At 46.9% G+C, this 141,054-nt stretch overlaps 4 protein-coding genes, 2 non-coding genes and 2 pseudogenes across 17 annotated transcripts; 6 read left to right on the top strand and 2 right to left on the bottom strand.

The window, feature by feature from the left end:
- Nucleotides 1-23,132: 23,132 nt before the first annotated feature.
- Nucleotides 23,133-23,204, bottom strand: TRNAE-UUC (transfer RNA glutamic acid (anticodon UUC)). The gene has a single exon. It is a non-coding gene; the product is annotated as a tRNA-Glu (tRNA).
- Nucleotides 23,205-26,753: 3,549 nt separating this feature from the next.
- Nucleotides 26,754-35,527, top strand: SELENBP1 (selenium binding protein 1). Of its 2 annotated transcripts, none has more exons than XM_004002490.5 (12): nt 26,754-26,846; nt 29,575-29,631; nt 29,777-29,889; nt 30,162-30,347; nt 31,022-31,142; nt 32,621-32,803; nt 33,087-33,265; nt 33,987-34,065; nt 34,161-34,282; nt 34,536-34,628; nt 34,793-34,911; nt 35,102-35,527. In XM_004002490.5, exons 1-12 carry the CDS (start codon nt 26,843-26,845, stop codon nt 35,262-35,264), a joined length of 1,419 nt encoding a protein of 472 aa, XP_004002539.2. In that variant the 5' UTR covers nt 26,754-26,842; the 3' UTR covers nt 35,265-35,527. The 2 variants fall into 2 exon arrangements, with proteins under 2 accessions (XP_004002539.2, XP_042110758.1); XM_042254824.1 differs by having other exon boundaries at nt 26,754-27,130.
- A 10,943-nt stretch (nt 35,528-46,470) lies between these two features.
- RFX5 (regulatory factor X5) lies at nt 46,471-56,529 on the top strand. 4 transcript variants are annotated; one of them, XM_012181102.4, is made up of 10 exons: nt 46,471-46,509; nt 47,352-47,480; nt 47,732-47,765; nt 48,185-48,267; nt 48,708-48,827; nt 49,022-49,141; nt 49,283-49,364; nt 49,664-49,865; nt 50,091-50,191; nt 50,345-56,529. In XM_012181102.4, exons 2-10 carry the CDS (start codon nt 47,365-47,367, stop codon nt 51,332-51,334), a joined length of 1,848 nt encoding a protein of 615 aa, XP_012036492.2. In that variant the 5' UTR covers nt 46,471-46,509; nt 47,352-47,364; the 3' UTR covers nt 51,335-56,529. The 4 variants fall into 4 exon arrangements, with proteins under 4 accessions (XP_012036492.2, XP_042110667.1, XP_042110531.1 ...); XM_042254733.1 differs by having other exon boundaries at nt 46,471-46,569; XM_042254597.1 differs by having other exon boundaries at nt 46,471-46,918.
- A 7,416-nt stretch (nt 56,530-63,945) lies between these two features.
- Nucleotides 63,946-90,262, top strand: PI4KB (phosphatidylinositol 4-kinase beta). Of its 4 annotated transcripts, XM_042254466.2 has the most exons (13): nt 63,946-64,938; nt 71,383-72,319; nt 76,924-76,968; nt 79,397-79,624; nt 80,492-80,719; nt 82,267-82,376; nt 82,939-83,043; nt 83,690-83,813; nt 84,513-84,778; nt 87,815-87,947; nt 88,172-88,292; nt 88,942-89,004; nt 89,380-90,262. In XM_042254466.2, the coding sequence occupies exons 1-13, from the start codon at nt 64,934-64,936 to the stop codon at nt 89,559-89,561; spliced, it is 2,547 nt and encodes an 848-aa protein (XP_042110400.2). In that variant the 5' UTR covers nt 63,946-64,933; the 3' UTR covers nt 89,562-90,262. The 4 variants fall into 4 exon arrangements, with proteins under 4 accessions (XP_042110400.2, XP_042110439.2, XP_014947723.3 ...); XM_042254505.2 differs by lacking the exon at nt 76,924-76,968; XM_015092237.4 differs by lacking the exon at nt 88,942-89,004.
- Nucleotides 90,263-90,478: 216 nt separating this feature from the next.
- ZNF687 (zinc finger protein 687) lies at nt 90,479-99,179 on the bottom strand. Of its 5 annotated transcripts, none has more exons than XM_027974772.2 (9): nt 99,031-99,179; nt 93,923-96,045; nt 93,598-93,776; nt 92,995-93,171; nt 92,745-92,907; nt 92,248-92,580; nt 92,018-92,130; nt 91,683-91,824; nt 90,479-91,570 (listed from the first exon to the last, which is right to left on the bottom strand). In XM_027974772.2, exons 2-9 carry the CDS (start codon nt 96,026-96,028, stop codon nt 91,073-91,075), a joined length of 3,711 nt encoding a protein of 1,236 aa, XP_027830573.1. In that variant the 5' UTR covers nt 96,029-96,045; nt 99,031-99,179; the 3' UTR covers nt 90,479-91,072. The 5 variants fall into 5 exon arrangements, with proteins under 5 accessions (XP_027830573.1, XP_027830592.1, XP_027830584.1 ...); XM_027974791.3 differs by lacking the exon at nt 99,031-99,179 and adding an exon at nt 97,538-98,933; XM_027974783.2 differs by lacking the exon at nt 99,031-99,179 and adding an exon at nt 98,841-98,933.
- Nucleotides 99,180-117,657: 18,478 nt separating this feature from the next.
- On the top strand, nt 117,658-117,761 carry LOC114111165 (U6 spliceosomal RNA). Its single transcript, XR_003587263.1, has one exon. It is a non-coding gene; the product is annotated as a U6 spliceosomal RNA (small nuclear RNA).
- A 5,352-nt stretch (nt 117,762-123,113) lies between these two features.
- LOC101114737 (ferritin light chain-like) lies at nt 123,114-123,638 on the top strand (annotated as a pseudogene).
- A 15,178-nt stretch (nt 123,639-138,816) lies between these two features.
- Nucleotides 138,817-140,521, top strand: LOC101114479 (elongation factor 1-alpha 1-like; annotated as a pseudogene).
- The last annotated feature ends 533 nt before the right edge of the window (nt 140,522-141,054 follow it).

Below are 141,054 nucleotides of genomic sequence, written 5' to 3'. Positions count from 1 at the left end.
CCCATCTCTTGAAGAACTTTCCACAGTTCGCTGTAATCCACGCGATCAAAGGCTTTGGCATACTCAATAAAGCAGAAGTAGATGTTTTTCTGGAACTCTCATGCTTTTTCCATGATCCGACAAATGTTGACAATTTGACCTCTGGTTCCTCTGCCTTTACTAAAACCAGCCTGAACATCGGAAAGTTCACAGTTCACATATTGCTGAAGCCTGGCTTGGAGAATTTTGAGCATTACTTTGCTAGCATGTGAGATGAGTGCAATTGTGCAGTAGTCTGAACATTCTTTGGCATTGTCTTTCTTTGGGATTGGAATGAAAACGGACCTTTTCCAGTCCTGTGGCCACTGATGAGTTTTCCAAATTTGCTGGCATATTGAGTGCAGCACTTTCACAGCATCATCTTCCTGGATTTGAAATAGTTCGACTGGAATTTCATCACTAGCTTTGTTCATAGTGATGCTTCTTAAGGTCCACTTGACTTTGCCTTCCAGGATGTCTGGCTCTAGGTGAGTGATCACACCATCATGGTTAACTAGGTCGTGAAGATCTTTTTGTACAGTTCTTCTGTGTATTGTTGCCACTTCTTCTTAATATCTTCTGCTTCTGTTAGGTCCATACTGTCTCTGTCCTTTATTGTTCCCATCTTTGCATGAAATATTCCCTTGGTATCTCTAATTTTCTTGAAGAGATCTCTAGTCTTTCTATTGTTTTCCTCTATTTCTTTGCGCTGATCACTGAGGAAAGCTTTCGTATCTCTCCTTGCTATTCTTTGGAACTCTGCATTCAAATGGGTACATCTTTCCTTTTCTCCTTTGCCTTTCACTTCTTTTCTCAGCTTTTGTAAGGCCGCCTCAGACAGCCATTTTGCCTTTTTGCATGTCTTTTTCTTGGGGATGGTCTTGCTCCCTGCCTCGTGTATAGTGTTACAAACTTCTGTCCATAGTTCTCCAGGCACTCTGTCTATCAGATCTAATCCCTTGAATCTATTTCTCACTTCCACTGTATAATCATAAAGGATTTGATTTAGGTCATACCTGAATGGTCTAGTGGTTTTCCCTACTTTCTTCCATTTAAGTCTGAATTTGGCAATAAGGAGTTCATGATCTGAGCCACAGTCAGCTCCCTGTCTTGTTTTTGCTGACTGTATAGAGCTTCTCCATCTTTGGTTGCAAAGAACATAATCAATCTGATTTCAGTATTGACTATTTGGTGATGTCCATGTGTAGAGTCTTCTCTTGTGTTTTTGGAAGAGGGTGTTTGCTATGACCAGTGCAAAACTCTTGGCAAAACTCTATTACCCTTTGCCCTGCTTCATTTTGTAATCCAAGGGCAAATTTGCCTGTTATTCCAGGTATTTCTTGACTTCCTACTTTTGTATTCCAGTCCCCTATAATGAAAAGGACATCTTTTTTGGGTGTTAGTTCTAGAAGGTCTTGTAGGTCTTCATAGAACCATTCAACTTCAGCTTCTTCAGCATTACTGATTGGGGCATAGACTTGGATTACTGTGATATTGAATGGTTTGCCTTGGAAATGGACAGAGATCATTCTGTCGTTTTGAGATTGCATCCAAGTACTGCATTTTGGACTCTTCTGTTGACAGTGATGGCTACTCCATTTCTTCTAAGGGATTCTTATGCGCAATAGTAGATATAATGGTCATCTGAGTTAAATTCACCCTTTCCGTCCATTTTAGCTTGCTGATTCATAAAATGTCGATGTTCACTCTTGCCATCTCCTGTCTGACCACTTCCAATTTGCCTTGATTCATAGACCTAACATTCCAGGTTCCTATGCAATATTGCTCTTCACAGCATCAGACTTTACTTCCATCACCAGTCACATTTACAACTGTGTGTTGTTTTTGCTTTGGCTCTGTGTTTTTATTCTTTCTGGAGTTATTTCTTCCCTGACCTCCAGTTGCATATATGGCACCTACCAACCTGGGAAGTTCATCTTTCAGTGCCCTGTATTTTTGCCTTTTCATACTGTTCTTGGGGTTCTCAAGGTAAGAATACTGAAGTAGTTTGCCATTCCCTTCTCCAGTGGACCATATTTTATCAGAACTCTCCACCGTGACCCATCTGTCTTGGGTGGCCCTACATGGCATGGCTTATAGTTTCATTGAGTTAGACAAGGCTGTGGTCCATGTGATCAGATTGGTTAGTTTTCTTTGACTGTGGTTTTCAGTCTGTCTGCCCACTGATGGAGAAGGATAAGAGGCTTATGGAAGCTTTCTGATGGGAGAGACTGACTGAGAGTCTTGCTCTGATGGGCAGGGCCATGCTCAGTAAATCTTTAATCCAATTTTTTGTTGAAGGGCGGGCTGTGTTCCCTCCCAGTTATTTGACCTGAGGCCAAACTATGGTAGAAGTAATGAAGATAATGGCCACCTCCTTCAAAAGGTCCGTGCACACCTTAACTCCATGTAATCTCTAATCTGTTCTCCATTTGTATATTGTCATCATCTCAAGATATTGTTATGGAGGTTGAATTATATAGCTTGTAACCTTTTGTGACTGGCTTTTTTAGCATGATTCCCTGGAGATTCAACCAGGTTGTTGCATATAACAATAGTTCATTATTTTAAAACTGAGGTGTAATTGACATACAACATTATATTTGTTTCAGGTATATGATATAATGATTTGATATTTGTATTTATTGTAAATGATCACCATAGTAAGTCTAATTAACATCTATCACTATAGTTACAAAATATTTCTGTCTTGTGATGAGAACTTTTAAGATCTACACTCTTAGTAACTTTTAAATATACAATCAGTACTATTAAGTATAGTCACCATACTATACATTACATCCCCATGACTTATTTATCTTATAACTGGAAATTTGTACCTTTTGATCCCCTTGCCCCCTTCCCCCAGCCTCTCCAGTCCTTGCCTCTGGCATGCTTTCTATATCTATGACTTTGTTTGGTTTGTTTGTTTTTTTTTTTTTTTTGAGGGTTAACCCATTTTTTTTTTTTTTTTTAGTTTTTTTTTTTTTAAATTTTAAAATCTTTAATTCTTACATGCATTCCCAAACATGAACCCCCCTCCCACTTCCCTCCCCATAACATCTTTCTGGGTCATCCCCATGCACCAGCCCCAAGCATGCTGCATCCTGCATCAGACATAGACTGGCGATTCAATTCACATGATAGTATACATGTTAGAATGTCATTCTCCCAAATCATCCCACCCTCTCCCTCTCCCTCTGAGTCCAAAAGTCCGTTATACACATCTGTGTCTCTTTCCCTGTCTTGCATACAGGGTCGTCATTGCCATCTTCCTAAATTCCATATATATGTGTTAGTATACTGTATTGGTGTTTTTCTTTCTGGCTTACTTCACTCTGTATAATCGGCTCCAGTTTCATCCATCTCATCAGAACTGATTCAAATGAATTCTTTTTAACGGCTGAGTAATACTCCATTGTGTATATGTACCACAGCTTTCTTATCCATTCATCTGCTGATGGACATCTAGGTTGTTTCCATGTCCTGGCTATTATAAACAGTGCTGCGATGAACATTGGGGTACATGTGTCTCTTTCAATTCTAGTTTCCTCGGTGTGTATGCCCAGCAGTGGGATTGCTGGGTCATAAGGTAGTTCTATTTGCAATTTTTTAAGGAATCTCCACACTGTTCTCCATAGTGGCTGTACTAGTTTGCATTCCCACCAACAGTGTAGGAGGGTTCCCTTTTCTCCACACCCTCTCCAGCATTTCTTGCTTGCAGATTTTTGGATCGCAGCCATTCTGACTGGTGTGAAGTGGTACCTCATTGTGGTTTTGATTTGCATTTCTCTAATAATGAGTGATGTTGAGCATCTTTTCATGTGTTTGTTAGCCATCCGTATGTCTTCTTTGGAGAAATGTCTATTTAGTTCTTTGGCCCATTTTTTGATTGGGTCGTTTATTTTCTGGAGTTGAGCTGCATAAGTTGCTTGTATATTTTTGAGATTAGTTGTTTGTCAGTTGCTTCATTTGCTATTATTTTCTCCCCATTCAGAAGGCTGTCTTTTCACCTTGCTTATATTTTCCTTTGTTGTGCAGAAGCTTTTAATTTTAATTAGATCCCATTTGTTTATTTTTGCTTTTATTTCCAGCATTCTGGGAGGTGGATCATAGAGGATCCTGCTGTAATTTATGTCTGAGAGTGTTTTGCCTATGTTCTCCTCTAGGAGTTTTATAGTTTCTGATCTTACATTTAGATCTTTAATCCATTTTGAGTTTATTTTTGTGTGCGGTGTTAGAAAGTGATCTAGTTTCATTCTTTTACAAGTGGTTGACCAGTTTTCCCAGCACCACTTGTTAAAGAGATTGTCTTTACTCCATTGTATATTCTTGCCTCCTTTGTCAAAGATAAGGTGTCCATATGTGTGTGGATTTATCTCTGGGCTTTCTATTTTGTTCCATTGATCTATATGTCTGTCTTTGTGCCAGTACCATACTGTCTTGATGACTGTGGCTTTGTAGTAGAGCCTGAAGTCAGGCAAGTTGATTCCTCCAGTTCCATTCTTCTTTCTCAAGATTGCTTTGGCTATTCGAGGTTTTTGTATTTCCATACAAATCTTGAAATTATTTGTTCTAGTTCTGTGAAAAATGTGGCTGGTAGCTTGATAGGGATTGCGTTGAATTTGTAAATTGCTTTGGGTAGTATACTCATTTTCACTATATTGATTCTTCCGATCCATGAACATGGTATATTTCTCCATCTATTAGTGTCCTCTTTGATTTCTTTCATCAGTGTTTTATAGTTTTCTATATATAGGTCTTTAGTTTCTTTAGGTAGATATATTCCTAAGTATTTTATTCTTTTCATTGCAATGGTGAATGGAATTGTTTCCTTAACTTCTTTTTCTACTTTCTCATTATTCGTGTATAGGAATGCAAGGGATTTCTGTGTGTTGATTTTATATCCTGCAACTTTACTATATTCATTGATGAGCTCTAGTAATTTTCTGGTGGAGTCTTTAGGGTTTTCCATGTAGAGGATCATGTCATCTGCAAACAGTGAGAGTTTTACTTCTTCTTTTCCAATTTGGATTCCTTTTATTTCTTTTTCTGCTTTGATTGCTGTGGCCAAAACTTCCAGAACTATGTTGAATAGTAGCGGTGAAAGTGGACACCCTTGTCTTGTTCCTGACTTTAGGGGAAATGCTTTCAATTTTTCACCATTGAGGATAATGTTTGCTGTGGGTTTGTCATAGATAGCTTTTATTATGTTGAGGTATGTTCCTTCTATTCCTGCTTTCTGGAGAGTTTTTATCATAAATGGATGTTGAATTTTGTCAAAGGCCTTCTCTGCATCTATTGAGATAATCATATGGTTTTTATTTTTCAATTTGTTAATGTGGTGAATTACATTGATTGATTTGCGGATATTGAAGAATCCTTGCATCCCTGGGATAAAGCCCACTTGGTCATGGTGTATGATCTTTTGAATGTGTTGTTGGATTCTGATTGCTAGAATTTTGTTGAGGATTTTTGCATCTATGTTCATCAGTGATATTGGCCTGTAGTTTTCTTTTTTTGTGACATCTTTGTCAGGTTTGGGTATTAGGGTGATGGTGGCCTCATAGAATGAGTTTGGAAGTTTACCTTCCTCTGCAATTTTCTGGAAGAGTTTGAGTAGGATAGGTGTTAGCTCTTCTCGAAATTTTTGGTAGAATTCAGCTGTGAAGCCATCTGGACCTGGGCTTTTGTTTGCTGGAAGATTTCTGATTACAGTATCAATTTCCGTGCTTGTGATGGGTCTGTTAAGATTTTCTATTTCTTCCTGGTTCTGTTTGGTTTGTTTTTAAGATTCCACATATAAGTGAGATTATACAATATTAGTCTTTTTCTTTCTGACTTACTTCAGTTAGTGTATTGCCCTCAAACAGTATCAGACTTTATTTTGGGGGGCTCCAAAATCACTGCAGATGGTGATTGCAGCCATGAAATTAAAAGACGCTTACTCCTTGGAAGGAAAGTTATGACCAACCTAGATAGCATATTCAGTATGTGAACCGTGAACTTCCAGATGTTCAAGCTGGTTTTAGAAAAGGCAGAGGAACCAGAGATCAAATTGCCAACATCCACTGGATTATCAAAAAAGCAAGAGAGTGCCAAAAAAACATCTATTTCTGCTTTATTGACTATGCCAAAGCCTTTTACTCTGTTGGTCACAATATACTGTGGAAAATTCTGAAAGAGATAGGAATATCAGACCACCTGATCTGCCTCTTGAGAAATCTGTATGTAGGTCAGGAAGCAACAGTTAGAACTGGACATGGAACAGCAGACTGGTTCTAAATAAGAAAAGGAATCTGTCAAGGCTGTATATTGTCACCCTGCTTATTTAACTTATGTGCAGAGTACATCATGAGAAACGCTGGGCTGGAAGAAGCACAAGCTGGAATCAAGATTTCTGGGAGAAATATCAATAACCTCAGATATGCAGCTGACACCACCCTTATGGCAGAAAGTGAAGAGGAACTCAAAAGCCTCTTGATGAAAGTGAAAGAGGAGAGTGAAAAAGTTGGCTTAAAGCTCAACATTCAGAAAACTAAGATCATGGCATCTGGTCCTATCAACTCATGAGAAATAGATGGGGAAACAGTGGATACAGAGGCAGACTATTTTTTTGGGCTCCCAAATCACTGCAGATGGTGATTGCAGCCATGAAATTAAAAGACACTTACTCCTTGGAAGGAAGGTTGTGACCAACCTAGATAGCATATTCAAAAGCAGAGACATTACTTTGCCAACAAAGGTCTGTCTAGTCAAGGCTATGGTTTTTCCAGTAGTCATGTATGGATATGAGAGTTGGACTGTGAAGAAAGCTGAGCGCTGAAGAATTGATGCTTTTGAACTGTGATGTTGGAGAAGACTCTTGAGAGTCCCTTGGACTGCAAGGAGATCCAACCAGCCCATTCTAAAGGAGATCAGCCCTGGGTGTTCGTTGGAAGGACCGATGCTAAAGTTGAAACTCCAGCACTTTGGCCACTTGATGCGAAGAGTTGACTCATTGGAAAAGACTCTGATGCTGGGAGGGATTGGGGGCAGGAGGAGAAGGGGACGACCCAGGATGAGATGGCTGCATGGCATAGCCAGCTCGATGGACGTGAGTCTGAGTGCACTCCGGGAGTTGGTGATGGACAGGGAGGCCTGGCGTGCTGTGGTTCATGGGATCACAAAGAGTCCAACATGACTGAGCAACTGAACTGAACTGAACTGAACTGAATTGCCCTCAAGGTCCATCCATGAGTTTTCAGATTTGCAAATGGCAAGATTTCCTTCTTTTTATGGCTAAAAAAAAAATCCATGTGTATGTGTGTGTGTGTGTGTGTGTGTGTGTGTGTGTGTGTGTGTAACATTTTCTTTATCCATTCATCCATAGACGGACACTAAGGTTGCTTCTACATCTTGGCTAGTGTGAATAATGCTGCTATGCTACGGGGGTACTCACATTTTTTCATGTTAGTATTTTCACTTTTTTGGCTAGGTACCCAGAATTTAGGAAATGGCAACCCAGTCCAGTATTCTTGCCTGGAGAATCCCATGGACAGAGGAGCCTAGCGGGCTACAGTCCACGGGGTCACAAAGAGTCGGACACGACTAAGGGACTTCACCTCACCGCAGAGCTGTAGTTGCTGCGTTGTGCGGCAGTTCTATTTTTCATTTTTGAGTAACCTCCATATAGGTTGCCATGGTGGCTGCACCAGTTTGTTTATAATTTATTTATTCCTATTAGCAGTGCATCAGGGTTTCCTTTCCTCCACATCCTCACCAACACTCGTTATTTGCTGTTTTTTGACAATAACCATTCTAACAGGTATGGAATGTTATCTCATTGTGATTTCGATCTGCATTTCCCTGGTGAGCAGTGATGCTGAGCACCTTTTCATGCGCCTTTTGCCCATCTGTAGGTCCTCTGTGGGAAAATGTCTATTCAGATTCTTGGCCCATTTATTAATTAGATTGTTCTTTTGCTGTCAAGTTGTGTGGAGCGCTTTATAGATTTTGTATGAGGTCTTTATAAATTTTGGACATTAACCTCTTATCAGACAGATGATTTGCATGTCTTTTCTCCCATTCAGTTGGCTGCCTTTTCATTTTGTTGATGGTTTCTTTCACCGTGCGCCAGCTCGTTCCTTCTGACTGCGGCAGCCTCCCGCGGTGTGGATGGATACCGCAGTCTGTTTTAATCACAGACAGGAGAACATCTGGATTGTTTCTGACTAGTTTTGGCTCTTACAAGTCAAACGGGTATAAACATTCCTGTACAAGTCTTAGTGTATACTGCTCTCATTTTCGCAACTGATCCCGAGGCTGTTGCTAGTATTTATGACTTTCCTCTGTCGCTTTTTATTCCTTTGCCTTAATCATAGCTAACATTTATGGAGTGTTTACTACATGCCCGACCCTGTCCCAAGTGTTTTATGAGTATTACTCAATTCTCAAAATAACCGTTTGATATATGAACCATTATTATCCCCTTTTTACAGATGTGGAAACTAAAGTCGACACAGGTACACAGCTAGCATGTGTTAACACTCAGATTTAAATCCAAGTAGTCTGTGTAGGACATGAAATGTTTGCACCCTGTTTTATGTCCCAGGATACGTTCTAGTGTCTCCTGTTTATAGCATATGGAACTTGAATAGAATTTGTAACCTAATGTTGTATGAAAATTGTATAAATCTTAACTGTGTTGAATTGGTTCACAGTGCTTTTTGGATCTACTACCTCCTTCTACTTCTCTGTATATTCATTCTATAGATTTTTGAGAGCTTGAAATCAAGACTCCAACTAAAAATCTTAATTTATCTACTTAAAAAAAATTGGAATGTATAGTGGAAACTTGTTCTGTATTTTCCAAGTCTCCTGTAAATGTGTTGTCACACTTTGATAATTTAAAAAAATGTTAATTAAAAATAAAAATTTAGAAATCCAGGTAATCTGGCACCAGAGGGCAGTCTCTAAACCACTGTTATATAGTCAGGACTTAAGATGGTTGGGTTCTTTTCTTATGGAGTGACCTAAGCCTTCACTCCTGGAGGATCTTCTTGCTTCTGCTGCTTTAGTCTTCTGTTAACTTTATCTCTGGACATGGTGGTATAATATATCCCTGGGTTGCACATATCTTCCTCTCATCCTGTTGTGTAACAGTAACCTTATTTTCTTTAAATCGTCAGAATCAATCATCCCAGCTAGGATCTTATCCCCCTTTTCTACCTGTTCACTCAGTGGCATAAACACCCTCCAATGGCCAGGTGTCTGCCTCTGATTCCAGTGGAAGGGGAGTGCTGGCGTCTCCTCTTTGTGGGAGCGTATCCCTTTGGGATGTGTGTGTTCTTGCACGTTCAGTTGTTCAGTTGTGCCCAACTCTTTGCGACCGTATGGACGGTAGCCCGCTAGGCTCCTCTGTCCATGGGATTCTCCCATGGAGTGGGTTGCCATGCCCTCCTCCAAGGGATCTTTCCGACCCAGGGATCAAACCTGCGTCTCTTATGTCTCCTGCACTGGCAGATGGTTCTTTATCACTAGTGCCATCTGGGAAGCCCTTCCTTGGAATATCAAACCTCTAAACCAGAAGAGCCCAGAGTCACGGGACTACAAGTAAAACTGTCGTGAATGGGTTATTAGGTGGAGAAGTGAGAGGCCCCACTCCCTGCTCTCTCTCTGTCTTCTTGGGGCCACTATGTTTGTGGCTGAGAGAGAAATGGTGTCATAGAATGGCTGCCAGTTCAGAGCATACACTGTTCTCCCCTTTGTGGTCAGCACTCTGTCCTCAGAAGGTTTTGCCATAACTAAGTCTGTGTAATGCCAACTGCTTCTGAGGGATGGGGTACATCATAAGATCCATGACTCCCGTGGGTCTTCCTGGAATAGGTATGAGTGTGGACTCTGGAACCAAACTGTCTGGATTCAAATATAGGCTCCCCACTTGCTTACCTACTGTGACTTTGAGCCATTTACAAAACTTCTCTGTGGGCCTCCCTGGTGACTCAGGGGTAAAGAGTCCGCCTGTCAGTGCAGGCGACACGGCTTCCATCACTGGTGCAGGAAGATCCCACATAACACAAGCCACTAAGCTACTGACCTATGCTCCCCAGAGCCCGTGCTCCACAGCGAGATAAACCAGCGTAATGAGAAGCCCGCCCACCACAACTATAGACAGCCCCTGCTCCCTGCAGCTAAAGAGAGCCAGCACAGCAGCAGAGACCCAACACAGCCAGATACAATACATAAATAAAGCTCTATTAGAAAACTCTTCTCTGTAACTCAGTTTCCTTATCTGTAAAATTGAAACAATAATAGTATGGAGTTTAATATGGTTGCTGTGAAGATAAGATGAGCTAATGAAACAGAGCAGGACCATATGGTCCTTCCGCACCACATCCTCTGCCTGCATTTGGTCTGTGGAAAAACTTCAGCCAAAGAGTAAGTTTAATCGGAGGAGTGAGAAAAACAAAATCAGAGGAGTGACAGAAACAAAAAAAAGCAGTCAAACAGGACAAAGCAATAATAGTCAGTAAGCAAAGTCAAGAGCCTTTGGACCCTCCTCAAGGGCTACAGCGGAGAAGGCAATGGCAACCCACTCCAGTGTTCTTGCCTGGAGAATCCCAGGGACGGGGGAGCATGGTGGGCTGCTGTCTCTGGGTTCGCACAGAGTCGGACACGACTGAAGCAACTTAGCAGCAGCAGCAGCAAGGGCTACAGATAATGTTCTGAGCCATATCTTGTGAGCTGTCTTATAGATACCGAAGATCCTACCAGGTGGAAGAAGTTAACTTACAAGATGACCAGACTATAGCCATGATGTAAGACATGACCGTTCTGAGAACTGGCCTCAAGGAAATGGGAATAAAAACCAGCCCTGGAACTGAACACTAACTGTACTTGTAACAATCAGGATGATGCTGGTCAGACCACCACATGACCAGTTTCAAGAGGACTACGCTGTTTCTGCATGGAGCCCCCTCCCTCCATCTATAAAAGCTCTTGCCCACTGATTGTCAGTCAAGGGGAGTCAGCCTTTGGCCAGTAGTCTGCTGTTTACCCTCTTCCGCCTGTCCCAGTTGTCAGCATCCAAAATAGAGCAAACTTTCCACCAGCTTCCTTCTTTATTGGCTTCTGAGCAGCTGGACCCCACTTTCGGTTACACTAATACTTGCAGATATCTTCACACGCCAGACACTCTTAGCACTTTTGCTGTACAGTGAGATTCTGGTCAGAAGCCAAGTTTGTGGGGAACCGTATATATGAGGCATCCAGAATGTCCACAAGTGGTGGGGATGGCAGATATAAGGGAGCAGGGAAAAGAAACCCAAGGCTAAAAATATGTTATTGCCTTTTAGGAAAGGGTGGGACAAATTGAGAGAGTAGCAATGAAACATAGACATTATCATGGGTAAAACAGATCACTAATGGGAAGTTGCTGTATAGCCCAGGGAGCTCAGCATGGTGCTCTGTGACAACCTAGAGGGGAAGGATGGGGTAGGGGGTGGGAGGGAGGTTCAAGAGGGAGGGGTCGTATGTATACCTATGGCTGATTCATGTTGACGTCCGGCAGAAACCAACACAACATTGTAAATCAACTATCCTCCAATTAAAAATGAATAAGTTTAAAAAAACAAAATAATCATGAAATCAACAGTGGGGAAAAAAAGATATGTAATTGCCTTCTAGAGAGAACAATTTCTGCCCTTTCCATGGTAGAAGGGAGCTAACATAAACACACTTGATCACGTGGGTGGGCTGGGTTTCTAGCATTTGTGGGCCAAGTGGTATTCCCCACTAGGTCTGACTTGGTAAGGAGTGGTTCATCGTGTGAAGGCCACATTCAGCTGTGTCCTTAGCACCAAGCCACTCTGTTTATGGACTGTCTGGAGGGAAGGGAGGGACAGAATGGCCACCATAAGTCAGGTTCACCTCACCCATCGAATCACAGGAGCAGCCTCTAAGGGGGTCAGCCTTATGATGGGGACTTGGTGTACTGGACACAAATATTCTTGTCTTCTGGGGTCCTCCTGTGAATTCTGTTCACAAGACTTCTTCCTGTACCTCTGATTTTTGTTCCAGCCAAGTTTTTCTACCCAGACAAAGCACTGGCCTTGCACATGACTCACTAGAGATCCCCTGGGGCTTCTTCTCCCAGTGGAGCCAGTGATGCATTCTACTTGAAATTTTACCCACTGCAGGATTTTCTTTCTCCATTAACACTCAGGATCATCTCTTATTCTTTATCAAGAGACAATTATTAGTTATCTATGATTTAAGAAAAGGACCACTGATTCTCTAGAGTTGAAAGTAAATACCTTAATTATAAAATCCCATGTTAAAAACTTCTGTTTTCTAAGTGTTAAAACATTTTTTAATTGTGGAAAAAACCTCTATGATTAAATGTACTGTCTTAATCATTTTTAAATCTACAGTTCAGTAGTGTTAAGTATATTCACATTGTTGTACAACAGAGCTCTAGAACTTTTTCTCAGAAGGGCTTTATTACTGCAATAATAACAGTAATACTTAGGGCATGTAAATTGTATTCAAAGAGCTTTACATGTATTGTTATTTAATTGTCAAAGCAACTTTTGAGGGTAGGTATTTTTATTGTCTCTCTTTTAGAGATGAGGAAACAGAAGTACAGAGGGATTAAGACATTTGCCTAAATTGATATAGCTAGGAACTGGTAGAACCAGAATTCAAATACAGGCAATCTGGTTCTAGAATTCTTGCTACTAATCTTTTTTCTTAAACCATGGGTTTGTTTAAGCATTTTTAAAAATTGGAGTATAGTTAATTTATAATGTTGTATTCATTTCAGATATACAGTAAAGTGATTCAGTTTTATACATATATATACATATATCAGAGAAGGCAATGGCACCCCACTCCAGTACTCTTGCCTGGAAAATCCCATGGATGGAGGAGCCTGGTAGGCTGCAGTCCATGGGGTCACTAAGAGTTGGACATGATTGAACGACTTCACTTTCAATTTCACTTTCCACTTTCATGAATTGGAGAAGAAAATGGCAACCCACTCCTGTGTTCTTGCCTAGAGAATCCCAGGACGGGGAAGCCTGGTGGGCTGCCGTCTCCGGGGTCGCACAGAGTCGGACACAACTGAAGCGACTTAGCAGCAGCAGCATATATATATATATACATACACATATATAACTGATTCTTTTTTTGGATTCTTTTTCCCATTATAGATTATTACAAGGTATTGAATATAGTTCCTTGTGCTATACAGTGGGACCTTGTTTATCTATTTAGAATTCTTGCTGTCAGTCTCTTAATAATAAGCTGGTGATGGTATATGGTGGAGAGCCAGCCAGCTGTAATCCAAGCTGGAATGTTGTTTATTTTTTTCTCCCATTATCTTTCAGGCCTAACTTGTCCTGAAGCCACTGGAGGGAACTGCAGGAAGAGAGGCTATTTGGTGAGACAGGGCAAACTAGAGGACACAACAGGGCATTCTGTAGCTTCTTTCTGCCTTCAGGGTAATTTTAGGCGCCACCCAGCTCTATTTGAGGATGAGGAGCACCGGGGCCCGTGAGACCCTGGGCCAGCTAGATGGATTAGGTAATCCTCAGTTCATGACGGGGCTAAGGTCACAAAACCCCATGCTTGGGTTCTGTTGGGATCCAAAAGCTACTTACCAAGAGAAGTACATTTACTTGCTGAAGTGGGCTGGGCCTCAGCACCCTTGGGGGCCACCCTGGGGACTCTTCCTCTGAGACTGACTTGTCACAGCCTCAGGGATCACTCCCGTTTATCAAGCACCACCAGATCCCCTGAGTCATGAGGCCCCAGTAGCCAGCATGCTTGAACTGCAGCCAGGAGCAGCCACAGAGTCTTTCCTGGCCTGAGACTCCATTCTCCCAGCACTACTTCTGCCTCTCAGATTTCAAGCGCAGCCCCAGCACCATAGTGTTGTGGGACCCTGAGGGCTTCTATCACCTTGCTGTCTGTCCACTCAGAAAAGTTGCCTGGCCCCACAGCCACCAAAGCCTACTCCCTGCTGGAACTATTTATTTGTGTCACAGTCTGGCTGTCCAGGGCCAAGTCACATGCTTGCTCCTGGCTACAAGGGGACTTGAGAGAGTGAGGGCCTGGTCTTTTGGTTCCTGTAGTGGTTGGTGGGTTCTGTCTCCCACCAAAGTTAAAAAAGAGGGGGGACTTCCCTGGCAGTCCAGTGGTTAAGACGCTGTGCTTCCAATGCAGGGGCCTAGGTTAAGTTTAAAAGAGATGTATGTGTTGGCCAGACCCAAACAATAAAATAAAAAAGCAACCTATTCCAAGGAGTTGTTGTGGAGATTATATGATTTACCACATTTTAGTGTAGGGTTTAAAGGCACAGAGTCTAAAGTCAACTCCCTGGGTTCAAATCCTGGCCTCTGCCGCTCCCTACCTATATGACTTTGGCAAGTTATTTCCCTTTTGTGTGTGTAACCCCCGTATTTGTCAAATGGCCACAAGAGCACTCACTTCACAGTGCTCGTGTGAGGATTAAACAGAGGATGTAAAGAATTGAGAGAAGTACCTGGCGCAGGCATGCTTGTGTATGGGGCTTGGGTTCATGCCTCTTTAAGTCCTTAAAACAGCACCAAGGACTTAGTAAGCATTTAATAAGTGATAGCTGTTGTTATTATCATTATTACCTATGTTTTGCCTACTTGTCCAGGTGTGTCTCTGAACCTCATCCTAGAAGTGGAATTCCTATGTAAAATGGTATGCACGGCTTCAATTTTGATAGGTATTGACAGACTGTATTTTGTTAATAAGGCACCAGCTGGTACTCTCACCCGTCCTAAATGAGTGTGCCGTTTTCCTCATGTCTCACCAATACTGGATTTTAACCTTTTAAAATGTTGTTCTTCTAATAGGAAACAGTGTTATTGTAGTCTTTCATTATTTCGATTTTCAAATTGTGCTTTTAGTTGAAGCCTACTGAAAATTTTAAATTTTAAAAACACATAATTGGGGAATTCCCTGGTGGCCCAGCATTTAGGACTCTGAGCTTTCACTGCCAAGGTTGCAGGTTCAGTCCCTGGTTGGGAAACTAAGATCACCACGTGGCCGCAAAAATTTTTTTAATTTAAAAATTAAGATAAAAATACATAATTGATATATAACATAAAAAATTTAAATTGCTCCCTATATTTCAAGTCTTCAGAGAAAACCATTGTTAGTTACATTTGGTATGCCTGATATAATAAAGGAAGATTTATCTCTGCAAAGGGCTTCCCTGATAGCTCAGTTTGTAAAGAGTCCACCTGCAATGAGGAGACCCCAGTTTGTTTTCCTGGGATGGGAAGATCCCCTGGAGAAGGGATGGCTACCCACTCTAGGACTCTGCCCTGGAGAATTCCAGGGTCACAAAGAGTGGGTGCAACTGGGTGACTTTCACTTTATGTCTACAAACCCTTTTGTATGAGCATATAAATATACATAGATATAAGTTAAACATATATAATTTAAACTAATTAGTATAAATTAAGGAGAAGGCAATGTCACCCCACTCTAGTACTCTTGCCTGGGAAATCCTATGGACAGAGGAGCCTGGTAGGCTGCAGTCCAGGGGGTCGCAAAGAGTTGGACACAACTGAGCGACTTCACTTTCACTTTTCACTTTCATGCATTGGAGAAGGAAATGGCAACCCACTCCAGTGTTCTTGCCTGGAGAATCCCAGGGACGGCGGAGCCTGGTGGGCTGCCGTCTGTGGGGTCGCACAGAGTCGGACACGACTGAAGTGACTTAGCAGCAGCAGCAGCAGTATAAATTAATTTAAGCAATTAATTAATTAAAACTACACGGTTTAACAAGCTTCCCAGATGGTGCTAATGGTAAAGAACCCTCCTGCCAAGGCAGGTAGGTGTAAGAGATGTGGGTTCGACCCCTTTGTCGGGAAGATCCCCTGGAACAGGGCATGGCAACCCATTCCAGTATTCTTGCCTGGAGAATCCCATGGACCGAGGATCCTGGAGGGCTACAGTCCATAGGGTTGCAAAGAGTTGGACATGACTGAAGTGACTTGGCGTGCACATGGTTTAATGCATTAATTTTATATGTAGTTTTAATTAAATGGAATCATACTCTTTTTTTTTTTTGCCTTTTACCCCTCAACTCCTTGGATATCCTGCGGTCCATGGGGTCACAAAGAGTTGGACATGACTGAGCGACTGAACAATACAAAACTATATCTTCTGATTACTTGGTGTTCCATATTATTGATGTTACATGATATATTTAACCATTTCCTCTATTGATTGTTCTCAACTTTTTGCTATTACAAACAATGTTGCAATGAACAGCCTATACACATATTAGTGTGCTTGTCTGTATTGTATCCGTGTCTTTCCATAGAGTAGATTTCTGATTAAAATGTTGCTGTGCTGTGCTGTGCTAAGTCATTTTAGTCAGGTCTGACTCTTTGCCAACACTATGGACCATCTGGCCCACCAGACTCCTCTGTCCTTGGGATTCTCCAGGCAAGAATACTGGAGTGGGTTGCCATTCCCTTCTCCAGGAGATCTTCCCAACCCAGGGATTGAACCCGTATCTCTTATGTCTCCTGAATTGGCAGGTGAGTTCTTTACCACTAAAGCCACCTGGGAAGCCCCTTAAAATGTTGCTGCTGCTGCTAAGTCGCTTCAGTCCTGTCCAACTCTGTGCGACCCCATAGGACCCCATAGGAGAACCCCTGGGATTCTCCAGGCAAGAACCCTGGAGTGGGTTGCCATTTCCTCCTCCAATGCAGGAAAGTGAAAAGTGAAAGTGAAGTCACTGAGTCGTGTCCAACTCTCAGTGACCCCATGACCTCCGTTCATGGGAGTTTCCAGGCAAGAGTACTGGAGTGGGGTGCCATTGCCTTCTCCTAAAATGTTGCTAGGTGTTGCTAAATTGCATTCTTAAAATATTCCACTATTTATACTCTTGGAATGTGAAGTCAAGTGGGCCTTAGAAAGCATCACTACGAACAAAGTTACTGGAGGTGATGGAATTCCAGTTGAGCTATTTCAAATTCTGAAAGATAACGCTGTGAAAGTGCTGCACTCAATATGCCAGCACGTTTGGAAAACTCAGCAGTGGCCACAGGACTGGGAAAGGTCAGTTTTCATTCCAATCCCAAAGAATGCTCAAACTACCACACAATTGCACCCATCTCACATGCTAGTAAAGTAATGCTCAAAATTCTCCAAGCCAGGCTTCAGCAATATGTGAACGTGAACTTCCAGATGTTCAGGCTGGTTTTAGAAAAGGCAGAGGAACCAGAGATCAAATTGCCAACATCCGCTGGATCACCAAAAAAGCAAGAGAGTTCCGGAAAAACTCTATTTCTGCTTTATTGACTATGCCAAAGCCTTTGACTGTGTGGATCACAATAAACTGTGGAAAATTCTGAAAGAGATAGGAATATCAGACCACCTGACCTGCCTCTTGAGAAACCTGTATGCAGGTCAGGAAGCAACAGTTAGAACTGGACATGGAACAGCAGACTGGTTCCAAATAAGAAAAGGAATCTGTCAAGGCTGTATATTGTCACCCTGCTTATTTAACTTATATGCAGAGTACATCATGAGAAACGCTGGGCTGGAAGAAGCACAAGCTGGAATCAAGATTTCTGGGAGAAATATCAATAACCTCAGATATGCAGATGACACCACCCTTATGGCAGAAAGTGAAGAGGAACTCAAAAGCCTCTTGATGAAAGTGAGAGAGGAGAGTGAAAAAGTTGGCTTAAAGCTCAACATTCAGAAAACGAAGATCATGGCATCTGGCCCCAACACTTCATGGCAAGTAGATGGGGAAACACTGGAAACAGTGTCAGACTTTATTTTTCGGGGCTCCCAAATCACTGCAGATGGTGATTGCAACTATGAAATGGAAAAGATGCTTACTCCGTGGAAGGAAAGTTATGACCATCCTAGATAGCATATTCAAAAGCAAAGACATTACTTTGCCAACAAAGGTCTGTCTAGTCAAGGCTATGGTTTTTCCTGTGGTCATGTATGGATGTGAGAGTTGGACTGTGAAGACAGCTGAGCGCCAAAGAATTGATGCTTTTGAACTGTGGTGTTGGAGAAGACTCTTGAGAGTCCCTTGGGCTGCAAGGAGATCCTACCAGTCCATCCTAAAGGAGTTCAGTCCTGGGTGTTCTTTGGGAGGATTGATGCTAAAGCTGAAACTCTAATACTTTGGCTACCTCATGTGAAGAGTTGACTCATTGGAAAAAACTCTGATGCTGGGAGGGATTGGGGGCAGGAGGAGAAGGGGATGACAGAGGATGAGATGGCTGGATGGCATCACCGACTCGATGGACATGAGTTTGGGTGAACTCCAGGAGTTGGTGATGGACAGGGAGGCCTGACATGCTGCAATTCATGGGGTCACAAAGAGTTGGACACACCTGAGCGACTGAACTGACCTGAACTGATACTCTTCCCAATAAAATACAAGCATGACCTTTCCCCCATACTCCTTCCAACCCTGAATATTATCAATCATTTTATTTTTGAAAATCATATCATACTGCTATTTTAACAAGCATTTCTATAGTTATTAATGAGATTGAGTACCTCTTCTCTTGTTTATTAGCCATTTATCATTCATTTTCATATTCTCGGCACATTTTTCTGTTGTGCTTTTTCCAATATTAATTTGTTGGAGATTTTTGGATCTGGGAACAGTCACTGTTTTTCAGTTTGAAACTTTTAAACTTTGGTTACTGAGCAGACTTTTGATAAGCTGAGACAGGAAATCTCACAAATATTTATTTACCAAATAGAAACTGTTAATATTCCGGGTCCTGGGGAGATCCTCAAGGAAACAGAAGGTCAGACCAATGTATGGAAGACAGAGGCTCTGCGTGAAGCCTTTTTCCCAGGCCTCCCTCTGACTCCAAGTAGAACTAAGGACAGGTCCCCCCAGACCCAGGGATTCCTGTCTTTCTGGGAGAAGCAGCCCCTGTCTTCTTCCCAGGCAGCATCTTGGTGCTGAGGTGAGAAAGCAGAGGCTCTGGGCTCCCCAGGGAAGGAGATGATTTGTTCCTGCCCATCCCGATTCTTAGTAGAGAAACTGTGACTCAGGAATATGACTCCAGGGACCAAAGGTCTGTCCAGTCTCAAATAGAAGGGTTTTTATTTTCCTTTAGATATTTTATTTACAGTATTGTAACATGTCCAAAATGAAGGCTTGATTAACAGGTTTCATGGCTTAATTTGGGCCATTAACCAAGACTGATGCAATTCTTTCTTCCCAGGCTCTTAACTGAAAGGGTGCAAGCCAAGTGGGCCTCTATAAAGATGGAGATGATGGCATTAAAGTCATTTTATGGCCTTTGTCTCAGCTCTCCTGGAGCCAGTCTTGGCAAGGGAGGAAGGCTTGGTGGGGGCTGATGGTAAACTTTCACTTCTGTCCCTATAACCGATATTATCTTTTCTGGAACACAGAACTGATTTTCAAATCCACTTCACCTTTTCTTCTTGTAGACCAGATGTATAACAAGACCCAACTTTTGTTCTAGTCAGACTCTTTATTTAAACAGAAAATCAAGGACTTCCCAGGTGGCTCAGTGGTAAAGAATCCACCTGCCAATGCAGGAGGCATGGGTTCCATTCCTTGTCCAGGAAGATCCCACATGCCACGGAGCACGAAGCCTGTGCGCCAGAACCATTGAGCCTGTGCTCCAGAGCCTGGGGAATGCAACTACAGAGCCCGCGGGCTGCAGCTACTGAGACCTGGGAGTCCTGGAGCCTGCGCTCAGCAACAAGAGAAGCCACCGCGATGAGAAGCCCGAGCACAGCAACTAGAAGTAGCCCCCATTCATCACGGCCAGAGTGAGCCCGAGGAGCAGCGAGGACTCAGCACAGCCATCTGTTCAGTTCAGTTGCTCAGTTGTGTCCAACTCTTTGTGACCCCATGGACCACAGCACGCCAGGTCTCCCTGTCCATCACCATTTCCCGGGGTTTACCCAAATTCATGTCCATTGAGTCAGTGATGCCATCCAACCATCCCATCCTCTGTCAAACCCTTCTCCTGCCTTCAATCTTTCCCAGCATCAGGGTCTTTTCTAATGAGTCACTTCTTCACATCAGGTGACCAAAGTATTGGAGTTTCAGCTTCAGCATCAGTCTTTCCAATGGACATTCAGGACTGATCTCTTATAGGAGGGACTGGTTGGATCTCCTTGCAGTCCAAGGGACTCTCAAGAGTCTTCTCCAACACCACAGTTCAAAAGCATCAATTCTTCGGCGCTCAGCTTTCTTCACAGTCCAACTCTCACATCCATACATGACCACTGGAAAAACCATAGCCTTGACTAGACAGACCTTTGTCGGCAAAGTAATGTTTCTGCTTTTGAATATGCTGTCTAGGTTGGTCATAACTTTCCTTTCAAGGAGTAAGCGTCTTTTAATTTCATGGCTGCAATCACCATCTGCAGTGATTTTGGAGCCCAGAAAAATAAAGTCTGCCGCTGTTACCACTGTTTTTCCATCTATTTGCCATGATGTGACGGGACCAGATGCCATGATCTTAGTTTTCTGAATGTTGAGCTTTAAGTCAACTTTTTTACTCTCTTCTTTCACTTTCATCAAAAGGCTCTTTAGTTCTTCGCGTTCTGCCATAAGGGAGGAGTCATCTTATGCCTAGAGTTCACTGCCAAAAAAGAAATCCAAGGTAGAGGGAGGCTGGGAGGTATAGTTGAAACAAAATGGGTTATAAGCTGATTTTTACTGAAAGTGGATGATGTGCCTGTGGGTTCATTATACTATTCATTCTATTTTTATATTTATTGACACCTTCTAGAATGAGAGAAAGAGAGAGATCTCCCTATCCTACTTGCTATTCTTTTTTTTTCTCTCAAGAGATAGGAACAGGCACTTTCCTGGAAGTACAGTGGTTAAGACGCCAAGCTTCCCAGCTTCCCCAGTGGCACAGTGGTAAAATATCCGTCTGCCAATGCAGGAGACACAGGTTTGATCCCTGATCCATGAAGACCCCACACGCCATGGAGTAACTAAGCGTGTGTGCCATAACTACTGAGCCCGTGCTCTAGAGTCTGGGAGCCGTAGAGATAGTGCTCCACAACAAGCAAAGCCACCACATCGAGAAGCCAGAGCGCTACAGCGAAGGGTAGGCCCCAACCCCCGCACATAGAGAAAACCTGCACAGAGCAACGAAGACCTGGAACAGCCAAAAATAAACAAACAACAACCACAAAAAGACTCTGCGATTCCAAGGCCGGGGGTGTGGGTTTGATCCCTGGCAGGTGAATTACGGGGCTTTCCAGGGGGTGCAGAGGTAAAGAACCCCCCTGCCAATGCAGAAGACGCAGGTTCGACCCCTGAATCAGGAAGAGTCCGTTGAGTAGGAAATGGCAACCCACTCCAGTATTCTTACCAGGATAATTCCATGGACAGAGGAGCCTGGCAGGCTGTAGTCCAGGGGGTCGCATGGACTACACGACTGTACACAAAAAGGAGGAGGAGGAGGGGAACTAAGATCCCACGCATCACCCGGCATGGCCAGAAAAAATAAATAAATAAGGGAAAAAGAGAAATAGAGACAAAATAATTAAGCGCTTTTAAAGCACTTTCTATCCCCTCTTTAGAGTCTCCCTTGCTCTTGCCATTAGACCAATAGCCACTCCTCAGCACTGCCCACTGGGAGGCATACATCTGACCACACTGCTAAGGTGCTTGTGGCTTACCACCCCAGGGGTAATCCTTGCAGCTCAGGGGTGAGAAGAGGTCACCCCACAAGACAAAGACAGAAACAGTGGGTGGTGAAGTTTCAAGCACCGGCTGCAGGCCAGAGGGAGGATATTTCTGCGTGTATTAGAGGTAGGAAGGAGGCTCTCTCACATTCTGCCCTTTGCAGGAAGCCCTGGCAGAGGGCACTATGGTTTTCTCTTTATTTCTCTTCTCTGAGCTTTGTTGAAAGTCTGGGCAGCAAGCTCTGAATTCAGCATTGTTCAGAGACAGGAGATACTGCGAGATGAGGGTAAGCAGCTGGATAAATTAGTAAGATTCTGTCTCATTAATATGGGATGAGGGAAAAAGGTCCTTGCCTCTCCAAGTTTGCTGTGGGCCTGCTGCTAGCATGCAGCGCCCAGCCTGGCACCAGTCACACCTGGTAACAGGTTCTCAGTAAATTCTCTTCCTCTGAGAGTGCGGAGAAATGAGCAGGGCAGGGCTCAGAAATTCTGAGCTGGTTAAAACCTCAACCTGTCCAGCCAGTTCTGCTCCAGGCTGCCACAGGCTGCTACTTTGTGTGCTACAGACATTTTTGTATACCTTCGTGTGTTCTTGGGCTCTTCGTTTGTTTATGCTGCTCTTTTGCACACAAATCTGTCCCTGTATATACCAGACAGCCCTATCGAATGTTGTTCTATCACCTTAACATTGTCAGACTTCCTTCCTAGCACTTATATGGAAGCATTAGTCAATCATGTCTGACTCTTTGTGACCCCATGGAGTATAGCCCACCAGGCTCTCTGTCCATAGAATTCTCCAGGCAAGAATACTGGAGTGGGTTGCCATGTCCTTCTTCAGGCGACCTTCCTGACCCAGGGATTGAACCCAACTCTCCTGCATTGTGGGCAGATTCTTTACTATCTGAGCCACCAGGGAAGCACCCTAGAACGTATATGAAATGATCCTACTTATTTATATATTTACTTGATTAGTTGTTATCTAAGATATTCGATAATATTCTAAGGCCATCTCCCTTAGAATGTCACCTCTTTGATAGAAATTTTGTCTTGTTGACCACTTTGCCTTCCAAAACAGGGTGTTTGTGGAGATTGAATGCATGAATGACCACACACACGTTTGTCTTCCAAAGGAGAGCATGGACAGGTTAGCGAGACAGCTGCTGTGTGAAGGGTCCAGAGCCAGTCCTTCTCCAAGGCATGGGACCCCACTGTGGCCCTGACTGCAACACACTGACCTTCCACCCTGCTCTCCTTCCTTTCTCTCTCTAATATTAATATATATGTGTGTTTGTTTTGTTGTAATACCTTTACTTGGAGTTTGGTTACAAAAGTAACACATACTTGTTCTCTTTTCTTTTCTTCTTTTTGGCCACAGCTTTGTTTTGGCTGTGTAGCTTGTGGGATTTTAGTTCCCTGACCAGGGCTTGAAACCGGGTCACAGCATTGAAAGTACTGAGTCCTAACCCCTGGACCACCAGGGAATTCCCCTTGTTGGTTATCTTTTAAAATGCACAAGTATATTTTTTAAATAATGGAAAATTATCCCCTTCCTTTCATTGCCTCTTTCCAAAGGTAACCAGGCTGGCATTCAGATGTATATGCTCCCAGTCTTTCCTGGAGCACAGGGGAGTCTTCACCACTCCCCCCACCAAGACTGCACAGTTCCAAGCTGAGGACAGCTGCTTCCTCACTCCTCTCCCCCTTTCAGAGAAAAATTCTCCATGTCCTGAGATTTCTCAGAAACAAAACACTACAGCTTTCCACATTCCTTCTATGCTCCCCACCCTCCTCCTTCAAACAAACAAAGCAAAACAAAACACAGAAATGCCAAGGAATGATTATAAAAACTGTGAGCTCCTGAATCAGACAGATCTGGATGGAAATCCTGCCATACCATCTGTCAGTTGCCTTGACCCTCTCTGAGCCTCAGTTTCTTTGTAAGAGAAAAGATGATGTACTTACAAGATCGGGTTGGGACAAGGGTTAAACTGGGCACTAGACAAGGGCTGGTGCGTGGGAGGAGATTTCATAACTTAATTTTTCTTTCTTCCCAATATCATTCCCAGGCCAATTGCGACTGCTTCCCTGTCACTTTTGTTTTGCTAGAGATGAAGAACACCAAGGTTTCTTTTCTTTTGTAAATACATCATGTTGTTCATCATCTCCTCTTCCTTCCCTTCACTGGGTTTAGTACTTCTTTCCTCAATTCCCTGTTTCCCCATCAATGTTCTCAGGGCCTGTTTACAGGGTCCCAAAGAAATCGGGCTTCAGGTGAAAGAAAAAGGGGGGACCCCACTCCAGTACTCCTGCCTGGAAAATCCCATGGACGGAGGAGCCTGGGAGGCTGCAGTCCAGGGGGTCGCAGAGTCGGACACGACTGAGCCACTTCTCTTTCACTTTTCACTTTCATGCACTGGAGAAGGAAATGGCAACCCACTCCAGTGTTCTTGCCTGGAGAATCCCAGGGATGGGGGAGCCTGGTGGGCTGCCATCTATGGGGTCGCACAGAGGTGGACACAACTGAAGTGACTTAGCAGCAGCAGCAGCAGCAGCAGCAGCAGCGTCCCCCACCCCCGCCCCCTGTGGCTGCGGCTCCAGGGCCCCCAATTCAGCCAGGAACACCCCACTTCCTGTTTGTGGAGGCCACAGCCAAAGCTCAGGCAGTGGTTATACAATCAGTTACACAATCGCCTGGCTGTCTAGCTGTTAACCTGATAACCTATCACCTCTAATACTTACTGTGCTTCTCTGGGGTTTGAAACAACAGAAGGAATACACCCACCCCGCCAGCCTTCCCAAGCACCCTGTTTCGGGCTGGGGGATGCCCAGAGTCAGGGCGTCATGCAGGGCCACCCAGGTGAGTAGACTGAAGTCCAACTCGCCCAGCTCTGGTTGGCCTCTGTTTCAGGAAAGGGATCCCTGAAATTCCTGAGAGGCAGTACTAGGGGCACTCAGGAGACCCGTGCTGATTGGGGTACAGTTCACCCCAAGCCCTGTTCGGACCCAAAGAAGCAACTACACCAAGGGTGCTTCTCCGTTATCATTATCAGTCTGAACCCTGACCCTGGGTTGCCGCTACCTGCAGCCCCGATTAGGACAACTTTCCCCAGAACTTTGCAGGCTCTGGAGTGAGGATTCTGAGAGAAAATCACAGGAAGAGGCTAGAGGTGAGAGTGTGGAGCCGCAGGGCATGAGAGAGCTTGCATTGCGTGACAGACTCTGGGACGAGGTAAATAATAGCTTCTTTGAAGTTAAGAACTTTTGATAAGGCGGGGGCTGAGGGTTCTTTCTCTTTCCGATCTTGACTGTTAGTCTCCCTCAAGCCAAAAAGTAGAAGAGTAAAGAAGAGGTAGGCAATAGAGACCCCAGAATGAGGGTGGCCAGAGGGATGGGGCAGGGTGAGTGGAGGCAGCCTGGAAGCAGGAAGCTGGCAAAGGTGAAGAAGCAGCCCTCAGGGCCCCCCCCCCCCGCGGGACAGCTGCACCCCCTTGTCAGCTGCCTGGGTGACAGTACAATGGCAAGAATGTAGAAGCAGGAAAGAGCCAAGAGGGGCTGAGTGACACTGGGGATGAGGGGATAAGAGGACCCCGGTCATGGGCAGCCACAGAGCATCCTCCCCTGAGTCAAATGATCCCTCATCCATGGGAACCAGGAGGCCAGACACCCAGCACACCACACACCGAAGCCCAGCCTCACTCTCCTGCCTGCCACTCTGGTTTGGAAGCCCTGTGGCTCTTTTCAACTGGCAACCTCAAGCCCAAACGTTGCTTTCACTCTCCAATAAAAACTTCACCGCACAGCTTTCATCCGAGGAGATGAAAGAGGCTTCCAGAGACCAGAGCCAGCAGGTTCCTAGAAGGGGGTGGGGGTTACCCCAGTCACGTAGCCAAGTTTGATGACAGAGGGGGCCCTTGGTTTCGAGATGCAGAGCAATTTGTGGGAGTCCTCTTGTCCAGCTCTCTAAACCCTCGCTCCCCAGATGAGGGCAGCCCCCAGAGAGTTAAGGGATCAGGCTTCAACCATGCCTCAGTTCTTGAGCAAGTAGCTGTCATTTGCCTAGGAGCTGGGACACTCTATTAGCAGGCTCAGCAGTCATGGAATCCTCCAGTTGGAGAACTATATCCTGGATAGATGGAGAGCCTGAGTTTTAGGGCCTGTCACGGTCAGCTAGGGACAATGGCATCACACTGGACTGTCCTCGGGCCCTACTACGCTGCCCTGAGGAGTTGTCAGGGCACCAGGCTGGGAGATGAGGGGGAGCATTCCACTTTCACCTTCTGAGGTTTACGAGGGTAGCAGAGGGTGATAATGAGCACTGCCGAGCTTCCTTCCACTCCAAAGCTTATGAGGAGCGAATGGGTCTGGGGCAGGTGGAACCTGGACACACAACCCCGCCCTGGCTCCTATCAGGGCAGCTGAGGTAGGGGACACAGATGTCTGGAATGAGAAGGAACCTCAAGGGGGAGCTGACCCTGGCTACGGATGGGGGAGCAAATGAGCCCACAGTCCTCAGGGTCTCTGAATGCCAAGAGTCAGGTCCACGTGCAGAGATGAGCGTTGAGAGATCCAGAAACGTGTGAGCATACACACTCATGCAAACACACGTGCCCATGCCCACAAAAGCATAAACATTCTGGCAGGTACACAGATGTGCACAGGCACACACGTACACAGCCACAGATGGTGACACACAAGCGCCCTCACATAGCCACACAGACACAGATATACACTCCCGCAGGCACACGCACACACACGCAGGCAGCGCCCGCCCAGATACACAGAAGCACATGCCCAGGCACCCACCCCGCTAAAGGGAAACGTGCTCAGACACAGCGCACATCTGCACACGCTCAGGTTCCTTCGCGCACACACACTTGCACTCTCACACAAACAGCTGCCCAGGCCGTTTGAAAGTGCCCCAGCTGGCCAGCCGCTATCCGTCATTCCCTCCTAGCGGCGGCCCGGGCCCTCCCCCTGCCCCGCCCACCCCAATTGTTTGTATAAATTCGGTCCCGGTGCCCCTTTCCCGCACAGCCAGCCAGCCTGGACACCTGCACAGCCTTCTCTTTCTGCCCACTCCTGGCAGACCCCTCGGGAGCAAAGCGCACCAGCGAGCGGCATGGGTAAGGAGCGGGGCTTCCGACCACCGTGCGCGGCCCGCCGCTGGCCCGCCCCGCTCCAGGAAGTGACCGAAAACCTGGAGCCGGAGCTGGTTAGCGGCGGGAGCTGCGCGGCTCTGCTCCACCGTCGCCACCCCACCCCTGCATTTCCCAGAGCCAAAGTTCTGGAATCGTCCGTCTGGGAAGGCAGAGGGACTGCTGGGAAGGGTGACCTTGGGCTCCAACCCAGCTCCGCAGCTGCAGCCTGGGACCAGGGCGCCTTGCAGCAGCTGAGAAAATACGTGCGGGTGAGGGCACTTAGGAGCAACTGTGCCGCGACAGTTACCATGGGAGATTGACCACCCTGCTCCAGCCCTAGGCCAGCTTCTCGCTGCAGTCACTAGGGAACCCGGCCGGCCGCGGCCAGGGCGCTCTCCAGCCATCCTGCCCCACCGATCACTCCAGGAGGGAGGTCAGGGAGCCCCCACACTCTCTTAAAACGGGGGGCGGGGAGAAGGGCTGTTTCAGGCTGTCTCAGTGCCTCCACCTGCTCAGTCCTCCAAGTCTCCAAGCTCTCCTGTCCCCCTGTCCGTGGACTTCTTGATGTCAGGCTGAGGAGGAGCCTGGGTCTGCTTGGGAGTATTGAGGTTCTTGTCTCCTGAGACCTGGCTCTTTCCTGTACTGATGGAATGCCCAACAAGCCAGCCTGGCTTTGGAAGAACCCCTGGGCTCATCTCCAACCCAAAGATATTCAGAGAATGTTGCTTGAAATGCTTAAGATAGATGCTCCCCTAGAAAGAGGACTGATGCTCAGTGGAGTTTGAGTGGCTCTCAGGGCCTGACCCTGACTGGGGGAAATGCTGTGGGTGTTGGGGCATGGGGCACTTGGGCTCTGGGATGGGAGGATAGTGCTTGGGGCGATACCTCCTTCACAACACACCTCCTTCATACCTTTACTTCTCTCTCAGTCTCTGGCTTTGCAGTTTTTGTATCTCTGTCTTGATGTCTTGGAGTTTTGGTTTGTTTGTTTGTTTCACATTTTTATTCATTTATTTGGTTGCATGGGGTCCTAGTTGCAGCACCAGGGATCTTTTAATTGCAGCGAGGGTTCTCTAGTTGTGGTGCATGGGTTCCAGAGCTGTGGGCTTAGTAGCCTTACTGCCTGCAGAATCTTAATTCCCCAACTAGGGATCGAACCCACATCCCCTGCACTGCAAGGCAGATTCTTAACCAGTGGACCACCAGGGAAGTCCCTTGATGTCTTGGAGTTTTGAACCTCCTTCCATTCTGTTTCTGGCAACCTCCTTCCCCTCCCCCTCCCCTCCTGTGCCAGACCCTGACGCAGCTTGGTTGTAGAGCTGAACAAGTATTAATTCCTTGGGGCTGGGCCTCACCTGTCCCAGCCCAGCCCAGCCCTCTTTCTGGGCACCAGGCACTACCTTGGATCTCTGGCACAGCCCTACCCATATTTATACATTTCTCACCTGAAAGTACTTCTGAATACTTTGTCTTGTTTGGCCTTCACGGCCACTTAGAGAAGAAGGTGAGGTATTATTAGCCCTTTTAGGCAAAGGGGAGAAAATGGAGAGAGTAGATGTCAAACCTGGACCTTGAAACCACACTCTGGACTCTACAATGCTGTTACTGCCTTTCAGACTCCTAATTCACGTGGCTGCTGCAAGTAGCGGGCCTGGCTCCCTGGCTGAGGGCCTGAGCCCAGGCACCAGACTGGCCATGCTCCCCCAGGGAGGCTGTTTCAAGTCCTGTGAACTCCACTCCAGGGTTTTTTCTGGCCTACAGCTCCCTCTGTTTATTCCTCAGCCCTTCCTCCAGGTTAGGCCCCAAATCCTGATGCTTAATGCCTAGTGGTAGCCATCCTTGTCAGGGACTGACTTTGGTTCCAGACTTTGGTCCCCTAGATCCACGTGGCTTCTCTTGGCAGACATCAGGGGACACAGAGGGCCACTTCCTACAGCTCTGGTGGTTGGGCATCTGAACTTTCCAGGGTTGGTTTGCAGATAAACCAAGTGGATGGGGCCCACACAGGGGTAGAAACCAATTTCTAAGGATCTAAGGATCTTCAGCTGGCATCAGTCCTGCAGCCTTGAACTTTCTCCTAACCCTTCCCAGACTCTTGGTTATATAACCCTAGCGCTGGCTGGCACCCTGAGGTCGGGACCCAGAGGGGAGGGAAGCAGGAAGTATCCCAGCTCCTGGCTTAGATGCCTTTCAAGTGAAATGAGATGAATAGGCGCCACCTGAGGGCTATTCCTCAAGCACAGCCAGGGTTTACTGGCTGCTCCCAGGCAAGTACACAGCCCCACACTTGACTTCAACTCCTGGTTTATTTCTCATACAAGCCCACTGTGGTATTCTTATTACCCTCTTTTTACAGATGATGTGAAAACTGAGGCCAAGGTTAAGTGATGTGTCTAAGTTCCCATGGCCAGTCAGTGACCAGCTGAGATGGGGGCTCAAGTCAATGTCATAACCATTGCACCAGACAGCCTCCCCTGCACTTACCCTTCTCCTGCCTCCCCTGGATCCTGCTTGAGGGTCTGTGCACCTTCAAGTGTATCTCTGCAACTCTTCCCACCACTCCCACACACTCAGGAGGGTCTGGAGGGGACCTGGGATGGTGCCTCTGCCTTGGCCAGTGGCGGGATGGGAGGATTGGGGGCTGCAGCATGTAAGGAAGGAGCCTTGGCCCTCCAGAGCGTGGGCCAGCCAACAAGCGCCATTGTTTCCACAGCGACCAAGTGTGGGAAGTGCGGACCTGGCTACCCTTCCCCTCTGGAGGCCATGAAAGGTAAGTGTGAAAATGTTGAGATCCAGCATCCCCAGGAGTGGGCAAGCCAGTGCCTGTTACTGACCCTGTTGCTGGCACACCCTGCACATAAGTCTGGCCCTCCTCCCCAGCCTGTCACCCCCACTGCCTGCTTTCTACCCTGTAGGACCCAGGGAGGAGCTTGTCTACCTGCCCTGCATTTACCGAAACACGGGCATTGAAGCCCCAGATTACCTGGCCACTGTGGATGTTAACCCCAAGTCTCCCCAGTATTCCCAGGTGAGGTGGTGCTTGGACACCAGTGGGCCCTAAGACCCCCTCCTCTAGACTGCCCTGACAATGCCCTCCCCGCTCCATCCTTCTTCACCCTCCCTGGGTCTGGTTGTTCAGGTTGCTCATTGCACAAGAGCACCCCCACCCATGTGCAAGGTCAGTGCTGGAATCACGGCTGTGCTCTGCTGCCAGTTGCAGTGGGTCGGGAGCCCCTTTTTGAAAAGTGCACAGAGGCATGGTCTGGATAAGCACCGCCCATACCTGCTCTCCTCTGCTAGGTCATCCACCGGCTGCCCATGCCCAACCTGAAGGACGAACTGCATCACTCAGGATGGAACACCTGCAGCAGCTGCTTCGGGGACAGCACCAAGTCACGCACCAAGCTGGTGCTGCCCAGCCTCATCTCCTCCCGAGTCTATGTGGTGGACGTGGCCACCGAGCCCCGTGCTCCAAAGCTGCACAAGGCACGTCCTCTGCCCTAGCCAGCTCTGAGCCCCTAATGTGCTCAGCGCCTGGGGCAGCCTATGGGCAGGAAAGCTGCCCCTACAGCAGCTGCCTCGGGCTCCTGCGCAGAGTCAGGCTTGGCAGCAGGGAGCGGGGCTGGACTTTGGAGGAGAGTTACCATATGTGCTGGGTCATTGTCACCCAGAGGCACCACAAGGGAGGAAGGAGGCTCTTGTTTTTCACTCTGAGCTGAAGGAGCCATTTCTTCCCCAGTGAGTTCGTGAGGCCAGGGTTTCCCTTAGGCGGAGCCTCTGATCCCTCCTTTCAACACTTTGCTGAGTGCCCTCTTTGTGCCAGGCACTCACTGCTGGCCGCTGGTGATACAGAATTGACACTGGCATCCTCCCAGCCTGGGAGGAGCTTATGGTCTCAAAGGGCTGTGAATGCCCTCAAGACTGGGGAGGAACGGGGAGGAGGGAGGAGAGAAATTCCAGCTTTCTGCCAGAGAGTTGTCAGTCTGACGCCACTGCTGCTCTGCAGACTGAACCTTTGCCATATTCCTACAGGGAAAATTGTGTCCCTGTTTGAAAGGAAAAGAGGGTGGGTCAGCAAGTAGGAGTGTGAGAGGGGAGGAGTAAGGAGTGGAGACTCCTGGCCCTGTTAGTTTCTGACATCATTCCTTACCCCTCTCCAGGTCATCGAACCCAAGGAGATCCATGCCAAGTGTGACCTGGGCTACCTCCACACCAGCCACTGTCTGGCCAGTGGGGAGGTGATGATCAGTTCCCTGGGAGACCCCAAGGGCAATGGCAAAGGTATTGTAGGCACACCTGTGAGGGAAGCGGACTCCAAACTATGGGAGGGATGGAATGACCTTCCCGGGAGAATCAGAGGGGGGGTCTCATCCAATATTTAAATAATAATCATGTAACTTTGGTCTTCCCAGCTGGCATTAGTGGTAAAGAACTTAGCTGCCAATGCAGGTTGACGTACGAGATGTGGGTTCAATCCCTGGGCCAGGAAGATCCCCTGGAGGAGGGCAGGGCAACCCACTCCAGTATTCCTGCCTAGAGAACCCCATGGACAGAGAAACCTGGTGGGCTGCAGTCCATAGGGTTGAACACAGTCAGACAAAAGTGAAATGACTTAGCACACATGTGTGTAACTTTAGCTGTTTCAATTATTTTTATGAGAATGAGCCTTGAATGATGAATTCACTTACAAGTTCTGGTCTGCCATGGGGAATGTGAGAGAGTACAGACATGGCCTCAGAAAACAGATACATTTAATATCAGCCTTCCTGAATTCAAGAGCAAATCTTACAATCCTTGGGATCCTTAATTGTCACAGCTACTTGCTCACTTATGGTGTGATCAATAGCTTTTACATGAAATGTCTACTATGTGCCAGACGCAACCTACGAGATAGATGCTACCATGATCCCTGTTTTACATGTTAGGAACCTGGGGCACAGACTGGTTAAGTCAGCAGCTATTAAGTGGCAGAGCTGGAACTCAAACCTGGCACTGTGGCTCCCCAATTTATGTCCTAATCACCGTGCTGTATTACTTCTCTCCCAGCCTCACCTGTTTCACCAGAGCTTTCCACCCAAGGGGCTTGGAGTGAACTATCAGTTAAGGTCATGGGTGGCCTTACTGATTGCTGCATTAGACTGCAGTAAATTACTGCATTAGATTGCATTAGATCAAGGTTACTGCATTAGACTCCATTTAACTGCTTTTTCTAGAAGATGGGTTGCATGACATTCCAAGATTTAAAAACACTTAGGAGTAGACATCTATTTACATTTGCAAAGAAATGGCAAGGCGTCACAACCTACTCAGCTAGGGAAAAACATAGTGGGGACTCGTGTCGAATTACAAATTAATAGCATTTTCTCTGTCTAAAAAAATGTAGTGAGCAGAATGGAGTTTAGACTCTGGCAGGAATCCTACACTGAAAATAGGAGGCTGGGCAAAGGAAGCATAGGGTACAGAGTCCCAAAAGATCCTGGCTCAAGGGAGGAAAAATGGACCCTGTGGTCTGGGAGAGGGAGGAACTGATGAGACGCAGGGACGCCAGAGCAAGTCCCCACCTTTCACCTGGCCTTCTGGGTGGGACCCTTTGGACAGGTGGCCAAATCCACCTCCTGAATCTAAGGACCTGGCAAACCCAGCAAGGAGGAGCACCGGGCAATAGGCTCGGAGCCTCCTGGACAGGCCTGGGGTGAGGGCTGAATGCAGGTGCTGTCTCCACCACCTCTACCTACCGCTTGACTTTCCTCACTGCTCAGGGGGTTTTGTGCTCCTGGATGGAGAGACATTTGAGGTGAAGGGGACGTGGGAGCGGCCTGGAGGTGCTGCGCCTATGGGCTATGACTTCTGGTATCAACCTCGACACAATGTCATGATCAGTACTGAATGGGCAGCTCCCAATGTGTTACAAGATGGCTTCAACCCTACTGATGTGGAGGCAGGTGAGAATCCCCTGTATACCCATGGGCTGGCTGGAGCCTGCTCACATGAACCCCTGCTTTTCTCTTCCAAACCCCCACTCTCCAGCCATCTTACTTCCCTCATGTGGATCTCGGAACCCTGGGGTGATGGTATAGGATGTGCTGAGTGCTCTGACTTGCTCAAGCATCCTTCTGATCCCTCCAACCCATCTTTCATCCTTCTACCCTGGGCTGGGCCCCAGCCTTGGCCCAGGCTCTCCTGCCCTGATCCTGATTCCATCTTTCGGCCACGTCTCCACCCCAGGGCTGTATGGGCAGCGCTTACACGTGTGGGACTGGCAGCGCCGTGAGAGGGTGCAGACCCTAACTATGCAGGACGGTCTCATCCCCCTGGAGATCCGCTTCCTACACAACCCGGCAGCCGACCAGGGCTTCGTGGGCTGTGCCCTTGGCTCCAACATCCAGCGCTTCTACAAGAACCAGGTGATGTGAGCTCTGGCCCTCTCCTCCCAGCAGTCCTGTCCACTGTCTGCCAGCTTCTGTACTGTGTCACTCCCTTCTCCCTCAGGGTGACCCAGGCCTCCTCCTCCTCTGGCTCCACCAACCCAGACTTCCCAGGAATTAAAAATAAGGCACCCGCCCTGCCTCTCTTCTCTGTCCTAGGCTAATTTCTCCCTAAGCCCCAACTGGCCATATTCATTCATTCATTCAAAAAATATTTAGTGAGTCAGGCACTGTGCTAGGGCTTCTGAGGTGGTGCTAGTGGTAAAGAACCCACCTACCAATGCAGGTAGATGTAAAGAGACGTGGGTTTGATCCCTCAGTGGAGAAGAACCCCTGGAGCAGGGCACAGCAATCCACTGCAGTATTCTTGCCAGGAGAACCCCATTCATGGGCAGAGGAACCTGGTGGACTGAGGTCCATAGGGTCGCAAAGAGTCGGACACAGCTTAAGCAACTTAGCGCGCGCACACACACACACACACACACACACACACACACACACACACTGTGCTAAGTGCTGGGAATACAAGGGGAAAACAGACATGATCCCTGCCTTAGGAAGGTCTGCATGGGAGCTAGACCCTAGCGGCAAGACCTATACCTACTCTGTCTCTGCAGACAGTACACTCTAGGGAGACAGACCTGACACCCATCACCCAGCTCTGACAGGCTCCCCTCTCTGCCTCTTAACCCCAATGCAGGGAGGGACTTGGTCAGTGGAGAAGGTGATCCAGGTGCCCTCCAAGAAAGTGAAGGGTTGGATACTGCCTGAAATGCCAAGTGAGTGCTCGGGGGAGCATGGGAATTGGAACGTTGATTTCTGGGCTGGGGAACAAGAGTCCCTAAAGCCTGTGGACCCCACCCCCTACCCCCAGGCCTGATCACTGACATCCTGCTGTCCCTGGACGACCGCTTCCTCTACTTCAGCAACTGGCTGCATGGGGACTTGCGACAGTATGACATCTCTGACCCCAAGAGGCCCCGCCTCGTGGGACAGGTGGGGTCCCAGCAGGATGGAGAGGGAGGGAGGGAGGAAGTAGATGTCTAGACCTGAGGCAAAGGGTACAAAGTACCTGGGGGATGATAAAGAAGGTGCAGGAAAAGCAGAGATGGGGGCTGAGGGATGTTCAGGCCAGCACCACAGGGAATCGTGGTTGCACGTGGGGAATGTGAGGAAGTGAGGTGCTCTTCCTGGAATGTCCTCACCGCCCACCACTGTCCTCCTTTCTGCTCTGTACCTCCCCATCCAGATCTTCCTCGGGGGCAGCATTGTTAAGGGAGGCCCTGTGCAGGTCTTGGAGGACCAGGAGCTGAAGTGCCAGCCAGAGCCCCTGGTGGTCAAGGTGAGGCTGTCTCCCCCACAGATCAAGGGTCCCTCAGATCCCTGCTGGAGAAGTATGGGGGGAGAGGGCTGGGCCGCAGCTGAACATCTCTCAGGGTTTGAGTGGTGCCACTGATTCCCACGACCTGTATGTAACCCTGGGGTCTGACCCCTGGTTTTCCCAAGGGGAAGCAAGTGGCTGGAGGCCCTCAGATGATCCAGCTCAGCTTGGATGGGACCCGTCTCTATGTCACCACATCGCTGTACAGTGCCTGGGACAAGCAGTTTTACCCTGATCTCATCAGGTAAGGAGACAGCCTGGCTCCCCTCCCAGCCCTCCTCTCCCAGAGGGGTTGGGCTTCCTGAAGACTCCTCAGCTCTGCTTGCAGACTCTGCTCCCTCCTCAGGAAGCCCTCTTCCCTCCCCCAACACTTACCTAACTTTGAAGGAGAGGTGGCCCCTGACCTCTTTCTTCTCCTGCCCTGTCTCCGCCAGGGAAGGCTCTGTGATGCTGCAGATTGACGTAGACACAGTAAGGGGAGGGCTGAAGTTGAACCCCAACTTCCTGGTGGATTTTGGGAAGGAGCCCCTTGGCCCAGCCCTGGCCCATGAGCTCCGCTACCCTGGGGGCGACTGCAGCTCTGACATCTGGCTCTGAAGCAGCCTCCCAGCCCCCCACTCCGGCTCCTAGCTGCATTCCACATTTTGAACCCTCCGTTCTGCAGAGACCTGGCTTCACTCTGCTCTCTCAGCCTCTGACCCTTAGCAGCTTCTCCTTTTAAAGCCAAACCCAGGCTGTTGACATGTAGTTAGCCATGTCTCCATCTGCCTGCCACGGCCACAAGCCACTCACTGTGCTGTTTTCACATGAGCTGTTGGAAATGATTTTTCTAAAAAATAAACTGGTGAACCTCTTCCTGAGATCACCTTGTCTCTGGGGGCACTGGGCCTATGACTCCTCCTCTGTTGACCCTTTGTATCTTGCACAGGAAAGTCCTGAAGAGGACCAAGGGGTGGGGTAGTTATGATGACTAGTTCATGCCAGTGATTACAGTACTATGCTAATGGTGCCAAAATCTCACTTTTATGGCCAGACAGAACCTGAAGATTTTTGAAGGTGGTTGTCACAAGAAGAGCTGGCAGAGTGAGACTATCAATCAGTGTTCCTAAACTATTTTTTTTTAATCTTTAAAAAAAAAAACATTTATGTATTTGGCTGTGCAGGCTCTTAATTGTGGCATGTAGGATTTATTTCCCTGACAAGGGATCAGATCTGGGCCCCTGCACTGGGAATGTGGAATCTTACCCACTAGACCACCAGGGAAGTCGCTAATTTGTGCTTTCTTTTAATGAACCAACCATCTCACCCACCACCCCAAGGAGAATGTAACATGCCCTCTCACACACAGGAGATCCCCTAGACCCCTGACATAGATGGTGCTGTCCATTCCCAAGGCTGCTGCCAAGACCGGGAGAACACACCAGTCCGGGAAGGTTAGGTACGTCACCTCCTACCTGGAAGATAGGAACAAGACGGGGCAGGAAGGCTGGGACATCAAGGTAACCAACCCAGCAGACCAGGCCCCAGCACTCTTCCCTCCTTGCCTGGACGGTGTTTTAGAACGTCGCCCAAGTCAGAGATGTCTCCTTTCTCTGCATTAAGTCATTAGTTGTTTGTAAGAGGAATGCAATGGGAGTTTCAGGAATCTATGAGGCAGCAGCCAAGCAGTAATTCCATTGACTCCTTCACAGACAGTACCAACCAACATGCAGGTATTAATCTACCTTATTTTCAGTCTTCCACAAAGATGTCTTTGTTCTAAATACTGGAACAGTCTGAGACCCCCAAGATGGCCAGGCTGCCCTCTTTCCCCCTGAGGTCTCTATGGTTTTGTTTCGTTTTGCCCATGCCATGCAGCATGTGGGATCTTAGTTCCCCAACGATTGGAGGCACTGAGTCTTACCCACTGGACCATCAGGGAAATTCCCTTTCCCTGAGGTCTTTAAACATGCTCCTTGAAACATCCACCTCAACTTGAGTGTTGATTCCCTCTCACTGCCTTACCTGCCACCTGGGCTAGGTTGTCATATCCCTGGGAAAACCTCCTTCCCTAATGGCTCCAGGTCAGTGACATCCTACACTTTACCTCTGGTGGCTCAGTGGGAAAGAATCCATCTGCCAGTGCAGGAGCCACGAGTTCAGTCCTTGGGTCAGGAAGATCCTCTGCGGGAAGAAATGGGAACCCACTCCAGTATCCTTGCCTGGGAAATTCCATGGACTGAGGAGCCTGGCAGGCTACAGTCCATGGTAGTCACAAAAGAGTCAGGCATGACTTAGCGACTAAACAATAACAACAAACACTTCATCTCAGCTCGAATATATGCCACGTTATACTGAGAAGTCCTGCCTACTCTCAGCATCCAGCTTCTGCCTTAATCAACAAGTGACTGTAAAGGATGATCAAGTTTCAGGGAGCCTTGGGATTTACTGGGTCTTAACAGAGTTCAACGAAGAGCCTGCCAGGCTATAGTCCATGAGGCCTCAAAGAGTCAGACAAGCCTGAGCAGCTTAGCAAATAGCATGTACCAGAAGTCTCAGGCTTCCCAGGTGGTGCTGGTGGTTAAGAACCTGCCTGACAGTGTAGGAGACACAAGAGACATTCAACCCCTGGGCTGGGAAGAGATGGGCATGGCACCCCACTCCAGTATTCTTGCCTGGAGAATCCCATGGACAGAGGAGACTGGTGGGCTATAGTTCATGGGGTTGCAAAGAGTCAGTCAGACACGATTGAAGCGACTTAGCACTCAAACCCAGACAACACAAGTCTCTCCTAGGTTTCTACCCAAGGAGAAACTGTCCTTTTCGATAACCAAACTTCTTCGGAAAGAACTTGCCTTGGGGTAAGCAAATAGTTGATGAGGAAAAGTCCCTTACAAAGTCCTTTACAAAATGTCAGCTGGTAGGCAGGATGTGGTCCTGGTGAGTCACCACCTAGCACCCCAAGATGGTCAGGCTCCAGGTGTCCTGACCTGTGGGGAGGGGTAGCCACCAGCTCGCCCAATGCATGACAGCCTTTAGGGGCTGGATTCCATGTCCCATCAGTCCCTGGGACATCAAATGCTGCCCCTAAATTGATGCCTCCAACTCCAAAGCCTCCCAACTCCCAGGCAAAAATAAAATGAAGAAAACAACCAACCAAACAACAGCAACAAAAAATTTTAGCTAGTAAATTCAGAAGGAGTGATAGAATTTGGATAGTACCAATGTGTAACCTCTAATGACAACTGGATCCGGGCAATAATCATCAGTGACTGCTAAAACCATTCAGTGAAAGACCGAAATGGGGTTTCATAATGGCTAGATCAGATGATGAAACCCGAATACACTATTCAATCTTTATATCACAAAAAGAGTGAGCCTTGACATGATGCAGTAGGACGCACACAGCACCATCTATAAAGTATTCTTGCCAAAAAGTCAAAATTAAACTGATCAAGACCGAAGAGACATGGTCAGTTTACAGGAAACAAAAGAGACAGAGGAACAAGTTTTAAAAGTTTAAAAACAGGACCTCCCTGGTGGTCCAGTGGTTAAGAATCCACTTGCCAATGTAGGGGACATGGGTATGATCCCTGGTCTGGGAAGATCCCACATTCTGTCAGGAAGTTAAGCCCATGCACCACAACAACTGAGCCTAAACGCTCTGGAGTTGGTGAGCCCCAACTACTGAGCCTTCTTGCCTACAGCCAGCGCTCTGCCACAAGAGAAGCCCCTGCGATGAGGACTGCCACTGGAGAAAGCTTGCGCAGCAACAAAGACTCAGAGCTGCCAAAAATAAATAAATACATACAAATAAATAAAATTTTAAATAATAAAAGGCTATTATACTATAAAGGTGCAGTTATAAAAGTGGGGAATGTGGGAAATTCTATAGAGCAAATGACCAGTTTCCTCAACAAATAAACTGAGAGAATATAGATTAGAAATATTTAAGAAACATCAACCAAAACCAAATGTAATGCAGTGTGTGGACCTTGCTGTTATTGTTTTGAACATATCACAGAAAAGTACATTTTCTTTCAGAAAATTGGAAAAATTCGGACACCCAGTGGCTATTTGATGATAATAACAGATTATTTTTTAGGTGTGATTATGGCATTAGGACTGTGTTAAAAAGAGTCCTTATTTTTAATCATACTGAAGTATTTACATAAATCCTTAACTATTTGATATATGATATATTATTTGATATATATATATATAACAGCTATAATGATACAATGAATATCTACATTAAATAATCTAGAGTGAGTGAGTTGGAGAGTGGAGGAGGTCTAGATAAAACAAGATTGGCCAAATGTCGATAATTCTTAAAGCAAGATGATGGGTAAGTGTATATGGGGGTTATAGTTTTCCTTCCTTTTTTCTATATTTGAAATGTTTTCATAATAAACATTGTATTTTTTTAAAGAAGTCTCTTCACCTACATCCTAATCCTGGCCTCATCTCACTATTTCTGCCCTTATATCACTGGAACAGACACTCCAAATACAAGAGAGGCCCTCCTGTCACCAGCAATCTATGACCCAGTCTCCCCTAATCCCTGATATATCCACCATGACAAGACCTCTCTCTTCATGAAGATTCCACCCCATGCTCCACCGCTGGGCTACTGAGCAATAGCAAAGCTGAGCTTGCTACATGAAAACTCTGGTCTATCACCCGGCATCTCCTGCCAGCACCACGGTCAGCTCCACAAGTCGGCCTAGGAAACCATCTGGAAGGTTCTGGAGAGTTTGCTAAGCCCAGGGACACCCTTCCACCCTGAGAAAAGCTGTAGCCTCAGTCTACCATGACAAAAGATGTGAGAGTACTGGAAAGTGTTCACCCCACTGCCATTCCATCAAGCATGATCAGCCCTCCCACACACTGTGGTTGGGTCCCAGGCAACTGCACTCATCTCAGGGACTAATGAGGATAATCCTCCTTCTTGCATCTTCCATGTGTTTGATTGCCTGGTTCCATGCTCTAAATATCTGCTCTTGGCCATTCTCCAGCATGCTCTTAGGAGTCCCTTCCCTGCCTTACTGGTTTTGATGCTTAGCAGGCTTTCTGCTCTAAATACTACCTGACAGACGAATATGTACAATATTTTGTAAGGTTAAAAAAAGTAAGTTGCAGGGACTTCCTGGTGGTCCAGTGGCTAAGACTCTGCACTCCCCATGCAGGGGGCCCAGGTTCAATTCTTGGTTGGGGAAATAGATCCCACGTATTGCAATTAAGAGTTCACATGCCGCAGTGAAGATTGAAGATCCCGTGTGCCACAACTGAGATCTGGCTCAGCCAAATAAATAAATAAAAACAAGTATTATTTTTAAAGTTAAGTTGCAGATATATGTGTGCGTGTGTATATACTTTACATATATATAGTAAAATTCCCACTTTTAAGAAGAAATTCAACGAAAACTTCCATTTAGTTAGACTTAAGTTTGTAAGGACAGGGTAATGGGTATAGGATGCTACTGAGCAGAACATGTTACCTCAGAGGAGTGAAGGTTTTATAGCGAAACTTGACAAGATATTTCTAAAACTAATCTAGAAATTTAAATGCACTGTTTCAGTTATCTATTGCTGTGTAACAAATGACCTCCAAAACTTAGCAGATTAATATTTTTACTCACAAACCTGTAATTTAGAAAGGGCTCTATGGGAACAACTTGTTTCTGTTCCACTCTGTGTCAGTGGGAGCAAATTAAAGGCTAGAGGCTAGAGCCGTTTGCTGGCTCACTCACATGTCTGATGAGTGATGTTGGCTGTTACCTGGGACCCCAGCTGGGGCTATGACCTACACAGGGCCTTTCCATCTGGCTGCGTGGCTTCCTCACAACGTGGTGGCTGGTTTCCAAGGGCATGTCCCAGGAGACAGGAAAGAAGAAACGCTATTACCTGTTCTAACCCAGACTTGGACGTCATACAGTGTCACTTCCACCACAGGCATTTATTGAGACACTCACAAAGGCTAAATTAAGGGGACAAGAAACAAATTCGACCTCTTGATGGGAAAGTGGCAAGGTTCTCGAATACCACGTGGAACCAGAACTGTTATTGTGCCCATATTTGAAAAATATAATCTTCCCTATGTAGGAATAATTTTTTTCAAAACTAATTTATTTTAACAAAATTAATAATGGAAAACTTTCAGCATTAGACATCAAAACACACTGTTGCTGTTGTTGTTTAGTCACTAAGTCATTTCTGACTCTTTTTCAACCCCATGGACTCTATAGCCCGCCAGGTTCCTCTGCCCATGGGATTTTTCCAGGCAAGAATACTGAAGTGGGTTGCCATTTCCTTCTCCAGGAGAGAGGGCTTCCCTGGTGGCTCAGACAGTAAAGAATCTGCCTGCAATGCAGGAGAGCCAGGTTAGATCCCTGGGTCAGAAAGATCCCCTGGATGAGAACCCAGGATTCCCTCATTCTTGCATCTCTTCATTCCCACTCCAGCATTCTTGCCTGGAGAATTCCACAGACAGAGGAGACTCGTGGGCTACAGTCAGTGGAGTCACACAAAGAGTCAGACACAACTCAGCAACACTTTCACTTTCTCCAGGGGATCCTCCCAATCCTGGAATGAAACCCAGGGATGAAACCCATTACCTGCATTGGCAGGTGAATTCTTTACCACTGAGTTACCAGGGAGGTCCCCAAACATACTATATAATTACATTAATTAAAATAGAGTGTTATGGATAGACTATTAGACAAATAAAATCAACAGAAGAGAAAAAGGCCCAGAAATAGGCCCAACTATAAAAGGGAACTTAGCATAGGATAAAAGAATAACATTATAAAAGGAAATCACTATAATAAGAAGGAAATGATAAATATTTTGAAATGACTGGCCATCCATTTAGGAAACAAATGAATTAAATTAGGTCCTATGGAAGACAATATTGATTGATTGGCTGCTGAACAATTATTCCCAAACCTTTTTCCCTTGCATACCAGAGGTAACTTATATCCTTAACTTTATGATAATGATATTATTACTTTTCATTTATTTTTTTACCAGATATATAAATCCATAAATAATACATTATTCAATTTTGCCTTCCATTAAATAGCTATTCATTGCATTGTACTGTATATTTTCTTTTGCGTTCTTTCACTGTTTCTAAAATTCATCCATGTGGACATGTGTAGCCATGGCTCATTCATTTATACTGCTCTCTGACATTCCATCATATGAATGTACTACAGTTTATCATTCCATTGCAGGTGGGCATTTGGGTTGTTTCCAGTTTTGCTAATGCAATCAATGGGACTATAAACCTTACTCCTTCTGTCTTTAGGGAATATCTGTAGGGGTAGGATTGCAGAATCATAAGATATTAACACATTCGACATTACCAAGTAATACAAAATAGTTATACAAAAACACATGATTTCTCAAAATAGTTATACCAAGTTATACTTTTCACCAGCAGTAGATGAGAGCTCCTGTTGATCCACAGCCATGTCAAATCTCAGTATTGCTAGACTTTTAAATTTTTGCCAGTTTATTAAATGATATCTTCATGTGGTTTTACTTTATATTTTCTTGATTACTATAGAGAATGAATAACTTTCCATATTTATGAGCCATTTCTGCTTCTTTTATAAAATTCCTGTTCATTTTCTCTGCCCTTTACTCTATTTGGTGGTTCATCTTTTTATTTGTAGGAGGTCTTTATAAATTCCAGATAACAATCCTTTTCAGTTATGTCTTGAAAACATCTTCTCCAAGTTTGTAGCTTGACTTTGCACTCTTTTTATAGTAGTTTTAAAAATAAATTTGTTTTTAATATTAATGTATCTAAATTGATCCGTATTTTCCTTTACGGTTTACATTCTTATGTTTGTTTAAGAAATTCCCTCCTAGGACTTCCCTGGTAACCCAGTGGCTGGGACTCTGAGCTCTCAATGTGGGGGGCCCAGGTTTGATCCCTGGTGGGGGAACTAGAGCCCAGAAGCCACAACTGTTAGGGGAAGCACACTGATTGAAACCGCCCACCCTGGCCAGCACCATAGTAACCATTTGCATGAGCTGTTTTACCACAGGAGGTCCTGGTAAGGAACAGGGAACTAATAAGCCTCCACCAACCAGAAGAATTCCGGAAAGGTCAAAAGGAGACACCACATGTCCCGCCACCTCCCAGAATCCTTCTCTCTAGCATCCATCTTGGCTGAACAAGGCATGCACCACCAGGAAGGACTCTGAGTCAGAATGATTGGCTAAAGACAACCCAGAAACTAATCCCATCACCATAAAACCCGAGACTGCGAACCACGCGGCAGAGCAGTTCTCCTGGGTTTCCTTACCCTGCTGCTCTCCACCCAGGTGCCCTTTCCCAATAAAATTTCTTGCTTTGTCAGCACCAGTGTCTCCTCGGACAATTCATTTCCGAGTGTTAGACAAGAGCCCAGTTTCGGGCCCTGGAAGGGGTCCCCCTTCCTGCAACACAACTAGAGATTCTGCATGCCAGAACTAAAAAAAGATCACATGCGAGGGAGATTGGAGATTGCATGTGCCATACCCAAACACATAAGTAAAAGTAAATATTAAAGAAAAAAGAAATTCCTTCCCAATTTTAGTAAGCAATGTATAACAGTGCCTAAGAGCAAACTCTGAATCCAGACAGCCCAGTTCAGATCCTAGGTCCATCACTTACTGTGTAATCTTGGGCAAAGTATTAATCTCTCATTACCTCAGTCTCCTCGTCTGTAAAATAGGAATAATCATTGTATCTATCTGATAGAGTTGCTATGAGATTAAAAATATAACATATATGAGGCCCTAGAACAACCCTCAGCACATATTAATGTTAATAAATATTTGCTGTTATTATAATGATGCTTATCAGACAATTTTTATTGTTACTTCTCAGGGCAAGGACCATCATACTGTTACCAAGTCCAATCTCACTCTGCTCGCTGCACAATAGACCAATGAATCCAAGAGACAAGGCTAGCGCCTCAAAATCACCATCTTATTGGGGTCTGGATGCCAGGTTGTTTTATAGATTAGAGAGAAAGAAGCAATGAGGAACTGAAGTCAAAAGGCAGAATAGAGATGGAGATGCAGTGGGGAAATAAAATGAAAGGCTCTTCAGTCTTGCAAAACATCTTCAAGGGAATGTCCAGCCTTCAGAAGGGGTGTGTTAGTCTCTTCTATTCACAGGTGGGCAGGGACAAACTAAACAAAGGCACTTTTAGTTTACAGTCAAGCAGAGGGGCAGGGTCCTCCAGGCAAGCCATGGAGTATAATTATAATAATAAAAGCAAGTCAAAGAAACAGTTTTCAACATGGAGTCAGAATTGGCTTCCTTCCTGCAACAATACCTTATTATACCTTATTCAGCTTTGTATCCTCAGCTCTTAGGCAGAAATTTGGCATAAATATTTAGTTGCCTCTTTTCCCCATCTCTAGCCTTCCCACCTCCCAACCCAACCTGGCCTTTCTACAGTGCTGTCAAAATAATTTCCCTTTCACAGCTATGATACTTTTCCTCCCTTTGCTAAAGCTTCTGATTATTCTCTGCCACCTTCAAATTCCTAAACCAGGGCTTCTGTGGTGGTTCAGTGATATAGAATCCAGCTGCCAATGCGGGAGACACAGGTTCAATCCCTGATCTACATGCATCAGAGCAACTAAGTTTGTGCACTAGAACTACTGAGCCTGTGCTCTCGAGCCTGGGAACCTCAGCTACTGAGCCCACATGCCCTAGAGCCCCTGCTCAGCAACAAGAGAAGCCTCAGCAATGAGAAGCCCACGAAGCAACAAAGACCCAGTGCAGCCAAAAATAAATAAATAAGATTACTTTTTCAAAAAAAAGAATGAAATTCGTAAGCCAGTATAATTAACCCCAAATTCTTTTTCCATTTAAAGTGCTTTACATTCCACTTTGTATCAAACTGGTGTTTGGGGTATCTTTCCATCAGTCTATACCCATATTTGTACATGAGCACCTGAAAATCTGGATAAATGCAATCTAGGGCAGTATTCAAGAGAATGGCCTCGGAAGGCAGAGGGACTGACTTTGGATCCTGATTCCAGCACTTACTACAATGTAACTCTGGACAAGTCCCTTCACCTCTCCAAGTCTGCTTCCTTGTGTGTAAAATGGAGGAAACAATAGTTCCTTCTTCAAAATAAGGTATTTAACGTTTGGTCTGGTATCTGGCACGCAATAAACAAATAAATTTTAGCTGTTGCTAGAAAACCTTCTAGGCAGTATATTTGTATTTCTAGGCAGTATATTTGTATTTCCCCAACTCCACAATCCCCTGGGTTTGTTCCCCCAGGACCCACCAAAGCTGGTAGTAGGGAAATGCAGGCTGCAAAGGGCGATGATCACAAAATCAGGCTTCCCAGATGGCTCAGTGGTAAAGAATTTGCCTGCCAATGCAGGAGACCCCAGAGACATGGGTTCTGTCCCTCGGTTGGGAAGATCCCATGGAGAAGGGAATGGCAACCAATTCCAGTATTCTTGCCTGGAAAATTCCCTGGACAGAGGAGACTGGTGGGCTACTGTCCAGGGGGTCACAAAGAGTCAAAATGACTGAGCTGCATGAACACATGAGGAGGCAACACTGCTCTCCTCTTTACAAAAACACAATGATGATGAGACTGGAGAACTGCAGGTCAGGACTACAAACACAGTTTTGGGTGTAATGTATCTGCTGCGCAAAACAAAAAACTGTACATCCATTCAAAGGGTGGTTAACCTTGAGTCCCTGACCTCTTAAATTAGATGCACCATTTGGCCTGTACCTGTGTTTTCATGGCAGAAGGTTCATTGTTTTCATTAGACTCATGACCTTAAAAAGCCTTAACCAAAAGGGAGAGGGACGCTTGACCGTTCAGTACAATGTTCTCTGAAACGAAAAAGTCCAGGTGGGAATTCAGCACTCCTTGGGGAAGTCAGTCAAAATTCCATTGTTCACTGACTGCAGAACTGCTGCTGCTGCTGCTGCTTCAGTCGTGTCCGACTCTGTGCGACCCCATAGACGGCAGCCCACCAGGCTCCTCTGGCCATGGGATTTTCCAGGCAAGAGTACTGGAGTGGGGTGCCATTGTCAGTCAAAATTCCATTGTTCACTGACTGCAGAACTAAGGGGATGCAAAAGCAGCAGCGACTCTTTGGAAGGAAGGTACTTGCGGGAAACTAGGAAGACTAAGGGCACTTTAGCTTTATGTGGTACAGCTGCTGAGGTTAAGAGGCCTGCATCAACTGAGGAATGTGAGCTTGTGCTTGCGGGTTTCTTCAGAGTCTCTGCAAGCACGTGTTGGGTGGTGGGGATTAGGGGGAATAGTTCAACTTGTTTTTCATCAAAAGCTGGTAATGTGAGTTTCCAGCGACTTCCATCACTACTACCTATAATTTTCTAGCTATTTTATCATCCATTGAATCTTTTCTTCCAGTAGCTCTGACTCCCGAAGGCAAAACTGAAACACGGAAGGAGAAAGCAAAGAAAGCTTCAAAAGGAGGAGAGCGTCCGGTCTTTCGTCCTGCGGTCCCTTTAAGAGAAGAACCTCTTGGGACCGGCAGTCCCAACCGACCCCAGTTTTAACCGAAACCTAACCCGGACTTCCCCCTCTTGACTCAAATAAGCCCAACTTTGGATTTTCCCTCCCCTATTGACCAATCAGATTCTGTTACCAGGCAGATTTTAGCGGCCGCCGGTGCGAGCCCGGCGCCTTCTGTCTCCGGGTGGCAGCAACGACCAATCGTAGAGCAGGCCGTCCGAGTATCTAGGCAGATCGGGGCCGTTCCAGCCATTCAGAAAAAAGGAAATAAAGCAACGCACGAGCCCGCTGGGCCAGGATCGTGGGGCTGGGCTGGAGTGAAGGTGGCTACGAGGTAGTTTCTCTTTCTCCCTTACCTTTATTGTTGCTTGTTTTGGAAGGTGACTGTTCAAAGGTAGGGAGGGGGCAATATGAGTTGGGAGGAGAGCAGAGAAGATTCTGGCTGTTTTTTCAACTGCTTCTTCACCCATGTGCACGTGCCCCGAATCTAGGACCCCTTTCCCGCAACCGGGTTTTCTACGCCCAGCACAGGAGTTCCGCTACCCTGAACCCCCTACTTTGCAGCAACGCGGGATTGAATGGAGGGGGAAGGGAGGGAGTGGGGGCGCGCGTCGGGAGGGGAGGTGAGGGCGATGACGTAGGGGCCGGCGACGTGGGGAGGGGGAGCTGCGGGGGAAGCCGTGGCGAGATTAAGTAATGAGAAGTTGGGCCCAGTTTTTTCCAAGCCTGGATGGGCAGAAAATGTTCGTATCCTTTCTGACCTCCCAGGCAAATTCAGTGGTGAGGAGTGTATTAGAGAATTAGACAACTTTATCTTGTGGTGGTTGTTGAGGGAAAGGAGGGCAGTATGGGGTCAGAGGCAGGAATGAAAATTTCTCTCTAACGTGGATTTCCAATCCCCCGTATCTCTTCCTTTTCAGTTTTCCACATTTAGGTGGGGCAGACAGAATGGAGATGGTAAAGATCTCTTTGGGTATATATGGGCCTGGAGAAGTAATGGAATAATTTCTAATTTTTGGAGAAGGCAAATTATAGAAAAAGACCACTGGGGAAATTCGGAGGCTTTCTTTCTGTTTTTCTGTCTTTCTGGGTAGAGAGGTGAGAAGTGCCCTGGGACTTCCAGCGGGGAAGGGAAATCTTGTTAAATCTTCTTGTCCTGTCTTCTCTCAACTCTAGCCCTCATGCCAGGATGGCAGAAGATGAAGCTGATGGGAAGAGCCCAAAGACTGGGGGAAGGACTTCCTCAGGCACTGCTGAGGCGGGGGAACCGACCACCCTTCTTCAGAGGCTCCGAGGTACCATTTCGTAAGTACTCATCACCATCTCCAAACCTTGTTTCAGACCTGGGTATAGATCCCTATAGCACTTCCCTTCCTCTGTATTAGATGACCTGCACCTCCCCAAGCGAGTGCATCTGACCAGGGGAGATTTTCATCATGGTAGCAGTTCTTGAGCACCTGCTAGGCTGTTCAGACCCCTTCCTCTCCCTGGCAGTCATCCCCAGGGATGGGGAGAAATCTTTTGTATGACCTCCAGCTTTTTCCTCTTCTCTACAGCAAGGCCGTGCAGAACAAAGTAGAGGGGATCCTGGTGAGTATTCTGGGAAGAAGGCAAGAGAGATGGCATTGGTGGGGGGGATGAAGATGGTACGGATATGGGTTAGAAAGGTTTATGCAAGGGAGTCAGTGCTGTCTACCCTGTCAGAAGATAAATGGCTTTACAACTTGTTATCGCCTTGACCTTGAGCATCTCACTTCATCTCTGTGACCTCTTGTGGAGAAGCCCAGTAGGAATCAGAGCTGATCCCCGCCACTCCCCTTCTCACCTTGGTAATCCTTAAGGGCTCCTCAGGGCACGTTGAGCACCTAGCCTCAAATCATTTCTAAGGTCCTTTGTCAGCCTGACACTCACTCACTCAGCTAGACTGTTTAGTAAGGATCAGAGGATCCTACCTTGGGTATTTCTTGACCTTATAATTTTTCCTGCCTCTCTGTTCCTCCTTACCTCAGCAAGATGTACAGAAATTCTCAGACAATGACAAGTTGTATCTCTACCTTCAGCTCCCCTCGGGGCCCAGTACTGGAGACAAAAGGTAGGTTTGGTGCTGGAATTTTAGATATCAGAGGTGCTTATTTTTAAAGAAAGGGTCCCTAGGGGTGGTCCCTGGTGGTCTAGTGGTTAAGACTTCACTTTCCAATGCAGGGGGTGCGGTTTCAATCCCTGGTTGGGGAGCTAAGATCCCACATGACTCCCGACCAAAACGTAAACACCAGAAGCAGTATTGTAACAAATTCAATAAAAACTTTAAAAAAAAAGAAAGGCTCCCTTAAAAAGGGCTTGGTGAATAGGAAAAGTCATAACAGCTCTCCTTAGTTGGGAATAAAAGTTGCTGTCCTGCCTTGGTTTACCAGGGAAAGGTGAATTCTGGATGCACTGATTCAGTCCAGCCCTACTGAGTGATAATCTGGATGGATGGAACCAGGGCAACTGTTGGGATGTTAGTAATATTTGTCTCTCTTATTTCTCTTGCAGCTCAGAGCCAAGTACACTCAGCAATGAGGAGTACATGTATGCTTACAGGTGGATCCGCAACCACCTGGAAGAGCATACCGACACCTGCCTGCCAAAACAAAGTGTTTATGATGCCTATCGGTGGGTGGATGGGAGCGGGTAGATGGGGTCTGGGAAGGTGGGCCTAGGACTATCCCCTCCTCCCTGGAGAGGCCCCTGCCTTTATGGAGCCTAACTTCAAGGGTTTCCCAACCTTGATTCCCAGGGACCCTCTGAACCCACCCACAAACCTCCTGCTCTGAGTATTCTTCCCACTCTGTCCCTGCCTCATTCAGGAAGTACTGCGAGAGCCTTGCGTGTTGCCGCCCGCTCAGCACAGCCAACTTTGGCAAAATCATCAGAGAGATCTTCCCTGACATCAAGGCCCGAAGGCTTGGTGGCCGGGGCCAGTCCAAGTATCCTTGACTGGAGAGGGTGGGCTGGAGGACCTGGGGAAAGAAACTTAGGATGAGGATGTGAAGAGCTGGAAGTGGAAACAGCCCAACCTTCCTACTTGGGCACCTCCAGTGTGTTGGTTACCCCTTAACTTATGTCAGATATTGCTACAGTGGCATACGAAGGAAGACCTTGGTATCTATGCCGCCTTTGCCCGGACTTGACCTAAAGGGCTCTGAGAGTGTAAGTAACAACCCTCCGACTACACTCTTCTCCCCAAGGTAGATGGCAGAAGACTTCGGGAGATGTTTTGAGGCCTGACACAGCCTAGGTCGTTTGGCACAGTTTCTCAGCCTATAGGATATGCCCTTCTGCCTACGCTATGGCTGAGGCAGAGGAGGAAGAGAATTTGGGGGTTTCTGGGATGGGATGATAGAAGCTACTGCCATCCCTAGTCTGGTCTTACGGTCAACACTGGTGCCTGAGAGGGGCGGAAGGGCCTTTGTTCACAGTGTAATTGGGTGTGTCCTTCCCCTGTTTAGCCAGAAATGGGCCCAGAAGTAACCCCAGCACCTCGGGATGAGCTGGTGGAAGCAGCCTGTGCCTTGACCTGTGACTGGGCTGAACGAATCCTGAAACGGTCCTTCAGTTCCATCGTTGAGGTTGCCCGCTTCCTGCTACAGCAGCATCTCATCTCTGCCCGATCTGCACATGCCCATGTTCTCAAAGCTATGGGACTCGCTGGTGGGTGGACGCTGTATTATGTTCTGAGAAACCTTCAGCCACTTTCACCCTTAAAGGCTCTCCCACAGATGAGGAGAGAGACACCTTCTGTTCCTAGAGACCCTTCCCAGACATGCCTTAGCCCACCTCTTTCCCCTGCCTCTCTACCAGTCAGTTAATCAGAATCACCTCCCTCCTCCATTTTGTTCTTTCCTCACCTCTTTTCCTTTTCTGGCACCTCCGCAGAAGAGGACGAACATGCCCCTCGGGAACGGTCATCTAAATCCAAGAATGGGGTAGAGAACCTGGAGGGCGGTTCTCATAAGAGACCAGAGAGACAGGCCCAGGTGAGGAAGCTGATGCCCTTGACCTTACTCCCCTGGGCTGGGGGTGTAGTATACTCTTTGCCCAGTGGGTTCAGTACTTTTTCACGTCCTGTTCCTATATTCCCGCCATTGTCCAGTCTTCCCACTTACTGTGTTCTTCTCTTTACTTTTTAGCCTCCTAAAGAGCTAGACCCCCGGGCGGGGGCTGGCCCCTCTGCACGTGGAGAGCGAAAGAAGAGTGTAGTGGAGAGCCCGGCGCCAGTAGCCGATAACCCGCAGGTTAATGCCCTAGTGGCGCGGCTGCCTCTGCTCCTCCCCCGAGCCCCTCGCTCACTTATTCCGCCAATCCGAGTCTCTCCACCCATCCTGGCCCCCAAACTTTCTGCAGGCACTCTGAAAATGGCTGCACTGCCTCTGCCCAGTAGGGCTGGGGGACCCCAAGCAGCTGTTCCCATCATTAACATGATCTTACCAACGGTTCCTGCTTTGCCTGGACCTGGACCTGGGCCTGGGCAAGCTCCCCCTGGGGGACTCACTCAGCCAAGGGGTGCAGAGAACAGGGAAGTGGGCATAGGTGGTGACCCGGGACCCCATGACAAAGGTGTCAAGAGGACAGCTGAAGTGCCTGTGAGCGAAGCCAGTGGGCAGGACCCACCAGCTAAAGCCACAAAGCAGGATCTAGACGATACAGGAAGTGATGCCAAAAGAAAACGGGGGCGCCCTCGAAAAAAATCAGGTGGAAGTAGGGAAAGGAATTCTACCCCCGACAAGTCAGCAGCTGCTGTGGACTCGGCCCAGTCCTCAAGGTTACCACGGGAGTCATGGGCCTCTGGAGGGGAGAGCAACTCAGCTGGAGGGTCAGGGGGGCCAGGGCCAGTGGGAGAGGCTGAGAAGGGGGTGCTTGCCCAGGGTCAGGAGGATGGTGCTGTTTCCAAAGGAGGAAGGGGCCCCAGTTCCCGTCATGCCAAAGAAGCAGAAGATAAAATTCCTCCTGTCACCCCCAAAGTGAGCGTCATCAGGGGCAGTAGAAGCCAAAAGGAGGCTCTTCATTTGGTCAGGGGAGAAGTAGACACCTCCGCACAGGGTAATAAAGACTTAAAGGGGCATGTGCTTCCGAGCTCCATTCCCCATGAGCGAAAAGACCCCAAAGCAGCACCCCCATGATAGGGATGTGGGAAGGAGTGTTTATAGCCCTATGTTAACTCTACCTGGCTGCCTAGAAGAGGCCCTTCTTTGCACTTGCTTCTCACTTGGCTCTTCATTCTCTTCTGTATAGACAGCTGAGGCACCCTGTCTTACACAGTGCCTGATTTTTGCCTCTCACCTTTCCAGCTCAGTCCCCTTTGCTTTAGAGTCACTAATCTATAGTGACCCCTCTCCTGGATCCCTGCACTATCTTGTGCGAATATAGGGATGAAATACTATGAATGCCTAGGCTTGGAGTCTTTTGGTTTTAAGTCATAGAAAACCTAACTCAGACTGGCTTAAAAACAAAGATTTATTCGCTCATGTGACTGGCAAGCCCAGAGGTAGGGCCAGCTCCAGGTAAAGCTGATCCAGTGACTCTGCAAGTCTCTAAATACCTGATTGCTTTTTCCCCACCACTCTACCTTCTGTAGGATCATCTTAAGCCTGGTCCATTTCGTGGCTGCCAGCACTCCTGGGATTCCATGTTTCCTCTCTCATGTCCAGCCAGAAAGAGAGGGCATCTTTGTGCCAGGAATCCTAGCAATAGCCCTAAGATTCACTTCGGTGAGGTCAGCCTGAGTCACATCCCTAGCCAGTCACTGTGGACAGGAGATTGGTATAATAAATGCTAATTTGCTTATTCACGCTACATCATGGCCTGTACCTTTTGAAAAAAAAGGCAGGATCAGCCTCCTTAGAATCACATAGATTCCTCAATGGGGACTGGGAGTGGGGAGTTCCCGGGGAGTCACCTGACACCTGGCCACTGCTATGAAGTAGGTGTGGTTTTAGCTTGCTAGGCTGAGACCAGTTATCTTCCTTCCTTTTTTTCCAAATAGTCTTGAATTTTCCTTACAGCAGCTGTAAACCTCTTTCCTCTTCTGGTCTCAAGGAATGAGAGGGAACTCTTTCTCGTTTGGAGACTAGCTCTTTAGTCTCATCTGGATAACAATCCCCCTTTTTCTTCCACCTCCATCCTGAATTTTAGTTTTCTCCTCATTCCCAATGCTCCACTCTACTGCCTCTTTCACCAAGTAGAGTGAGATTTACTCCCTAGTCATTTCATTAAATTCACTCTGTATCCACCAGGTGTCAGTCTCTTGTCATGTAAGTGTCAGGATTTAGCTGGACCGGGATTGTGGGTTTAGGCTGTGTGTATGGAAGGAGGTAACTTGCCTATCAGGGAGCACCAGTAGGAAGGGAATCCAGGTATATATTTGGGAAAAGCAGTAAACCAACCAACATTATTAATTAAGGACCTACTTTATCTTCTGCATAGGGTAGCTTCCATCAGGGATTCTCCATTTTCTTTCAGGGAGCCTTCATTCATTTGTTCATTTATGTCCACCATTGCAGATTTTTAAAAATTATATGTAATGTTTTATATCTATATAGAATATATTTAACGTGAATAAGTTATAAAGCATAATAAATGACCCATCACCCAATTTGTACATTAAAACATTAGAAATACTACTGAATTTCTTGTGTTCTTCCCCTAGCCTAAGCTCCTGGCTCTCCCTAGAGGTCACCACTATCTTCAATTTTGTGTTTATTAACTACCTGCAATATATACATTATATATATATATATATATATCTCCTTTCCATTTATGTATATACCCTTTAAAAATGGTTTTGCTTTTTAGCTTTACAAAATTTTATTCTCTAATACTCCCCTGTGGTTTGCTTTTTTTTTCCCCACATAACATTATTCCTGAGATTCATCCATGTTGTAGATAGCTATTATTCGCTCATTTTTATCTATATAATATTTCAAGTGCATAAACCACAATTTATCCATCCGTCAGTGGACATTTGGGTTGTTGCCAGTTTTTTGCGGTTATAAATAATGCTGCTACTAACATTCTTGTACAGGTTAGTGCCTTTGTTTTTAGTAAGCTTTCTAAGGCTTCTGAGATGGTTCCTTTGGTCTGTATACCCTCTGAGTTGGAAACTGTTTCCTCTTGTCTCATTCTCTAAAAATGTTTATATTAGATTGAAATGAACCATCCTTTGATCATTTGATAAAACTTAGTTGGTAAGCCATCTGAGCCTGGCATTTCTTTGTGGGAAACATCTTAATGATTAATTCAATTTCTTTAATAATTATAGGCTATTTGGGCTTTCTATTTCTTCTTGAGTCAATTTAGGTAAAGTGTTTTTCTAGAGTTTTGTGCATTTTACATCATTTTTAAAAAATGAAATTCCTTCCATGTTCTTTTTTGCCTTTGCTCCCTGGGTGGTCTTCTCCTCCTTTGCATTTCTGCTGTTTACTTGTGCCTTCTTTTTTTCCCCTTTGACCAACTACACCAGAAATTTGTTTTACTTGTTTGATTTAGCTGCCACTCTGAGCTTTGTTGATCCTCTCCCTTCAATATTTGTTTTCTACTTCATTAATTATGGATGTTATCTGTGGTATTTCCTTCTGCTTTCTTTAGATTTAATTTTATGTTCTTTTACGTTGACTCTTTGCGACGCCATGAACTATACGGTCCACGGAATTCTCTAGGCCAGAATGCTGGTGTGAGTACAGGGATCTTCCCAACCCAGGGATCAAACTCAGGTCCCTTGCATTGCAGGGGACCAGCTGAGCCACAAGGGAAGCCCAAGAATACTGGAGTGGGTAGCCTATCCCTTCTCCAGGGTATCTTCCCGACCCAGGGAATGAACCGGGGTCTCCTACATTGCAGGCGGATTCTTTACCAACTGAGCTATAAGGGAAGCCTCAAATATTTGTTTTCTACTTCACTAATTATGGATGTTATCTGTGATGTTTCCTTCTGCTTTCTTTATGTTCTTTTACATCTTAATTTTTATCTAATTAATTTTCAAGCTGTCTTTTTTTCTATTACAAGTTTTCAAGGACCCACTTCCCTGTATTCTCCACATTTTTCTGTTTAAAAATATTTATTACCTAGTTCTAAGAATATTTAAATTACCTTTATGACTTTTTTGATTCGTGATTTAGAAAAGTTTTCTAAATTTCCAAAATCTAGATATTTAAATTTTTATCTTTTTGATACTAATTTTCAGTGGGATCATTTGTGCTCAGGAAATGTGGTCTCTGTGATAGCAGTTCCTTGAAGTTTGTCAGGATTGTTATATTCTGGGGCTTCCCGAGTGGCTCAGTAGTAAAGAATCTGCCTGCCAAAGCAGGAGATGCAGGTTCGATCCCTGGGTTAGGAAGATCTCCTGGTGAAGAAAATGGCAACCCACTCCAGTATTCTTGCTTGGAAATTCCCATGGACAGGAGTCTGGCAGGCTACAGTCCATGGGGTCACAAAGAGTCAGACTCAACTTAGTAACGAACAACAGCAATTTTATATTCTGTAACTTACCTTGGATATCTACCTGTTTTGTTGTTTTCCGCTGATTTTCCCATAGCAGCTTGTTCTCTGGTATATTTTGTATTTTTGGATTTTGAGCTCCTATTTTGTTAAACTTCATCTAAGGAAATCCAGTGGACCTAAATTGGGGGTACTTTCGTTCAGAGAGAATTTGCACTTGTTTCTGCCAGGTGACAAAGGGTGCTCCTTACCTGGGACTGTGTTAACCCTTCAGGAGTCCTGATTTAACTCAGGAGTCCCAGATTTTCTCCCCTGCTTTGGCTGGGCCCAGGGTTTAGCCTCTGCTCATGGTACTGATGCTAGCATTTGTCCCCAGAGCAAACCTGCTTCTCCTGCTGCATGTTACTCATTCTGCATAAGTGTTCAGCTCAATGTTATTTTTCCCCCATCCTTTAGTGATCTCTTCTACTTTTTGATGAGCGTGACAAACATGTTTACTCTAATTTATCCAGGATCCAGTGGTATTCTAGTGAGAGAGCCCTTTCTCTCCTCCATGCTGCCAGAAGTAGAAGTCCATTACTATAGTTTGGGCATTTTCCTTCTTGTTAAGAGCTCGGCACTTGTTGGAAGCTAGCTGACTTAGCACTGTCCTTAAGTCAGTAATGATCTCAGCGCAGTGTGAGTTATGTTAGCAGTAAGCACAGAGAGCGGTGGGAGCCCAGAGAAGTAGACAGGGATCAGAAATGACTTCCTAGTAGAGGTGAGTAGGACAAGGACAACTCATAAAGCAAGGACAGAACAACAGAAGACATGATACAAAGAACTGAATCATGATACCCACTCTGCTGCCTAAGAGCTGTAAATTCAAAGAGATTGAGTAATTTGGGAAGGCTTCATGGAAAAGGTAGCCTTGAGTTAAGCCTTTAAGTAGAGCTTAAGTAGATAGAAGAGGAAGTCATTCCAGGAAAAGCAGGAGTTTGGGGATGTGGGATGTGAGTAAAGACATGGCAGTCTAACCCAGTAAAAAGACCTGTTTGGCAGAAAGGTTCTGTATGAACAAGAGAGAGAAATCAACTGGAAGAAGAACGCACAACAGTTGAATGAATGGGTAAAAGTTATCCAGTGATGGAATTGAAAGTAATCCATTGATTGAATGAATGAAAGGTATGAAGTTTGCATTAGAGGATGGAGGAGCTGAAGTCAAAAAGAACTCCCCAGACAGCTGTTGCCATTATCTGTGTGGGAGGAAATGAGGGACTGGACCAGGTTGCTAACAAGTTGGAGGTGATAGGCATATGGAACTGTAAACCACTGGTGATAGGATAGAAGCTTCCATGGGAACAGTGCCCTCACCACGATTGGGTTTGGGGATATATCCATTCACTTTAGGAGACCAGACCATTGGGTGATTTTATGGCAACCCACTCCAGTGTAATTACCTGGAGAATCCCAGGGACGGGGGAGCCTGGTGGGCTGCCGTCTATGGGGTCGCACAGAGTTGGACACGACTGAAGCGACTTAGTAGTAGTAGTAGTATGGGGGTTTTAAGTAACCTATTTTATATTTTTACCCTAATATTTTAAAAATCTAACATGAAACAAGTTATTCTTTTCTTGGTCAGGAAGTCTTCAGTTGGTTAGATGAAGGGCTAAAGGAAGGTTTTGGGGACTGCCTACTGCTTCCTCTCTACCATTCCTTATTCTCTCCCCAATACCCTGTTCCCCAGTCCCATTGTTGTCTTTTTTCATTTTAGCCCTAGCATAAAGTAAGTCAGAAATAAAAATTTGTTACTTATTAAAACTTGAAATAATCTTTTGCTATTAAACCAAGGCAAACTCTATATGTCTAGTCTGTGGCCTCAAATAAATGAATGTATTGTTAATTTTTGTAGGCAACAGTCAATTTTCTTAAAAAAAAAAAAGCAAATACCACATTGACTCACATGCTAAACTGGGGGGTTAATATCATTATATATTTGTCTGTATGTTTTTTCTCATGGTTCATCAGTAGGCCTATTCCTGCTTTGTCTAGGATCATTCTGCTCCATCTTATGAGGTAAAGCTAATTTTATATGTATATATATATATATGTACATATATATATACATGTGTGTGTGTATATATATATGTATACATATATGCAGTATTTCTTAAGACATGTTTGTGAAGAGGCATTTTACCGGAAAGAGCATGAGTTCAGTTTTAATCTTAACTTTACCACTTTCTATAGGATTTTGAACATTATTTAGTCCAGTTTTTTTAAACCAGATTCAAAAACGGATGGCAACTCTGTAGTCGGTTATGAAACCAATTTAGCAGTATGCAAAGCTAAATGTTTTGGGTCCATTAGCTAAAACTCCCATGCTGCCAATGTGGGGGGTGGGGGTGGGGTCAATCCCTGGTCATAGAACTAAGATTCCATATGCCTTGTGCCATGACCAAAAGATAAAGTAACTTTAAAAAAGTGAAATAGAGTAGAAAGTATCAATGTGCATTGCATACAGTACAGTAGTTGCATATCAGTTCCTGAAACTTATTTCAGTGAAGACCATGTCTATGTGCTCTTCAATGGTCATGATTTAAAAATTGATTTCTTATTGTGGGTTGAAGTAAAACAATTTCAAAAACCAATGACTTAGCCATTCTGAGGCTCAGTTTCCATAAAATAACATCTGTTTCACACAGATATACTGAGGAATAAATGAGGTAGCATTAGTATTTATACACAGTAGGAGGCCAAGCAATAATTGCTAGTAGCTTCTTTTTCTTTTCTCTGGGGAAAAAAAGCCAATATCTATGGTTCAGGAAAAAAAAATACTCTTTATAGTTTGTTTAACCATAGGGGTGTTTAATATATAATTGGAGCTGTATTATGACCTGGGTCCTCTAGTTTTACCAACTTTTGATGAATAAGCCAACTTCTTTCCTCAATTTGATGACATTTAAATAAATAAATCAACACAGCTAAAAGCTGGTTCTTTGAGAAGATAGACAAACCATTAGCCAGACTCATCAAGAAAAAAGGGAGAAGAATCAAATCAACAAAACTAGAAATGAAAATGGAGAAATCACAACAGGCAACACAAATACAAAGGATCGTAAGAGACTACTATCAGCAACTATATGCCAATAAAATGGACAACTTGGAAGAAATGGACAAATTTCTTAGAAAAGTATAACTTTCCAAAACTGAACCAGGAAGAAATAGAAAATCTTAACAGACCTATCACAAGCACGGAAATTGAAACTGTGATCAGAAATCTTCCAACAAACAAAAGCCCCAGACCAGACAGCTTCACAGCTGAATTCTACCAAAAATTTAGAGAAGAGCTAACACCTATCCTACTCAAACTCTTCCAGAAAATTGCAGAGGAAGGTAAACCTCCAAACTCATTCTATGAGGGCACCATCACCCTAATACCAAAACCTGACAAAGATGCCACACAAAAAGAAAACTACAGGCCGATATCACTGATGAACATAGATGCAAAAAATCCTTAACAAAATTCTAGCAAACAGAATCCAACAACATATTAAAAAGATCATACATCATGACCAAGTGGACTTTATCCCAGGGATGCAAGGATTCTTTAATTTCTGCAAATCAATCAATGTGATATACCACATTAACAAATTAAAAGATAAAAACCATATGATTATCTCAATAGATGCAGAGAAAGCCTTTGACAAAATTCAACATCCATTTATGATTAAAAAAAACCCTCCAGAAAGCAAGAATAGAAGGAACATACCTCAACATAATAAAAGCCATATATGATAAACTCACAGCAAACATTATCCTCAATGGTGAAAAATTGAAAGCATCTCCCCTAAAGTCGGGAACAAGACAAGGGTGCCCACTCTCACCACTACTATTCAAAATACTTTTGGAAGTTTTAGCCACAGTAATCAGAACAGAAAAAGAAATAAAAGGAATCCAGGTTGGAAAAGAAGTAAAACTCTCACTGTTTGCAGATGACATGTCCTCTACATAGAAAACCCTAAAGACTCCACCAGAAAATTACTACAGCTAATCAATGAATATAGTAAAATTGAAGGATATAAAATTAACACAGAGAAATCCCTTGCATTCCTATACACTAACAATGAGAAAACAGAGAAATTAAGGAAACAATTCCATTCACAATTGCAATGAAAAGAATAAAATATTTATGAATAAATTACCTAAAGAAACAGAAGACCTATATATAGAAAACTATAAAGCACTGATGAAAGAGATCAAAGATGACACAAATAAATGGAGAAATATACCATGTTCATGGATTGAAGAATCAATATAGTGAAAATGAGTATACTACCCAAAGCAATTTATAAATTCAATACAATCCCTATGAAGCTACCAATGGTATTTTTCAGAGAACTAGAACAAATAATTTCACAATTTGTATGGAAATACAAAAAACCTCGAATAGCCAAAGCAATCTTGAGAAAGAAGAATGGAACTGGAGGAATCAACCTGCCTGACTTCAGACTATACTACAAAGCTACAGTCATCAAGACAGTATGGTACTGGCACAAAGACAGAAATATAGATCAATGGAACAAAATAGAAAGCCCAGAAATAAATCCATGTGCCTGTGGACACCTTATCTTTGACAGAAGAGACAAGAATATACAATGGAGAAAAGACAATCTCTTTAACAAGTGGTGCTGGGAAAACTGGTCAACCACTTGTGAAAGAATGAAACTAAAACACTTTCTAACACCATACACAAAAATAAACTCAAAATGGATTAAAGATCTAAACATAAACCAGAAACTATAAAACTCCTAGAGGAAAACATAGGCAAAACACCCTCTGACATAAATCACACCAGTGATTTATAGATCCTCTATGACCCACCTCCCAGAATAATGAACATAAAAGAAAAAATAAACAAAGGGACCTAGTTAAACTTAAAAGCTTTTGCACAACAAAGGAAACTATAAGCAAGGTGAAAAGACAGCCTTTAGAAGGAGAAAATAATAGCAAATGAAGCAACTGACAAAGAATTAATCTCAAAAATATACAAGCCGCTCCTGCAGCTCAATTCCAGAAAAATAAGCCAATCAAAAAATGGGCCAAAGAACTAAACAGAAATTTCTCCAAAGAACACAGACAGATGGCTAACAAACACATGAAAAGATGCTCAACATCACTCATTATCAGAGAAATGCAAACTGAAACCTCAATAAGGTACCATCTCACGCCAGTCAGAATGGCTGCTATCAAAAAGTCTACAAACAATAAATGCTGGAAAGGGTGCAGAGAAAAAGGAACCCTCTTACACTGTTGGTGGGAATGCAAACTAGTACAGCCACTATGGAGAACAGTGTGGAGATTCCTTAAAAAACTGGAAATAGAACTGCCTTATGACCCAGCAATCCCACTGCTGGGCATACACACCGAGGAAACCAGGGCTGAAAGAGACATGTACCCCAATGTTCATCGCAGCACTGTTTACAATAGCCAGGACATGGAAGGAACCTAGATGTCCATCGGCAGACGAATGGATAAGAAAGCTGTGGTATGTATACACAATGGAATATTACTCAGCCATTAAAAAGAATGCATTTGAGTCAGTTCTAATGAGGTGGATGAAACTGAAGCCTATTGTACAGAGTGAAGTCAGAAAGAAAAACACCAATACAATATACTAACACATATATATGGAATTTAGAAAGATGGTAACGATGACCCTATATGCGAGACAGCAAAAGAGTCACAGATGTAAAGAATAGTCTTTTGGACTCTGTGGGAGAAGGCAAGACTGGGATGATTTGAGAGGGAACCATTGAAACATGTATATTATCATATGTGAAGCAGATCACTGGTCCAGGTTCGATGCATGAGACAGGGTGCTCAGGGCTGGTGCACTGGGATGACCCTGGGGCATGGAATGGGGAGGGAGGTGGGAGGGAGGTTTTGGATGGGGAACACATGTGTGCCCCTGGCTCATTCATGTCGATGTTTGGCAAAAACCACTACAATATTATAAAGTAATTAGCCTCCAACTAAAATAAATTTATTTAAAAATAAATAAATGGCATTACTTGACCCTGTTAGTACTTTCCTGCCCTCACACCCCAAGGTGCCATATGCATACATGCGTTCCCATCAAAGTAAGAGGCTTCACGCATATATAGGCCAGTATGGGTTCCTATAGGGTCACCGTGTACAGGTTACCCATGTACATCTATACCTGTAGTGACTCCCTAGGACCTAAGACAGAAGTGTTTTGTTTTGTTTTGTTTTTTTTCTATGAAGACAGAATATAAAAAATAGTTTCAGTGTGGTGAGGAATTTTGGATAATATGCTTTTAAATATGGGAAACAGAATAGTATTTAGTTTTGTAATTTAACAAAGAGACTGAGGGAAAAAGAAAAGCAAATAGGAAGCGGGGGAATAATTTAGTCAAAATATTTATAAATATTTTTATTTTATTAATTCATTTATGAAAAATAACTTTTACCAAAACAACAATAAATCTGATAATTGGCACTGTTACACATTTTTGGAAATCTGCTTAATGCTTGACTGGATTCTCATATCTGCTTCTGCATTCAATTTGTTGCTACATAAACAAATATAAACATTTTTTCCTGTGGTGGAAACCAAGGATACGGCTAGGAAACAAAAATAAACTCATTCTTGCCTTGAGGAGCTCAGATTAGAGGGAGTTGGAGACCCAGATAAAGAGGGAACCAAATAAAACTCCAAAAGAAGACAGAAAGCAAAGTCATAGATGCAAAGAAACACATAAAGGCCCTTAGAAACTTGAAACAAAATCTACCTCACAATAGGGTGTGTGCGTGTGTGTGTGTGTGTGTGTGTGTGTATGAGGATGAGGTGGGTCTCAGTTAATAAAGGACTTACAACTGCCATACCTACAAAAAGTTCCTAAAGTTTGAGCAGAGATGTTACTGGAAAGTAGAAAAACTTCCTCCAATAAAAAGTAAACTGTACGTCTCTTTTTACAATGTTTCAAAACGCTAGTCCTTCAGACCTTGGAATCCCTATCCTTTGAGGGGATGGACATGTGACATTTCAAACTCTAGGCAAAGCAGGGTCATCACCTCTCCATTCTTGCTCCACAGCTGACGAGGAGCTGGCCAAGAGCTGCTGGGCCTGACAGGTGGACTGGTGATTCCCCACTCCAAACCAGTGGTGACAAATTTAAACTATCTTTGGCACTCTTGGCCTCTTTCTCTGCTCATCTTTCATTACTGTACTCCTGCTTTAACCTAGCTTATCAGCTTGTCTTCTCATGAGCGAATTCCCTTCAGAATGCTCCCTCGTCTTTCTTGTTCCACTGGATCATTTCCAGTATCTCTATGACCTGGCTCACAATATTGAGAAAACTTTCATAATGTTATCATATACAGAGCGGCCTTCTGTATTAACCATATGTTCCTTTAGCAATCAGGTACCCTATTTGTTCTTTTATAAATACTGCACATTTTACATAGGTATTCTCAAGCTTCTTTCTTTTATATTATTGTCCCTGTGCTGGCATCACCAAGATGATGGACATGAGTTTGTAGGCTCTGGGAGTTGGTGATGGACAGGGAAGCCTGGCATGCTGCAGTCCATGAGGTCGCGAGTTGGACATGACTGAGCCACTGAACTGAGCTGTGCTAAGTCATTTCAGTCGTGTCCAACTCTTTGCAACCCCGTGGACTGTATGTGGCCTGCCAGGCTCCTCTGTCCAGGCAAGAAAACTAGGGTGAGTCGCCATTCCCTCCTCATATTATTGTCCTGATCATAGTAATCTGTCCTCTCTTTTAGTCCTCACAAAACCCTGTAGGGTGTTAATATACCTGGATCTACTTTGTACACATAGAAACAAAGGTTCACAGAGGATAAATCAGTCATTTCAAATCAAACAACCTTCAAGTGGCAGGGAGGGTGGCGTCCAGGATCTGGGCTCAAATACCTAGCCTCAATGTAGACTATTAAGTAAGGTCCTATGAGGGGCAGAGGTTACGTCTGGACAGAAGTTCTGATGGAAAGGGTTCCTAGTCAGTATGCTAACTGACAAATAGAATCACACAAGACAGCACCAGAAGTCCATTTGCAGGCCGATTTTTGTTTATTTGTTTAGATTTTACATGGTTTGGTTTTGCTCGGAAGGCGTGATTATGCCCTCCAAGCTTTTGTCATTTCACTCACCTTTCCCAACCTGGCCCAGTCCAGCCCCTCCCAGGATGGATCGAGGTCCGAAGGCTGAAGGCCAAAGGCTGCCCAGGCAGGTGGTGACCTCGGAGGCAGAACCGCGGCCTCGAGTCGCGCCGCTAACGGCGAAAGATTGACGCGGTTGGACAGCGCCATTCCCCAAGCGATAAGGGGCGTAACCTTGGCGTCGTCCTTAAACATGAGTAAGAATAGGATAGTGAAGGTGACTATCTTCCCAGCCTGTCCTTTCTTTCTCTTTCTGCTGTCCAGCTCGGCCCCCAGCGTCCGTCCCCCGACCTGATTTACTAAAGGAGTCGTGTGGAATAGGGGAAAGTCACTGACTGCCATTACGGTAACTTGGTTGCTAACTCGAACAGGCTCATTTACGTATAATTTGCACGTTCCACTGTTTACTGAAGTACGCGGCAAGCCTGTACTTCTCCTCTAGCAGGGAACCCACGCCCGCCCGCTACACCGCCGCCTTCTGCTCTAAGCCGGGAGCCCCTGCCCCTTTATCCAGAAAATCTTACTTCCCTTTCGGCTTCCTTAGCTTCGCAAAAGCTGCCTCTTAGGCCCGCCTCCCAAGGCTTGGCCCCTCCTCCCACCCGTAAGCTCCTCCCCTGGTCCTCTCCTCCTCCCCGGCTTCCAAATCTCTCTTCCCGCCCCCTTCTCTATTTCTGAACAGGCATGTTTCAGGCAGCTTACCCGACTCCTTAGATTACTATGGGATCCGTAGGGTCCTGAGCGTCGGAGTAGCAAGAAAGCATAGCCCACGAAGGGCCTGAATTCAGAAGAAAACTCGAGATCTACTGAGGAATTTATTTATTTATTTTTAATCCTGGTGGTGCGAGGGAGGAAGAGAAGGTTGTGAGGCCCGGTCGAACGCGCGGCAGCGCGAAGGCCCCCTCAGGCGGCGCTGAGGGCAGCCCCGCAGCCGGGGCCTGGTGCAGCCGCCGCGGCCGCTGTCAGGGAAGCGCAGGCGGCCAATGGAACCCGGGAGCGGCCGCTGCTGCTGAGGCGGCGGTGTCGGCAGCCCGACCCCGACCGCCCGCACCCCCTCCGCCGGGGTCCCCCGGAGGTAAGCGACTCCTACCCTGTGAGTGCCCCTTGCCCTGTGTGTGAAGGGGTCCCTCTCCCACCTTGTCCAGCACAGCCTCCCCCGCCCCCACACCTGGGTTCGACTACAAAACTATCCTCCCGGTGGCACCCGCATTCCGGGTTCCTTCACCCGTTCTTCCCGAACCTGGGGTCCTCCTCTGCTTTTTGGCTTCCTCTTCTGTTTAGCTCCTCCCTCTGCCGGGGATTCCCCCCTCCCTCACGCTTATCCCTGTTGCCTCCGTCCCGAATTATCTTAAGTCGTCAAGCCCTTCCACATCACGATGCCTTTTATAGGGTCCATCCTTGTTTGTCTTTCCTCATTGTCTGTGCCCCAGCCCCTTTCCCCACGGCCTCCGCCTTTATCCCTTTTCCTGTTTTGCCCCTTAACTCCGATGTCTCTGTGCATCCCCAGCCCCTGGTTCCCGGGCCTCTGTGGCCGGCTCTTCCTCTGCTGCTTCTGATTCCATTACCTCACTGCCACCCACCCACCCAGCTCCCGGCTTCCAAGAACTGTCTATTCCTTCTCCTTAAGGGATCTCAGGCCCTCACCATCATTCCCAAAGTACTGTTTACATTCTGCTTTGACCTTAATCCTTTCTTCTCTAGAGTACTTAATGATTCCTGTAACTTTCTTTAGCTTTTCTCGACCCTTCCTCAGATCTCCCAACCTCTGGAGGTTTGTTCCTGTAGAAGAGAGATCTGACAGTGCTCCTTCCCATTCAGGATTTCCAACTTTGACACTTCCCTCGAGTTTCAAGGGTTTTGCTGATCCTTGTGGTATTGTTTTGCCGGTGGTCTTTATGTGTTCTCTGTCCCTCTGCCTTTACATACCACTTATTTCAGGATCAGCTAAACCTTGAGCTAAGAAGATGTGTTGGGAGGAGGGGGGAGCCTCAGCTGTCTCAGGCTTTTCTCTGGACAGAGGGTGTTTCAGAAGGATGGAGCAAGTTTGAAGCAGTTCCTATCAGATTACACTTTGCTGGAGGAATGAACAGGCCTGCATGGAAACTGAATGAGGTTGTGAGAAATTTTGTTTTGGATAATTTAATTTTAGGCTTGTCTTAGAGGGATCACAGAGTATAATGTCTTCCCACCCCTAAGAGGAATCGGTTTACTCTCTGTGGCTTTACTAGAATGGTCTTGGTTAATTCCGTAAGAGCTTAGGCCTGGAGTGGATTTGGTCAGGGGGTAACTGGGAAAAGGAACATGAGCCAATGGAAAGAGCATGTATATTGAAAATCAGGACTCCTGGGTTTAGGATGTGACTTCTTCGCTTGACCTTTAGCGTGACATGTTTTGGGAAAATGGTCCACTTTATAGGCATAGGTACAGTAATAGGGGTATAGCACAATGTGGGGGAAAAAATTTGACTTCATTATTTGTTTACAAAACACAGGGTTCCTCAGACACAAGGTATTTATTAGTAGTGATTCAGTTCTGAGAATTTTCCTTCATTCTGGCTGTTGAACCTTTCTAGTCTCCAGCCATGGGAGTAAATCAGTTTGAAAGGCAAGCTCCAGGCCTGACTCTTTCATCTGCCTTGATTTGGTTCCCCACTGCTTTAAGTTGCTGACCAGCTTTGCTGTTCCTCTTGTTCTTGAGCCATAACTCCAGATTCTGTAGGCGTAAAGTACGTTTGTGGGAAAATCCTTTGAGGAATCTGGCTGGAAAAGAACAGTTGAATTGAGTTGGGACTTAGGAAGCTAGTTGCTCACCTGTATGCCATGTCTCTCTCTTGGCCTCCAATCGTGAAAAGAACACGTGAAGTTCCCTTCATCTTCCTACTCTAAGCCTGTTTGAAAGTAATCATGCTGCTTTGTCCCACTTCCCCCTTTGTCTGCCTCCTCGTTAGCCAGCCAGTGTCCGATCTCGTAAGTCCCCTTTTTAGGAGCAGCTTTGCTCCTTGGGAGCACCCCTAAAGAGAAGTCATATTCCTCCTGGTTTCTCTGCTTCCTTCTCAGAGCTGGGTCCACACTGTGTGAGAACACATTTGCTGAACACTATCCAAAGCAGAAAATTGAGATTGTCTAATTTGGGGAAGAAGCTTGAGAGGGACCAAGTGGCATGAGACCGGAGAGAGCCTAGTTCAAGTGCATTTGGAGTTTGTGGAGGAACAGTTCAGAGAGAACTGAGTATACAGGTTGCTTTCTTTGCCATCTGTCAGTTACAGCAGGGGCTCCCAGAGCTGGCTTGGGCTGTCTGGCTGGTATCTGCTTATACCAGCTCTAGAGCCCTGAACAGATTTCTCTGCCTCATTCAATATTGACTGAACTTTCCTGAGACCACTGTTCTCCCTTTCCCTGATGCCACTCTGCCTTGGGGCCTTGGGTAAGCATTTACCTGGTTCCTGGTAGGGCTTGAGCTTGTTTGATGGCTTGGTTCTGTATTTCTAGAAGGGAAAGGTTGTACTCAAACTCCATGTTTACCATTGAGGTTAAGAGGGAAGGATGAGCTGAGACCTCCTTAAAGAAAGGTTTGAGTTAGACTTTGAGACATGAGGAGGGAGTCCTCAGGAGCAGAACAGACAGCTTAGGATGATTAGAAGTCCCTTTTGAAGAGCAGCTTCTTTTTCAAAATTATTATTAAAGACTGATGTGCATTTGGAAACAAATCCAATGGTACTTAAAGAATTTATGATGAAAATCAATAGTCTCTTTCCCTTCATCCCTACTCCTAAAGATAACCTCTTCTCTGAAAGTTATTGCCAGAGCTTTAGATAAAATTTTTGTTCTTGTTTGGTTTATGAATTATTACAAAAGAAGACTGTGTTTTAGAAGATTCATACCTCGTGTTTATATGTTTTTGTTTCTACTGGAAGCCTGAGTACCTTTAAATGACATATTTGAACCTCCTTGCCGTTAACTTTTTAAAAAATTATTTATTTTTAATTAGAGGATAATTGCTTTACAATGTTGTGTTGGTTTCTGCCCTACATCAGTGTGAATCAGCCACAGGTATACGTATGTGCCCTCCCTCCCACCTCCCACCCTGTCCATTAACTTTTAATAGCGTCTCTTAACTACCTCCCTTGTAGGATGAAGATATTGACTCCACTACTCTTTTTTCCAGTTCATATGATCCATCTCTCCATCTCAGAGGGATCTTTCTTTTTTTTTTTCCAGAGGGATCTTTTAAAAGGTGATGGAAAATTGAGCTCACCTTTCTGTTTGGAGGTAGAGCAATAAATAAGATGGTCTCTTAAGGGTCATTCTATGAAAATACAGGAACATATTAAAAACATGAGGACTGATCTGAAGCAGTCATGCTTATCTAATTCATGGAAAAAGATTTCAAGAAGGGGATGGTGATTAACTATGTGAGGAAATTGATCTGGGGCCCTTTACACCTTGTCCTAGCAGAGACCAATCCACCAAGTCATTTCATGGAGGCCAGTGGAGGGTTGTTTGTCTAGATTCTTTTGAGGTGATGAGAAGCAAGAAGCCAGGTTAAGTGATAGCGTTCCCTACCCCCAGAACCTTCTGGAGACTTGGATGCTCCATCACAGAAGACATGCACGTGTGCCTCTGTCCTCCTTCCCTGCTGTTCTCTGCTTGGCCCTGAGCAGCCCTCTGATGCTCACCTGAGGATTCCCTTCTTTGCCCAGACATCAGGTGTGGAGCCAGTTGGTTGTCAACATTCCCCGTCCCCCTCCCACACACACCCCTTTCCGAGAAGCTAGCTGCTGGTCTGGGCCATGGTAGACCTCTTCAGTTCCCTTCTAGCCTCACCAGAAGGCCACTTTAGGCTCCCAGTGTGAAATGTGGAGCCTCAGTTGTCTGTGTCCTTGAGAGCCATAGGAGTCTTTTGATATTAAAGGTTTGGACTTACTTCTCTGGGGTTTTTCTTGTTCTCTGACTTTTAAAAGGGGAAAGGTGGTGAATACAGAAACCGTTTCTTCCTGTTTTGCTTTCCAGTCCTTTCACTCTCTTTAGTTACTCATCAAAGCTGTATTTACTTTGCATTTCAGAATGAATTAACTGATGTTAAAGACCATATCTGGATTTAGGTTTTAAAAAATCCATTTATTTCTTATTGCCTAAATTGCCAAAACAACCTGCATTTCCTTCAGCTCCTCCTTCTCCCCATGACTTGCTTCAGAGGCAGGCAGTTCCTGAGACTCAGGAAGGTCAGGAGGGAGGCCAAGCTCCAGTTTGGTGGTTTCTAGTGGCATAGCTGCCCTTTACAGGAGAGGAGTTTGCTTTTCCTCCTCCTCTTGACATTATCTGTTCCCTGGGGAGTAAAGGCTGTCAAATGGGGGACCTGTTCTGTTCAGTGGGCAAGTCCCCTAAATATGTGATATGGGATTTCCAGCTCAACCCTGGGATAAAAGAAATGATGGCCTCCTTGCCTTCCTTCTTGGTGCCAGTAGTAATCCCAGTTGTGACCATTTCCAGATCGTCTGCATTTCCTAGTGAAATCTGAAATGCTGTATGTGGGAGAATGTCTGAACTTCTTTTCCCTTGGAAGTTTTGAAAAGTGGTCTTTTAGGAGCTTTTGGTGTCTTGAAAATCTCTGGAGTAGAGGAAAAAAGAATCATGTGCCAAGCATAGAGAGATTAAAAAAAAAAAAAAGAGTTGGTTGTATAAAGTGATTTGAGTCTGTTGTGTGAGTGTCTAAGCAGACCTAAAGGGTAGTAGTGGTCCCAGCTGAATTTGAGGAATTTGAGAGCCCTCTGGTGCAGTGTGCTGCAGAGTCGCAGCAGGTACTGATTAGCACTTCCCTCTTCTTATTCCTGTGCACCCCACAGTTGCGAGTAGAGACAGGTCCACATGGGCAGAGGCAGCCATGCCGGTTCTGCTGCTCAGAGGCCACTGCCTCATTTGGGAAAGAGCATAGTGAAAGAGTCGCCACCTTCTTGCTGATTCTAGTCTCAGACTGCATCAGAGAAATTCAACTGGGGGATGAACTTCTTGCTTGACAGAGTTAGGAGAAAAATAAACTGAAGTAGCCTTTTTTTTTTTTTAATACTCCTTGAGAGCTTAAGAGTTCTCCATCCATCTTCCTGCACAACATTAGTGGTTGACTGCTGGGGGAGAGCAAGCTGGACTATATATGTTGGGCAGATGAAGGTGACTTTGAGTCTTAAAATTTCAGAGATTCAAGAAGAGGCCCTGAAAAAGTAGTGGTGGAAACTCAGGCTTTGCAGAGTGACTAGCGAACCTGTGTCTTGAGCCTCCTTCCACTTACTTGGGTTTACTAGGGTCAAACCCCACTTATCAGGTTCATTGATGCCACTATCAGTTGGAAATTACCTGCCTTCCAGCTCCGCAAGTACTTCTGCCTTCCTCTTGCTCATGCTCTTGAGTGTGACGTGGCCTCATGCTATTTGTATTTTTGTGAAGAGGCCTCTTGAGTCCTTTGCTACCTACAGCCAGACTCTGGAGCTACGTCAATCTGACATTGATATAGTGTACCTCTCCCAGTCCTTGCTTTGAGATTTCCTCCTGTTCTGCACTGATTCTCCTGATCTGGATTTAGTGAGTCTCTGAAGAATCATTCTAGGCAGGCAGTGGCTTTTATCAAGTGTCCTCTCACTGACTTTCCTTCTGATCCCTCCAGAGGGGGATTGTTGGTTGTATGTTTTCTTCTCCTTTGAACATTCTGGACACGTGGCCTCCAGCCTGATACCTTTTTGTCTTCTCACAGCCCCTCCAGTTCTTGGAGTGTGTGTATGAGGATGGGAGAAAGTAGGGTTGGGATAGGAGAGGGCTCACATAAATGTTTTGGAAGAGTCTCGAGTAACAAATGTTAACTAAATCACTCTCCATATAAACAACATAGGCGTGTGCATGTGCGTTGTTTATCAACCTTTTAGGTGATTAGGATTTAACTAGCACTTGTAGCAGAGAAGGCAGTGGCACCCCACTCCAGTACTCTTGCCTGGAAAACCCCACGGCGGAGGAGCCTGGTGGGCTGCAGTCCATGGGGTTGCTAAAAGTTGGACACGACTGAGTGACTTCACTTTCACTTTTCACTTTCATGCACTGGAGAAGGAAATGGCAACCTACTCCAGTATTCTTGCCTGGAGAATCCCAGGGACGGGGGAGCCTGGTGGGCTGCCGTCTATGCGGTCACGAAGAGTCGGACACGACTGAGCGATTTCACTTTCACTTTTCACTTTCATGTACTGGAGAAGGAAATGGCAACCCACTCCAGTGTTCTTGCCTGGAGAATCCCAGGGACAGGGGAGCCTGGTGGGCTGCCGTCTATGGGGTCGCACAGAGTTGGACACGACTGAAGCGACTTAGCAGCAGCAGCATTTGTAGAGTGTTACTGTGTGCCTGTACAGACTTCCTTGTAGTTCAAACAGTAAAGAATCTGCCTGCGAGGCAGGAGACCAGGGTTCGATCCCTGGGTTGGAGAGTTCCTCTGAAGAAGGGAATGGCAATCCACTCCACTTTTCTTGCCTGGAGAATTCCGTGGACAGAAAAGCCTGGTGGGCTACAGTCCATAGGGTCGCAAAGAGTCGGACACGACAGTGACTAACACACACACACACACGCTGTGTGCCAGGGACAGACATGTTAATTCCTTTTGCATACATAAAGTTACTCATTCTGTTAATACACAGTGACATTAAGAAATAGACATGTTTCTTCCCATTTTACAGTTGAGGAAACAAACTCAGAAGATAGGAGGTTTGCCTGAGTTTACACACATACTGGCAGAGCCAGGATTTTGAATCTCAGCCTGTTTGAGTCCAAGTGCAGGAGTTTTTCCACTATCCTTCAGCTGCCACAGTGCTGGAGGAAGGGAGCATGATGTCATGTCCTCAGACGAGCAGAGAAATGGCACACCTCAGCAGGGTTGACGATGGATGTTTCTGAGCTATTTCCTTCTCAGTAAAGCCTGGTGTGTTTGCTGGCCATTATTTTTTGGGTGCTTTGAGTCTAAAAGGGAAGGTAAGAAAAGTATCTGTAACTGGAAAAACACATCAAGATTTTAGCGCTAAATAAAGGTGAGATATTCAGGACCTGTGTATGGAGTGTTATATGAGGAAGAAAATACAGTTTAAAGAGGAAAAATTAAAGGTTACTGGCAAGGCATTTGAGGGAGATATGGGAAGAACATGGAGAGAGAAGAGCATTTGAAGAGTTGGGGACAAGAGAATTAGGACCAGAATTGCTTCCCAGTCTCTCTGAAGAATTTGTAAACCTAGATAAACATAACACACATAAAGCAACATTTGGCAAATACAAGTTAAGAACAGAGGCTAAGATGAGTAACTAAGCACAGAAGGAGTGAAGAGTAATGTAGGCATCGGAGGCACAAGGAGGGAGTCAGGGTAAGCTTCCTGGGAGGGGATGACTTTTCATCTGTGTTTGAATGAGTCCCAGAAGACTTAAAGAGGGGATGCCTGGGAAGGTTTCCTGGCGCGGGCCAGGCCTGAGGTCGGCACCACTAATGGTGTGTGTGTGTGTGTCTCCCTTTCTCTTCCTTTCTCCCTCCTTCCTTCTCTAGCTTGCAAGCTCCAAGTCTGGCTGTGGCCATGGGAGACACGGTAGTGGAGCCTGCCCCGCTGAAGCCACCTTCCGAGCCTGCTCCTGGCCCGCCAGGGAATAATGGGGGCTCCTTGCTAAGTGTCATCACGGAGGGGGTCGGGGAGCTCTCGGTGATTGACCCTGAGGTGGCCCAGAAGGCCTGCCAGGAGGTGCTGGAGAAAGTTAAGCTCTTGCATGGAGGCGTGGCCATCTCTAGCAGAGGCACCCCACTGGAGCTGGTCAATGGGGATGGTGTGGACAGCGAGATCCGTTGCCTGGACGACCCACCCGCCCAGATAAGGGAGGAGGAAGATGAGATGGGGGCCACGGTGGCCTCAGGCACAGCCAAGGGAGCAAGAAGGCGGCGGCAGAACAACTCCGCCAAACAGTCTTGGCTGCTGAGGCTGTTTGAGTCGAAACTGTTTGACATCTCCATGGCTATTTCATACCTGTATAACTCCAAGGAGCCTGGAGTGCAGGCCTACATCGGCAACCGGCTCTTCTGCTTTCGTAATGAGGATGTGGACTTCTATCTGCCCCAGTTGCTTAACATGTACATCCACATGGACGAGGACGTGGGTGATGCCATCAAGCCCTACATAGTCCACCGCTGCCGCCAGAGCATTAACTTTTCCCTCCAGTGTGCCCTGTTGCTGGGGGCCTACTCTTCAGACATGCACATTTCCACTCAGCGACACTCCCGTGGGACCAAGCTGCGGAAGCTGATCCTCTCAGATGAGCTGAAGCCTGCTCACCGAAAGAGGGAGCTGCCCTCCTTGAGCCCAGCCCCTGACACAGGACTGTCTCCCTCAAAAAGGACCCACCAGCGCTCTAAGTCAGATGCCACCGCCAGCATAAGTCTCAGCAGCAACCTGAAACGAACAGCCAGCAACCCTAAAGTGGAGAATGAGGATGAGGTAAAATTCCCGGGCGGGACGAAGGGGCAAGCCAGGTGGCATGGAGTCAGGATGTCTGGTTCAGGGTTACTCTCCGTTTCACTCCTTCCCTCTGTTTCATTTCACCAATTAAAGATGGAATGTTAGAATGGAAAAAGACCTTAGGATTCATGTATTCCAGCTGCCTCATTTTACAAAGGAAGAACTCAGAGACCCAGGGAGATAAAGTGACTTGCCTCAGGTCGTATAGCTTAGTAGCAAGGCTGATCCTCCTGACTGTCCAGTGGGTTTTTACTAAATTGCACTGCCATCCGCTTACTTCCTGAGAACTGTGGCAGAGACCCTCCCCAGCCTGACTTGAACCCTGGGATATCTACCAGGACCTCTCAGAGCAGCAACCATGGCAGGGAGAAAAAGGGGTTCTGTGTGTGAATTCTGTGTGTGCTGGGGGAGGGGAGATGATAAGCAGACCCTCAGCTTCATTCTCCTGGCCACTGCTCTTCATAATCCCTCTTCCTCACTCCCTGGAGATCCTGCTCCTTGTTGACATAAGGGTAAGGTTCATTCCCTATCACTGAGGCATCTGCAGAATGCCTTCCTGCCTGCCTTTCCTTGGGGGAAGGGCTGTCTTGCTTGTCTCTTTCCCATATCATTTGGGAGAAGCACAGAAGGGAGAGGGAGGCATTCCTGATACGGAGTAAATCTTGGGCACACCCAGTGTCGAGTCAAGGACCTGAAGCCTGAGAAGAAAAAGCAGCAGTTGGGGTGTCCCATTTAGGATACAGAGTGGGGTGAGGTAAGCCATCAGCTGGTCACGTTGTTCAGTGTCCGACTCTTGGCGACCCCATGGATGCTGCATGCCAGGCTTCATGCACACCATTTATTCCACATCTGGACAGAGAGCAGGGACACTTGCCCCATGAACAACCAAGTGTTAGTGACCTACCTGACGTCCCTGCCAGAAAGTGGTCCGCCATTCCCCACCCCACCCCTGACTCCCCACTAGCCAGGCTCCCATCTGGCTGCCAGCCTAGCCTTAGGGAAGAAGGGAGAAAAGACCGAGGCGTTTGCACTTGCTGGAGAATGCGTGTAGCCATGGTGCTGGCATCTGCCTCTCTGGGGCCCACAACCCACCCACAGTTTTGATACAATGGGACTTCTTTCAAGTAAAGAGAGGTCAGAGTGACTGGGGCAGGGAAAGGCAGGAGGGAACGAGAGTACAGAGCCTGGTCTGTCTGGAAATTTGGTGTTGTGATGGTAATGGGAAACTAAAGGAGCTAACATTTATTGAGCACTTAGTGCGTGCCAAGCACCATGTCAAATATTTTACATGTAATCCTCGCAACAGCCTTAAGAGATAGGTATTATTTCACCACTGAGGAAACAGGTTGGATGATTTGCCTCAAGTCTCTCAACCAGTGTCTGTCACACCCAGCCTCAGCTGTCAGAGTCCATACGGGGAAGAACAGCCTAGGCCTTAGCCATGAAGGTTTCCACACCCATGCACAGGCAGGGCCCAGCTGTTCTCAGAACCAGAATGGACCATTTTCATTTCCGGTTGAGCTTGGCAGGAAGCCCAGGGTCATGAAAGGAGGCTGTGGCAGAGCGAGAAGAATCATCCAGAGCTGGTGGGACTAAGGTCGTGCAGGGTTTGGGAGCTCCTCTTGGGGTCAAGCCTGTAGTAGTATGAGTGTGAGCAGCTGTAAGTGAATCCCTCGGTGCCTCGTGTCAGGCGCCTCTTGGCTTTTCTCCACAGGCATTTTGTAGTACTCATCCTAGGACCAGGAAAACGGAGGCCTCGGCCTTTTGTCCTCCGTGCTGATCCTTAGTCCCCCTTGCAGCCCACTGCTGCCTAGGATGGGGTTTGGGGTGACGCTGAGACGCAGGTGTTCTGTGGATGCTAAAGTCCTCTAGATTGTCCCCTCCAGCTGCCATTCTTCCCAACCTGGCTCCTGTTTCTCGGGTCAGTAGATCCAGGACGAAAGGAGACACCACTCCCGGGTGATACGACGCTAGCAGAGAGAGACACCAGAGTCCCCTGTGGCTCCGCAGGAGCTGCGAGAGAGTCACCAGGAGCCTAAGCGTTGGAGCCTTCAGCCAAGAGGTCTCTCCAGACCCCTTTGACTTTTCGAAGATACATCTTTCAAGGCCTTTGTCTCCCAAGCACTGGTTTTCTTTCTTCTGATCGTCCCCCTCCCCTGTCATGCAACATTCGTTCACCCAGCCTGTAGTTCTTGAGCTTGTCCACAGCAGAGCCTGTGCTGAAGGCAGCAGGGGGTGCAGGATAGAATGCTGTCCTTTCCTCCAGGAACTTCCAAGGTAGTAGGGAGATCCCATTATCCAGGAAGTTGCTTGGTTTGTGACTCTTCAATTTTATATCCTGAAACTTTACTGAATTTATTAGTTCTAGTGGTTTTTTGGTGACTCTCCTAAAATGTTGATTCCTGCACTTGAGGAGGAAGTATACAGCTCTCTGAAACAAAACACATGATTATCTAAGGTCTGAACAGAGACTTTCAAAGGAGAGACACCCTGCTTGCCCTCTCTGGCTTTCCCCGTGGGTTCTGAGTTTAATACTGTGCCCCCACCACCAGCAGGGACCCTCTGGAGGGTGAAGCGAGGCCTCCAAGAAGAATCCCAGGTGCTCATGCTGTCTCTTCCTGCCTAGGGTCTCCCAGCAGAGTGCTTCTCTGCCCAGATCTCACAGAGGGTTCTATTTTTTAATGAGGAATCTACACTCTCCCCTACAAGTAAACAGCTCCAGCACTGATTTCTCCCATCTCCTCCCATTCCCGCTCCCACCCCCCGCCCCAGCCCAGCCCTTCAGTTTTTCTCAGCCTCGTCAGGGAGCTCTTAAGTGGCGCAGGTAGTTTTCCTTTCCAGTTGTACCCACCTGGTAAATATTTTGGCCTAGGGTGGGGGCTCAGCGAACAGAGCGATTTAGATCCTACCCCCACCCGACACGTTCCCCCTGTACTGTAGATCAGCCTTGTCTTCTCAGGGCTGTAACCTTTGTACAGAGAAATCTGCTATCACACTGGAAGGCCAGGAGGCCTTCCAGCCCGATAGAGTGTGATGTCAGCTTCTTGGCCTCAAGCTTCTCTCCTTAGAGCTGACTCAGGTTGAGTGACTCAAGTCTCCAGAGGAGAGAGGAGCAGTTCACGATATATCTCCCTGCCCCCAAGGCTGTTAATGAGTCAGACAGGACCATCCTGTCTGTAGAAGCAGCTGGAGCAGGGCTTGTGGAACCCATATCCTGCCTACTGTTCCTTCCCCACCCAACTCCTGGGTAGAGATTGAGCCAGCAAGTCATCATCAACTTCAGCATCCTAGCTGCCTTGGTGCTCCCTCCCACCACCACTCCCCCTCAAGCAGAAGAGCTACGGCCTTGGGAGAGTGTTCAGCTTGACTTCTCCTTCAAAGTGCCACTCTTCCCAGATTCTTTAAAGAAAGACCCGACAAGAGGGCCTCCAGCTGGAATCGAATGTAAACCGTGGAGTTGAATTAAGTGGCTGCTTGAAATTCTGATCGCAGAGTAGCTCAGTGACCACTGCCCTCCTGCCCTGGGAGCGGCTTTGACTTTGTCTCCCGAGTCCAGGACCCTCCCTTCCTATGTGCCGTGTACCCACATTGCCCCTCTCCCTGTCCTGGGAGACCTTGGTGGACAGAACTCAGGGTGGGCCTGTGCACGAGTGCCCCGGAGCCACTCAGTGACTTGCAGCGCCAGTCCTCGGCCCCGTTTTACTCGCAGACACTAATAAGACATAGGAATGGGGTGGGTTTTAGCTAACTCTCCTGAACTGGGGCCAGGACGGCTGCTGTGGAGCAGCCAGCCACTCAGCTTTCTCAGATGGATTCAGCTGGGACCTGGCTTCTCAACTTAGATCCAAAAATTGTAATTTATCAAGTGTCACATGAAACAGCCTGATCGGAGGCCTACAGAAGTTTGGTAGGTAAGACAGTTACTCATCCTTAACTCCCAGCAGCACCTAGCACAGACGTTTCATGCTCCTGGGTCCCTGCTAGCCCTCATCACATGATTCAAGGGTGGGATTGGGTTTCCCAGGGTGATAATGAGGCTGATTAGAGAGGAGATGTACCTGGCACTGAAAGGCTAGCTCTTCTGCATCCTCCTTGACGTCTCCAAGAAGCTGGAGGAACGTGGGATTTCTGGTATGGGAGCCATGCAGCTTGTTATATTCAGTCTCAATGGTGGTCTCCATGGAGAAGGGGTTGGTTGAGAGCATGTGGGTGAATACCGAGGAAGCAGGAAAGCTTTGCAGCATCGAGGTACCTGCCTCCCTGACAGATCCAGCTGTAGGAATTTTTCCTAGAAGGAAGACTTGTGCAGGCAAGAACAGAAGGGCAGGAAATGAAAAGCAGAGGCCACTACCTCTTCAACCCTTCTGACCTCAAGGTCTACGCTAGCTTTCTAGTATCTTCCACAATGTCAAGAATCTGGGCAAGTGGCATTTGTGGGCTGACTTTCTTTCATTAAAGCAGAAAGGTAGAGCTACATAAGAGAAACAGTCATGATCCAGGTTGGAGCTAAATTCTTTGCCTTTGTCTCTCTCCCTTCCCTCCCTGCCCCCTTCTTCTCCCCTTGCCCTCCGGCCCTTTCCCAGGAGCTCTCCTCCAGCACCGAGAGTATTGATAATGCATTCAGTTCCGTAAGTGGGGCCAGGCTGGGACTGGGTGGCAGGCTCCGCCCATGGCCGCATTTCCTCTCCGTCCCCAGGTCTTCTGAGTCCCCAGGTCAAGGCTGGAGTTAAAAGTTGCCTTTTCTTCCTGGGACTCCAGCCCCTCACTCCCAGGCCTCTGAGACCTGGAAGAGCCCCTGTTCTTCATTGCCAGTGCTGAGGGGTCTCAGTTGATCCTTCTCCCAGGACAGCTGGGTTGCAGTGCAACGCAGCCCCCAGCTCCTGGTTCTCTAGAGCAAACAGCTGGGAGAGAGGTAGAATTTATCCCTGGATTAAAGCCAAGAGCAGCTTGGCAGAAACCCCCAGGATCCTGTTTCTCCCACCCAGCACCCTTTCCCTGTGGCTTCTGCCGTCAGACCATCAAATACTTACTCAGTGTCTTCTGAATGCCAGGCCCCATGCTGGGTGAGCTGACTGGAGAAGCAAATAGGATTTGGCCTGAAGGAACGTTGCGCCTCCCCACACCAGTTTCCTTTTTAACTTCACGTTTCTTCCAGGTCTGAGTTCTTCCCTTTCCCAGCCCCCTGCCCAGGATGTTTCATAACCCTCATTCTCCTTTCTTGTTCCCTCTGGACTAACCCCTGACCCTCCAGTCCCACAGGGTCTCGGACCTTGTTGCTGGGCAGAGACGTGAGAGGAAATGCTGGACCCTCTGGGAGTTTGGATGATTCTTTTACATTTTACTTTTGATTTGTCTTCCCAATCGGTTTTCTCTGTTCTGTGCTGATCCCCTTTCAGTCATGACTCCTATCTCCTCCCATGTGGCAGTGCCTCTCTCTCGAGGCCTGGGGTCATATTTCCAACATGCTGACATAACTTAGGGGCTCCCAGCCCAAAGGCTGAATTGAGGATGGGAAGGAATTCTGTTGTTTCTAATCTGAAATAACTATGAATTGGTTGGGGTGGAGGGTCTCTGGGACCATGACCGTTTGCCACCTGAGTGGATGGATTAGGGGATCAGGATGAATGAAGGAGTGAGTCTCCAGATCTCCTCTTCTGTTCTTTCTCTCTCTGAAGCCCCTAGGATATTTCCAGGGACCAGAGGGCTAGTTCTGTTGTCTTCCTGTCTTTATCTCTTTTTCGACTCTGCCTCCCGAAGCATTCCTGGCTGATTCAGACACCCGGGTCTTCATTACTGTGTGGGGCCCTGGGCCGGTCCCCTGTAGGTAGAGCCTGAGAGCTGAGCTGTGCCTTTGAACCCTGGCTCTGAGCACATGCAGAGGTGGGCCTGGTACTGCCCAGCTTTCCAAAGAAGCTCTTTATGGCAATGTGAGGGAGTGAGGGTAGAAATTCTCACTCGGGAAACTGAGCTTGACACACAAAGAGGGAGAGAAGCCTGGTGAGTGAGATACTACTGTTTCTATTTGAGGAAGAGATACTGTTCTTGCCTAGCTGAGGAGAGATGGGCCAGGGAGCTGGGTGCCTATCTTGATAAAATGCCTCTTAAGGTGGAAGGACTTAGGCTGGGAAAGGAGCCCTTTTCCATGTCTAGCTGAGCCCATCTCTTTCCCCATCCCCACCTGACTCCCAACACTGACTTTGCCCTTTCTGAGAATGCAGTGCCCAGCGTGAGCAGCCAAGCCCACAGAAGGGAGCAAATGTGGGTAGCCTAGTCCCTGAGAGGTAGGGGAAGAGGATCCAAGGAGGAATCACTGAGAAAGACAGGCCTTCAGGGCCGGCACCAGGGCCTGAAAGGAGCTGTCTTCTCCACCCACCTGTGCACACCTCCCAGCCTCCATCTGCTTTTTCTTTCCCCGTTGATTGTTCCCTCATTAGTGCAAAGTCTGCTCATCCTGCCTCATACCCTGCATGCGCACTGACCCTCGGTGAGAGATTGTAGGGTGGACAGGGGGGTGCCGTGGAAGCAGCGAAAGTCACTTGACTGGACTGAATCCTCCTTTGAAAGGGGAGGTGCTGATTCACAGCTCCCCTCTGGAGCTCTGTGGGCCTGCTGGACACCCAGCCCAGGGATCCTGCAGGGAGAGGGATGGCCTCGTTGCTGAGATGGGTGAAGCGCTTCAGGTGTGAGCAGCATTTCTGTCTGGGTCCCTGGCTGACCTGTCTGGATGCCATCCTCCCGTCCGTCTGGAAGCCTTGGGACAGTTCCTCGGGAACTCAAGTCCAAGAGAAGTGGGGTGCACCGAGTGGCCTGGAGTCACACACCCCCTTCCCGTCAAGAAACAGCCTGCGAAGGAGGGCAGTGCTTGCTTTTCTGCCTGCTCCCAATTCAGGTTGATGGGCATGGGTGGGATCTCCTGAGAGGGCCGAAAGGTATCCCTTCCCTGGAGTACTGGAGACACTGGGACCCCTGGCCTGCGGGGCTAGTCGTGACTGAGTGGGAGGACCACTTTTTTCTATGGTTTCTTCACCATCTTTTACTTCACCCCACCCCCTGTAGCCCGTCAGACTGGCTCCTGAGCGAGAATTCATCAAGTCCCTGATGGCGATTGGCAAGCGGCTGGCCACGCTCCCCACCAAGGAACAGAAGACACAGCGGCTGATCTCAGAGCTCTCCTTGCTCAACCATAAGCTCCCCGCCCGAGTCTGGCTGCCCACTGCCGGCTTTGACCACCACGTGGTCCGTGTGCCCCACACCCAGGCTGTCGTCCTCAACTCTAAGGACAAGGTAGGTGGGCTTGGGCCTCAACCAGACCCCTCATCTGACTCTACTCCCGTGGCTGTGTACAGGCCTAGGGAAGCCCCCCTGGCATCCTGGACTCCTCCATAGCTCATATGCACCTGTCAGCCTTGACTTTACCTCTGCTCTGTTGTGATTCCAAGGGCCTGCCTATCCCTGTTCTTGAGCTTTGTTTTTCTGGACCAAAGAGGCCTAATGTGTTCAGCTTGCCTCCTGCTCTGTCTCAGAGGAGAGCCACTCTCCTCACCACCCTCTAGTCCTTCTGGGAGCTCTTCTCCAGCCCTTCCATAACTCTTAGGCTTTCCAGGTACAGCAACAATAAAAGTAGAGAAATGTTTGTTTCTAAGACCTTTTCTGATCACAGTGGGCAGGGAGAAGGAGAGAAAGGTGCCCAGTTCACGTTGGAGAGAATTAGCTGAAGTAGTATGCTGGTTGAAATGAGTACTAATGGTTCAGATGTTTGTTTGTTTTTTCCAGAAGATGTATTGAAGATTAGAATCCTGTCTGGCACAGTGCCCAGCTTTTTTCTAGTCTTTCTGTTTTGAGGACAAGCCCGAGGCATTCAGGCCTCTCTGATGGGTGGTAATTGATAGTTTGGGGTGTTTTGGTCAGGTGTACCCTCTGTACATTTTGAAGCTCAGCTGAACATTTGCTAGACTATATACTCTCAGCCAGACTCTTACATATGTATTCAAAGGATCCGTTCCTGCCCTCAGTAGGACATTCCTGGTGTCTGGGGACTGAGGGAGGTGGGCTGGTGCAGGGGTCAGTGGCAGGACAAACTGTGTTACCAGGGTTGTGGTCTTGGGGAGCGGCGGTGGAGGGACATTACAAATACTGTTCTCACCACCCCAGGCTCCCTACCTGATCTACGTGGAGGCCCTCGAATGTGAAAACTTCGATACCACTAGCGTCCCCGCTCGGATCCCCGAGAACCGGATTCGGAGCACCCGGTCTGTGGAGAACCTGCCCGAATGTGGCATCACCCACGAGCAGCGGGCAGGCAGCTTCAGCACTGTGCCCAACTATGACAACGATGACGAGGCCTGGTCGGTGGATGACATAGGCGAGCTACAGGTGGAGGTGAGGGAGCTCCAAGGAAGTAGTACTGGGCATAGGACCTGTTCGCCAGGCGCTTTCAATGTATTTGAGACAACACAACACTCCCTGAGGCTGCTGCTGCTGCTGCTAAGTCGCTTCAGTCGTGTCCGACTCTGTGCGACCCCATAGACGGCAGCCCACCAGGCTCCTCCGTCCCTGGGATTCTCCAGGCAAGAATACTGGAGTGGGGTGCCATTTCCTTCTCCAATGCATGAACGTGAAAAGTGAAAGTGAAGTCGCTCAAGTCGTGCCCGACTCTTAGCGACCCCATGGACTGCAGCCTACCAGGCTTCTCCGTCCATGGGGTTTTCCAGGCAAGAGTACTGGAGTGGGATGCCATTGCCTTCTCCAAAGAATGAGGCTGGAGAGGCCAAAATGGGCCAGATATAAGAAGGATCCTGTAAGGTGCAGAAAGAAACTGGGATTTTGTTCTGGGGTTGTAGGGATCCAGAACAGGATTCTGTTAGAACTATGACCCAACCAGATTCCATTTTGTGAAAAGGCAGACTCTACTTGAGCTGGCAGTCCAATTGGGGAGACCAGATGCAGACATTTAAGAGGAAAAAAAAAAAATCTGTGTGTAAGATACACAACACAGCAGTGTGCAGAAGTGGCGAATGGTGTTAGGAGAAACGCACTGGCACAAGGGAAGGAGAAAAGAAGGGGCTTGACATGGGCCTTGGAGGCTGACATTGTATAGAGAGAGGTGAGGAGATAAGATTGAATGGCTTAAGGCTTCCCTGATGGCTCTGTGCTAAAAAGATCCGCCGCCAGTGCAGGAGACACAGGTTCAATCCCTGGTCAGGGAAGGTCCCACATGATGCGAAGCAACTAAGCCCCGTGTGCCACAAGTGTTGAACCTGTTCTCTAGAGCCCAGGAGCCACAACAAGAGAAGCTGCCACAGTAAGAAGCCCGAGCACCACAGCTAGAGAGTGGCCCCTACTCGCAGCAACGAGAGAAAGCCTGCACAGCAACAGAGACCCAGCACAGTCAAAATGAATAAAAGATGGGATGGCTTAGTTTAAAGAAACGCTCAGAGGAACCTAGCCTGGAGAGTGCCTGTTCTGGACCCTAAGGAAGACTGCATTCCTGGCCTGGGGAGCTCTCAGAATAAAGCTGAAAGTTCAGCTTTCTGTGATGGTCTTGGCAGTGGTTTGCAAACTTGAATGCATTGGAAGTCTTCTGGAGGCTTTGTTAGGAATTCATATTTCCGGATCCCATTCCCAGTCATTTAAATTCAGATCGATGGTGGCTTGGCATCTGTGGTTTAGCAGCATTCCAGGTCATTCTGATGCAGCTATAGTTGACACATTGAGAAACACTGCTAGAGGGTCTGGGGGCGGAGCGGGGAACCTAGGTAGTGTAGGGTCCAGGAGATGCATGACCTGGGGAGGCTTCTTGGAGCAGAGTTTGAAAGGGAGGACTGGTCATGCTGTGGAGAGGGCAGCATGAAGGGTGATCTGAAGAGGAGGTGGAAGAGGCAGCCTGTGCTCAGCGCTTCTGACCTGCAGTGCCCTGCTCTCCCCAGCTCCCTGAAGTGCACACCAACAGCTGTGACAACATCTCCCAGTTCTCCGTGGACAGCATCACCAGCCAGGAAAGCAAGGAGCCTGTGTTCATCGCAGCAGGTGACATCCGGTATGGCCAGACCGTGCGGCCCCTCCTTTCTCATCCCTCTCTTAGGCGCCGCCTGTCTCTGTTCCCATCCTTTCTGTCAGCCTATAGCTTCCTGCTTCTCTCTCACTCTGTTCTTGTCCTGAGGCCACCAAACTAGAGGGAGTGAAGGTGTGGGTTGAGGAGTTACTGGGCTACTACAGAAAGTAAATTTTAAAAGGACTCCAAAGGAATGAAAGCACCAGAGGAAGGTCTGAGCGTTTCCCAGAGTGGGTCTGGGAAGACGCATTGCTCAGAGAAGGAGGAGATGGTGTGGGAAATGCAGATGCTGGAGCTGTATCTGTCCTGATGCAGAATCCTGGTAGGAAGATGGGGAGGGGCTGCTAATCTGCGTTTAACATGATTACAAACCACCAGGTGAGCAAAGCCATCAGTGGTTTGTTTCCTTCCATGAGTCCTTCTTAGCCCAGGTTTCTATCTCTGTGTGCCCAGAGTTAAGGAAACAGTGCAGGAAATGCCAGCATAGACAGGGACAGGAGGCTCTGGGGTAGCTCCTCCAAGCAATGATACAGTTTCTTCCTGCTAGACGTCGCCTTTCGGAGCAGCTGGCTCACACCCCCACAGCCTTCAAACGAGATCCAGAAGACCCTTCTGCAGTTGCTCTCAAAGAGCCCTGGCAGGAGAAAGTGCGGTGAGTTGGGTGGGGATCCACCCTCCATATTCTGTCAGTCTCCTCTGAAAGATCCGTCAGGCCTCAGGCAGTCTGAGTCCTTCCCTTGAGGGGGGTTTGATTTGAATTTTTCATAGAAGTTGTGTCTCTGTCCTCAACCTGGCATCACCCCCTGCTCTTTTTTTTTTTAAATATATTTTATTTTATTTTTGGCTGTGCTGGGTATTCATTGCTGCACGTGGCGCTTTCTCTACTTGCAGAGAGCAGGGGCCACTCTCTAGTTGTGGTGCACGGGCTTCTCATTGCAGTGCCTTCTTTTGTTGTGGAACACAGGCTTGAGGGGGTGTGGGCTTCAGTAGTTGCTGCACATGGGCTCAGCAGTTATGGCATAGGGCTTAGTTGCAAGATCCCATGTGGGATCTTCCTGGACCAGGGACCAAACTGATGTCGCCTGCATTGCAAGGCAGATTCTGAACCACTGCACCACAGGGCAGCCTGGAATCACCCTTGGCAGGTCCTGCTTCTCTTCACAGGCGCGTTAGAGAGGGCTCCCCAGGGCAGCCTGGAATCACCCTTGGCAGGTCCTGCTTCTCTTCACAGGCGCGTTAGAGAGGGCTCCCCAGGGCAGCCTGGAATCACCCTTGGCAGGTCCTGCTTCTCTTCACAGGCGCATTAGAGAGGGTTCCCCCTATGGCCATCTGCCCAATTGGCGGCTCCTGTCAGTCATTGTCAAGTGTGGGGATGACCTTCGGCAGGAGCTGTTGGCCTTCCAGGTGTTAAAGCAACTACAGGTAAGAGAAGAGGGGGAGAAAGAAGGGAAACTCAGCCCATCTACAGATGTGTGAAGTGATCACACAGGTCCTTCTGCAGGAACTCTGCTGGGGACCAACTTCCTGCCTAGGCTGAAGTTGGATTTCCATTAAACTAAGCTGGTGCTTCTCCCGAGAAGTAAAGCCCCAGGAGCAGCTCCACAGCGCTCTCTTGTGGCCCTTTTGTGGCTGGCACCTGTTCTGATCACAGATCAAAAAACTCCCAACTGATTTGCAGCAAGTGGTTTGCGGTGGGCTGAGATGTCAATCCCTGACCCCCAGGGTGGATGCCTACAAGCAAATTCACCTGTTTAATCAGTTCTTGATATAAATATTTTCATTTTCTGGAGAAGATTCCTCTTTTTCCCAGTTGTTTGAACTGGGATTAACAGCTCCCATTTGCCCTGCCTGGGATGTGACAGTGAGGTCTCCTCTCCCCTCTCCCTCTTTTTAACTTCTGTCTATAAGATGCCTTTTCCTACATGCCACCCTGCGTCTGGTCAGACCCTGGATTTCCTTTCAGAACTTCCTGGTCCTCAGTGGGATAACAGGGTTTTACTTACTCGATGGCCTAGATTCCAAGGCCACCAAGGATGGGAACTGTCTGAGATTGGGAACAGAAGGGATGTTGGCCTCATCCTCTCATTTAGAGTCTTAATGCCACTGTGTGCTTCCTCACAGTCCATTTGGGAACAGGAGCGAGTACCCCTGTGGATCAAGCCATATAAGATCCTCGTGATCTCGGCCGACAGTGGCATGATTGAACCGGTGGTCAACGCTGTGTCCATACACCAGGTGAAGAAGCAGTCGCAGCTCTCCCTGCTCGATTACTTCCTACAGGAGCATGGCAGCTACACCACTGAGGCCTTCCTCAGCGCCCAGCGCAATTTTGTGCAGAGTTGTGCTGGCTACTGCTTGGTCTGCTATCTGCTGCAGGTCAAGGACAGGTAGGTGAATTCCTGTCCCTCATCCTTAGCTTTTCTCCAGGGTTTCCTGTCTCCCCATTTATTCATCACCACCTTCCACTGCCAAGATATGAAGATGAAACAAACACATTTTAGGTCGAGACAGATGTATTCCTGTGCTGTTAAGGCAAGGAGGCAGACTGACAAGTACCAGGGCAAGGGGCAAAGAAGTGAAGCATTTATGGGAGGAGCAGGGGTCTGAGCATGCAGAGTCTTGAAAGACAAAGGAGAATGAGGACAGAGAAAGCTGTGGATGGAAAAGGAAGGATGTTCCAGGCAGAGGAAACAGCTCGAGATCCTTTAAGCACGAGCCACACTGCATGGCACAGTAACAGTGACGTCACGTAAGTCGAGGCTGGATTAGTAGGGCCTTCATGAGGCCCAGGAGGTTTATTCTGCAGGCAGAGGAAACACCGTGAGCCAGTCTGTGTTGAGTGAGTGTGCCCTGTGGCACTGTGGGCAGGGTGGATCAGTGGACCTTCAGCTGTCAAACAAGAGGTGATGAGGCCTGGTGTGAGGGCAGTGGTAGAGACTGAGAGCAGAGAGGAGCAGATGAATATGAAAGACACGGTGGACACAAGTTGAAACTCCCAGCTCTGAATTCTCCTCTTGTGGCATATGATTTCCAAAACTCAAGTTGTTTTGCGCAGAGCTGCCATTTCTGCCAGTATCATGTGACCTTTAGGAAGCTCGTCTTTGCACATAGGTGAACAACATACCACACAAAGGTTGTTACACCCTTGAGGCCCTGTTTTTAAGACTGTCTCCAGACAGTGACTCAGGGTCAGTACTGGACTGCAGCTGTGAGTTGTGCCTCTCAGGGCACAGGGCAGCTGTCCTGGGAAAGCACTAGCCCAGTGGCCTGTGCTTCCAGGGTTCCCAGTGGCATGGCAGCACATTAAGGTTAGCCAGCGGAGCCGCTTATCAGAGATCTAGCATCTGTTAGGTGCCTGCGATGCCTGACATTGTTTAAAATTGAAGTATAGTTGATTTGCAATATCATGTTAGTTTCAAGTATACGGCAAAGCGATTCAGTTATGTATATATATGTATGTGTGTGCGTGCATACACAGAAGCCTGGTGGGTTCAGTCCATGGAGCTGCAGAGTCAGACACGACTTAGTGACTAAACTATGTGTGTGTGTGTGTGTGTTGCTTAGTCGTGTCCAATTCTTTGCAACCCCATAGACTGTAGCTCACGAGGCTCCTCTGTCTATGGAATTCTCCAGGCAAGACTACTAGAGTGGGTCGCCTAGAGGATCTTCCCAACCCAGGGATTGAACCCAGGTCTCCCACATTGCAGGCAGATTCTTTACCATCCGAGTCACAGGGATATATATACACAGACACACATACATATTCTTTATCAGATTCTTTTCCATTATAGATTAATACAAGATATTGAATATATTTCCCTGTGCTATACAATAAATTCTTGTTTATTTTATATAAAGCAGTGTGTATCTGTTAATCCCTCCTAATTTATCCTCCCTTCCCCTCTGGTAACCATTGATTTTCTGTGTCTGTGAGTCTATTCCTGTTTTGTAAATAAGTTCACTTATTACTCTACCATAATATTTATCTTTTTGTCTGACTTATTTCAGTTAGTGTGATGATTTCTAGGTCCATGCATGTTGCTGCTAATGGCATTATTTCATTCCGTTTTTATGGCTGAGTAAAACTTGGTTCCAAGCTTTAGACTGTCTCTCAAGAGTCAGGATTTGGAACCCAGGGCCCAGAGAGCCTAGAGCCTGAGCCCCTATGTTGAGTAAGTGGGGGCAGGGAAGCAGGTGATACTCAGGCCTCTGGGCTTTTCTTTAGGAAACTAATATATTTAAACGATGAGAGTCCATCCTTTAAAAGTGGAGGAAGAGACGGGCAGCTGGTAAATCTTTCATTATAACTCAAAAAAGAATAGAGGTAGTTAAGTCCTGAATGGACTCATCCACTGGTGAGAAGCCTCAGCAGTGAAGGGGCCCCCGAACGAGTGTTTCAGAATGAGGGCCCTGCAGCAGTGCAGCGGTTAAGGAGGGAAGCGTGACTGCCCTTCATCCACTGGCTTGGGGCCTTTCACAAGTCAGTCGTTTCTTCTCTCAGGGCTTGTCTCCTCACCTGTAAAATGCGAGGCTGGACTAGGACATCTGGGGCTTTCTGGCTCTCAAGATTGAGTGTTGCTGAATTTGTTATGCTTCCCCAGAAGGGTAGAGACTCAGATGGGACTGGGTTATCCCTGTCCCTCTTCTTTTGGCCAGTCAAACCAACCCCAGAGAAGGTGGCCTCAGACCGTGAGCTCTTAGCCTAACAAAGCCTCTTTTGACTCTGAGGAGGTCCCTTATGGGCCAGGCCTCACATGCTTAGCATGTTAATTTTTCCCCTCCGACTGGCCATTCATATAGGAATCACAAAGACCTGGGATTTCTCTCTTGTCTTCATGCAGCTAGCCTGTAGGAATTGCCTCCTGGGAATTTTTTTACATAAGTGGTTTTACCAGACAGTTAAAGCTGACTCTTTGAAGCCCCCACACTATTTTACATTTAAACTCCACTCAGCCTGGGATTGCTGTTCCCTTCCAGTGGGGTTTCTGATTTGCAGTGGGCCAACAGGAATTACAAACAAAACACAGGTAATTAGGTTGTAACTGGCCGCCTCCCACTAAGCCAAGTGCTTGGCCTCTGTGACAGCTGGCCAGAGTGCAGAGGCTGGCTTTTCTAGCTTTCCAGTTCTTTACTAGATTGGGATTGGGTGCTTAGAAGCGCGATTATTGGGAAATGGGGATAATCTTAAAACTCTGTTATTGTTAATGATAGCAAGTGAGACCCCATTGCCTTTGTTAGCAGTCTACTTTTCTAATTTCCTTTCTTCCTCCTGCCAGCTTTGGGTTCTAGGGGCTGGACCCAGAGTTCAGCAGGAAAAGTGGCAGGGCCCTTGCCTGGTGTCGTGTGGCCAGTGTGTTGCAGCTTCAGCTCCCACCTCAATCGGACTTCCTACTGTCTCTTCCTCCCATCTGCCCCCTCCTCAGACACAATGGGAACATCCTGTTGGATGCAGAAGGCCACATCATCCACATCGACTTTGGCTTCATCCTGTCCAGCTCACCCCGAAACCTGGGCTTTGAGACATCAGCCTTCAAGCTGACCACGGAGTTTGTGGACGTGAGTGAGGAAAGAGAGGTGCCTCACTGTGGTGTCATGGGAGGGGCAACTGGTAGTCTCTCCGCAAGTGGGAACAAACAGATCAGAAATGGGAGTAAGTCAGGGTGAGGTTGGATGTCCTGGGAGGCTTCCTGCCTGGTAAGAGGTGGGTACGTAACAGTTCGGCACATTTACCTAAGGGAGGAGTTGTGAGCTCCCTTGCGCACACAGCTCTCTCCTCGCAGGTGATGGGCGGCCTGGATGGCGACATGTTCAACTATTACAAGATGTTGATGCTGCAGGGGCTGATCGCGGCTCGGAAACACATGGATAAGGTGGTGCAGATCGTCGAGATCATGCAGCAAGGTGGGCCGGGGAGAAGCCTGTGTTCAGGACAGGGTGGGACCCATAGTGCCTCGGGATTCCCTCTATGTTGGGTCCCTGGGGCATGGAGCCTCCAGAAGGTTGATTCCACCTCAAGACTGGGGGTGGGGCTCCCAGCTCTGATCCAGTGCCCTGCTTCTCCTTCCACATATTCCTCCCGATTCCTGACAGCTAGTCCTGGGGGTGGGAGGGCCGAGGCAACAGAAACTACCTCCTGTGTGCACTAAGAGGGGTAAAAAAGAGGAGTCCCATCTCCAGCCTCCTGGTCTCTTCCTGTCTCCCCATCCTTTGTCCCACTCTGAGTGTCTCGTTCCATTGCTTGGCTCTTCACCAACTCAGGTGTTTTCAGTCACCACCTTGCTCCGCCTGGCCTCTGACTTCTGATGGCCCTGTCCTCAGACCCCTTCCCTGGGCCATACTCACTCCTGCTCAGAGCCGAGCTGTGTTCTTCTCTCCTCTATCTGCTCTCACTGCTGTTTCCTCACTGCTTTGCCATCTATAGTCTTTTGTCCAGGATCCCTCCTCTCCCATCTTCTCTGGGCCCTCATCCCCATTTCCCCCTCAGGGCTTTGGTGTCCACCCATTCTGAGCTGCCAGTCTCCTCCTCCCCATCCCTGCTCCCACCCCACAGGTTGTCGCCGTTGCTCAGGAGCATCCCCGTCTGGCCCCGTGATGACGGTGGCCCAGGTCATCTGTGAGTGTCAGACGTAGCATAGGCAGAGGCCTGCAACCAGATAAGTGCCCAGCTCAGGGCCCGCTCCCCAGACTTCCCGGCCCTCCCTCTGGGTCCTAAAACTGCTCCCTCCACCCTTCCTGGAGGAGATGCGGTGCTGACTCCCTGCCCTCCTCTGCCCTTGTGCCCTTACCTAGAGGCACTTAGGAGTGTGGGATGAACAGGGGCTCAAGACAGGGCCTCTCGCCGGCCCTCCCTTCTCTGCCCAAGCAGACCTGCACGCACGCTGTCAGGGTCTGAGAGGGAGGGCAGGGCAGCAGGCAGCCTGGCTCTCTCCTGTTACACTGCGCCTCCCTCCTTTCCTCGTGTGACCCTGTTCCTCGCTGCTGCCCCCAGGCTCTCAGCTCCCTTGCTTCCATGGCTCCAGCACCATCCGCAACCTCAAGGAGAGGTTCCACATGAGCATGACCGAGGAGCAGCTGCAGCTGCTGGTGGAGCAGATGGTGGACGGCAGCATGCGGTCCATCACCACCAAACTCTATGACGGCTTCCAGTACCTCACCAACGGCATCATGTGACGCCCTCCTCTTCAGGCCCCAGCGCGATGGGGGGGTTCAGGGGACCCTCCCTGGGAAGGCCCTTGGAGAAACCCTAAGCCAGGAAGCCCCACCCCCCAGCCATCCACCAAGGGGAATGGAAGGCAAGACATACAAAGGATCATGTGGTAACCGTAGAGCTTGCCGGGGCGGGTGGGGAGAGCCAGCTGCGGGGTCCAGACTGACTGGGGCTTCCTTGCCGCCACCCCAGCTGTGTCAGTATTACCACCTGATGGACTCCAGGACTCACTGCCCTCCAGAGAACAGAAGTGATAAGTGTGGGGGGCGCTGGGGCCTCGCTTCTCCTCACCAGGGTCCGAGAGGTTCTTTCCACAGGCCATCTGCTTCATGTATTCTGGGTCCCAGGAAGAAAAGAGTAGGTTCTTGGTACTGAGGACTTGATCCTGTGGTTGGCCTTTGGCCATGCTGCTGCCTGACTGTCCCCTCCCAGGGACTGAGCCCTAGCCCGAGTTCCCCTGGGTAGATGGGCTTTGGCACAGGGTCCTGCCCTTGCTGAGGTCCCCCATCCCAGAAGTGAGGAAGGGAATGATCACGGCCCCTCCAGTCTGAGGGTACTGGCCTAGCCTCGGGGAATTCCTTGCCCTGATCCCTTCCCCACACCCAGGGAGCTAGCTCTCAATTTTTTATTTTTTTGTTTGAAATAAAGTCCTTAGTTAGCCATCTGTGTCATTTCTGAGATGTGTTTTTTTCAGGGGTGGGGAGTGGACATGGCTGTGTTCAGGTTACAAAAGGAACTACACAGAACAAGGGGAAGGCTGCATTTTCCCTGCCTGTCTTGGTCAATAACCACCTCATCCCCCAAGAAGGGCCTTCCCAGCTTTGTCACTCACCTCCCTCCCCGACCCTTCCACATTGTTACATAAAAAGAGGAGCTTGAATGGGGATTAAACCACAAGCAGTTTTAATGGTCTGGTTTTCTCCCTCCCATTCCCCCACTGTTAGTATTATTACTACAAGAATAAAGGATTCCTGAGAGCCTGTCCCCTCCTCTCCCTGGGACCCCCTTGACAGGACTCACCCCCACCAACCCCCCCTCCCCCCTGGATTTCTGGGGAAAAAAAAAAGTGAAAGGCACTGCAGGGGTCGGGGCTGGAGTGCCAGTGAGTCTGAAGGGCATGCTGGGACCGCCATCCGTGCCCACAGAGGTGAGGAGTGTGTCCCTGACCACCCCAGTATCAGGCCTTCCCATCCTCCCACCCCCACCCCCCCGGTCCCACATTGGGGGGGGCTGCAGCAAGAAAATAATTAGTGTTGGGCTCAGAAAGAAGGAATGGAGGACCCACTCTACTAGGACCCAATGGGGGGACCGCAAGTAACTACCATCCTCAAAAGCTGGTTGTCCCTGGGGGTTAGCGGAAGAGGAGCTGAACAGAACGTGAATTATAATGGAACTCCCCAGCCCAGCGACCAGGCAGCAGCAGTGACCCAGGGCTCCCGAGGCAGAGGGCGGGGGCTCAGTCCAGGCCTGGGCCCTAGTTGTCCCCACTGCCCCCTTGCCGAGCCCTGATGAACGCCATGCCATGTGTGCGGAAATGGGTCTTGAGGTTGAGAGGGCTGTCGCAGCTCTTGCCACAGACCTTACAGGTCAGCGGGCCTCCTGAAGCAGGCAAGGGTGACTCTCCACCATCTGGGTCGGACCTGGAAGGAGGGGGGGCCTCTTCCTCCCCATCCCCCAGGCCTAGGGCACTGGCACTCCCCACACCCCGTTTCTTCTTGTGGCTGATGAAACGGTGACGGCTCAGGGAGCCAGGTGAGGCAAAGCACAAGCCACAGTCGAGGCACTGCTGGGCGCCACCGTCCACCCTCAAGCCCACCACGAGGCTCTGTTCCGCCGAGCTTCCGCTCCGGTAGCGCAGGGGGCCGTGGCCGCCCGACCCGGGTGCACCCCTGGGGGACTTGGCTGGCGGTGTCGTGCTGTCAGGCTCCTCACTGCAAGAGTCTGAGGACTGGCGGCGCTTGCGTCCTGGCCCCTGGAGAAGAGGAAAGGAACTGGGTGTCCGGGGCCTCCCACGGCCCCGGCACCCCCACCCAGCACCCTGAGGCTGTGTTCACGTCCGCGCGGCAGTGTGGGCCTCCGCCTACCTGGGCTCTGGCACCAGGGCCCCGAGCCAGGGCGCTCCCCCGGCCAGGGGACTGGGCCCCGAGCGGCAAGCCGTGCCGGACCTGGACGTGTTTCTCCAGGATCAGGCGGCTGCTGAAGGTGCGCTTTCCCTCTGTGCAATACCTAAAGGGGAGAGCGGGCGGGTGGGCGCCGGGGCACAGCCCAAAGACCAAGGCTCGCGGCTTGAGCAGAGGGAGGCCTCAACCGTCAGTCCACTCAGACCTAAGAGGCAGGCGGGAAGGTTGTTTTGGGGAACCAGGGTTGGGGGCACCCTGCGAGACAGAGAAGAGGACAGGGGCACAGGGGTGAAGGTTACCTGCAAGGGTAAACTCGCTTGATCCCCTCGTGGTTGACCCTGACGTGGCGCCTCAGGCTGGGGGCCGAGCAGAAGGACCGCTCACACAGGCGGCAGGGAAACTTCTTCACCGACTAGGAGAGCAGCGGGTGGGGGATCTCAGAGCCAGGCTCCCATCCGGGACCCCATCCCCACTGCCGCACAGGCCAACCCCAGGGCAGCCCCCTGGCTCCCAGGGGGCACCCCCTCACCTTGCCATGCTCCTTCTTCATGTGACCCACATACTCGTCACGCTCAGGAAACCAGGAGTGACAGAGGCCACAGGTCCAGCCGCCAGGGCCCCCGCCCCCGCCCTTGATGCCTTTGCTCCCCAGTTCTCGCCGGGGCCGTTTGGTTGGGCGAGGGGGCTCGGGAGAGCTGGGCGGCTCCTCCTCTTCTGAGGTTGAAGACGATTCCTCAGTAGGGGCAGCGGTTCCTGCCCGAGACACAGCCAGCTCCTCGGGCTCTGTCTTGGGGGTCAGAAGGGCACCCCCAGCTCCTTTCCCAGTGGTCTCCTCCCCCGGGCGCCCAGACTGATGGGTGTTCTGTGAGAGGGAGACAAGGCATGTGGCTGTTGGGGGAGCGGGAGGAGGGCCTGGCTTTGCCCAACTCCTGGCCTCTCCCTTGCTCCCATTTCCAGAGGGGTGTGTGATCTTAACCCCGGACTGATAGAGCTGAGCACCCCACCTCTGTCTCTTGACTCCTGTACCTTGAGATGTTCCAGCATGGTCCTTTTTTGGGCAAAAAGCAGAGGACAAGATGGGCACTTAAAGACGCTGACACGCTGGGGCAGCAAGTGCTGGTCAAAGTGTGAGGAGAGGAGGGGTTTGTGAGTGAAGACCGTGTCACACATGGCACACTTGTAGATCATCCTGTGTGGAAGGAGAGGACAGTGCTGACATCCTGCCCCATCAAGGCCCAATCCCACCCCACCCCTATGCTCCCTCCCCAGGTCTCACTTGGCCTGCTGTGTGTGGAAGCTGGGATGCTGGGTGTAGAGGTGGGCGTGGGCACTGGGTGCAGACTTGAAGGCCATGGGGCAGATGGGGCACTTGTGGAAAACCTCGCAGTGTGACGTCTGGATGTGGGACTTGATGGAGTTCACACCCCCAAACACCACTGCACAGCTGGGGCACCTTGGGGAGAAAGTCAGAGGCACGGTGGTGAGTGGGGGGCGTCCCTGCAGCCACCCCCAACCCCACACTCATTCTCGGGGACCGGGTGGCCTGAGAAGTTAATCGGCAGTGGAACATGAGCAAGCGGAGGAAGGAAGGAGCCACAGGACCCGGTCCCGGAGGGCAGGCCTGCGGAGGTAGAGCTGGTGCTCCAGAGGTGGCCCTGCTCGCCCGCTCCATGGGGCCCGCCTGCTCCGTGGGGCCCGCCCGCTCCATGGGGAGCGACGGAAAGGCAGGGAGCTCAGGCTGCACTCGCCAACACAGCATGGCTGCGTGATTCAGCAGGAGAGACGGGCTCGCCTTCTAAAAGGCTGGTCCCAGGAGCCACGAGACCATCAAGTACAGGAGGAAAAGTGTCGACATATGGGGAGGAGGTGTGGGAGGCACCTGTATCCTACGCGGCGAGAGAAATGTAGGCAGGCCTCCCGGAGATGGGTCTGAAAATTGGCTTGCAGAAAGTTGCCCCCACACTCAGGACAGACGTGGGGAGGCCGGTTCTTATGCATGCGCTGGTGGGCGCTGAAGCTGCAGCGGTTGGGAAGCATCATGGGGCAGGTTGGGCATACCTGTCGAGGGGGTCGAAACAAGGTGAGTCTGTGAGGAAGGCCCTGTCCCCCTTTCCTTCTAACCAAGCCCCCACACCTTCCTAGACCCTGTCCCCATGGCACCTGGCTGTCCCCTTCCCAGGGAGGGGCTGTGAAAGGCAACTCACGTTGCTGGTGGCCCCAGGGGCAGGGGGCCCGAGCTGCTGGAAGTGGGCAGCCATGCCAGCCTTGTCGCGGCACTGCTCCTTGCACTCCAGGCAGCGGAAGCACGTGTAGGTAGAGGTGGCAGGGGTGGCGGGTGGCTCCGTTGAGAGTGGCAGCACGGGGGCCTCGGCGGCAACTGCAGTAACGGCGGATGTGGTGACGGCCCCTTCACCCTTGCCCAAGGCGGGCAAGGCTGGAGGTCCGAGGGCAGGTGGGACAGCCAGCAGGGGCGTGATGTCCGGCTGCCCCACCATCTGGTCCAGGGCCACCGGCCTCATGACCAGGTGTGAGCACTGCATGACGAGCCCCTTGTCCTTGTGCTCACGGGCATGCAGAAGCAGGCTGCACTTGTTGAAGAAGACCAGGCGGCGGGCGCAGTGATTGCAGGTGACCTCAATGCGCATGCTCCGGCGGTCATAGTGTCTCGCCAGGCTCTTCTCCAATGAGAAGGCATCCCCACACTCGAGGCAGCGGTAGCCTGTGGGTGGCAGGGCCAGCCCGGCCTCAGCCGGCGGACTCAGGTTCGGCCGGTAGGCAGGCAGCAGGTTCTTGCTGTTGAGGATCTTGTTGAAGGCCTCCACCAGGCTGGACTGGGTCCGTGAGATCACCGTGCCACCTGCTGCCCCCGGCCCAGTGGCCGGCTTAGAAGGCTGCACCATTACCACCGAGGCGCCATTCACCTTCTGCCCCCCTGTCCCCAGCCCTGTCCTCCCCTCAGCCTTGGGCAGGGCTTGGGGCACCAGACCCAGCACATTCTTAGGCATCATCTTAGGGCTGGTGGCAGTGCCCCCAGGCAGAACCACCGCTTTGCGGGCCACGCTGGCAGCCATCAGCATGGCAGTACTTGCATTCTGAATGGTGGCCACAGGCAGCACAGTGCCCTTGAGCCTTGTGCCATCACCCAGTTGGACACTCACCACCTTCGGACCCTCGGGGGCTGGGGTTGCTGGGGACAACTTCAGGAGGTTAGCCTCCGCCAGGAAGCCCCCCTCAGCCAAGGGGGTAGGGGGATCAGGGTCTGAGGGGACCCGGGTTACGGTCCTTGTGATATTTCCGCAGGATGTTTTAATGGTCTTGATCCGCACCTTGAGAGGCCGAGAGGAGCTGGAGGCAGGGGAGTCATTGCTGTCCTCATCCGCAGCCTCAGCTCCACTGGAGGGACTCTGGGGACTTCCCGGGGAAGACTTGTCTACTGGTCCCTCATCCTCCTCTTCCTTCAGGGGCTGACAGCTGGGCTCTTTAGGGGAGGCAAGAGGGCTCTGGTGCCCCGGAGACTTCTTGAAGAAGGACACCCCTGCCACCTGGGAAGGGGAGGCACTGGCAGGGACTCCCGTGGCCTCAGGGCTAGCGCCTGAGCCTGGCTGGGAGAGGCTCTGGGGATGAAGAGGGCTGCAGCTTTCCTGCTTCAAGGCCCCCAGCAGTGGGGGAGAAGAAGGGGGCAGCAAGGCTGAGCCATTCTCCCGGGTCAGCTCAAAGGGAGAGGGGAAAGCAGGTGGGGTCAGGGCCCCTTCCCGAGGTGGGGAGGGCGCAGAGGGAGGAAGGGGATCAGGGTGCTCCCCTGGCTCAGGCCCAAAATGAGCAAACAGATCCAGTGGAGCTTTGCCTTCCAGGGACTTTTCTTTCCAGGTACCCCCACTAGGAGGAGCTGGAGAGCGTGGGGTTCCTGGAAGGGATGGCTCAGGGCCCCCAAAACCATTCTGCATCAGCCGAGATCCCAGAGGGCCTTCCTTCGTCACTCCCCCCGCCCGGGCCCCTTCCCCTCCTGAACTCCCAGCCAGGGACTCTGACTGCTCAGGACACACAGTGTTCTTGACGATGACGCTGACTGCTGAGACGTCCGGCGGTGGCAGGCTATGGTCAGAGGCCTGGGTGGGCCCCCCAGGGCCATCCCTGGCAGGAGCTGCTGTTGCTTCTCCAGATTCACCTCCTACACTGGGTTCAGGCTTCCCAGAGCCTCCTGGCCCCTCATTTTCTTCTGGCCCAGAATGGATGGCTTCATTTGCATCAATGTCAGGGATGTCAAAGGCAGCAAGGAGGTCATCAAAATCAGGGGTCTTCATGTCCCCCATGGCAATTGGTCCCAGACCTGGGGAGAACAGGGTTAAAAGTGAGAAACAGAGATGTCTGAAAGCAGGAACTCTGGACCTCCTCCCTCAGGATCTCTATATACATTCCCTCTCAGAAGCCCATGCACACTAACGGGTACACCTCCATCATAGTGCAAATCCTAGAGAGCTGGTGGAGGCACCTGTTTTGTCAAACCCTAAAACTGGAAAGGAAGGTAGCATGCACATTCCAGAGAAAGATCCATAGAAGATCCAGAGAAAGCAAAGGAAAAGAGACTTCTCAGAAACACAGCTAAGAGATAACAGAGTAGAGACAGAGGGAGCTCTGTGAGCGTCCTGGTTGAAACCACCACAACCCCTCCTGTGCCCAGCACAGAATCAATCAACTAATCAATACGACTATTAAGGAGGCGAATGTACACGATGCTCTAGGTTTAAAAGCTCATTCACGGCAGCATGGGATCCATTGATACTCTTAGTGGATCTTCTGGGGGTCCACAAAGATCTGAAAGGCCATATGCACAAAAAGGGCAGCAACTTAAGCCAAGATGCAAGGATTGATTCCAGTTCCAGCCTTATCAACAGCCTGCTGTATAAGCAAGTTACTCAACTGCCTTACTCTTGCTGTCTGAAACAGCGGGCAAGTAACTGGTTTATCATAGGGTTGCTCTGAGCATGATATGAATCCTAAACCTGAGAGTCAGAACCCACAGAATAATTGATTATTACAGCCAGGACAAGGACATGCCAGGCCGAGAAGGCACTGGGAGAGAATAAGCACTGGAAATCTAGGGCTAGGGTCAGAGATGAGAGTCTCTGGGGTCAGGGAAGGTCAAGTCTGGGCCACCTGGGGTCACTACTAGCACTTGGAGATCTAGCTCGGTTAACAGGGAGAAGTGGGTTCAGGGAAGTTGCCCAAGAGACCAAAATGGAAAGAATAAGACACAGGAACAGAAAGAGACAAAGAGAAGCAGCAACGGAAAACCGTGACGGCAGCCTGGTCACAAGGGCCCCAGCCTAGGCCTCAGCTGTCACAAACACCTGCTGCTCCCTCACCTACCTTCCCAGGAGTGCCTGGCCTTCCCCTAGCCAGCCCCGCCCCTGCCTCCCCATCTTGCTCTCTCAGGACTAGAACTCCAGGGTATGAGCTTATCCAGCACAGCTGCCACAATGGGAAAAGTCAGGCTCCTCACCCCTCTCATTTTTCCTCTGAGCTCCTCACCTCAGGTTATCCCCAACTCACACCCGTCACCCTAACCCTTTCCCCTTGGCACAGTGGGCCAGGAAGGTTCACCCAACCCCCACCTGTCCCAGTACAAGAAAAAAAAAAAATCCCAAGAGACTAAAGCAGTACTAAACCAACAAGGTCGGCTGAGAGCCTGTGGGGGACCCAGGCCTGTTCCCTCTCTCCCCACAGTGTTTCTGTATCTAGAAAGAAGCAACTGAAGAAGTCTCTTTCCTTCCACATTCCCTGCCCAGGATGCAAGCCATTTCCCAGGCCAATTCTCTCACCTCCTTCCAGCCTTTAGACTGTAACTGGAGAGAGTCCCAGCAGGTGGCAGCTGGCATTGCTGGGACCAAGGTGGGGGTGGAGGGAGAGGGTACCAACTAGAGAAAGAAAGGGGAGTCCTCCCTTCATCCCCCTCTACTTAATTCTGCAGGCTCTGGGTTTAAACAAAGCCCTCCACCCTTGCGTCTGCCCTGCTGGATGGCTGCAGCCCTCCCCTGCCCCGGCGCCCTTCCCACCCTCAGAGGCCAGAGCCACCTTCTGCTTCCGCGCTCAAAAAAGTGGGCTGGTGGAGCACAGATCAATGGAGGCTATGAGAATACACCTACGAACTTGCCTCCCCCAAGGAACTCCCTCTTTGACGTCCAAGTGACTTAGAGGTCATCGGATAGTCAGGAACAGGCAGTAGATCAAGCAGCGGAGCTCAAGGCCGTAGAGGCTTCCCCCGCCCCACAGTCCAGGCCTTTCCGCGGCTGCTGCGCCCTGTCTCTTGGGCTCCAGCCCCCCTCCTTCCCTCCGTTCTTCCCCAAAAGCCAAAGGAAGGGGTTGAACAGGAAGAGGGTGAACTGGCTTGGGTCGGGTGGGGGCCCCGCGTCCCCTTCCCTGGCCCGGGGCCTGCTGCGCAGAGGAGGGAGAGGGGCCGGCGGCCGGGGGCGATTAGGCTGCCGCCAAGCTGGGTAACGGGCTGAATTAAGTCTCTGCCATCTGCCGAGGACCTGCGCGGGGAGCATGTCCAGGGTTGCGGGGAGGGGGCGGAGTGTACATGGGAGAAGTCAGAGGGGAAACTGAGGCGCGCCGCCCTTCTCTAGTTCTCACCCGCGTGCGAAGGGAAGGACGGGCCTCCGCCAGGCCAGGCCCTTAGGGAGCTGCCGCGCCGCACCTCCCGGCCCAGGACTAGACGGGAGTAGGGGAGGCGTGGAAAGAGAGTGGGGAGGGGACAGTCTCTGCCTGACTCGCAGCTCTACAGCCGGGGTCCGTCCCAACTCCGACCTCCCTCCCTCCCTGCGCAGCGCAGCCTCCTGCCCCCGCGGACTCCCGAGGCTCTCTCGAGACCGGAGAGGAATCGGAAGGCGCGTCGCGGCCCGGGGCTCGAGCCTGAGTCCCGTCCGGGCCCGGACGCTGACCCGCGCCCAGGCGGGGTGCAGGCTCCGCTCCGGCCTGGCCCAGTTCCCCCGCCCCCACCCCCGGACACGGACACCATTTTAGGTCGCGACATCCCGCAGCTTCCAGTCCCCGGGCCGCGCTTCGGACGCCTCTTGGGCCAGGGGCGCCAGGAGTTGGGGACCCCGACCCTCCCTCCACGTTTACCCTGCTAGGGGCTGTGCTTTCAACAGGCTGGGAGTTTCGCCTACCGGCCCCAAGGAACGGGGGCGGCGTCGGGGCCACAGTAGAAGCCATCCCGGGGGGCGGCCCGCGGGGGGGGTAGTTGACCAAGTGGGGGAGGGGCGGGGGTATTTACCCGCCCCCCCAGGGGGCGGGGCCAAAGGCGGGTATTTACCCCAGACACGCTTTCTTGTTCCGCTCCCAGTGCGGGCCGGGACCCGGCGGTCTCCCCACGGCTCCGGCCGCTACCGCCGCCGCCGCCGCCGCCCTCTCCACGACCGCCGCTACTTCCTGCTTCTCTCCGGTTCAGCCTCCCCCTCCCTCAGCTCCCTTGGCGTTCCCGGTCTGGGCTGCCCGCTTTAGCACTCGCCATTGGTCAATGCCCCCGTCGTTCAGTACTGCGCCCCGCCCAGCTCCACACTGGGTTGGCCTAAAGGGCTGCCGCTCTGAACCAGCTCCGTCCAGCCTTCCCGGCATCATTGGGCAAGAAGCTTGGTCCTTCTGGAGATGCTTCTCCTCATTGGTTGCGCCGGGGCCCACCTGCCCCCATCTGTGCGTCTCAAAAATGATTGCCCTCCGTGACTGTCGCTTAGAAAGAAACCAATCTGATTCCCTGCTTTCCTACTGGAGGAGGCGACTAACCCAGGTGCGTCTCCGCCCCTTCACTCCCTATTGGCCACGATCCAAGAAGCCTACAGTTCACTTATGCAAATTTCAGAACCACTTTTTATTTGTTGGGCACTTTGAGGAGAACCTCTTTGGGCCTGAGTGGAACCCTGATGTGTGGGTTCATTTGCACTGTTTTCTCAAGCAACACCCCAATGTCAGTTTTTCCGTGAAGAAGTCATAAAGTGGGACGTCACCGAAAGCATCACGTCATCTGGTTGACCATTTCCTCGCGGTTTTCCCACTATATAAACCGTCATATAATCTACTTGGATGGGATCCTCGCAAGGGCTAGCTCTGAGGCGATGGCGTCAACCACTGCTCCTCCCTCTGCAGGAGGGCTCGTAGCGGGGGTGGGATTCGTAGTGTGGAAGGAACAGGCACCTGAAGCCTGGGACGGGCTTGCAGACCGGAAGTAAGGGAGAGGTGACGTTAGGGTGCTGGCGTGGCCAGGTCCATTTCAAAAGGGATCTTAAAGCGGCACTGTAGTAGGCTTCCTAAACACGGAGATAGGGGATGGAGAAACCCTCCCCACCTCCGTTACCCATTTAAAGAGCTCTCGTCTTCCCCGCCCCCAGCAGGGATAGAGGGTGGAGTCGTGGCCGGTTTTCCCGCGCTTTGTGGCCCCGCCCCCTGAAGGCGGAGGAAGAGGAGGGATACTCCGAAAGTGATACTCTCTAATCGGCCTGGCGGTTTACAGTCCTTGGTGGCGGGGAGGGGGTGGTGGTTTCCAAAGAGTCAGACACGACTTCGCGACTAAACAACAGCAAGTCAGCAAGCGCTCGCTGAACTCGTTTGCAAGTCCAGTATACCAACTCATGCATACCCCAGCCGGCCGGCAAGCCTACCTATTCCGCCTTGCACACAGCCGCTGGAAACCTTATTAAGATGTTTCTGTTGTGCTTTCCAAGACTCCCGGACCCAGGACACTATGGCGCTCCCTGAGAGAGTGGGTAATAGCGATTGTATTGAAGAGTGAATCAGAACCTCCGGGTGGGAGTATAGGGCCACCATTTGTCAAATGGTTCCATCGGGCAAGTTGCTCAACCTCCTCAACCAAATTTTCTCATGGATAAAGTTGGGATTTTAATGCCCACCTGGCATGGTTTCTGTGATGATTTTAACGGTTTAGAATGTCAAAGTGCTTTGTAAAGCCATGGCAAATGGGATTAGGAACCCCCTCTCCAGCTCTGACTTTCTCAACGTTGCCTGCAGTTGTTCCAACTCACAGCTCCTCGTCCACTTCTGAACGAACTGACTAGAATCGCATACTGAATGTATGGGAACGTATGGGAATGCCCGCCGGCATTCCATTCTCCTCTCCTCTGAGTCTTCCCGTGCTGCTGTGCTTGGTCGCTCAGTCCTGTCCGACTCTTTGCAAACCCCATGGACTGTAGCCTGCCAGCTCCTCTGTCCAAGGGATTCATCAGGCAAAAATGCTGGAGTGGGTTGCCATGCCCACCTCCAGCAGATCTTCCCAATCCAGGGACTGAACCCAGGTCTCCTGCATTGCAGGCAGATTCTTTACTTGAGCCACCAGGAAAGCTCATGGAACCATAATTATGACTCATATACTGGTACTATTTTTGTTGTTCAGTCACTAAGCCAGGTCCCACTCCCTGTGACCACATGGACTGCAGCACACCAGGCTTTTCTGTCCTTCACTATCTCCGGGAGTTTACTCAAACTCATGTGCATTGAGTTGATGATGCCATCCAATCATCTCAGCCTCTGTTGTCCCCTTCTCTTCCTGCCTTCAATCTTTCCCAGCATCAGGGACTTTTCCAATGAATCAGTTCTTCACATTAGGTAGCCAAAGGATTGCAGCTTCAGCTTCAGCTTCAGCACCAGTCCTTCCAATTAATATTCAGGACTGATTTCCTTTAGGATAGACTGGTTGGATCTCCACGCAGTCCAAGGGAGTCTCAAGAGTCTTCTCCAACACCACAGATCAAAAGCATCAACTCTTTGGCACTCAGCTTTCTTTATGGTCCAACTCTCACATCCATACATGACTACTGAAAAAACCATAGCTTTGACTAGACAGACCTTTGTCAGCAAAGTAATGTCTCAGCTTTTTAATATGTCTAGGTTTGTCATAACTTTTCTTCAAAGGAGCAAGTGTCTTTTAATTTCATGGCTACACTCACCATCTGTAGTGATTTTGGAGCCCAAGAAAATGAAGTCTCGCACTGTTTCCATTGTTTCCCCACCTATTTGCCATGAAGTGATGGACTGGATGCCATGATCTTCGTTTCTTGAATGTTGAGTTTTAAGCCAGCTTTTCAATCTCCTCTTTCGCTTTCATCAAGAGGCTCTTTAGTTCTTTGCTTTCTGCCATAAGGGTGGTGTCATCTGTATATCTGAGGTTACTGATATTTCCATCAGCAGTCTTGATTTCAGCTTGTGCTTCATCCAGCCCGGCAGTTCTCATGGTGTACTCTACATAGAAGTTAAATAAGGAGAGTGACAATATACAGCCTTGGTATACTCCTTTCCTGATTTGGAACCAGTCAGTTGTTCCATGTCCATTTCTAACTGTTGCTTCTTGACCTGCATACAGATTTCTCAGGAAGCAGGTAAAGTGGTCTGGTATTCCCATCTCTTTAAGAACTTTCCACAGTTTGTTGTGAATCACACAGTCAAAGGCTTTGGTATAGTCAATAAAGCAGAAGTAAGTGTTTTCTGGTGGATACATTGTGGTATTTCATTGTGGTTTTCATTTGTATTACACTGTTTAAAAATGTTAAGCACCTTTTCATTACTCTTATGGACCATTTGTATCATCTCTTTTGTAAAGTGCTTTGTCCAGAATTTAATTGTTAGTCTGTTTATTTCTTTGTTTTGGGCCATGCCAAGTGTCATGTGGGATCTTAGTTCCCTGAACCCACCAGGGACGGAACCCACGCCCCTCTGCCAGTACAAGCGTGGAGTCTTAACTACTGGACTGCCAGGGAGGTCTATTTCGTTTGTTTTTGTTTTATCTTGTCTTGCTTTTTGATTTGTAGTTTTTTATATATTCTGGACACAAGCCCTTGTCAAGAATGTTAATTTCAGATTTGAATTGCACTTCTGCCATCTTTTCAGCCTTCAGTCAGACTGGCAGAAACTTTTCGGGAAGTAACATCATGATGGCTGCCCAAGAAGAACCCCAGGTTCAGTTCAGACTTGTATTGGTTGGTGATGGTGGTACTGGTGAGCTACATTCAAGAGCCGACATCTGACTGGTGAATTTGAGAAGTATGTAGGTGCTGATTGGAGACCCTAAGTTGGTATTTGTTGCCATGCCTACTCTTGCCCCACCAGAGGTGCAGTATGATCATGATCTAGAGGTTGCTCAGATGACTGCTCTCCCGGATGAAGATGATGACCTGTGAGAAAGTGAAGTTGGGATCCAGAATCAGAAGTCCAGTTTTATAGGCAACTGTTCTGTGCTATCAGTGGTACAGCAAGTTTGCCACTTTATTATGTAGCTAAGCAGAACAAGTGCTTACTCTTTGAATGCTGAAGGAGATGGATGCGCTTTGGAGTGAATATGGCAGGTAAAAAAATATATACCTTCATTTTTGGACCTGTATGTTTAGGTCCTGTGGGATACAGTTATTTCCTCCTTGAGTTTCAAATATGAGACTGCCATAGGACTTCCTTGGTGGCGCAATGGATAAAAACCCACCTGCCAGTGCAGGGGACACAGTTTCAATCCCTGGTCTGGGAAGATCCCACATGCTTCGGGATTACTAAACCCATGCACCGAGCCCACGCTCCAGAGCCTGTGCTCTGTAACAAGAGAAGCCGCCGCAAGGAGAAGGCCGTGCACTGCAACGAAGAGCAGCCCCGCTCCCCACAGCTGGAGAAAGCCGCCTCACAGCAACAAAGGCCCAGTGCGGCCAAAAAATAATATATATAGTTTTTAAGTTTTAAAAACAACTGCTGTAGTCACATCATAATGTTGAGAGGTGGAATCTTGTTTGTTACTGTCGTTCTCACTCCTTTTTGTTTAGAATCAGAATAAAGTAGTTCAAATATTAAAAAAAAGAGAGAAAGAGAGAATGTCAATTCCAGATATTTTCTTCCTGGCTGTTGCTTGCCTTTCTATTTGCTTTCTTTCTTTTTGGCTGCGCTGGGTCCAGGCTGGTGTGCTCAGGCTTTCTCTAGCCTCAGCGATGAGGGGCTACCCCCTAGTTGCCATGCTGGGGATCCCATTGCAGTGCTTTTCTTGTTGCGGAGCACAGGCTCTAGATAGAGCATGGGCTCAGCAGTAGTGGGCATGGGCTTAGTTGTCCCAAGGCATTTGGGATCTTCCCAGGCCAAAGATTGAAGCTGTATCCCCTACCTTGACAGGCAGGCTCTTAACCACTGGACCACCAGCGAAGTCTGCCTTTCTACTTTCTTAATGATTTTTTTTTGGTGAACATAAAGTTTTAATTTTTTGTGGTAAAAGTCACATATTATAAAATCAACATTTTAAAGTGAACAATTGAGTGGCATATTCATATTGTGTAACTACCACAGCTATCTAGTTCGAAAACATTTTCATCACCCCAGAAGGAAACTCCATACCCATCAATCAGTTGCTCCTATGCCCCACCCTCTCAGTTCTTGGCAACCACCAGCCTCTGTTCTGTTTCTATGGATTTAACTATCTAGATATTTCACACAAATGGAATCATGCAATATATGACCTTTCATGTTTGGCTCCTATCACTTAGCAGAATGTTTTCCAAGTCCATCCAAGAAGTTTCTTTTTTGGGGGCTGCTCCACATGGTTTGTGGGATCTGAGTTCCCCAAGCAGTGATTTTACCTGAGCCATAGCAGTGAAAGCTCAGAGTCCTAAGCATGGACCACCAGGGAATTCCCAGAATTTAAAAAATTTTAATAAAGCTCAATTTATCAACCTTTCTTTTAGGTTAGTGTTTTCTACCTCCTGTTTAAGGTCAAGAAAACTTTTTTTTCCCTAGCAGGCTTGTTTTACTTTTAAGCTCATGAGTGTTAGTCACTCAGTGGTGTCTGACTCTTTTCGACCCCCCACCAGGCTCCTCTGCCCATGAAATCCGCTGGAGTGAGTTGCCCTTCCATTCTGTAGGGTAGCTCCCCAACCCAGGGGTCGAACCCAAGTCTCCTGCATCACAGCAGATTGTTTACTGTCTCAGCCACAGACCTCTTGTAAATTAATGTTTATATGTGATATGAGGTTAAGAATCAAAGTTCCATTTTTCCTCCATGTGGATATACACCATTTATTGAAAAGATCATCCTCTCCCCCACTGAATTGCAATGGAGTAGTATTGTGTTCCTTTTTTTAAAATAAGTGGTACTAAAAAAAAATAATAATAATAAATGGTACTTTTTTTTTTCAGGGTCAGGGGCTATGCTGGGGATCTTAGTTCCCCAACCAGGGGACAAACCCATGCCCCCTGCATGACAGTGCAGAGTCCTAACCACTGCACCACCAGGAAAGTCCCAGTATTGTATTCTTGGACTGGATAGTTCCAATAAATCTTCTGATAGCCTCCCAGCTTTCTGATCATGGAATATATAGCAGCCTCCCCGACAGACTGGTTCTGACATGTTCTGAGAATTATTCCTGGAAGCCCAGAGTAGAGCCCTCTCCTACTTTACTTCTAATAACTTGGTAAAAATCTAATTCAATAAATTCCTTTCTCCTCAAAATACCTAGGCTAGATTTTCTTTACTGTACGGAACCCCAACCAATCCAGTCCTCACAGTTATTTGATCCCAGCGCTACTGGTGGCTTATTATTGTTACCTGGAACTTTAATTTATCTCATTTTCCAGGCAGCTGTCTTGCTAAAGGGTAGGTGGGACTGTGGTAACAAAGAGGGAAAAGCTTTCCTGTGGTTTATTTTAAATTGTGGCAACCTAAGGGAAAACTGAGCCACTGAAACTGCCATATACGTGTATATACAGAGTCCAACCAAAAGTCCCCTCAGGGGCTTCCCTGGCAGCTCAGGGGTAAAGAATTTGCCTGCCAATGCAGGAGACACTGGTTCAATCCCTGATCTGGGAAGATCCCATATGCCACAGAACAACTAAGCCCGTGCACCACAGCCACTGAGCCAGTGCTGAAGAGCCCGTCCCCTGCAACAGGAGAGGCCTCCCCAGTGAGAAGCCCTCGTGCCACAACCACAGAGTGGCCCGCACTCTCCACAACTAGAGACAGCCTGCGCCGCACAACGACCCAACACAGCCAGGAATACATAAGCAAACAATTTTTTTTTTAAGTTCCGTCAGCCTCGTCCTCCCCAACTCAACAACACTCTCATTCAGGTAGACCGACTCTTCAGATATTCGAAGCCCTCACACCCCTTACCCTAATACTCCCTCTCCAGTCCACACCCTCTCCCTGGGTGACCTTGTCCACAAACATTTATCACCTTGGCCTAATAACTCTGCATCTCTCACTCAGATCTTCCACCTGAATTCCAAGGTGCCGCCAAAAATACCAGACACTTCCAAGGCCCCATAATGAGAACCAAATTCACTGCTTTCTACCAAACATTTTCTTGTTCCTGGATTTGCATCTCAGGGAAAGTTACCACCACTAACCCCCACACAGAAACCTGAGAATTGTCTTTTCCTCATCCCTCTTTCTTATCCCCTGTCATGACCAAAGCTTTTCAATTCCACCTCCTTAATATCTCTCAGAGTCCCCCCCTCAAGCCCACCATCACCACCCTTGTTCCAGCCACCATTATATCTAGCCTGGGTGTTTTCAACAGATTCCTCATCCTTGCCCCACCCCAAATGAAACTAATCATGCTCAAATGCCTAAAATTCTTCACTGTCTCCAATTGCCTGCATGATAAAGTCCAAACTTCTTGGAATGTGTGAGGGTGAAACAAAGACATTTTATGTCAACAGGAAGAACTTTTTACCGGATTTACTCCTGGAAGAATAAAAATTATCCCAAAAAGTAGATCTGTAAAGCAAGAATTAGTGTGGAAAAAAATTATTAAACTCATGAATAAAGTTAAATCAACTGCTTATATATGAAAATAATGATAATATCCAATTTATGTGGTTTTAAAACAAGATAGACATTTGGGTATAGAGGGCACATTGAATATGCTCTTTATTTTTTTTCCTTCCTGAAATTTACGGAAATGACAGGAAAGAGTTTTTTTTTAAAAGACAGAAGCTCCCAAAGACAAGGAGACTGGAAAAGACAACAGCATTGGATGCTTAAAAAGCTGATAAATATGTGTGACTGACTAGACAGATCAAAGAAAACTGAATTCTAAGTCAGCAGGCAAAGCTGAAAAAACAAACTGATAACACTGCAGATGAAGAACACCCTGATTATCAGGAGTCAGCAACACCAGGTACCTCTGAAGTGGTTGATAAATGTGGGATGAGAAACAGGAGAATATCTGAAACTCTGTTTGAGGAGGGGTGTATCCCAGGTCCACACAGCAATTTGACTGCCTCTCCTCAACCACAGTAGAGACCTGGAGGTTCATGCTCCAGAGAGGACTGAGAGAACATTTACATGCAGTATTCTGAGAACCCCAGCCTTTCCCCCCAGCTCAGTACCCAGCACACTGGCAATCAGGACTATCGTCTCCAAGTAGGAGACTGGAATAGGTTTGCTTTGGAGAATCTGATCTAAAGATACTGACATTTGGGGTTCCCTCAAGAAAAGACCTGGTTAGATCATCCTACAGAGAATCTTACAGTTAACAGCTCCCCAGAAAGTCTCAAAAATATCTTCTCCCACATACACTGAGAAACTAAAACGTAGCTGTGACTGAGAGAGTCAGTCCACCCTGCCATTCATCAAGCTGGGATAAGAGACACAGAAAGCCAGCAAAGTTAACAAGAAATACTGTTTTCCCCAAGCTATGTAGCAGAGACGTTCATAACAACCCCCTTCTGTGACGATTGCTTTCTTATGCACTGAGAAACCCTGTTCTTTAAAATCATAAACTATAAGAAACTTTGCTGTTGGAAAGCATATCAGTAAGAATGAGTCATTCTCCTTTTGCCTGGAGGATCCAAGTCACCCTGAGACGGAGGAGCAGCACTGATTGTTACAGCCCAGGTGCAGAGCTTTAGATAAGGGGTTTCTGGACATATCATTCCACATCAGTGTTGACTTCAGACTCCAGACGGGTACTAACCTCTTTAGACAGATCCCTATTTCCTTTGAACCTCCAAGAACACTGCCTCATTTAAATGTCATCTAAGGCTCACCCTTGCCCCCAATCCTGGAGCACACATATTTTGCCCTTTATTTCATGAAATGCCTCACATTTTCTTCGGTCTGTGATCTCCTTCACTGCCACAGGCCAATAAGGTCATGCTGGTGGTTGGCTGGTTGGGCTAGAATAACTCTCTCAAAGAAAACTGGGGGCTTTGGTCCACCAAAGCAAAGAGGAGACCAAGAGGGAAGTCCAGTGGAATATGAGAAATAGGATCCAGGCTTCCCTGGTGGTCTGGTCTACTGGTTAAGAATCCGCCTGCCAATACAAGGGGCACGGGTTCCATCCCTGGTCTGGGAAGATCCCACATGCTGCAAGGCAACTGGACCCGTGCACCACAGCTACTGAGCCCACACTCCAGACCCCACGAGCCATGACTACTGAGCCCACATGCCCTAGAGCCTGTATCCTACAACAACAGAAGCCGCTGCAATGAGAAGCCCATGCACCGCAGCTAGAGAAAGCCCCTTGCACAGCAGCGAAGACCCCCGCAGCTAAAAATCATCCAAAAATTAAAGGAATAAATGAAAATCTCAAAAAAGGATCCAAAAAAGTTCAGTAGGATTCAACGCAGAGAAGAAGTCAGGAGTTTGAATTCCCAGGATGAGCATGAAGGGAGATCAAAGAGGAAAGGGCAAGGAGGCCAGACAGGCACCAGCAGGAGGCTCAAGGAAGATGTCTGTGAGAAAGTGAGATTGACAGATACGTTCAGATGAGATCCAGACAGCTGGAGAGGAGCTTGGGGTCCATTAGTAAGGATCATAGTGACTCATCTATGAATATTATCTGCATAGTCAAAATAATGTAAATTCTGAATAGTCCTTTAACCAAAATTGTTATATATAACTATATGGAGGAAATGGGGGAAGGAGAAGGCAGATGTAAAACAGCTAACCCTTTTGTCTATTTTAGAAATCAGTGCCTAGGGGCTTCCCTGCTGGTCCAGTGGTTTAAGAGTCCAAGCTCCCAATGGAGGGGGCCAGGGTTGATCCCTGGTCGGGGAACTAAGATCCCACAAGCCTCACAGTGTGGCTTAAAAAAAATATATCAGTGCATAATGCTATTAAGTAAAAAATCAGTCACTGTATGTTACTTAGATATATGAAAAGAGGTAATTAATAAAGTACCAGATACAAGATTTGAAAGTGGTTGCTTCTAGGTAGGGGGAAATGGGGAGAGTAGACCAGAATGTTTTGTTTATGCCTGTTTACGACTATTAGAAATGTTTAACTTGAGGAATTCCCTGGTGGTCCAGTGGTTAGGACTCTGTGCTTCCACTGCAGGGGAACGGGTCCAACCCCTGGTCACAGAAATAGATCCCCAAAGCCATGTGTTACCTACCCCCCACAAAAATTCAGTAAATTAAAATTCATACCCATTTATATGTTGATTACAAGAGACATACCTAAAACATAAGAAATAGCTTAAAAGTAAAAGAACAGAAAATATATATGTGCCAAGCAAATACTAAACAAACAAATAAAACAGCTGGTGCAGGTATGTTACTACTAGATAAAATAAAATTTATGACTGAGAACATGAACTGGAGATAAAGAGAGCTGCCACATTGATATGTTTGAATGCACCAAGAAGATATAATTGTAAACCTTTCTCCAGTTTCTTAATAACACAGCTCCAAATTTATAAATTGTCAGAACTCCCAGGAAAAATTAATAATTACAATTGTGGGAAATGTTAACATATTTCCCTCAGTTGATTGATGGATCAAGAAAAATGTGCTTTGGACTTCTTGGAGGTCCAGTGGTTGGGAGTCTGCCTGCCAGTGCAGGGACGTGGGTTGGATCCCTGCTCTGGGAGGATTCCACATGCTTTGGGGAACTGGGCCCACACATCAAAACTACTGAAGCTTGCTCTCTAGAGCAGGAGAGAGGCCACTGCTGAGCCCATGCGCCCTAAAGCCTGTGCTCTGTGAGAGAAGCCACAACAATGAGAAGCCCAAGAGCAACTAGAGAGAAGCCTCCGCTCAGCGCAACTAGAGAAAGCCCACATGCAGCAACAAAGATCCAGCACAGCCAAAAACAGAGAAAGTTTTCAATAAAAAGAAAAAATGTGTTTCAGTAAGAATTTGGGAGATTTGAACAACATAATTGAAGGTTTGACCTATTATCTAAAACCCTGCAGCCAATAATTGGGGGCACATATTCTTTTTGCATACACATACAATATTTTTAAAAGGTTTGTTGAGGTATAACTGACATACAATAAGTGGTACATATTTAAAATGTACAATATAGGGGGACTTTCCTGGTGGTCCAGTGGCTAAGACTCTGAGCTCATGCAGTGGGCCTGGGTTCAATTCTTGGTTGGGGAACTAGATCCCACATGCCACAACTAAATAGCCTGCATGCCACAACTAAGACCTGGCACATCCGAGTATATAAATAAAAATAAAAATAAATATTTAAATTCAAAAAATGTGTACATTGAAAACCAGGTGGCGCTAGTGTAAAGAATCCACCTACCAACGCAGAAAACCTAAGAGACATGGATTCAACCCCTGGGTTGGGCAGATCCCCAGGAGGAGGGCGTGACAACCCACCTCTCCAGTATTTCTGCCTGGAGAATCTCTCAGATAGAGGAGTCTGGCAGGGCACAGTCCATAAGGTTGCAAAGAGCTGGACACAACTGAAATGACTTAGCATGCACACACATATGCACTGCTGCTGCTGCTAAGTCGCTTCAGTCGTGTCCGACTCTGTGCGACCCCATAGACGGCACCTCACCAGACTCCTCCGTCCCTGGGATTCTCCAGGCAAGAGTACTGGAGTGGGTTGCCATTTCCTTCTCCAATGCATGAAAGTGAAAAGTGAAAGTGAAGTCGCTCAGTCGTGTTCAACTCATAGTGACGCCATGAACTGCAGCCCACCAGACTCCCCCGTCCCTGGGATTTTCCAGGAAAGAGTACTGGAGTGGGTTGCCATTTCCTTCTCCAATGCATGAAAGTGAAAAGTGAAAATGAAGTCACTCAGTCGTGTTCAACTCATAGTGACGCCATGAACTGCAGCCCACCAGGCTCCTCCATCCATGGGATTTTCCAGGAAAGAGTACTAGAGTGGGGTGCCATTGCCTTCTCCTGCATTAAAAAGGAAATAATACTCTGCTTAGGAAGGGGCTCTTTACTTCAGGCACACACAAAATCACGAATATAAAAGTTGACTGAGAGTCTTATTAAATGGAGCCTGCTGGATTGAAAGAGTCAACTGCTTCTCTACCCTCCAAATGGAAGCAGTTCAGAATGGTAGCTGCTAAACAGTCACCCTACCAAGGTCTAACACAGATTCCAACCCTTTCTCAAGCACCCTATGCTCAGTTCAGTTCAGTCGCTCAGTCGTGTCCGACTGTTTGCGGCCCCATGGACTGCAGCACACCAGGCTTCCCTGTCCATCACCAACTCTCGGAGTTTGCTCAAATCAGCTCCATTGAGTTGATGATGACATCTAACCATCTCAGCCTCTGTTGTCCCCTTCACCTCCTGCCTTTAATCTTTCCCAGCATCAGGGACTTTTCCAATGAGTGGGCTCTTGGCATCAGGTGGCCAAAGGATTGCAGCTTCAGCTTCAGCACCAGTCCTTCCAATTAATATTCAGGACTGATTTCCTTTAGGACTGACTGGTTGGATCTCCACGCAGTCCAAGGGAGTCTCAAGAGTCTTCTCCAACACCACAGTTCAAAGGCATCAATTCTTTGGCACTCAGCTTCCTTTATGGTCCAACTCTCACATCCATATGTGACTACTAGAAAAACCATAGCTTTGACTAGATCTTTGTCACCAAAGTAATGTCTCAGTTTTTAATATGCTGACTAGGTTTGTCATAGCTTTTCTTCAAAGGAGCAAGTGTCTTTTAATTTCATGGCTACACTCACCATCTGCAGTGATTTTGGGGCCCAAGAAAATAAAGTCTCTCACTGTTTCCACTGTTTCCCCATCTATTTGCCATGAAGTGATGGGACCAGATGCCATGATCTTAGTGTTCTGAATGTTGAGTTTTCAGACAACTTTTTCACTCTCCTCTTTCACTTTCATCTTGAGGCTCTTTAGTTCTTCTTTGCTTTCTGCCATAAGGGTGGTGTCATCTGCATATCCAAAGTTATTGATATTACTCCCAGAAATCTTGATTCCAGATTGTGCTTCATCCAGCCCAACATTTCTCATGATGTACTCTGCATAGAAGTTAAATAAGGAAGGTGACAATATACAACCTTGATGTACTCCTTTCTCGATTTGGAACCAGTCTGTTGTTCCAAGTCCAGTTCTAACTGTTGCTTCTTGACCTGCATACAGATTTCTCCGGAGGCAGGTCAGGTGGTCTGGTACTCCCATCTGCTTAAGAACTTTCCAGTTTGTTGTCATCCACACAGTCAAAGGCTTTAGCATAGTCAATAAAGCAGAACTAGATGTTATTCTGGAAGTCTCTTGCTTTTTTGATGATCCAACGGATGTTGGCAATTTGATCTCTGATTCCTCTGCCTTTTCTAAATCCAGCTTGAACATTTGGAAGTTTGTGGTTCACATACTCTTGAAGCCTGGTTTGGAGAATTTGGAGCATTGCTTTGCTAGCGTGTGAGATGAGTGCAACTGTGCATAGTTTGAACATTTTTTGGCATTGCCTTTCTTTGGGATTGGAATGAAAACGGACCTCTTCTAGTCCTGTGGCCATTGCTGAGTTTTCCAAATTTGCTGGCATATTGAATACAGCACTTTCATAGCATCATCTTTTAGGATTTGAAATAGCTCAACTGGAATTCCATCGCCTCCTCTAGCTTTGTTCATAATGATGCTTCCTAAGGTCCACTTCACATTCCAGGATGTCTGGTTCTAGGTGAGTGGTCACATCATCATGGTTATCTGGGTTATGAAGATCTTTCTCGTATAGTTCTTCTGTGTATTCTTGCCACCTCTTTTTAATATCTTCTGCTTCTGTTAGGTCCATACCATTTCTGTCCTTTATTGTGCCCATCTTTGCATGAAATGTTCCCTAGGTATCTCTAATTTTCTTGAAAAGATTTCTAGTTTCTCCCATTCTATTGTTTTCCTCTATTTCTTTGCATTGATCACTGTTAAGAGGTGCAAAATTCGCAGCAAAGACCAGATTAGCAGTGTTATTTTCTCCTTCAAACCTTGAAAAATAATTAGGGAGGATAGTCAGAGCACAGAAACCAACATGCGAAATGTGATCTTTAAGGTTTAATATGCTACGTAAGATCTTTGGGTTTCCCCAGTGGCTCAGCAGCAAAGAATCTGCCTGAAGTGGAGGAGATGCAGGAGACTCAGGTTCAGTCCCTGGGTTGGGAAGATCTCCTGGAGGAGGGCCTGCAATCCACTCCAGTATTCTTGCCTGGAGAATCCCATAGAGAGAGGAGCTTGGCAGGCGACATTCCACACGGTTGCAAACAGTCAGACACAACTGAAGCAAGTGAAAACGCATGCATGCACTCACTTAAGATCTTTGGCCATAGTAACTCATGCTTAAGAACTGACTGGAAGCCTACTATTTATTTCAGGAAACTATGCTAACAAAAACAAACATAACCCACATCTGGCCTACAGCAGCTATGGCTGTTGGCAAAAACATCCTGAACCTCTTACACAGAAGAGGCTCCCTCTAGAGGTAGCTGCCGAAGGTGTGTAGCCCTTAAGGAAAGAGTTACCCACAAGGCCCACTTCAGATGGGTCATGAGAGATGGAGGACAAGAAACGACTTCCCTGGGACTTCCCTGGAGTCCCGTGGCTAAGACTCTGCACTCCCAATCCTGAGGGCCTGGGTTTGATCCCTAATCAGGGAACTAGATCCCACACGTCACGACTAAGAGTTCACATGCCACAGCTAAAAATCCTGCATGCTGTAATGAAGATCAAAGATCCCACGTGCTGAAACTAAGAAATAAGTAAATACAAATAAACATGAAAAAAATCCACGGGTCACAAAGAGTCGGACACGACTGAGCAGCTAGGCTCCCCAGGTTGGCTCAGTGGTAAAGAATTCGAGTGCCAGCGCAGGAGATGTAGGAGACGCAGGTTCATTCCCTGGTCTGGGAAGATCCCCTGGAGAAGGAAATGGCAACCCACTCCAGTATTCTTGTCTGGGAAATTCCATGGACAGAGGAGCCTGGTGGGCTACAGTCCATAGGGTGACAAAGAGTTGGATATGATTGAGTGTGCACACAAGTACGGAAAAAAAATGAAAAACAACCTCCATGAGGACAGAGCAAGGGATCATCGGAAACAATGAGGATTTTCCCAAGGGGGTAGAACTTGGGGAAACCAAACAGACCAAGCAAGGAACTTACTCCTGTGTTGGGGCAGGTGGTCCTTGCCCCCGAGATCCAATACACAGTGTTGTTCTGGTTATCTATTGCCACCCAAAAATTTAGTGGCTCAGAATAACAATTATTTGTTATCCCCAGAGTCCCCTTGGCTCCTAAGGGCTTGGCTGGGCACTCGAGGTATCTTACATGATTACAGTCACAGAGCTGCAGCTGGACCAGCTCTGGGCTAACTGGGCGTCTCAACTTTCTTCATATATTCTTGGGGCTTCTCAATGGCTTTCTATGTAGGCAAATGTGGGCCTCCTCACAAGATGGTGGAGCTGGTGGCCCTAGAGCAGTTGGAGTGCTGACTAGGGGGTCCCAGCATAAGTGTCTCAGCAAACAAGGCAGCAGTCGCCTTGCCTTTCAGGGCCCAGCCTCAGAGGCTATAGGGCATTACTTCTGCTATGCTCTACTGGCCAAGCAGCCACTAGCACATTCCGGTTTAAGGGATGAGAACATATACAATCCATCAATAGACCAGTGACCAGTGACTGCTGGGTGTTTTCCTTTTCTGAACAAGAGTTTTGCTTGTATATCAGGTGTTTTCGGGGCTGAAAACTTGTCTTTGGTTTACAGCTCGCTGAACCACAAACAGCCGCATGAGGAACTTAACAGATTCTGAGTAGCTAAAGGGATGTACTGCTACACAGTTTGGTGGTTACCTATCTAGACTCCATTCTCTGCTTCTTCCTCAGGAAAACAATTCTTATATTTCCCACATTCCCTTGCAGCTACGAGTGGTCATGTGACAAAATTCTGGCCAATGAGATGTCAGCCAAAGTTGTTGGATGAGACATCCAAGAAGGCTATTCTGTTTGTTTTTACTACACCACACGGCATGTGGGATCCTAGTTCCCTGACAATGGATGGAAGCTGTGCCTCCTGCATTGCAAACTCGGAGTCTTAACTGCTAAACTGCCAGGGAAATCCCAAGAAGGCTTTCTAAACGGGGGCAAAAAAGCTGATATGGATCCTTTTCTGCCCTTTGCCATTTCCTCCTGATTTCTGGCTGGAATGCAGAATATGACAGCTGGAGCTCCCTTTAGTCACCTTAGACCACAAGTCTTAAAAATGAAAACCACAGTCTGAGAATGGTGGTACCAAGAGATAGAAGGACCCTGGGCTCTGCTGACAATGGAGCTACTGTGACCCTCTATCTCTGGACATTTTTTACCCAAGAGAAAAGTAAAATTTCAATCTTATCTTTGGTCTCCATTATTAGCTGCTAAATGCAGTTCCTACCTTAGACAGAATGTCTTCCTCACTTGATTATCTAAGCAGGGACTCTTAGCTTCACTCTTGTTTTTATTCCCTGAAACTTACATAGAATCTGGCAATAAATATTGATTGAATGAATGCCTAGCACTTTAGGTTCTGATTTATTTAACTGTCTGGGTTTGATAAGGTACAAAGAATTCCCCCCGAACCCATCCCATCCTGCCATCAGCTGCTGTCTTCAACTCTGTTCTGTCAGCAAACTTCCCCATCCTTAGAACACATTTCTCAAGTACACCCCATGGTTTTCTTGTTATTTTCATGGAATACAAGTCTTGAACAGTCTGTTTTTAAAAATTTCAATCTTATATTCAATTCCTAGCTCACTCCCCACCGCCCAACTCAAGTTAGACTCACAGCCCAGAGATCTGAAACAGCAAAGTGGGGAGAGGGCTACCTTTATCTTCATTCTTCTTTCACCCTCCCTCCACTTCCTGCCTCTGACTTCTCCAGGCTTAGAACAGCGGGAGAAAGAAAAAGCGTAGTTTTATATGACCAGGTCTGTTAGAACCTTCCATATGACAGGTGCCTAAGTGCTGGCTTTCTCTTGGAGGGTGGTATTTGAGGAGGCTCACAGGCCCTCCACACCCCTTGGTATCACAGTGCATCACCAACTGATGTCCTGCAGAGCATCCTGAGCTTCTTCACTGTTCCTTGCCATTAGAGTCTTCTTGCCCTGCAGGGATCTCTCTTGGACAGAGCCCCATCTATATGGTTAAAACCTAGGTACTCTCCATGATGTCCTCCTGGCCCATGAGAAACTTCCACATCCTTATCATGCCAGGTGCCAGAAGTACAGGCTACTCTCGAGCACTGCCACTCCTGGTCTGGGCTCCAGTCATTCCCTAACATGCCCTGTTCACCAAACCATCAGCAGATACTTATCCCTATGTTCATATGCATCTCCCAAATGCCAGTAAACTCACGTCAAGTTTTTCCAAAATTCTCTGACAGGGGGCCCGGGTTTGATCCCTCTTTGGAGACCAGATCTTACATGCCACAACTAAAGATCCAGCATGCAGCGACTAAAAAAGAGCCTGCATGCCGCAACGAAGATTGAAGATCCCGAGTGCCCCAACTAAGACAGCACAGCCTAATTAATTAATTAATTTTTAAAAAAAACCCTCTCTCACAGTGCTTTGCTTGTGCTCTTTTGCAGCACTGGGATAATAATTCTGCTACCCAAGAATTATCCAGTCAAGGAGTGATTTTCCTGCAGGCACCCCCAGTCTCATGGTACTCTCCTTACCTGGTCTGTAGCTTCTGCTCACCTTCCTAAGGATGAAGTAGGGATGATAACGAAGCTCTATAGAACAGACCGACAACTCCATCTCCACAACACTTCATTCCCTTGGCAAGAGTCTCATTTATAGAGGCCGAAGATGACGATGAGGGACCATCACTGTTAGAGGAGTCGTCCTCTTTTGTCTGTCCAGCAAAGTCTTTCTCTACCATGTGGGGAACCCACATGCTCTTCTTTCCCTGAGGACTCAGCTCAAACTCTAAGACAACAAGAAAAATCTCTTCGAACATCCTCTTACACGTGCACTGCAACTTTTAATTTTTACAGCCACCTCATGAGTTAGAGAAACAAAGTAATTAAGACTTGGGGAAGTAGGACCCCCTGGTTAAACATGGTGGACTGAGCACACCCATTTATCTCTGCTCCATCCAGAAATCACATCGAAAGGAGAGTACGGAAATTAAAAAGCATCAAAGCTCAAGGAGAAGACTAGAGACAATGAGAGACGTAATTTTGAAAATTGGAACGTCTCATGTGTAAGGTTTTAAATCCTTAAGTTTGAATATTTTCCATTCTACTCGTGAGGTAGAGAGAGGAAAACCAAAAAGGCATGAAATAATTGGAGTCTTAAGACTTGTAAAGATTTTAAAAATTGAAAATGTTTAGTCCTCCGGCAGTAGAGGCAAGAGGACTGAAAATTTCTTCTGGGGATGATGACTGACACAGGAAAAAACCTGCAGGCACTAGAAGACTGATGCCTCCCTCACCCACCCCACAGTGAGTCAGCCCCAGCTGACCACCTCTGGCCCCTGCACTGGGCTTCTAATCAGCAGCTTTGGACCTCATGCCTGAATTGGAACAGACAACCCAAGTTCACAAGCCTCATGCATAAAAGACAGAAGCCAAAAGAAAAGGAACCTGGAGTGTAACATATAATGAGGAGACCAGAAGGAAATGTCCTCCAAACTGCAATTAATATCATCAGGAATCAACAGAAAACATTGCACCCGTGACAAAAGAATGGATGCTATTATTAAAAGAAACATTCAGAAAGCAATAAAGACTTGTCCTGGCTTCTACAGCACATATATTAAAGTCGGAACAATACAGAGATTAGCATGGCCCCTGCACAAGGCTGACATGCAAATTCATGAAGCGTTTCATGCTTTCTGTATAATTGATTTACTGTGCTGTACACCTGAAACACAATATAATAAATCAGTTATACTTTAATATAGTTTTTTAAAAAAGAAAAGACTTTCTGGAAATTAAAAATTCGAAGTGATCAGTTAAAAATAAATACATATTCAACCCCCCCATACCCCCCCAAAAAATGAAGTGAGGGACTTCCCCATTGGTCTAATGGTGAAGACTCTACCCTTCCACTGGAGGGGGCGCCAGTTGGATCCCTGGTTAGGGAACTAAAATCCCACAAGCCATGGGGTATGGCCAAAGAGAAAAGAAAAATATATATATAAATGGAAGTTTGTAATTTAATAAAAAGAATTCTGAGACAAAGTTGAAGCTTTCCTGGTGGCTCAGTGGTAAAGAATCTGCCTGCTACTGCAGGATGTGTGGGTTTGATCCCTGGGTCGGGAAGATTCCCTGCAGAAGGAAATGGCAACCCACTCTAGTATTCTTGTCTGGGAAATCCCATGGACAGGGGAGCCTGGTGGGCTACAGTTCATGGGGTCGCAAGAGCCGTACTCAGAGACTAAACAACAAAGTTGAAGAAATATCCTGGAGGATAGAATAAAAATACAAAGAAATAGAAAATATAAAATAAGTGTAAGAAAATTAGAAATTCAGTCTAGAAGACAGAGTATCTGGTTTTAGAAAGTGAGAAGAAATAGTCAGTAGGAAAATCATTAAAGAAATAATTCAATAACAATTTCCTACCCTGAAGGACATGAGTTTATAGCTTGAAAGGACCCATGAAATTACCAGCACATTAAATTAAAAAAACAAGGAAACAAAAAAAATTCTTTTAATCAAACACCCAAAGGTTTTTCATTATCAAATTTCAGAGTAAATATTAAGAGCAATCTGTAAAGTCATCCAGAGAGAAAAATCAGGATGTGTACAAAAGATAGTTGCATACTCAGAATGACACTGGATTTAATAATATTCCTAAAAACTAGAAAAAAATGGGACAATGCCTTCAAAATTCTAAAAACATTATTTTTAATCTAAAATTCTATACTCTACCAAGATATTTTCAGGCATGCGAAGACAGGAAATTTGTTTTCTGGGCTCCCTTCCTCAGGAAGCTTGTGGATGAAGAATTCCACTGAAACAGAGCAGAAGACCAGGGAGAATCAGAACATGGCATCTAGGAAACAGAGGAGCCACAGAGAAGGCAGGCAATGGGATTCCCTGGGTGAAGGCGTAGGGAAGAATCAGGACAATCTTGCTGCAGGCCTCATGCAACCAGCCAGATTAGAAGGGAAGGCCATCACACAAGGTCATCAAGCTACCTACTTTGACCAATTTGAAAGGTTTACACTTCTAACAGAGGGAATGAAAACAAAGCAAAGAAACAAAAAAGCCCAAGGCAGTTATAAATTCTGGGAAAAACAAAAATATGCATAAAAGGCAGATTTAATAGAGGCTTAATAGTAAACAAATTTCCCTGATGGCTCAGTGGCAAAGAATCTGACTACTAATGCAGGAAACACAGGTTTGATCCCTGGGTTGGGAAGATTCCCTGCAGAAGGAAATGGCAACCCACTCCAGTATTCTTGCCTGGGAAATACCATGGACAGAGAAGCCTGGTGGGGTTGCAAAAGAATTGGACAACTTAACAACTAATCAACAACAAAAACAAACCTTACAAAATCATTATTATAAAAACCATAAATACCAATTTATCCAAAAAATATTGTCTCCTATTGGAAGAGGAGAGGAGCATTACATATCGAGAAAAGGGCTAAATCCTAATCTTTTATTTTAAAAACTATACTAAGTGAACTGATTTTATTACCAAAATTTATGATAAAATTATGATAAAAAGTGATATTTCCTAAAAGCAGTGGGTTGGAGAGGTTTATTTTGTTTCTGATGAGTTGTGGGTTTAGTTTTTTTCCTCTCTCTCTCAAAAGATGCAGCAAATTTCTACATCTGTTATAGCATTTCATGGAGGTCTCTCTCTATGTACGTTAAAAGCTTGTAAAAGCTGCAGTCTTTACAACACTATGGATTGTAGCCCACCAGGCTTCTCTGTCCATGGGATTCTCTAGGCAAGAATACTGATGTGGGCTGCTGTGCCCTCCTCCAGGGAATCTTCCCAATCCAGGGATCAAACCTGCGCCTCTTATGTCTCCTGCATTGGCAGGCGGATTCTTTACCACTAGAGCCACTTGGGAGGCCCTAAAGGCATCTATTAGAAGACTGAAAAAAAACGTGTATAGAGAATTCCTTGGCAATCCTGTGGTTAGGACTCCGCCCTTTCACTGCTAAAGACCCCTGTTCAATCTCTAGTTGGGGAACTAAGATCCTGAAGGCTGTGCAGCCAAACACAAAGAGGAAGAATTGCATAAATTATCCATTCCTCTCTCACACAATATGAAAATAGTCTTAACAACTTAAGTCAGTTTTACCTGAGGTGCTGATTAAAAATACAGATTAATTATGCCCAAGATGTACTGAACGAGTATGTCTCTGAGAACTAGAAGTGACATCTGACTGAGTCCCCCTGCGATTGTCAGGCGTCCTAATGGAATCTACTAGAAAAATACATCTTGGATAACTCTACTGTGCTTTCACATTAAAATACTCTGTGTGTTATCACTCAGTCATGTCCAGCTCTGTAGCCCCTGGGACTGCAGCCCACCAGGCTCCTCTGTCCATGAAATTTTCCAGGCAAGAGTACTGCAGTGGGTTACCATTTCCTGCTCCAGGGGATCTTCCTGACCCAGGGATCAAACCTGGGTCTCCTTCCTTGGCAGGCAGATTCTTTACAGTCTGAGGCACCGGGGAAGCCTAACATGCAATGTGCTTTCACATTATAATAATTTATTTTGCATCAAATTTGTCCTCTTAGGATAGGAAAGTATTTTCCTCCTTACTCTGAGGTACATAAAGTGTTGTAGATTCAACAGTACCTCATTCTGTTGTTTCATCATTATAGTCTTAGCTCATTTGACATATTGCTCTGATTTCTCTATCTTATCAGATAAGGGCCTTGGGCATGATTCATATTTTATCTCCATTCTACTCTCAGGAAGATCAATAAAAGAATATCTCACAATTATTTGTCAAAATATGACATTGCCTTATAAAATAAAATCTGAGGAAAAATATCCTTTATTAAACTATATGACGTCACTCTATATGATACACTCTGTTCAGTTCAGTTCAGTCACTCAGTCGTGTCCGACTCTTTGCGACCCCATGAATCGCAGCACGCCAGGCCTCCCTGTCCATCACCAATTCCCGGAGCTCACTCAGACTCGCGTCCATCGAGTCCGTGATGCCATCCAGCCATCTCATCCTCGGTCGTCCCCTTCTCCTCCTGCCCCCAATCCCTCCCAGCATCAGAGTCTTTTCCAATGAGTCAACTCGTTGCACGAGGTGGCCAAAGTACTGGAGCTTCAGCTTTAGCATTATTCCCTCCAAAGAAATCCCAGGGTTGATCTCCTTCCGAATGGACTGGTTGGATCTCCTTGCAGTCCAAGGGACTCTCAAGAGTCTTCTCCAACACCACAGTTCAAAAGCATCAATTTTTTAGCGCTCAGCCTTCTTCACAGTCCAACTCTCACATCCGTACATGACCACAGGAAATACCATAGCCTTGACTAGACGGCCCTTAGTCGGCAAAGTAATGTCTCCACTTTTGAATATGCTATATCGGTTGGTCATAACTTTTCTTCCAAGGAGTAAGCGTCTTTTAATTTCATGGCTGCAGTCACCATCTGCAGTGATTGTGGAGCCCCTCAAAATAAAGTCTGACACTGTTTCCACTGTTTCCCCTTCTATTTCCCATGAAGTGATGGGACCGGATGTCACGATCTTCGTTTTCTGAATGTTGAGCTTTAAGCCACCTTTTTCACTCTCCTCTTTCACTTTCATCAAGAGGCTTTTTAGCTCCTCTTCACTTTCTGCCTTAAGGGTGGTGTCATCTGCATATCTGAAGTTATTGATATTTCTCCCAGCAATCTTGATTCCAGCTTGTGCTTCTTCCAGTCCACCGTTTCTCATGATGTACTCTGCATAGAAGTTAAATAAGCAGGGTGACAATATACAGCTTTGACGTACTCCTTTTCCTATTTGGAACCAGTCTAGGTCCATCCATGTCTCCACCAATGACCCAATGCCATTCCTTTTTATGACTGAGTAATATTCCATTGTGTTTATGTGCCATATCTTCTTTACCCAGTCTTCTAGTGATGGACATTTAGGTTGTTTCTATATCCTGGCTATTGTAAATAGTGCTGCATTGAATACTGAGGTGCAAATATCTTTTCAAATTATGTTTGGTGTTTTTCTGGGTATATGCCTAGGAGTGGGATTCCTGGGTCTTACGTTGTATTTTTAGTTTTTTAAGGAAGCTCCATACTGTTCTTCATAATGGCTGCACCAATATATATTCCCACCAACAGTGCAGGAGGGCTCCTTTTTCTCCACACCTTCTCCAGCATTTATTCTTTATAAATTTCTTGATGAGGGCCATCTTGAGGAGAGATAGCCGTGAGAAATATCAGTAACCTTAGATATGCAGATGATACCACTCTAATGGCAGAAAATGAAGAGAAACTGAAGAGCCTCTTGATAAAAGTGAAAGAGAGTGAAAAAGCTGGCTTGAAACTCAACTTGAAAAAAATTAAGATCATGGCATCTGGTTCCATCTCTTCAGGCAAGTAGAAGGGGAAGAAGTGGAAGAAGTGACAGCTTTCTTTTCTTGGGCTTCAAAATCACTGCAGACAGTGACTGAAGCCATGAAATTCAAAGATGCTTGCTCCTTGGAAGAAAAGCTATGACCAGACAGCATGTTTAAAGAGCAGAGACATCACTTTGCCGACAAAGGTCCATATAATCAAAGTAGTCATGTATGGATGTGAGAGTTGGACCATGAAGAAGGCTGAGTGCCAAAGAATTGATGCTTTCAACTGTGGTTCTGGAGAAGACTTTTGAGAGTCCCTTGGACTGCAAGGAGGTCAAACCAATCTGTCCTAAAGGAAATCAGCCCTGAATATTCATTATAAGGACTGATGCTACAGCTGAAGCTCTAATACTTTCGCCACCTGATGGGAAGAGCTGACCCATTGGAAAAAAACTCTAATGCTGGAAAAGATTGAAGGCCTTAAAAGGAGGAGGCAAAGTGCACTCAGTGGTCCCATGGATCTGTCTCTTGCTTCAACAGTGCTTGAAAGGAATAGACCCAAGGACACCCCCTTGCTCCAGCCTGCAACCACCCTCCAACTTTTTTTCCAGTTGCAGCCTTTGGAATCAGCCACTCAGCTATCCATGATCACCAGGACCAGTCACCATTTTTTGAGCTTCACTCCTTATTACTGATCAACCATGAGCTCCCAGATTTGTCAGAATTATTCCACCAAGGTGGAGGCCGCCATCATCACCTGGTCAACATGTATCTGTGGGCCTCTTATACCTACCTCTCTCTGGGCTTCTGTTTTGACCACGACAGTGTGGCTCTGGTGGGTGTGGCCCAATTTTTTGCAAAGTGGCCTAGGAGAAGCGTGAGGACATGGAAAGTCTCTTGAAAATGCAAAACAAGTGCAGTGGCCTCCCCCTCTTTCTTGACATGCAGAAATCATCTGAAGATGAGTGGGGTAAAACCCAGGGCGCTTTGGAAGCTGCCCTTCTCATAGAGAAGAATCTGAACCAGACCATATTGGATCTGCATGGTCTGGGTTGTACTCGTGAAGACCCCCACTTCTGTGACTTCCTGGAAAACCACTTCCTAGATGAGAAGGTGAAATTCATCAAGAAGATGGTGACCACGTGAGCAACCTCTGCAGACCAGCTGGTCCCCAGGCTGGGTTGGGTGAATATCTCTTTGAAAGGCTCACCCTCAACCATGACTAGGAGCCTCTGAAGCCCAGCGGCCTTTGAGGAGCCCCCCTAACATTAGGCTACACTCTATGGGGCTGCGAAGAGTCAGACAGGACTGACCACACACACACACACACACACACACACACACACACACACCCCTACCATCAGGGCTTCTGCCTGAAGCCCCCTCTCTGCAGCCACTAGGCAGCATCTTAACACTCTGGAACCCTCTTAAGCCTTGGACCAAATGGAAACAATAAAGGTTTTTGCAGCATCAACAAATAAATAAAAGGAGAAGGGGTGGCATGGAATGAGATGGTTAGATAGCATCACCAACTCAGTGGACATGAATTTGAGCAAACTCTGGGAGACAGTGGAGGACAGAGGAGTTTGGCACGCTGCAGCACATGGGGTTGCAGTGAGTCAGACACAACTTAGCTCTGGCACCCTATACCAAGGTCACAGGTGTGGAGCCTTGTACCAAAGTCACAGGATAAAAATCTCTAGAATTGACCAAGTCCCATAGCAACTGTTGCCACAAGCCTCCAGATCTAAACCGGCCAGTTCCTTGACTCCATATTATGTAAAATACCCACCCCACGATCCACCCTATAGCATCCTAACCAATCACCTAATGCCACCCTTCCAGTAGGAATTTTCTGTTTTGAGGTGTAAAAAACAGCTGCAAGCCTGTGAAAGCATTCAGCTCTCCCTTGAGCCAGCCCACTGTTGTAACAGGGCCTCCCACTCTAATAAACTTTATTCTTCTCTCATTCTGCCTCACGTCTGGAAATTCTTTTCCAACCTGCACACAGACCAGAACATTAGCAACTGGACAACAAAAACATTCTGAGGAGTGTGAGGTGATACCTCATGTTGTTTTGATTTGCATTTCTCTGATAACTAGTGATCATTGAGTATCTTTTTCATGTGTCTCTTAGCCATCTGTATGTCTTCTGGAAAAATGTCTATTTCAATCTTCTGCCCACTTTATGATTTGGTGATTTTTTTTTATATTGAGCTGCATGAACTGTTTGTATATTTTGGAGATTAATCCCTTGTTGGTTGTTTCATTTCCAGATATTTTCTCCCATTTTGAGGGCTGTATTTTCATTTTGTTTATGATTACTTTTGCTATCCAAAAGCTTTTAAGTTTAATTAGATTCTATTTGTTCATTTTTGCTTCTATTTTATTACTCTAGGAGATGGGTCAAAATATCTTGTTGTGATTTATGTCAGAGTATTCTGCTTATGTTTTCCTCTAAGAGTTTTATAGTGTCCGGTCTTATATTTAGGACTTTAATCCATTCCGAGTTTATTTTTGTGTATGGTGTTAGGGAGTGTTCTAACTTGATTCTTTTTCATTTAACTGTCCAGTTTTCCTAGCACCACTTACTGAAGAAGTTGCCTTTTCTCCACTGTATATTCTTGCCTCTTTTGTCATAGTTTAGATGACCATAGGAGCATGGGTTTAATCTCTGGACTTTTTATCCTATTCCATTGATCCATATTTCTGTTTTGGTGCCAGTACCATACTGTTTTGATTACCTTAGCTTTATAGAATAGTCTAAGCTCAGGGAAACGGATTCTTCCAGCTCTGTATTTAGTTCTCAAAATTGCTTTATCTCTTGGGGGTCTTTTGTGTTTCCATATAAATTGTAAAATTTTTGTCCAGACTCTGAAGAATGCCATTGGTAATTTGACAAAGATTGCATTGAATGTGTAGATTGCTTTGAGTAGTACAGTCACTTTCACAATGTTGATTCTTCCAATCTAAGAACATGGTATATCTCTCTATCTGTGAATCTTTTATTTCTTTCATCAGTGTCTCATAGCTTTCCAAGTACAGGTCTTTTGCCTCCATAGGTAGGTTTATTACTAGGTATTTTATTCTTTTTGCTGTGATGGTGATTTTACTTTTGAAAGACAACATGTGAGCTTTTCTGATTACAAAAGTAGTTACATAGTCTTTTTATTCAACTCAGAAAGCACAGAAAAGTGAAAAGAATAGACAATTCTTCTATAAATCCAGTTGACAGAGGAGACATTTTGAATAAAAATTATCTACTTTGAAGGTTTCTTGTTTTATTTCACACATCATGAGCATTTTCCCTTTCCATCAGTTCAGTTCAGTTCAGTCGCTCGGTTGTGTCCGACTCCTTGCAACCAGAGCGCTGGACTGCAGCACGCCAGGCCTCCCTGTCTATCACCATCTCCCGGAGTCGACCCAAACCCATGTCAATTGTGTCGGTGATGCCATCCCGCCATCTCATCCTCTGTGGTCCCCTTCTCCTCCTGTCTTCAATCTTTCCCAGCATCAGGATCTTTTCAAATGAGTCAGCTCTCTGCATCAGGTGGCCAAAGTATTGGAGTTTCAGCTTCAACATTAGTCCCTCCAGTGAACACTCAGGACTGATCTCCTTTAGGATGGACTGGTTGGATCTCCTGGCAGTCCAACTCTCAAGAGTCTTCTCCAACACCACAGTTCAAAAGAATCAATTCTTCAGTGCTCAGCTTTCTTTATAGTCCAACTCTCACATCCATACATGACTACTAGGAAAACCATAGCCTTGACTAGACGGACATTTGGTGGCAAAGTAATGTCTCTGCTTTTTAATATGCTAAGTTGTTCATAACTTTCCTTCCAAGGAGTAAGCATCTTTTAATTTCATGGCTGCAATCACCATCCACAGTTATTTTAGAGCCCCCAAAATAAAGTCAGCCACTGTTTCCACTGTTTCCCCATCTATTTGCCATGAAGTGATGGGACCAGATGCCACGATCTTAGTTTTCTTAATGCTGAGCTTTAAGCCGACTTTTTCACTCTCCCCTTTCATATTTCATTTCCATAAATAACCTATATATTTTTTATTTTAAAGGAAATAGATTTCATTGTAAAATAAAGCATCAACCAGAAAAGCATAAAGTCTCAGGTAAGGTTATTGATAGTGTGGACCTGATGCTTGTATACCAAGGGAAAAGCGCTGGCAGAGCAGATGCTGAAGACAAGAGAGACAGGAGAGAGGGGGCATAACTGCTGCCAGGAGAGGCCGAAGAAGATGAGAGAGAAGAGGTTCAGAGCTTTCAGAGCTTACTGTCCAAGGGCCTTGACTCCCTTTGTAAAGGGGATGTCTTCTGCTGAGAGTGATGGGGGAGTAGAGGAAAGTGTGATGAAGTAGTTGCTGCAAGGAAATGATGAGAGGGCTGCTGATAATGGGAAATAGTCATTTCGTGGAGGCTCACATTTTAGTGAGATAGACTGGGTTTTGATCTTGGCTCTCACCCTTAATTAACTGTCTTTGCTCAAATGACTTAACTTTTCTGAAACTGACAAGTCTAGATGAAAAAACTGAAAAGGTAGGTGGTTGAGAACCAATCCATGCTTGCAGTTTAGCTGGGCAAGTGTGGGTTAAAAAGGAGCTTGAGAGATAAAAATCATTGGAAAGATAGTGGTTTAAATGATAGGTTAAGAGGCCTTTGCTCATTAGAGACAGAAGCAAAGGAAAGAAGCTATCAGTGAAAAATAGAGTTCAAAGAAGTAATTTCACATGTTTCCCTGTACTACAAAAGTAACATCCTGAAACATTTTCTAACATTCATAAAAGCAACCTCTTCCCCTCAAATCTGTGTTTCTATAGTCCAGAAATAAACGTTGTTGTTTAGGTGCTAAGTTGTGTACAACTCTTGTGAGCCCATGGACTGTAGGCTGCCCACCAGGCTCCTCTGTCCATGGGATTTCACAGGCAAGAACACTGTAGAGGGTTGCCATTTCCTCCGTGGGATCTTCCTGACCAAGGGATCAAACCCACAACTCCTGCACTGGAAAGCAGATTCTTTACCACTGAGCCCCCTGGGAAGGCCTTTTCACCCCTGTCTTGCCAGTCCTTGTGTGAAGCTAGGAAACAATTAGATACAATTAAACATTTAAGTGTCCCAGGTGGCGCTAGCAGTAAAGAACGCACCTGCCAATACAGGAGATATAAGAGATGAGAGTTCAATCCCTGGGTCGTGAATATTGCCTGGAGGGCATGGCAACTGCTCCAGTATTCTCGCCTAGAGAATCCCACAGACAGAGGAGCCTGGCAGGCTACAGTCCATAGGGTTGCAAAGAGTCAGACACAACTGAAGTGACTTAGCATGCATGCATGCTATGTAGCAGGCCTTAGGAGTAGAAACTGTTTTTAACCTTACAGGCTACTGTTGTTTTATCAATAGGTTACAAAAGTCAGAGCCAAAACCAGACTGTACCGGCAAAATCCAGGATGGTGGACGAAATAGGCTAAAAGGTCACTGCTTCCCTTACCTTCATTCATCTCTGTGTTTCCACACTAACCCCTGAGAGCGGAAGGACTCTGCTCTGATTGATCTGTGTTTGTTTTGAAAGTACCTGGTATTTGGCAGAGATGCTTTGCAGCTGTACTTTGAGAGAAATACAGTGATCAACCGCCCCCAAAATAGCTCTGACTTGACCGCAGCAGGTGGATGGAACCTGGAGGTGTTAGAGCGTTACTTTTGCTTCTTAACACCATGCTAAGATCTCCACCCAAAGTGGGTGTCTGCAGTCTAACAGGCATGATTTATGCTGTGTGAAAAGGAGAGTGGAAGACTGGCCATGCCCTGGCTGCCCCTGAAAATCCCCTTTTCTTTCCTAGAGTCCTGAATAAATGTCTGCCTCCTAGGCCTTAAAACTCCCTTACTCCTCTCCCTTTGGGAAGAAGGTGCTTTTAGAACCCCTGTTCTCTGGCCATTGCATAAAACCCTGTCTTGCTTGCACCAAACTCAGTTTCATTATTAGCTACTTGAACTTTAGCAGGAAAGAAGTCCTTGAATAACCCGGGAGGAACTTGGTTCAGCGAAGAAGTCTCTACACAAGAAGAGAGATTCATGTCTAATTTGGTCACAAGAGCATGGTGGTCTTTACCCTCTTAAAAACTGAAGATTCTCAAGAGTTTTTGTTTATGTAAATTACATATACATTGATATTTACTATGTTAGAAATTAAAATAGAAATTTTAAAAATATTAATCCTGTAAGAAATAGCAACAATAAATGCATTACATGTTAACATAGTTCAGTTTCTATGAAAAATAACTACATTCTCCAAAACAAAAATGTAATGAGAAGGGAAAACTTTTACATTTTTGCAAGTCTCTTTAACAGATGATAGCTGGATTCTCATATCTGTGTCTGCATTCAATTTGTTGGAAAATGTTGTTTTGATTGACATATATAAAGAAAACATGACTTTTCAAATATGTTGTTACAAAAGGGAGGAATATTTCAAAATGCTTTTTCAGATAACTGTGGATATTCTTTCTTGTAACTATACCAAATCTTGATACACAGTCGTTTTAATTTTTATTTATTTTTGTCTGTGCTGGGCCTTCATGGCTTTGCAAAAGTTTTCTCTCGGAGAAGGCAACGGCACCCCACTCCAGTACTCTTGCCTGGAAAATCCCATGGACAGAGGAGCCTGGTAGGCTGCAGTCCATGGGGTCGCTAAGAGTCAGACACGAATGAGAGACTTCACGTTCAGTTTTCACTTTCATGCATTGAAGAAGGAAATGGCAACCCGCTCCAGTATTCTTGTCTGGAGACTCCCAGGGACAGAGAAGCCTGTTGGGCTGCATCTGTGGGGTCGCACAGAGTCAGACACGACCACGACTGAAGCGACTCAGCAGCAGCAGCAGCTTCTCATGTTGGGGAGGGCTCTAGGCACGCAGGCTTCAGTTGCGGCAGCAGGCAGTCTCAGTAGTTGTGATGCAGGAGCTTAGTTTGCTCTGCAGCAGGTGGAATTTTCCTGGACCAAGGACAGAACCTATGTTCCCTGCATTGGAAGGTGGATTCTTATCCTCTGCGCCACTGTTACCGAGTCCAAGCTCGTCGACTGAGAGGCTGACCGAGAAGATTTCAGGCTAGTGCTGCAAAATAACCATCTTGTCAGGGCCTGGAAGCCAAGTTCTTTTATGGATCAGAGACAGGGGGAGGTGAAGAAACAAAGTAAAAAGACCATTTCAGTTCATTTCACTCACTCAATCGTGTCCAACTCACTCAATCTTTGCAACCCCATGGACTACAGCACATCAGGCTTCCTTGTCCTTCACCAACTCCTGGAGCTTATACAGACTCATGCTCATTAAGTCAGTGATGCCATCCAACCATCTCAACCTCTGTCATCCCCTTCTCCTCCTGCCTTCAATCTTTCCCAACATCAGGGTCTTTTCCAATGAGTCAGTTCTTCACATTAGGTGGCCAAAGTATCAGAGCTTCAGCTTCAGCATCACTCCTTCAAATGAATATTCAGGACTGGTTTCCTTTAGAATTGACTGGTTTGATCTTCTTGCAGTCCAAGGGACTCTCAAGAGTCTTCTCCAACACCACAGTTCAAATGCATCAACTCTTCAGCACTCAGCTTTCTTTATAGTCCAACTCTCACATCCATACATGACTACTGGAAAAACCATAGCTTTGACTAACAGACCTTTGTTGGCAAAGTAATGTTCTGCTTTTAATATGCTGTCTAGGTTGGTCATAGCTTTTCTTCAAAGGAGCAAGTGTCTTTTAATTTCATGGCTGCACTCACCATCCGCAGCGATTTTGGAGCCCAAGAAAATAAAGTCTCTCACTGTTTCCATTGTTTCCCCACCTATTTGCCATGAAGTGATGGGACCAGATGACATGATCTTAGCTTTCTGAATGTTGAGTTTTAAGCCAACTTTTTCACTCTTCTCTTTCACTTTCATCAAGAGGCTCTTTAGTTCTTGGCTTTCTGCCATAAGGGTGATGTTATCTGCATATCTGAGGTTATCGATATTTCTCCCACATTCAGGATTCCAGATTGCGCTTCATCCAGCCTGACATTTCGCATGATGTATTCTGCATAGAAGTTAAATAATCAGGGTGACAATATACAGTCTTGATGTACTCCTTTCCCGATTTGGAACCAGTCTGTTGTTCCGTGTCCAGTTCTAACGGTTGCTTCTTGACCTGCATACAGATTTCTCAGGAGGCAGGTCAGGTTTGGTATTCCCATCTTTTTAAGAATTTTCCACAGTTTGTTGTGATCCACTCAGTCAAAGACTTTGGTGTAGTCAATAAAGCAGAAGTAGATGTTTCTCTCGGAGAAGGCAATGGCAACCCACTCCAGTACTCTTACCTGGAAAATCCCATGGATGGAGGAGCCTGGTAGGCTGCAGTCCATGGGGTCACTAAGAGTCAGGCACGACTGAGCAACTTCACTTTCAATGTTTGCTTTCATGCATTGGAGAAGGAAATGGCAACCCACTCCAGTGTTCTTGCCTGGAGAATCCCAGGGATGGCGGAGCCTGGTGGGCTGCCGTCTCTGGGGTCGCACAGAGTCGGACACGACTGAAGCGACTTAGCAGCAGCAGCAGCAGCAGATGTTTCTCTGGAACTCTGTTGCTTTTTCGATAATCCAACAATGTTGACAATTTGATCTCTGGTTCCTCTGCCTTTTCTAAATCCAGCTTGAACATCTAGAATTTCATGGTTCACATACTGTTTAAGCCTGGCTTGGAGAATTTGGAGCATTGCTTTGCTAGCATGTGAGATGAGTGCAATTATGCGTAGTTAGAACATTCTTTGGCATTGCCTTTCTTTGGGATTGTAATGAAAACTGACCTCTTCTAGTCCTGTGGCCACTGCTGAGTTTTCCAAATGTGCTGGCATATTGAGTGCAACGCTTTCACAGCATCATCTTTTAGCATTTGAAATAGCTCAACTGGAATTCCATCACCCCAACTAGCTTTGTTTGTATTCATGCTTCCTAAGGCCCACTTGACTTCCCATTCCAGGATGTCTTGCTCTAGGAGAGTTGTCATGCCATCTGGATCTGGATCATTAAGATCTTTTCTGTATAGTTCTTCTGTGTATTCTTGCCACCTCTTCTTAATATCTTCTGCTTCTGTTAGATCCATACCATTTCTGTCCTTTATTGTGCCCATCTTTGCATGAAATGTTCCCTTGGTATCTCTAATTTTCTTGAAGAGATCTCTAGTCTTTCCCATTCTATTGTTTTCCTCTATTTCTTTGCATTGATCACTGCAGAAGGTTTTCTTATCTCTCCTTGCTATTCTTTGGAACTCTGCATTCAGATGGGTATATCTTTCCTTTTCTCCTTTGCCTTTAACTTCTCTTCTTTTCTCAGCTATTTGTAAGGCCTCCTCAGACAACCATTTTGCCTTTTTGCATTTTTTTTTTCTTGGAGATGGTCTTGATCACTGCCCCTTGTACAATGTCAGGAACCTCAGTCCATCATTCTTCAAGCACTCTATCAGATCTAATCCCTTATCTCCTAGAATGGCAAGCCTGGGGCAGAGGGATGTGTTAGTTTCACTTCCTTAAGACCCTTCACAGGTGAGCAGGGTCAAGCTATCTCCCAGTGAACCAAAGACACCCTAGCCCAAAGGTCAGGTGGAAGGGGCTGGGCAGGTCTCCCTGAGGCATTTGCCTATGCCTATCATAACAAACGTAGCAATATAAGAATTGAAGTCACAGAAGCAAATCCAGTATGGATTCAAAATTAACCCTTCCAGTTGGTTATACCACCAAGGAAATTCAATACACAGTAGTCTTTAAAATGCCAGTCACTATGTGGGATCCCAAACCATATTAGTATACTTTTTGTAATCTGTTACATCTGAATCCATTGCTTTTCTCTTTTTTTTTTTTTTTTGCATTTGAAATGGATCATTTGGAGAATATTGATTCACTGTATAATGCAGAGCTTCCTAATGTTGACACATTACAACACACAACTTTGATACATAATAGGTACATATTAATATCACCCATCTAAAATATTTTGAGAATGTCAAGTTCACTGTAGCACATACAAGTTTTCCAAAATTCAAAATTTCACCTGAGAACTCAAATTTCATCACAGACAACAAAAACTGTCAGTTGTTTTCCTTGAAGTGAGGCTTACATCATTTACTTTTGAGAAAGTGTTTGCCAAATTCTCAAGTCTGAATAACCACGGTTTGTCTGGCAGCTATTCTACTTTTTGGCTGCACTGGGTCTTCGTTGCTGCTCCAGCTTTTCTTGAGTGGTAAGCAGGGGTACGTTCTGTAGTTGTGCGCAAGCCTCTTTCTCATTGCTGGGACTTCTCTTGTTGCAGAGCACGGGCTCCAGGGCTTCAGCAGTTGTGGCATGTGGGCTCTGACAGGGCAGGTTCCGATTCTTAGAGTGCAGGCTCGATAGTCGAGGCACAAGGCTTAGTTGCTTCACAGCATGTGGGATCTTCTCAGAGCAGGGGTCAAACCCATGCCGCATGTAATGGCAGGCAGGTTCTTTACCTCTGAGCCACCAGGGAAGCCCCTGGCATTGTTCTTTTAAGTAACAATGTTACATTATTTGAAAAAAAAAAAGCGGCTAGTTCATCTCACAAGTCAAACAACTGCACAAGTGCCATTCCTCAAGTCCCTCATTGCACCCCAGGATGCAGCCACACGCTCTATGTAGCTCCCACTTTCCCTCAGACATGCTCAAGATGTGGACTCAAGGGCTGAGGTTTAGGGACTTCCCTGGTGGTCCAGTGGTTAAGAATCTGCCTGCCAATGCAATCTGTCACAACTAGAGAAAGCCCGTGAACAGCAACAAAGACCCATCACAGCCGAAAGAAATAAGTATTTTAAAAAGGGTCCGAGGTCAGGGCGGCAGCCAGGAGGAGCTACCCCGCGTCTGAGGCCAGTGGAGGCCTGGAGGAGACACCCCGCATCCGAGATCAGGGGTGGTGACCTTGAGGAGCCACCCCGAGCCCGAGGCCAGGGCCGGCGGCCGGGAGGGGCAACCCGAGGATTGATCTCCCCAGGTCATTAGGTGCCCAGTATGCTACTGGAGATCAGTGGGGAAATAACTCCAGAAAGAATGAAGGGATGGAGCCAAAGCAAAAACAATACCCAGTTGTGGATGTGACTGGTGATAGAAGCAAGATCCGATGCTGTAAAGAGCAATATTCCATAGGTCCATGAATCAAGGCAAATTGGAAGTGGTCAAACAGGAGATGGCAAGAGTGAACATCAACGTTCTAGGAATCAGTGAACTAAAATGGACTGGAATGGGTGAATTTAACTCAGATGACCATTACATCTACTACTGTGGGCAGGAATCCCTCAGAAGAAACGGAGTAGCCATCATGGTCAACAAAAGAGTCCGAAATGCAGTACTTGGACGCAATCTCAAAAACGACAGAATGATCTCTGTTTGTCTCCAAGGCAAACCATTCAATATCACAATTATCCAAGTCTATGCCCCAACCAGTAATGCTGAAGAAGCTGAAGTTGAACGGTTTTATGAAGACCTACAAGATCTTTTAGAACTAACACCCAAAAAAGATGTCCTTTTCATTATAGGGGAGTGGAATGCAAAAGTAGGAAGTCAAGAAACACCTGGAGTAACAGGCAAATTTGGCCTTGGAATGCGGAATGAAGCAGGGCAAAGGCTGATAGAGTTTTGCCAAGAAAATGCACTGGTCATAGCAAACACCCTCTTCCAACAACACAAGAGAAGACTCTACACATGGACATCACCAGATGGTCAACACCGAAATCAGACTGATTATATTCTTTGCAGCCAAAGATGGAGAAGCCCTATACAGTCAACAAAAACAAGGACCAGCTCCTGGTCTTGTTTTTGTACAGGAGACAGGGATCAAGACCATCCCCATGGAAAAGAAATCCAAAAAAGCAAAATGGCTGTCTGGGGAGGCCTTACAAATAGCTGTGAAAAGAAGAGAGATGAAAAGCAAAGGAGAAAAGGAAAGATATAAGCATCTGAATGCAGAGTTCCAAAGAATAGCAAGAAGAGATAAGAAAGCCTTCTTCAGCGATCAATGCAAAGAAATAGAGGAAAACAACAGAATGGGAAAGACTAGAGATCTCTTCAAGAAAATTAGAGATAGCAAGGGAACATTTCATGCAAAGATGGGCTCAATAAAGGACAGAAATGGTCTGGACCTAACAGAAGCAGAAGATATTAAGAAGAGGTGGCAAGAATACACAGAAGAACTGTACAAAAAAGATCTTCACGATCCAGATAATCATGATGATGTGATCACTAATCTAGAGCCAGACATCTTGGAATGTGAAGTCAAGTGGGCCTTAGAAAGCATCATTACGAACAAAGCTAGTGGAGGTGATGGAATTCCAGTGCAGCTGTTTCAAATCCTGAAAGATGATGCTGTGAGAGTGATGCACTCAATATGCCAGCAAGTTTGGAAAACTCAGCAGTGGCCACGGGACTAGAAAAGGTCAGTTTTCATTCCAATTCCAAAGAAAGGCAATGCAAAAGAATGCTCAAACTACCGCACAATTGCAGTCATCTCACATGCTAGTAAAGTAATGCTCAAAATTCTCCAAGCCAGGCTTCAGCAATACGTGAACTGTGAACTTCCAGATGTTCAAGCTGGTTTTAGAAAAGGCAGAGAAACCAGAGATCAAATTGCCAACATCCACTGGATCGTGGAAAAGCAAGAGAGTTCCAGAAAAACATCTATTTCTGCTTTATTGACTATGCCAAAGCCTTTGACTGTGTGGATCACAAGAAACTGTGGAAAATTCTGAAAGAGATGGGAATACCAGACCACCTAACCTGCCTCTTGAGAAATCTGTAGGCGGGTCAGGAAGCAACAGTTAGAACTGGACATGGAACAACAGACTGGTTCCAAATAGGAAAAGGAGTACGTCAAGGCTGTATATTGTCACCCTGCTTATTTAACTTCTATGCAGAGTACATCATGAGAAATGCTGGACTGGAAGAAACACAAGCTGGAATCAAGATTGCCTGGAGAAATATTAACAACCTCAGATATGGAGATAACACCACCCTTACAGCAGAAAGTGAAGAGGAGCTAAAAAGCCTCTTGATAAAAGTGAAAGAGGAGAGCGAAAAAGTTGGCTTAAAGCTCAACATTCAGAAAACGAAGATCATGGCATCTGGTCCCATCACTTCATGGGAAATAGTTGGGGAAACAGTAGAGACAGTGTCAGACTTTATTTTTGGGGGCTCCAAAATCACTGCAGATGGTGACTGCAGCCATGAAATTAAAAGACGCTTACTCCTTGGAAGAAAAGTTATGACCAACCTAGATAGTATATTCAAAAGCAGAGACATTACTTTGCCGACTAAGGTCCGTCTAGTCAAGGCTATGGTTTTTCCTGCGGTCATGTATGGATGTGAGAGTTGGACTGTGAAGAAGGCTGAGAGCCAAAAAATTGATGCTTTTGAACTGTGGTGTTGGAGAAGACTCTTGAGAGTCCCTTGGACTGCAAGGAGATCCAACCAGTCCATTCTGAAGGAGATCAGCCCTGGGATTTCTTTGGAAGGAATGATGCTAAAGCTGAAACTCCAGTACTTTGGCCACCTCATGCTAAGTGTTCACTCATTGGAAAAGACTCTGATGCTGGGAGAGATTGGGGGCAGGAGGAGAAGGGGATGACCGAGGATGAGATGGCTGGATGGCATCACCGACTCGATGGACGTGAACCTGAGTGAACTCCAGGAGATGGTGATGGACAGGGAAGCCTGGTGTGCTGCGATTCATGGGGTCGCAAAGAGTCGGACACGACTGAGCGACTGAACTGAACTGAACTGAGATTTAATACAATTCATGATTTTACTGCTTCATCAAGGACAGTTTTTGTGTGTTTTTTCAATCCAGGGGTATGTGGACTGCCACTGTCTTAGATTCGTGCTAAGCCACCAAAAGTTTTACCCCCACTGCTTCAGCATTATTGCAAGTATCATCATCATGGAAGAGAAGAAAAACATCCTAACACAATATTAATGATGATAATAGTTTTGACCTCACAAACTCCCTAAAATAGTCTTGGGGACTCTTAGAGGCTCACAGACCACACTGTCAGCACCATCACTCTAAGTAAGTTACCTGCCTCTCTGGCTTTCAGTTTCCTTATCTAGAAACTAGGATTAGTGATGCTACAGCTACCTCACAGGGTTGTGGAAGCTGAATGATACGAAAGTGTGAAGCATTTAGAATAGTCTCTGGCACACTGTGTTATACAAGCATCTGCTAATATAATCATATATTCAGTATCATTGAGTGTTTTTCCAAAATAAAATTTATTGACAGTGTGTAATATTCTACAATGATGTAACCTAATTTTTGGATATCATGTTGTTTCCATTCTTTCAACATCCCTGTACATATCTGTGCCATTTCTCTGGTTAAATTCCTGAAATGGAGTTGCCCAGAGTACACGTATTTTTCACAGTACTGCTGGAAAGCATACATGGACCATCAAAGTGGGAGAGCTGAGAAAAAGAGGGGTCCATGGGCCGAGTATCTGAATCAGCTGGGGGCATCTCTTAAGGTGGACGTGTTGCCATAAATATGGAAGAATGAACTGTGATGATGATCTCTGAACTGGAAGAGGCCAAGGTGTTGGTTGAGTCATCCTCATGAACACTGAAGTCACTTAGCTGGCATGCAGAGGGCCAGAGATGGGACACAGGGCCCATCACGCCTAGATGCGCAGACTCTGCCAAAACGTGATTTGGCTGGAAAACTATCCCCAGACTCAGGAAAGCCAAAAAGACCATTATCTTTAAAACCAACACCTATAAAGGGCTGCCACGTCCTAGATGATGAGCCATTTCTCTCAAGTAAATATGTGATTCAAAAAAATGCTAGTGTCCTGCTCAACTTACACATTTTCAAACTCACTATTCAGAAATGGCACACATCCAATACGAACATAATGTAAGCACAGGGTACGTTTTCTAGTTTGATTTTGTGGAACCTTGTTTACATTCAAGCATTAAAGTCTGACTTCAGGATACTGCAAATTAAATTCATAGAATCTTGGCCCAGGCAGAAGCAGCACCACAGTGAAAGGAGGGGTTTTTTCCCCCAATAAATAATGCTATAACAAGTGGCTTTCCATATTACAAAATTGAAGTTGGATCCCTAAAAAAAAAAAAAAGAAATTGGATCCTTATCTCACTGGACACTGAGACAGAATAAGGAATTTCTATGTGAAAGGCAAAACCATAGAACTTTCAGAAAAAAAAAAAGAATATCTTTCTGACCTATGGAAGAGTTTACTGGACACAAGAAACACTAACTTTGAAAGAAAAGATTAAGAAATCTGACATTAAATTTAAAAGTTTTGGTCACTAAAGGGTACCTTTTGAAAAATGAAAAGAGATTCCCTGGTGGTCCAGTGGTTAGGGCTCAGTGGGCCTAACTAGAATATTACTAATACCTTGTCACATACCTAGCCTTCTTGAACCCACTTCTTCACATTCTCCTCAGAACTTTTATCCTGAATCTCACATTATTTTTTCCTTCCATGTCTTCTCATATACATAAAGTGTCTTAACAAGAATGTTTAGTTTTAATGTGTTTGAGCTTTATAAAAAATAGTTTTAGGTCATTCCCTGGCAGCCCTAACTCAGTAGAGCTCCCAGGGCCTAGGTTCAATCCCTGGTTGAGGAACTAAGATCCCTCAAGCAAGCACTATGTGCCAAAAAGAACAGTGAAAAGACAAGTCATAAATTTGACATACTTATAACAACATATAACCAATAATGATTTAATACTAAGAATAAAGAACTTCTATAAAACATCAATACAAAGTTAACTCAAGGACTTCCCTGGTGGTACAGTGGATAAGAATCTGCCTGCCAATGCAAGGGACATGGGTTTAGTCCTTGGCCCGGGAAGATTCCACATGCTGCAGGGCAACTAAAGCCTGGATGTCACAGCTGCTGAAACCCTCGAGCCTAGATTCTGTGCTCTGCAACAGAAGCCGTTGCCGTGAGCAGCCTGCACACCGCAACTAGAGAAAGCCCCTGCATGGCAATGAAGACCCAGCCCACCAAAAAAAATGAACTCAAGAGAAAAATGAACAAAAAATATGAAGAAATATTTCACAAAAATGGAACTACAAAGACCTATTTTTTTTTAAATTAAAGGATAATTAACCTCATTAGTAATTAGAGAAACACAAATTAAGATCACAATGATTATCGTTTCATCCTCACTGGACTGGCAGAAATTAAGAACTTGTAACGGTCCCAAGGACTGGAAAGGGATGAGTTCAACAGGAATTCTTAGACTGCAGGAAGGAGTGCAAATCCATACGGCCACTTTGAAAAACAATTCATCATTATCCTGTGAAGAATCCTAAAGAAATTCCTGCTTTCCCCACCCACCCCGCCCCCCGCAACGGGTTTGCCGCCAGGACACAGGTGTCATGAAAACCAAAATGGGAAAGAAGACCCACATCAACATCGTTGTCACTGGGCACGCAGATTCAGGGAAGTCTACCACGACTGGCCATCTGATCTACAAATGTGGCGGGATCGACAAGAGAACAATTGAAAAGTTCGAAAAGGAGGCTGCCGAGATGGGAAAGGGCTCCTTCAAATACACCTGGGTCTTGGAGAAGCTGAAAGCTGAACGTGAGCGTGGTATCACCACTGATATCTCCCTGTGGAAATCTGAGACCAGCAAGTACTATGTTACCATCACTGATGCCCCAGGACACAGAGACTTCGTCAAAAACATGATTACAGGCACGTCCCAGGCTGACTGTGCTGTCCTGATTGCTGCCGCTGGTGTTGGTGAATTTGGAGTCGTATCTCCAAGAACGGGCAGACCCGTGAGCGTGCCCTTCTGGCTTACACCCTGGGTGTGAAACAACTAATTGTTGGTGTTAACAAAATGGATTCCACTGAGCCACCCCACAGCCAGAAGAGATATGAGGAAATTGTTAGGAAGTCAGCACCTACATTAAGAAAATTGGCCACAACCCTGACACAGTAGCGTTTGTGCCAATTTCTGGCTGGAATGGTGACAACATGCTGGAGCCAAGTGCTAACCCGCCATGGTTCAAGGGATGGAAAGTCACCCGCAAGGGCGGCAATGCCAGTGGAACCACCCTGCCTGAAGCTCTGGATTGCATCCTGCCACCAACTCGCCCAACTGACAAACCCTTGTGTTTGCCCCTCTAGGATGTCTATAAAATTGGTGGTATTGGTGCTGTCCCTGTGGGGCGTGTGGAGACTGGTGTTCTCAAGCCTGGCATGGTGGTCACCTTTGCTCCAGTCAGTGTAACACCTGAAGTGAAGTCTGTAGAAATGCACCATGAAGCACTGAGTGAAGCCCTTCCTGGGGACAGTGTGGGCTTCAATGTCAAGAACGTGTCTGTCAAAGATGTCCATCGTGGTAATGTGGCTGGTGACAGCAAAAATGATCCGCCCACGGAAGCTGCTGGCTTCACAGCTCAGGTGATTGTTTTGGACCATCCAGGCCAGACCAGTGTTGGATATGCACCTGTGCTGGACTGTCACACAGCTCACGTTGCTTGCAAGTTTGCTCAGCTGAAGAAGATTGATCCTTGTTCTGGGAAAAATCTGCAAGATGGCCCTAAATTCTTGAAATCTGGTGATGCTGCCATCATTGATATGGTTCCTGGCAAGCCTATGTGTGTCGAGAGCTTCTCTGACTATCCTCCCCTGGGCCGTTTTGCTGTGTGTGACATGAGACAGACTGTCACTGTGGGTGTCATCAAAGCCGTGGACAAGAAGGCAGCTGGAGCTGCCAAGGTCACCAAGTCTGCCCAGAAAGCTCAGAAGGCTAAATGAATATTATCCCCCAAATCTGCCACCCCAGGCTTAATCAGTGGTGGAAGAACAGTCTCAGAACTGTTTGTCTCAATTGGCCATTTAAGTTTAATAGTAAAAGACTGGCTAATGATAAAAATGCATTGTAAAATCTTCAGAAGGAGAGGAGAATGTTTTTGTGGACCATATGTTTTGTGTATGGCAGTTTAAGTTATTAGTTTTTAAAATCAGTACTTTTTAATGAAAACAACTTGACCAAAAAATCTGTCACAGAATTTGAGGCCCATTAAAGAGTTTAATGAGGAAAAAAAAAAAAAAAAAGAAATTCCTGTATGGGTGTATCAGGAGATATGTACAAAAAACACTGAGATCCTGTTGATACTAGAAAAATAACTAGAGGCAATGCGAGATCCATCTACAGGAAAATGGTGAGATTACACAACATCCCCAGAATACGTAACATCCATGAAAAATGAATACGCAGCCACCAAGTGCAACTTTGAAGAACCTAAGAAACAAATTGGTTGTTAAAAACCATGTTCTGCAAGTCTCAGAGTATAGGACTTTTGGGGGGAGGGCCTCAACACACAGCTTGTGGCATCTTAGTTCCCTGACCAGGGATTGAACCCAGGCCCTAGCAGTGAAAGAACCAAGTCCTAACCACTGGAGCACCTGCCAAGGAATGCTCAAACACATTAAACATTCTTGTCAAGACTCTTTATGTATATGAGAAGACATGAAGGGAAAAAAATAATGTGAGATTCAGGATAAAAGTTCCAAGGAGGATGTGAAGAAGTGGGTTCAAGAAGGCTAGGTATGTGACTAGGTATTAGTA

The sequence above is a fragment of the Ovis aries genome, chromosome 1 (genome assembly GCF_016772045.2).
Source record: "Ovis aries strain OAR_USU_Benz2616 breed Rambouillet chromosome 1, ARS-UI_Ramb_v3.0, whole genome shotgun sequence".
NCBI lineage: Eukaryota > Metazoa > Chordata > Mammalia > Artiodactyla > Bovidae > Ovis > Ovis aries.
The sequence above is the reverse complement of the archived record's forward strand: the minus strand, read 5'-3'. Positions and strand labels throughout refer to the sequence as shown.

What these genes read in the sequence shown, in the direction of transcription:
- RFX5 (XM_042254597.1), top strand. Translation starts at nt 46,872, where the DNA reads ATGAGAAGTTGGGCCCAGTTTTTTCCAAGCCTGGATGGGCAGAAAAT. An exon ending in AGGCTCCGAGGTACCATTTC is followed by an intron (nt 47,481 to 47,731) that starts GTAAGTACTCAT and finishes TCTTCTCTACAG; the next exon opens with CAAGGCCGTGCAGAACAAAG. An exon ending in ACCTAAAGGGCTCTGAGAGT is followed by an intron (nt 49,365 to 49,663) that starts GTAAGTAACAAC and finishes TCCCCTGTTTAG; the next exon opens with CCAGAAATGGGCCCAGAAGT.
- PI4KB (XM_042254466.2), top strand. An exon ending in ATCGCAGCAGGTGACATCCG is followed by an intron (nt 82,377 to 82,938) that starts GTATGGCCAGAC and finishes TCTTCCTGCTAG; the next exon opens with ACGTCGCCTTTCGGAGCAGC. An exon ending in CGTCGAGATCATGCAGCAAG is followed by an intron (nt 88,293 to 88,941) that starts GTGGGCCGGGGA and finishes CCCACCCCACAG; the next exon opens with GTTGTCGCCGTTGCTCAGGA.
- ZNF687 (XM_027974772.2), bottom strand. Translation starts at nt 96,028, where the DNA reads ATGGGGGACATGAAGACCCCTGATTTTGATGACCTCCTTGCTGCCTTT. An exon ending in TGAAGAAGGAGCATGGCAAG is followed by an intron (nt 92,131 to 92,247) that starts GTGAGGGGGTGC and finishes CTGCTCTCCTAG; the next exon opens with TCGGTGAAGAAGTTTCCCTG. An exon ending in AAGCGAGTTTACCCTTGCAG is followed by an intron (nt 91,825 to 92,017) that starts GTAACCTTCACC and finishes TCTCCCCTTTAG; the next exon opens with GTATTGCACAGAGGGAAAGC.
- SELENBP1 (XM_004002490.5), top strand. An exon ending in CCCTCTGGAGGCCATGAAAG is followed by an intron (nt 29,632 to 29,776) that starts GTAAGTGTGAAA and finishes TCTACCCTGTAG; the next exon opens with GACCCAGGGAGGAGCTTGTC. An exon ending in GTGCTCCAAAGCTGCACAAG is followed by an intron (nt 30,348 to 31,021) that starts GCACGTCCTCTG and finishes ACCCCTCTCCAG; the next exon opens with GTCATCGAACCCAAGGAGAT.